General features: G+C 50.1%; 1 long non-coding RNA gene and 2 pseudogenes across 1 annotated transcript; 2 read left to right on the top strand and 1 right to left on the bottom strand.

Annotated features, from left to right (window-relative positions):
• Nucleotides 1-10,223: 10,223 nt before the first annotated feature.
• LOC136313979 (cytochrome c oxidase subunit 6B1-like) lies at nucleotides 10,224-10,630 on the bottom strand (annotated as a pseudogene).
• Nucleotides 10,631-36,105: 25,475 nt separating this feature from the next.
• LOC136314520 (uncharacterized) lies at nucleotides 36,106-137,411 on the top strand. Its single transcript, XR_010727328.1, has 4 exons — nucleotides 36,106-36,197; nucleotides 38,072-38,128; nucleotides 135,970-136,037; nucleotides 137,356-137,411. It is a non-coding gene; the product is annotated as an uncharacterized lncRNA (long non-coding RNA).
• On the top strand, nucleotides 60,291-60,411 carry LOC136314771 (U2 spliceosomal RNA; annotated as a pseudogene).
• Nucleotides 137,412-142,998: the final 5,587 nt, after the last annotated feature.

Below are 142,998 nucleotides of genomic sequence, written 5' to 3'. Positions count from 1 at the left end.
GGGGCTTGCGCCGAGGAATGGGTACCTGTTGTCTTATGTGGGTTCCCCAAAATAGACCCACTGTGAGGACTGGTGATCTCTGTGAGCAGAAACAACTGGGGGAAATGAGAGAAGGGAGAAAAGTCAGTGAAGGATGTAGAGATGAGCAATTTCGCTGGGAGGCCGTGGGAGCCTCATCCCGCCCACTGGGAACTCGCGGAGGAGGAACCTTGAGCGAGTCTCAGACGCATCACCCAGCGGAACATCACACAGCCGAACAAAGAGCTGGGCACAGTGAACCTCTTCCCATCCGCCCGTTGGTTGCTGGTGACTGACTGCTTTTCTCTCCTGCACTTCCTGTTTCCCTGCTCACAGCCCACTGACTTCTGTCGCAAGGGGAAGAGACCTCTGGTGTGGCATCTGCAGCTTCTGCTGCAAATGGAACAGTACCAGAAGGCGGAGCCATCAGTAATATCAGGCTTCAAAGAGAAAAGAGTATTCCAAGCCCATTTTAACCCAGACACATTGCTTTCTTTGTAGATGGTCAACGTTTATTTACTTTACTTGCACTCTGCCCACGGCGTGGCTGGAGCAGGCAGGCATCACGTCCCCCTCCCCCACAGGGTCAGCATGTGTGTGTCTCTCACTCCGACCCAGAGGGTCTCGGACACTCATATTTTCCTAGTGTGGCTCCATGTTCCTGTATTATTACAGGATTCTGCTCTCCTGAGCAGATTGAAAGTGTGGTCACTGCGGTCTCAAGGTCCCTGGCACCCCCATAAGAATTCCAAGAGCAGGTTGGTGTGTCCTCCAGGGAACCGCACAGATGATGAAGGGACTGACACCTGGGCACCCAGGAAGGAAACGCCATTTGTTGCAACAAAACTGGAGGGTTTTGCTGATTTTCCTCCGAGATTCACTGGTCCTTCCAGCTGCGGGGAAGACAGCTAAGGGGAGACAGAGCAATTTGGGGGGTGGGGGTAGCCAGAGAGAAGGAGCTGTCTAAGAGCTGATAATAGAATTGCTGGGAGGCATTTTCTATTGTCTTGTTTTTCTCTTGCATTTTTAGGATACAGAGAGGGGAGGTTGGGAGTGTTACTTGAAGAGGAATTCTTTTTAGCCCAGAAAGAGATGCAGCGTGATTTTGACTTTGTGCTTGTTATAGCTGCCAACATCTCACCTGGAGACCCCTTGGCCGGGAGGATCTGCCCATGGAGGGTTCACAGGCTCCGATCCCAAAGAGCAGGGCCAGTTTACTCATTTAACTAAAAACACTTCTCTGGCCACTAGAATGTAATGTTAAAATAAAGGACAGGAGTTCGGCAGACATCGGTACTGGGTAGGACTTAAGAAGATGGCCGGCATCCTCAACTAAAAGGGACTTGAAGAGAGAGCACGAGGTGGGTCTGGTTTGGAATGCCCTCAGGTAAGCAGGATGGCACAGGGGGAGGAGCTAAGCAAGGGTGACGTGTCAGCTGGAAACGATCTCAGACTACTCCCAGGGGAGCTCACAGCATGGCCTGCACCAGAGGTGCCCGTCCTGAGGCAAAGGGGCTTTTCAATCCCAGGACAGTCAGTCATTGGTCGGGTGTGGGAGGATGGAGGTGACTTGTAGCCTCAGGGGAGGTGAATGTGTGTGTGTGTGGGGGGGGGGGGGAGGTTCCTATTCCTTAGCCTAAGGCCACTACTAGGAAGGGGACAGCTGAGTCCCTTAGCAGCTGACACTTACAGTGCCGGACAGGTGCATTTGGGCTGTAAAGGGAGCAGAGTGGGGGGCCAGCAGGGTCCATCACTGAAGGCAGTACCAAACTGCAGGCTGTCTTTATACACGTGAGTAGCTGACACCCATGAACACTCGTAAATCCCTGCGAGGTCAGATTGATTGTGAGATCCTGGCATAAACAGGACCAGTGCCCAGCCTGTCATACAGCAGGGGCCCTGCGCTGCCCTGTCTCCGTTCCCTGTGGGTAAATATAAGCTCTTCCAGATCCTTCCCCTCCATTATATTCTGATATTTTAATTATTCAGATCAATACCTAGACTATTTGGCTCCACTGAACTTCCCAGGTTGAAATGCGTGTTACTGAGCCATGTGTGACGAGGTCTGAAACTTAACCCAGCCGAGAGCCTAACCCAGGAGGGGAAAAACGTTCATTTGCTAAATTGAAATGGAACCAAATCCAACATTTTTTAAACTGGAACTTGAATCAGAAACTTAAACGAGCAGCAATTTTACATACTTTCTGAAATGACGGAAACAAAGAAAAAGCCTGCGTGTCAAGATAGTCTCAAACCTGCAAGTGAGTTTTTGGTGCATTTCACTTGGTTTGGGTCACTTGTGGACATCGGTCCCCCATACACCTCTGATTCCGTTCTGTCATGAAGGTGTCCTCTGAGTTCCATTCATTCATTCATTCATTCACCCTTCACTCCGAACGCCTCTCGAAGGTCGAGCAGGAGAGAGGGGTGAGGGGGAGCTTTAAACCTGCTGAATACGGACAGGAAGGGAGTGGACAGGAAGACATCACTCTCGCTTAGCTCAACCTTCCCTGTAGTTTTTCCTGCTCATATATTAAAGCACCAAGTTCATTCCTCAGCTTGATGACTCCCTTTCCTCCTCCCATCCCCCTTTGTTCCAGTAAGTGGAGTGGACTCCAGTCTTTCTGGCATCATCATCAACGTGTTCAATCCTAGACACCAGCGTCAGGGACCGCAGTGGAATTGAGCACAGTCATCTTCTGCAGCTCGGGCCGAGTGCAGCTTCGGGCAGGGCCTGCTGCTCGTTTCCGGGCAGGTGACAAGGGCCCCGAGACTGAGCAGCTCCCAGCCGCACTGAGACTGAAGCCAGCAATCATTGGTGTCTCCCGGGGCCACAGAGGGACGCGGGGCCCGCTGTTCATTTCGGGGTCTGGCAAGATCTCGATTATTTTTTAATGCTGCTTAAAGATGAGCTTCCCCCTCTTTTCTTTGAAATATTTGCTTACATACATTTTCTCACTTTTCCTTCCGCCTTCCCACCCTTCCCACATACAAACTCCGAAATAGCTTGCTTCTCCGAGTGGCAGGCCGAGGCTCCATGTCCTCTCTCCGGGTGGGGCTGCTGAAGCCTGTGGGTTCTTCCTCCACCTGGCAAGCAGCCGGGCGGAGAGAGGGGGCTCTGGCTTGGACCCAAGGATGTAATTATCGGCATGCTTAGCATTCATCGACTTTTGTCCTGTGAGGGCTCTGCTAATGAGATAATCCGCCACACAGGTCTGTTGGTGTGTTCATTCTGCAGAGGGAAAGAGAGACAGAGCCAGGGAGAGAGAGAGAATGGGGCCCAGAGATTCAGAGCCCCAGGAATGGGCTTAGAGAGTCCTTGGGAGGTTTGGTGAATGTGTGAGCAAGGTCTGAGCCCCTTGACCCAGCAGGAGCCTAGACCTAAAAACCTACCGTCATAGCACACACTTATGTCACAAAAATCTCTCCTAGCAAAAGGAAAAAAAATCAAATATTTGACTACTACTAAGCAAACTCAGCTCTAAGCCCCGCTGGAAGCCCATGCTCAGAGATGCGGGATTTGCTAACTGACATCTGAGGTCTAATAACTTGGAGACCCTTGGGGACGATAGGTGTGTCACCAGTGCAAGTGTGAACCTTCACAGGGTGCAGGGGCAGGATGAGTGAGTGGGCTGGGTGGGGCAAGGGGGTGGAGGAGCCTGTGGTCCGGGTAAAGGAGGGCCCTGCACTCTGCTCCAGGGCAGTTCGGCCGCACTAGGAGGCATGGCCAGGCCTGCCAAAAGCTGCCCCTTCCCCCGACAAGAGCCACAAATGCAAGATTCTATGTGAAATCTGAAATTTCAATATTGTGTCTAAATATTTTCAAACCCTGTCCAGGTCAAACATCCACTGATGGACTGGGTCTGGCCTGACACCTGGGAGGCAGTGCCCATATGTGAGCAAATAAAAGCTCCACAGAGAAAGTCCTGATGCTCATGAGCTTTGCAGACCTTCAGGGTGACTGTCCACGCCGCTGCAGTGAGATGCTGGGTAGCCTTGACACCACCTGCCATCGGAGCTCTCCGATGGAACCGCGGGACTCACAGGGCCTAGGGAAGCGAGACTGCAGCGGGACGCTGTGTCTCCACCGGGCCAGGGTGACTCGGGAAGCCGGCTTCGGCCGAGCCAAGACACTGCAGACTTGCTCACTCGGGCAGCTGCTCGACACCCATGGAAAGTGTGCAGGGGACAGTTTTCCACCCACAGTCACCCAGAAGTTGCTCCGGGAGCCCAAGCAGTGTAACCCTAAACAGTGGATTCCAAGCAGAACCCCACCCGATACTGAACAGATAGGAGTCGGGCCACTTGGGTGAAAGCAGGAGTGAAGGAACGGGGCCCCGGTGGGCCCCCCACTGCCCTGCAGACACCTGGCCCGGCCCCAGCGCCTCCCCCAGCATTCAGAAAGCTAAGCAAACGTGGCTCGGCTCCCCAACTCCTCTGAAAGCCCGCAGCCCTCCCCCGTGGGTCCTGTGACGCCCTGAGCCCCACAGTCCTGGACTCCCTCAGGACTGTCTCGGATTGGTTCCATCTCCATCAGCCGCTGAGTGTTTTAACAGACTCCACGGAAGCCACGAGCACGGTCCACAGCTTCCTTCGCCTCCCAGGTGCCCGCCTTCTCTCTGCTGTCAGGGGCCAAGCAAACCCCTCCCCACGTGGCAGCTGTAGCAACGTGGCGGGCCCCTGCGGAGTCCACCTGCTCCCTGCAGCTACTTACCCAGGGATCAGACTCACAGGCCTGCAGCAGTCACTGTGACCCACGCACAACAGGGCCCTGCACTTGCTTTAATGCTCTGCTCTCACTATCTTGAAATTCATAATAATTTTGAATACGGGGGTTCCATATTTTCTCCGCAGCTGGCCCTGACGATTGGGTGGCCACGCCCCTCCCTCCCTCCCCTCTCATACACACGTCCCCGCCCCTGGAGACTCATTGAGAGGTAACACCTGTGAACAGCGGAGGATTGAGGAGCAGGACTGGGCTGCAGAACGTCGGCTTGCCGTGCAACGTGCTCACGTGTTGGCTGGCCGCGAGGAGAGCTCCGTGTTGGGTGAACAGTCAGGCTCCGGGGCCCTCACGACTCAGTCACCAGCCGAGGCTGCCTGGCGAGCATGTGGCCATCGCGTGGAAGCCGCGGCTGACCAAAGGCACTCCCAGCGGGGGTCATCGCTCCCTGTACGTCCCCCAGCTGCCTGGCAGGCCCTCTCTTGAGGGAAGATCCAAGCACCACGCCTCTATGGCGCCATAAAAGGTACTCTTTTCCTGTTTTTCCCTTTGGAATTTAAAGCTTCTGGTTTCTTGAGACATGGGAGTGTGGGGGGAGGGGTGCAGTTAGAGTCATCCGCCTGCCCAGCTGCCACCTGATTGGGACAAAAAGAGAGAACCTACTCTTCTCCCCTTCTCCTTTCTGAGTTGGAGAAGAGCTGGCCAGAGCGCCCCCTTACGGGCTCAGCGGACATCACAGGGCACTTTCCTCCCGACCCGTTCGATCTCCGGGAACCAAACACAACTGTGCCAGAGTCTGGGCAGCGCCCGCAGCCTTTCCTGTTCGCTCACATCGCCAGATGCCCAGACATGGGCAGCTGAGGTGCTGGATGCCCACATCGCGGGCCTGGGGCTCCCCTCGACAAGCAAGTTACTCAGTAAACACAACTCTGCCCAGGGACGTCTGTATGGGCTGGTTCCAATAGTCAGTGCTGGGGTGCTGACCCCCGCTCTCGCATAGCACCCCCAGTGGGATTCACACACCCCCATTGTCACTCGGGATCTGTTTTGTCCTCATTCCCTGTTTTCCTCTCCCTCTTCCTGGGATCACCCCCCAAATAAACTACTTTCACCCAAATCTTTGTCTCTAGGTCTGCTTAATACAAACTAAGATCTCTCCACTTCTCAGATCAGGAACCTGAAGCACGCAGACACCGAGGAGGAGCCTGCCTAGGGCCCAGCAGCTGGGACCAGCGCAGGCAGCCGGCCTCGGACCCTCTAGCACAGGGACGGGGGTCTCAAACTGAGCCATGCCCTGGAATCACCCGGGGTGAGGGGGATGTTAAAATGGAGGTTGCTGGGCCCCAGCCCTCAGAGTTTGTAGGGTCTGAGTGAGCCCTGTGGTTTGCATTTCTAACCCGTTTGTGGCAGTGTAATTGTTGGTCCCAGCCCCAGCTGTGAGGCCTTGCTCAGGGCTCAGTAACCCGCGCCTATCATGGTGTTTCCCAGACGGGATCCATCCCGGAATGGTAGGACCTGTCCCTGTGCAGGCTGTGTGCCCCAGGGGAGCGCAGCCCCAGTGGGGCTACTGCCCTCTGTCGTGCACCCCCGTGCACCGTCTATGCACTCCAGCCTGTATTTCCTGAGGGTCACTGTGGATCAGGCACCGGGCAGATGCTGCAGGGACACAGAAACCTGAAAGACCCAATGTTTACTCTTGGAGAACACGGGTCCAGCCTCGGGTGGAGCGTTCAAGACTGGGCCATGACACCAGGCAGCTGATTTTAAAAACTGAGGAGGGTTTGATGCCTGGATTAGTGCCTCAGACTGGAGCGGCCAAGGTCCAGAAACTCACCAATCAGACATCAGAGGAAGTGGGAAGTCAAGCCTTGGCATGGTGGCCACCGGGCAGAGGTGCCCAGTGGGCACGGCTTTTGACTGTGTGACTCTGTTTTATGCGCAGTGAATCAGTGAACCGTGTGGGCTGCATCGGAATGGGACTCCCATCGGGAAGGCCGAGCCTATGGCAGTTTGGATTCCTGACATTGGAACTTGTTCCTCTACCGTCTTTACTGTTATGGCAAAAAGGGATTAATCCGCGGGATGAAAAGAAACCATATTAATGGCAGGGACGGCAAACATTTGTATTCAGTCAGGCGGATCGCGGTGCTCTGCGACTCCGGGAGCGGGAGGCGGAGTGGCGTGTTAAATGAGTCCTGTCTGGGCTGCCAATTTAAAACACCTTTTGTGCACTCTTTTCCTTGGGCCAGCTAGATGTGCGTTTCACGCAGAGGGTTAAGGCGATAAGCGGCAACCCGCAGCCTCCCCCTCCCCCACCAGTAAGCGGCTCACTAGCAAAGGCTTGTAAGTTTAACCAGCGTGGCTTTTATTGGACGTATTTTCTGTGTATAAATACAAGGCAGCTATTAATGGGTGTGTCGTGTGTATGGGAACATGTCTTCGTTGCAATTAAAAAAGAAAGACTGCAGTGGTTTGAATCATAATGATTTGCAACTAAAAAATCCATTAGCCCTGTCTATGGGCGATGCTAAATATACCTAATGTCAGGATGTGGTGGACTGAAGGACAGCCCTAAAATAGTTCCTTTGAAAATAGCCCCTCCAGATGGCTTTTCTCCACAGATCCATCTCCTTGACATATATTCCTGGGGAAGCACAGCCTGCGATCAGGGTGCAGTGCGGATTCCGTGGAGGGGCAGCCCTGGACTCCTGACTGTTCTCTGGGGTAACACCCCAGCGGTCCCGGGCCAGGGGTCCCCACAGTCCGGGACAACTGCGCCGCCTCTCCCGTGGCCCTGGTGGGAGGCGGCTGGCCTCGCTGTCAGGTGCACGCTTGTTGTCCTGCCCTGAGGCCGATGCTGTGCAGCCTCTAATGTGCAAGACAGAGGCGAAGAAGGGTAACCTTCCTCTGAGCAGCTGTTAGAAATGGTGGGGGATGTGGCCGGACTTCCACTGGGGGCTATCTCTTGCTGTGAGAACCCACCCTCTGTCACAGCAGGCTCCCAAGTGCCAGGGAATTCGCTTCAGCAACCCTGAGGCAGGGGGTTGTCACATGAACACCCCAGCTCCCTGGCTCTCCAGTGGGACCAATCTGAGGTGTGTGTTTTACATTTCTTCCTAGAGTTACTCAAAGGGAAAAATATCCAGGTCCCCACAGTGGGAACCTGCTGATGTCACATCCTCTATTCTGCCTTCCCCGTCCCTCTCATGGCACCTGCCTCCCTGGGTTTCCCCCAAAGAGACTCTTGGTACTCCATTCCTCATCTCAGGGTCCGCTCCTGGGGAAGCCCAAACTCAGACAGATGTATGACTTCCAGTGTGGCTACTCACAGTCCTTATTCACTTATTTTTCCAGAATGCAGACGCAAACCGTCAGGGAGGTGCCACACTTTTGAACGTTTGGAATGCTGTCATTTTGTACCATGACCTAAGGGCAGAGGCTGGGAGCTAGGCTGATGGCCAGGCAAGACGTTTAGCGGATGCAGGAGAATAGCGCCTGCCTGTAGCCGCGTTTCCATATCTTCCTTAGCTCACGGGGTTGTCTTGGGACTTACTCTGCACCTAGGAAAGCCTGGCAAGGCACACTGGGCCACCAGGAAGGCTTCTGTACAAAGCTGCTTTGGCCAGGGGTTGAGGAGCCTGAAGGCATTGGGAGCACCGGCCCAGGTGAAGAGCCAGGCATGGGAAAGGGAGAGGCTGCCACTCACCTGAGCGTCATGCTGGCGCAGTCCCTACGGCGGGACCGGACTCGGGTCTCCCATTCCTGGTGTCAGTCCTAGTCCCCAACAGGACTAACCCAAAGCCAAGTCCCTGTGTAGAGACCCTTGGCCAGCCCTGAACAGCTTTACCTGAGTGCGGTGCATGGTTCAGCGTCACCTGTGAGCTTGTCGGAAATACAGATTCTCAGTCCCCTGGAGACCTCCTGACAGGGTTTGCACTTCAGTGGACTCTCAGGGGCTGCCTGTGCACACCTGGCATTCGGAAGTGGGTGTTCCGATAGGAACTGAAAGGCTGGAAGGGCTGGCTATTGCTGTTAACTGAGTGGACATATGACTGATAAAAAAAGTAAAAGCCACAATAGATAGAGGAAATAGATGTTTTAGAATATTATTAAAGCTATAAAGTTAAAAAAAAAAAAGAACTAAAAGATTTTAAAGTTTGTGTGAAGCGGGGTGAGGGCAGAGGGGTGGAATACATTAGCTAAATGCCATGCCTTTCACATAGAGAAGCCAAAGTATGTGAGTGAAGACATAGGGGTATAAACGTGTCATTTAGAGAAATGTGGCTAACTACCAGAAAAAAAGAGAGAATAATTTTAAAGCTGTGGATCCCAGGAACTAGAGGAAGGTGGTGGGCCAGGAAGAAGGCTTTTATTTTTAGGTTGGGCTTCCTGTACCATTCGAATTGTTATTGGCATGTGCATGCATTAATTCCTTTGCTATTTATAAAATTAAGTTTTAAAAAAAGAAAGAAGAGAGCTAGATTAAAGCTAAACAAGGTCACAAGGGCAAAAGAGAAGGTTTCTTTTTTTAGCGTACAAAAAAAAAGACTTGGACATATTTATAGGCAGAGAATAAAGGGAAAAAATAGGAAGATATTAAAAATAGAAAAAAGGGCGTGGCAAATGGACCTTGGTAACCTTGACTTGTGTCTCTGCCTCTGCCTGACCTTTCAAAGAACCTTGACTGGAACTTATATTTTTCTGAATCTTAGAACATCACTACCCAATTTTGCTTTGTTAGAATTTATTCTCTTCCTTTCTCTCGCGAGAGCCATCCCATTTCTCTCCCATCCTCCGAGACAATCAGTGATTCCAGTTGGTTTTGTTTCTGCATCAGTTAGCAACGCTCCAGAGCTACATTTTGTTGGCCCAGGACAACAGACATTTCTTGCTGCCTGTCTGGAGCAGTCAGATCGGCAGCTCGGCTCATTTTGACTGGGTTTGCCATGAGTCTGAGGCTCACATGACTGTCAGCCAACCGTGGGTGGCCTCAGCTGGAAGCACTGCGCAGGCAGGGACTCGCCTCCATGCGTCTCCAGTCCTCCCGCAGGCTACCCTCGGCGTGTTCTCTGAGCAGTGGGAGAGGCACAAGAGCAAGCCAGCCCCGTGGCACCCGTGTCTCTCCGGCGTCTACGGGGGTCACACTCAGCAACATCCCGTTGAGTCCAGGCAAATCCCAAGGCTGAGCTCGGAGTCAGGAGGAGAGGGGGAGACAAAGCTACATAGCAAGGGCGTGGACACAGGGAAGAGTGGAGAATGGGGGACATCCTGGAATCAATCCTGTCGTGATAGCCTGTCTTCCAATTCTGATACTGATAGGTCGTGTTCTCTCTTCTTTTTATTTTCTCTCTCTCTTTTGTATTTTTCCAACAAGTATTTTGCTATTAGTTAAGCCATGATGATTCAGGATCCTAGGGTGGGGTCCCCCTTCAACTCCCTGGGAGAAGGATGGAGGACGGAGGACAGGTAGGATGCAGCCAGCTCAGCTCTTCCCAGGAAACATGCCTTCTGCCCCGCAGTCATCTGGCCAACACCCAGGATATGGGGCAAAGGGACTTGTACACACGCAGGTAGCGTTTGCACACGGCCATCACCAGATTTACCAGTCATTGTCCTTTCAAAGTGCCGGTAGTTCTGCCAGCAGTTCCTGGTCTGGTTCTGGCTGTGGAAGAAGCTGTCAAAAGGTGCTGTCTGGTAGTCCTTGATTGCGGTCTTGATGTTTTCCGCCTTGTTTCTGACTTCTAAAGACGCCCCTGAAGCTGCTCGCAGCTCAGTGTCTAGCTGTTTGATCGATCTCTTCAAATAGCCAACTTCCAGTTTTCTTAATGTATTCCATTCTTTGTCAATTTCTTTTTCATTGATTTCTGCTCTTAAAAACTTTTCAAACATAATACCAAATAGACTTCCAAAGAAGCTCTCAATATTCACTCCCAACAAAAAAGGTATGAATGTGCAGTTCTGCCTTACCAATAAATAACATTTAAATAATTTAATGGGTTAAGACTGATATTCCATTGTTTTAATTTTCCCAATTACTGTTGAAATTGAGCATTGTTACAAATTTATTGGCCATTTCTGTTGCCCTCTCAGTGAACTATTTGGTCATAGTTTTCTCATTTTTAATTGGGCTGTGTTGACTTTTTTCTTGGGTTGGTAATTTTTTATATAACGCTACATTAATTTGTTGTTCTATATGTTGTAAAGCATTTCTTTAGGTCAATAACATGTAATTTAATTTTCTTTATTATGTCTTTTATTATACTATAGTTTTTTAATGTGAGAAAATTTTAATATTTTACTGTCAATCTTAACAATGCTATGTTTACTCCCAAAGCTGTAAACATTCTAATTCATAGCTTCTGTATATCTAAGAATTGTTCCTAATCCGCCTGAAATACTATAGTTATGACAATCTATAAAACCTATTTATTTCTCTTGAAATGAATAGCAAATTATCTTAACCATGTGTACGGAGTAGTTCATTCCTACCTCACTAAATTAAACATGCTGCTTTCTCCTATACAGAATTCTCATATGTGTGAATTTATCTCTGAACTCCTTTTTCTGTTCCATGAATTAGTTCATTTCTGGACCATTACCATATCTTTACTAAAGCTTCACACTATGTTTTAGTATTTGAGATGCTTCATTGATTTTCTTTTTCAAAGGTATGTCTTCACTATTGTTATTCATTTTCCATTGCAGATGGAAATTTTAAAATCAGGTTATGAACTTCTGAGACATATCCTGTTGGGGTTTTGCTGGAGTTTATGTAAAACTTACAGACTAATTCATTAAAAACAAACATCTCTTTATACTAAGGCTTCCTATCCAAGAAATAGTCTGTAGTCTCATTAATTCACATCTTCTAAACATTTCAGTGAAGCTTTATGCTTTTTTATATATATGTTTTATACATCCTTGTTGGATTTATTCCCAGACATTCTATTGTTTATATTACTATTATAACTGGGGTTTTTCTCTACTTCATTATTTAATTTGTTATTGCTGGTGTAAAGGAAAGCTACTGGTAATTTTTGCTCCTATTCTATCTGTAAAACCTGTTGGACCCTCTTGTTGATTTGAAAAAGTTTTGAAAGAAGATACTGTGAGTAAAATAATTGAAAGGCCCAGGCTGGTAGGCTCAGTGGTAGAGCATCAGCCTGGTGTGTGGAAGTCCCGGGTTTGATTCCTGTTCAGGGCACACAAGAGAAGCGCCCATCTGCTTCTCCACCCTTCACCCTCTCCTTTCTTTCTACTTCTCTCTTCCTCTCCCACAGCCAAGGCTCCATTGGAACAAAGTTGGCCCGGGTGCTGAGGATGGTTCCATGGCCTCTGTCTCGGGCACTAGAATGGCTCCTGTTGCAAAGGAGCAACAGCCCAGATGGGCCGAGCATCGCTCCCTGGTGGGCATGCCGAGTGGATCCCAGTGGGGCACATGCAGGAGTCTGTCTCTCTGCCTCCCCACTACTCACTTCAGAAAAATATATAAAAAAAAAACACTGAAAAACTAGCTTTTAATATTCATAAATATTAACTCAGTTGTTTATGATAAAAATAGCAAAATAATTGGCAATTTTGTTTTACTTTCTGGGAATTCATATCAATATTCACTAGATTAAGGTGCAAAGACATACTCACTTGTCATTCATATCTGTGGGTTAATTTTTCCTGATCTCATTTGAAGTTAAATGTAAGACTAGGAGCCTTTAGTCATGTGTTATAAGGCCTAAAACTTCAAGTGCTGCCCTGACATCTCTGAGCTGCGTGGGCTCCGTGAGCGCCCCCCCTCCCTGGCCATGCACCCCGCACCCAGTGGGGGAGGCTCCCCTTCAGGCTAGCCCCCCATTAGCCAGACCAGCAGCACCCGACCTAGCCCTCAACATCATGGGTGTCACGTCCCTGCCAGCCTGTGAAATATTCAAACAAACCATCACGTCCTTTTGTAGGAACCAGGTGCCACCACAGCCTCTGGTTACCGCAAAGCCCGCTTCCCCCCAGCCCCTCCCGGCTGACCGGCTCCCGGCTATAAACTCGATGTGAGCAGGCGGTGATCAGAACAAGGAATCCAGTCACTGTTGTTCAAACGATGTTTCTCTCCTGGCTGAACTGAATGATGATGGTGAAATCAAATTCTTCTTAAAATTCCTAAAGATGAAGGAGCAAGTTTCTCTTCGGACCCAACTTGTCCTGAGTTCTGACTCACCAAATTGTAGCACCCATGTGCTCCGAGGCAAGGAGAGTGATTTGTTCCAGAGGCAGACCCTGGCATGCCTAATTTCTCTGCTCAGAGGGGACGTGGGTTAATGTGTTGCAGGTAGCTGGCCACTTAACCACCAGTGCTCACGAACACGGCAGGCTCCAGCAGGCTCGGTCCCCACCGGTGCTCCCTGCAATGCGCACCCTCCCAGCTCCCTTTGCTTTTAAAAAAGAGAAGGATCTTAGCGTGGGGGTTTTTTCTCTGCTGTATAGCAATTTACCGCAAACTTAGTGGCTTAAAACAACACAGACATGACATGTGGTGATTCCTGCGGGCCAGGAGTCCCGGCCCAGTTCTGCTGGACCCTGTGCTCTAGGCGTGCAGTCGCGGCATTGGCCAGGGCTGTGGTCCCATCCAGAGCGTGGTGCCGTCGTCTGAGCTCATCGAACTTGCCGGATGAATTTGGTCCCGAGCCACAGCAGAACTCATGATGGCTTTTACCTTCTCGGAGGCCAGCAAGAAAGCATCTTCTGTGGCTTCGTTCTTCCTGACTTGTGTCTCTGTCTCTAAGCCCAGATTTTAAGGGCTTGCGTGATTGTATCAGCCCGCCCAGGAGACTATCCCTTTTGGTTAATTCACAGTCAACTAACCGGAGACCTTAAAAACATCTTTGCTATATAGCAGAACTAATCCTGGGGTGATAACCCATCATGCTCATACGTCCTGCTGACAACCAAGGGGAGAAGGCATAGAGGGCGTGTACCCCACGGGGTTGGAATCAATTCCTTGTCCCTATTCTGTCTCCCACTGCCCTCGGTCTGGCTGCTTCTCCCGTCCCTTCCAAAGCTTCTCTGCCAAAGGTCACTTGACCTTACAGCCGCCAGCAGCATGCCTCTGACCAGGGGCTGGGGGAAGACAGCTTTTGTTCTTTTTGTTCTGCAGTGGAGGAATTATTATGCCTGGAATTTCATTCTGTTTCTGCCTCTTTTTGTCAGATTTTTAATTGTTTCAAGTTGATTCTATCGCATTACTGCCCAACTTTTCCATGTCATTTTAAGTGCATCTCTTATATAAATAGTATCCACCTTGGTTTTGATTTTTAGAAGGGAATTAATCTTTAAACAGGTGAATTTCAGCCGTCCACAATTGTGTTGATTACCGAAACGTTTTCACCTTATTTTATGTTTTCACCTTTTTGTGCGTGTTTTGCTGCTTCTGCTTCCCTAGTCTTCGTTGACTTGACTGCATTTTCCTCGTTCCCTCTTCTCTGATAGGCTGCTGGATATAATAGATTCTATTTTCCTAGTTATTACTCTGTAACATATAGAATTAAGCTTGTTTTCATCTAATAATTTTTAGAAAGAGTCAGCCTCTGGTTTCTCACCCTAAGAGAAGAGTTTGGCATCGTTTCACTGTCCGACCTTCATTCTCATCTTCTGGTTTACCGCCTTTCTCTCCCTCTCCATTCTTTACAGTTACTCATTATTTAGACCCAACAATAAATTTACTAGGGGCTTTTAGTCACAGGTGCTGTTGGATCTTATTTCTTTCTCTTAGAGTCACTCCCCCAGCACCCCCCATGCGAGAGAGCAGCTGTCAGTACTTCTTGCTCAGAGTACCCGAGGCTGGTGGCCGCGGGCTTGCCTCTCTGAAACTGTCTTTTCCGACACGCACTCACTTGACAGTTTGCCATCCTGTGCTTAGAACTTCTAAGACGTTACTTCATCATCTTCTTGTGACCCTGGTGGCCCGTAAGAAGTCTGCTGACAATATGATTTTATTCCATTGCAGATAATATCTCTGGAAGTTTCAGGGTTTACTCTGTCCTTTGGTGCTCTGAGAATTCACTAAAATTTGTCTAGTTGTGTGCGTGTGTGTGTGTGTGTGTGTGTGTGTAAGTGAGAGTTTCAATAATCCTGTTTCACACTTTAGTGGGCACTTTTTACTATACTGGAATCTCACCTTTTTAAAGTTTGTATAAAAGTTGTTTTCCTTTTATTGCTTTGTATGTTCCATTTATTTTCTTTTTTTTTTAAGATTTATTTATTTTTAGACAGAGGGGAGAGAGAGAGAGAGAGAAGGTGGGGAGGAGCAGGAAGCATCAACTCCCATATGTGCCTTGACCAGGCAAGCCCAGGGTTTCGAACCAGCAACCTCAGCATTCCAAGTCGACGCTCTATCCACTGCGCCACCACAGGTCAGGCCAACTATTTGTTTTCTCCTTCTAGAAACCCCCTTGGATTTGAAATAGGGTTGAAATTTTCAGATCTATCTTAGCTCTTTTCTTCATACTTTGAATTTGTGGTCCTTTTACATTGTGTTCAGGGAGAATTCCTTGATTCCATCTTTCCACTCAGTTCATTGACTGTATTCATTCTGCATTCAGGCTAGTTACTATTTTTTTTTTCTTCCAACGTTGATATATTTCATTTCCAAGATTCTACTTACTTCTGTCTTATGGATGTCAGGAAGTTTAAAACCTTACTGTTTGTTCTACTAACTCAGCCTCCTCAGGCAGACATTTTCTAACGGGTTGAACATTCAGGGTACCCTTTCTTCTTTGATCCTCTCGCACCTGCCTTTTACATTTGGGGATTCCTCACAGCTTGATTCATCAAGAATGTTTCTTGTTACTGTCCAGCACAGTAGTGGATTTATCCGTTTTTCTCTCAACTTTCTTTTATATGTAATTATTTGGGGCAGGGAGGAGAGGTGAGAAGAGGAGTTCAGTCCACAGGCCATGCTGAGGAGTTCGGATTTTACGCTATAGAAAATCCGGTCCCAGTTGACCTTCCCGTCATCTGCCTCGTCCCCCAGTGTTCGCCCTGAGCCAGGCCAGAGCGCCAGCGCGGCCGTCTCTCCATGTGCCTGTGGGCCCTTGTGTCTTCACACCTCTACTCCCTCTGTGTTACAGCTGTTTCTCTGCCAGGGCTGACATCCTACCCAGACCCCGCACAAATACATATTATCTCCTCAGCGAAGCACTCGGGAACTTGGGGGCTTTTATGTCCGGATACACCCATTGTAAGTTGAGAATATCGTAAGTCAAATATGCACGCCTTAACTGGATAGCTCAGTTGGTTAGAGTGTTGTCTGAATACACCAAGGTTGCGGGTTCAATCCTTGGTCAGGACATCTACAAGAATCAGCCAATGAATGCATAAATATATAGAACAACAAATCAATGTTGTCCTTTCTTTTTCTCCTTTCCTCTCACTCTAAAATCAATACATTTAAAAATGCATTTAATACACTTAACCTACTAAACATCATAGCTTAGCCTGGCCTACCTCAAATGTGCTCAGAACACAATATCCAAAAACAGCTCGCAACACAGTACACTGTCGCCTGTCACTGCTGGCCCTTGTGATCACGTGATAGGGGAGACTAGACTCACTACCACTGCCCAGCACCGGGAGAGAGGATAGCACTGATAAGTACTACACACCACTACCTGGGGAAGATCAAAATTCAAAATTCCAAGTATGGGTTCCACTGAACGCAAAAGCAAATGTATCTTTTTTGAACCAACATAAAGTCAAAAAACAGTCACTTGAACCATTAGTCGGGGACCATCTGCACTCAGGCTTTACCACCATCCCATCTTTGCTGGAACTACTCAGCTCTGGCCTCGGGACACAAAAGCGGCCACAGATAACACGGAAGCAAGTGGGTGCTCCCACTGATTCCGGCAAATGCTTATTTCCAGTGAACACGTGTGTTGCAATAAAACTTTACTTACAAAAACAGGCAGTGGATTGAGTTTGGCTCATGGGCCACAGTCTGCTGACTCCTGTCCTAGGGGGTCAAGCGGATCCACATGACAGAGAAAGAGAGAAAGGATTAGAGATGTTTGCAGATGCTATCAGTGCCTCGCCTACCTCCCCTCCCCCTCTTCCTTTCAGTGCTCGCTGCTAACCTCTACCAGCCCGCATGGGCACTTCTGTGCCTGGGGGTGTTCTCGGACCTAGAGCCCACCGTGCCATCCACGTGCCAGAGCAGTGGTGCCAGGGAAACAACGCCCCCTAGCAGAGCTTCCAGCCAACATATGCACCCCCCACATCACTCACCCTTTGAATGGGATGATCTGAGTTTCACGTGTAAGCGATGGCACCAACTGCCAATTTAGAGGATGGAACGCATCCACGCGAGACCACCCTCGCTTCTGACATCCTCTGCAAGTTTGGGAGTCTCCCAAACCACCCTCGATTTCCATAATGCATTAGAAGGACTCACAGAACTTAGTGAATGCTGCTACACTCACAGGTGCAATTTACTACAGAGAAAGGAGAGAGATTAAAATTATCCAAATGGGCCCTGGCTGGTTGGCTCAGTGGTAGAGCATCGGCCTGGCGTGCAGGGGACCCGGGTTCAATTCCCAGCCAGGGCACACAGGAGAAGCGCCCATTTGCTTCTCCACCCCCGCCCCCTCCTTCCTCTCTGTCTCTCTCTTCCCCTCCCACAGCGAGGCTCCATTGGAGCAAAGATGGCCCAGGCGCTGGGGATGGCTCCTTGGCCTCTGCCCCAGGTGCTAGAGTGGCTCTGGTCAAGGCAGAGCGATGCCCCGGAGGGGCAGAGCATCGCCCCCTGGTGGGCAGAGCATCGCCCCTGGTGGGCGTGCCGGGTGGATCCCGGTTGGGCCATGCAGGAGTCTGTCTGACTGTCTCTCCCCGTTTCCAGCTTCAGAAAAATACAAACAAAAAAAAAAATTATCCAAGTGAATAGAGACAATGGGCAGATGTCAGGAGGGTTCAAAACGTAAAGCTTCTGGTGGCCTCTCTCAGCAGGGTCACGGACAGCATTAGCTCCTCCCAGCCACAGTATGCGGTAATACCCTCGGAGTATCGCCAACCAGGGAGGCCCACCTAGCCTCAGTGCCCAGCCTTTCTGCTGGGGCTCAGTTACATGCTGACTGTGTGGCTGACCTTTAATCTCCAAACCCCCAGGGACAGAACTGATACCCCAATCATAAGTCACTTTGTTACACAGGGTGGTTACAGTCCCAAAGCAAAAAGGACATTCCTATCAGGTGAGACATTCCAAGAGCCTAGAAGTCACATCCGTAGCCAAGGACGAAGCCCAGACCTGTCTTTGGGGAGGGCTCTTTCTTCACCACACATATTCTGCACTGGCTCTCCAAATCGCAGAGGGGCTGAGCCCCAGCGGTTCTTGGTGGGAAGTCTCAATCACCTAGTCTTTACTGTCTCCCTTCATTTGCCCAACACGTGCCCATTTATTGCTCCCATGATGATGCTTCCTGGGTTTATCCCCTAAATAAACGAAGTTCCATGTGAATCCTTACCTCAGGGTCTGATTCTGGGGAGCCACACAAGGACAAATTGTCACAGAAAGCGCTCCAAAAGATCAAGGGTGGAATTTTGTTCCAAGTCCATGACCTGGCCTGGCTGTGGCCTGAGAGAGTGACCTTTCCACTTCCTCCAGTTCCCACTTACATCATTGTTCTCCTGATCCCGAGAGTCAGGGTTCGGAGAGTTCTCTACCAGTGTAGACAGGATACTTCTGTTAGCCATCAAGGCTTAGATGAGGTCAGAGAGAAGGATAAGGTGTTCCAATAGAAAGAGGAAGAGGCCTGACCTGTGGTGGCGCAGTGGATAAGGTGTCGACCTCGAATGCTGAGGTCGCCAGTTCGAATCTCTGGGTTTGCCCGGTCAAGGCACATACGAGAAGCAACTACTATGAATTGATGCTTCCTGCTTCTCCTCCCCTCTTTCTCTCCCTAAAAATCAATAATAAAATCTAAAAAAAGAGAAAGGGAAAAGCTACACTTCCCAGGTCCCAGGAGACTGTGGGAAGGAGAAGAGGCTAAGAGCAAAGCCGGAGAGTGAGACAGGCAGGCACCCATCACAGCTACAGCCACACACACCAGCCCGGCGTGAGGATCACGTAGGGGAGGTGGCACCATGGACAGGAAGGGGCTCTGCGCGATCCCCATCTCCTGGCTCCCTGGGTAGGGTCAGGCCTGTAAATCAGTGGTTAAGTGTGCATTTAATCAGACTGACGGATCAGTTGCTTCTGAGGGTGGGATTTCCGAATCTGTGTCTCTCTTCATCACTACCTGGCTGGTGCTGGCAGACTGCTCCAGTTTGAAATCAACAGACTGGTGACCTGCGAACCCCCACCCCACCTCACCCCCGGTGACCAGAACTCTGAGTGTAGCATGTGTCTCTATTCTTCGCAGTCCCATTGTCGCACTGGTGCTGAGTCCATTGATGGCTCCGGGTCCTATTGTCTCCCTTTGCCTAGGAAAACACTTTTCCTTGAGTAGGAAACTGACTATGATCTTTCGTGGTGGAGAGTGCTGACACCCCCCCACCACCACCCGCCTGCCTCTTCCTGTCACTGGCTGTCCTCGGGGCTGACAGGGAGGAGGGGGAGTCATTGTGCACTCTATGTGGGCTCCCATCTGTTCAGTCACAAAACTCGGTGCTTGAGCCCAGGTTTTCACATCAAGCAAATTAGAGGTAAATTTTCTGCTTTATAAAAATTATGTTTTGACAACAATTCCAGTGCCATGTGGACTTTTCCTGGAGGTGGACTTTTCCTGGACTCCTGCTCCTTGTGACAGCTCCTAACAGACTGAACTGGGGTTGGGTTGCATTTGCAGGGATTTGGAATGGTGTTGGGGCCAACTTGGACTTGGTGAACATGTTAAGGATACTATTCTTTTATGGATTCTTGCTGTATTGGCCAAGAGTTTGCTTAAAGGCTTTAATCACTGTAAAAAAAAAAATAGAAGACTGGATAAAGAAGATGTGGCACATATACACCATGGTATACTATTCAGCCATAAGAAATAATGCCATCGGATCACTTACAACAAAATGGTGGGATCTTGATAACATTATACGGAGTGAAATAAGTAAATCAGAAAAAAACAAGAACTGCAGGATTCCATACATTGGTGGAACATAAAAATGAGACTTAGAGACATGGACAAGAGAGTGGTGGTTACGGGGGGCGGGGGGAGGGAAGGAGGGAGAGGAGGAGGGGGGAGGGGAGGGGCACAAAGAAAACTAGATAGAAGGTGACGGAGGACAATCTGACTTTGGGTGATGGGTATGCAACAGAATTGAATGGCAAGATAACCCGGACATGTTTTCTTTGAATATATGTACCCTGATCTATTGATGTCACCCCATTAAAATTAATAAAAATTTATTTATTAAAAAAAATTATGTTTTGTTGTATGAAAGGATCCAATGCAGGTTTTCTTTTAATATCCAGGTTCTTTAGTTATTTTTTTAAAATTCTGTTTCCAGCAATTCAGTTGATTTTATTTTTGAGGAATACATCGATTTAATAAAACCAGGTATGCCAGAAAGTTCCTCATTATTGGATTTTATGTCTTTGAAGTTCAAGGATGAGATTCTATAAATATATAGAAGATACGGGAAGACCTAGTTATGGTTTCCGGAGGTGTAATCATCTCCCACTGAGTTGTTCAGATGGAAAAAAAAGCTAAGGAAGGAAAATCACGTGCTACCCTGATGCCCTGTCATCGACACTCCTTCTCTATTTTTGATAATTTTTTTTAGCAGATATCATTATTAATTTTTGCAAAAACAATAACTACATTGGTGTTTCAACTTGACCTTCTAAAATCATCTTACTTAACTAAAGGTTTTCAAGTGAGAAATACTTTTGTACCCATCTAACTACCCAGGGAATCAAGGAAGAACATATTTGCTGATACATCTGATAAGGGGTTAATAACCAAAATTTACAAAGAACTTCTAAAACTCAACACCAGAAAGATAAACAATCCAATTTTAAAAATTGGCAAAGGACCTGAACAGACACTTCCCCAAAGAGGACAGAGAGCCAATAGGCATTTGAAGAAATGTTCAATGTCACTAATGACCAGAGAGATGCAAATTAAAGCTACAATGAGATACCACCTCACACCTGTCAGAATGGCGCTCATCAACAAATCAACAAACAACAAGTGCTGGCGAGGATGTGGAGAAAAGGGAACCCTCCTGCACTGCTGGTGGGAATACAGACTGGTGCAGCCACTGTGGAAAACAGTATGGAGAGTCCTCAAAATATTCAAAATGGAACTGCCTTATATTCCAGTTATTTCACTTCTAGGAATATATCCAAAGAACCTCGAAACACTAATTCAAAAGAATAAATGCACCCCCATGTTCACTGCTGCGTTATTTACAATATCCAAAATCTGGAAACAGCCCAAGTATCCAGCATTGCATATGTAGATAAAGCAGCGGGACATATACACAATGGAATACTACACGGCTGTGAAAAAGAAGGAAACCTTACCCTTTGCTACAGCATGGATGGATCTCGAGATTATTATAGTAAATGAAATAATCCAGGCAGAGGCAGACAAATACCATGTAATCTCACTTATATGTGGAACCTGATGAACACAGTAAACTGAGGAACAAAATAGAAACAAAGGCATGGACACACAGAACAGAGGGGCAGCCGTCGGAGGGTGGGGGACTGGATGAAAGAAGGTGAATGGACTAGCTCAAAAACCATGTATACATAATACAGAGACACAGACAGCAGGGTGGCAACAGCCAGAGGGACAGGGGGGATGGGGCAAATGGAGGGGGGCTCAGGGGGTGAAATACAGACGGACAGAGACTTTGCCTGGGGGTGGAAGGTGCATGATGCAGTGTGCAGACAGTGTTGCGTTGAGATGTATACTGGAAACCAGTATGGTTTGGTGAACCATGTTATTCTAATAAGTTAAAAATAAATAAAAATAAAAATCTAATGGAGACCCCCCCCAAAAAAAAGAAAGATTGACTGAAATGCCTAGGGTGACAGATTTATCTGCCCACTCTGAGACAGTCAGCCCAGGACTGAGTTCCTTGGTTGTTGCTCAATGAATATTTGTTAAGTGAAGCATCTCTGCTTCTCTTATTGGCCAGTTTTGCAGACTCTGCACTTCACTAGGCTGCCTCCCGGCTCACCAGGGGAAGCTCATTAGCACATCCTGCCCAGAAGGACTAACTACACCACAGGTTGGAAGATTTGCCTCCTGTTTGTGTTATTTGTGTATAAAAATGCAACCCACAGATAATTTCCCACTTTGATCAGGGTGCTCAATCACCTTGAATGTTTTCCCAAGAAGGGGGTTGGGGGGTTACTTTTTATTCATGGCCAGACCTTGTGAGACCAATGCCCAGAAGGGCCTTGCACTCGGTTTAATACTCTGCTTTCTCCACTTTGAGATTCTTGATAATTTTTTTTTTTTTTTTTTTACAGAGAGAGACAGTCACAGAGAGGATAGACAGGGGACAGGGACAGACAGACAGGAATGGAGAGAGATGAGAAGCATCAATCATCAGTTTTTCGTTGTGGCACCTTAGTTGTTCATTGACTGCTTTCTCATATGTGCCTTGACTGTGGGGCTACAGCAAACCGAGTAACCCTTTGCTCGAACCAGCGACCTTGGGTCCAAGCTGGTGAGCTTTGCTCAAACCAGATGAGCCCGTGCTCAAGCTGGCAACCTCAGGGTCTCGAACCTGGGTCCTCCGCATCCCAGTCTGACGCTCTATCCACTGCGCCACCACCTGGTCAAGCAAGATTCTTGATAATTTTTGAACAGGGGGCCTGCATTTTCATTTTGCACTGGGCCCTGTAAATAAATATGTAGCACATCTTATAGACAGAGACCAATAATGAAAAAAACAATCTCTAAAATATTAAGCCTTTTGATACTTGAATGGCTAAGATTTTCAAATGCCATGTACCGAATCTCTTTGTTGTAAGACATGACATATTCTCTATAGTAAAAAGGGAAAGTGTATACTTGCCATGGGCGGCACAACATTCCAGAACCTTCTATATTCTCACTGTAAATGTGAAAGAACCTTCAGGATCCTCCCAATCTGCAAAGATTACAGATACTCAAGCTGAGGAGGTGATTCAAAAGGCCAAGCCCACACAGACGGTTAGGGGCACGCCCAGGGACTCCTGGCCCTGGTGTTCATACTGCATTACGGCCTCAGCATCAGAAAGTCGTCGATCAAATAAAATGGTTTCTGCCTTTTTGACAATCAGGCATAAACAGGAACATTTTTTTTTTCAATAATTGAATTTTATCTTTATGATGATATAGTTGTAACAGCAGCGAAAGCTAAAAAGGCTCAGAGACACAAAAATAACGTGATGGGGAAATAAGAGGCAGCTTTTCCTTCGTGCACATAATCGTCTCTGATGAGGCGAGTCAACGAGACAGGCGAGGCGACCGCTTGCCAAGGTCAGGGTTGTCCTCAGCGACCGCCTTTGTAGGGAGATGGAGAGAAGACATTTCCTGAGCCGGGAGTGGTGATATTCCTGGGCTATTGTCACTTCTGTCATCATATGTGGAAGAAAATGCCCTTTAACTGATGCAGCAGGAAACCGGAGCGAGACAGATGAAGGTCTCGGAAAGTAAAGACAACATCGAAGTGGGGATGGGAGTGAGGGGGGAAGTGACAGGGAGCCCAGCCAGCTGTGTGGCGAGGCCTTTGAGTAGAGGGTAAATATTGTTGGCAAATCAAACCATAAGCTTTTTTTTTTTCCATAATTTTATTGTGGTAGAAGAAACATAACATAACGCTGACCATTTTAACCATTTTAAGTATACAGTTCCCGGGCCTTAAAGACGTTCACAATGTGGTGCAGACATCACCACCATCCATTTCCAGGACTTTCCGTCGTCCAAAACAGACGCTCTTCAATCATTAAATAGTAGCTCCCTATTCCCTCCTCTCTCCAACCAATGCTAACTTCTGTTCTACTTTCTGTCTCTATAAATTCGCCTATTCTAGGTATCTCATATACGTGCGATCGTATACTATCTATCCTTTTGTATCTGTGTTCTTCCACTTAGCATAATGTTTTCAAGGCACACCCATGTTGTAGCATGTATCAGAATTTCATTCCTTTTTAAAGGCTGAATAATATGCCATATATATATTTATATATATGCCATATACATATCATATATATATATTTCTATATATGCCACATTCTGTTTATCCATTCATCTGTTGACGGGTAATGGAGTTGTTTCCATCTTTTGACTACTGTGAGCCATATACATATCATATATATATATATTTCTATATATGCCACATTCTGTTTATCCATTCATCTGTTGACGGGTATTGGAGTTGTTTCCATCTTTTGACTACTGTGAGTAATGTTGCTACAAACAACGATGCCCAAGGACCTGTGTGATCCTTGCTTCGGTTCTTTTGGGTACATACCAAAAAGTGAATCCCCACCTCATACGGTGATTCTATGTTTAACTTTTGGAGGAAACACCAAAATGTTTTCCACAGCAGCTGCACCATTTCACATTCCCACCAGGAATGCACAGGGTTTCATCTCTCTATATCCTCATTAACATTAATTTTCTGTTTATTTTTTTTAATAGCCATCCTAATGGGTATGAAATGGTGTCTCATAATTTTGGCTTGAGTTTCCCTAATAACTAGGGATGTTGAAAAATATTTTCATGTGCCTATTGGCCCTTTTTATTTTTTCTTTAGAGAAATGTCTATTCAAACCCTTTGTCAATTTTGAATTTGGTTGTTTTGTTGTTGAGGAGCTGTAGATGCTATCTACATAATCCCTTATCACACGGATGATTTGAAATATGTTCTCCCTTCCTGCGGGTTGTCTTTCTTCTCTCTTTCTCCTTTTAAATTTATTTATTGATTTGAGAGAGAGACAGACAGACAGAAACATCAGTCTATTCCTGTATGCGCGCTGACTGGGGATTGAACCTGCAACCTTCTCATCTCAGGAGAATGCTGTAACCAACTGAGCTAACTGACTGGACCTTCAAGCTCTTGATAGTGCCCTACAATGCACAGAGGTTATTAATTTGGATAAATTTACCTATTTTTTCTTTTTGTTACCTGTGTTTTTTGGTGTTATAACCAAAAAAAAAAAATCTGCGAAATCCAATGTCATGAAACTATAAGCTTTATATTGGACAAAATTACATTTAGAATGTCACCAATTGCCAACAACAACAAAAACTTTAAAAAATGCATAAATGTTCAAGTTCTATGATATAGCAAGTTGAAATTGAAAAAACTGAAAAATATATATCATTCAAATATTATTTTTTTCAAGCAGAGTGGCTATATTAATTCCAGACAAAGGAGACTTCAGAGCAAGGAAAATTACTAGAAATAAAGAGAGACATTGTATAATAATAAAAGAATCAATAAAGAAAAAAGAATCAATCTACCAGGAAGACATAACAATTCTAAATGGGTATGCACCAAACCACAGAGCCTGAAATACATGAAGCAAAAGCTGACAGAGCTTGAAGGAAAATAGACAAATCCACAATCAATAGTCGGGGACTTCAAAACCTTCTCAGTAACTAATAGAACTACTAGAAAGAAAATCATTAAGAACACAGAAGAACTCAACAACATCATCAACCAATAAGATCTAATTGATATATATGGAACACTTCCCCCAACAACAGCAGAGTATGCATTTGGTGCATTTTCACTCTTCCTGAAAAAGAACTCATGGAACATTCACCAAAATAGACACTATCTTGTCTCATAAAACAAAGCTCAACAGACTTAAAAGAGTTGAATCACTCAGAGTGTATTCTCTGACCCTAATAGAACCAAACTAGAGATTAATAACATAAAAGACAATGGAAAAATCTCCAAACACTTGGAAATTAATCAACACACTTTTAAATAAATCACTGTTCAAAGAGGAAGACTCAAAAACAAAATTTAAATATAATAGAACTGAATGAAAATGAAAACACAACATGTCAAACTTGTGAGAGACAACTAAACCAATGCCAAGCGGGAAATTAATAGTCCTACATGCTTACATTAAAGAAATAGGGAAGGTCTCAAACCAAGAATGTCATATCTTCTCTCAAGAAGCTAGAAAAAAATAAAGAAAAATAAAAACAAAGCTATCAGAAAAAACAAAAAAAAACCAACAAAGCTATCAGAAGGAAGGGGAAAATAAAGATAAGAACATAAGCAATTGAAAATAGGTACACAGTAAAGATCAATGAAACCAAAAGCTGGTTCTTCAATAAAAAATCAATAAAATAGATAAATCCCTAGCAACACTGTCAAAAAACAAAAGTAGAGAAGACACAAATCGCCACTATCAAAAATGAAACTGGGAATAGCACTATAGATGCTGTAGTCACTAAAAGGTAAGTAAGGGAATACCAGTAACAACTCCATGCTCAACTTATTAGAAAAAAATTTGTTTTGATTTAGAAGAAATAAATCAAGTTATTGAAAACCATAAACGAAACTCAACCAGGATGAAAGAGAGCATCCGAATTGTCCTATAAACCTTAAATAAATTAAATTCATAAGTAAAAAGATTTATTTAAAAATTTTTTCAGGCCCAAATGGTTTCACTAAAGAAAGAATTCTACCAAATACTGAAAGAATTAACACCAATTCTATACAATCTCTTCCAGAAAAACAAAAGAGGAAGGAGCATTTCCCTACTTATATTGTGAGGCCTGAATTCCAAAACCAAATAAAGGCAGTACAAAAAAAGAATAGTTCGTGTCAATATCTCTCATGAACTCAGACGTGAACACATTCAACAAAATATTGCAAGTTGAATCCACATATGTATAATTATGCACCATGACCAAGTGGGATTTATTATAGGTGTGCAAAGCTAGTACAACATTCAAAAACTAATCTATGATACGAATCACCATATCGTATAACCATGTCAACTGATGCAGGAAGATCATTTGACAAAATCCAACACCCATTTATTATAAAAACTCTAAGCAAGTTAGACATGGAGAATTGCCTCAACTTGACAAAAAGTATCTAAAAAAACCTGACGGCTAATAACATACTTGAAGATGAAAGACTAAATGCTTTTCCCATAAGGTCAGGAACAAGACAAGGATAGCTGTTCTCATCACTCTTAATCCAACAGAATACTGGAATTTCTAGTCACTGACATAAGGCAACAGAAAATGCTGGCACACAGATTAGGAAGACATATGAACGGAGAAAAGGTACATAAAAAAGAGTTCAACATCCTAATTATCAGGGCAATGCAATTTAAAACTACAATGAGATACCACCTCACACCTGTTAAGATGACTATTATTAAAAAAAAAAAAAAACAAGTGTTGGCTAGAATGTGGAGAAAGGGAAACCCTTGTACACTATTGATGGGAATGTAAATTGGTGCAAGCCACTATAGAAAACAGTGTGGTGATTTCTAAGAAAAATAAATTATAAATTAACCTACCACATGATCTAACAACCCCACCTCTGGGTATATATCCAAAGGAATTAAAATCAGGATATTGAAGAGATATCTGCACTCCCATATGCACTGCAACATTATTCACAATAGCCGACAACAACAAAAAACACAACCTAAATGTCCACCGATAGATGAATGCATAAAGACATACATTCAGCCTTAAGAAAAGCCAGGGCACACAGGAGAAGCGCCCATCTGCTTCTCCACCCTTCCCCCTCTCCTTTCTCTCATTCTCTCTCTTCCCCTCCTGCAGCCAAGGCTCCATGGCAGTGGAGTTGGCGGGGGTGCTGAGGATGGCTCCATGGCCTCCTCAGACGCTAGAATGGCTCTAGTTGCAATGGAGTAATGCTCCAGATGGACAGAGCATCGCCCCCTAGTGGGCATGCCTGGTGGATCCCAGTCTGGCACATGTGGGAGTCTGTCTGCCTCCCCGCTTCTCACTTCAGAAAAATACAAAAACAAAACAAAACAAAAAAAGCCCTCTAGAACAGTGGTAGTCAGCCTGGCCCCTACCGCCCACTAGTGGACATCTCAGCTTTCATGGTGGGCAGTAGCGGAGCAACCAAAGTATAAATAAAAAGATAGATTTAACTATAGTAAATTGTTTTATAAAGATTTATTCTGCCAAACTTAGTGAAAATCCGACATTAAGTACTTGGTAAGTAATTCTTATTATATGTTTTAACTTGCTGTAACTCTGCTTTATAAATATTATAAAGTAAAGTTACTTCCCTATTTCACCATTATTGTGGGCGGTTAGACAATTTTACTACTAACAGAGATACAAAAGTGGGCAGTAGGTATGAAAAGGTTGACTACCCCTGCTCTAGAAAATGGGCAAAAGATGTGAATAAACATTTGACAGGAAGGTACAGTAATGCAAATCAGCATATAAGAAGATATTCAATATCATTAACCATCAAGGAAATGCAAATTAAGACCAAAACGAGATATTACTACACCTATCAAAATCACTAAAATAAAAAAAATAGTGACAATAGCAAATGCTGCCAAGAATGAGGAGAAACCAGATCATTCATACATTGCTGTTGGGAATGTATTGATGTAATGGTACAGGCCCCTTGGAACAGAATACGGCATTTCTTAACAAAACTAAAAATGTGCTTACCCTAAGACCCAGCAATTGTCCTCTTGGGCATTTATCCCAGAGAAGTGAAAATACGTTCACACAATCCCCTGTATATAAATGTGCATAGCAACTTTAATTGTGATAGCCATACTCTGGAAACAACCTAGCTGCCTTTCAATGAGTAACTGGTTAAAGAAATCATTTACCTTTGTGGTACCTCCAGACCATGAAATGCCACCCAGCAGTTTTTGAAACTACAGTATTGATACATACAATGACTTGGATGAATTTCAAGGGAATTACACTGAGTGAATAAAACCAGTCCAAGGCTACATTACTGTATAATTTCATTTATATAACATTCTTGAAATGACAAAATAATAGAAAAACAGATTAGTGATCCTCCCCCCCAAAAGTCTGGACAGGTAGATGTGGTTATAAAAGGCAACAAGAAGGCTCCTGTGGGGAGGAAAGAGTTCTGTATTTTAACTGTGGTGGTGGGTATGGACCTACCTACACGTACGATAGAACTGTGTGGCAGTAAATACAACACATGCAGAAACAGGGACAAGTAAAGCTGAGGAAATCCAAATAAGATGAGTGGACTGTATCAATGCCAATATTATACTATAGTTTTGGGAATCCTTACCATGTGGAAAGCTGGGTAAAGATATGTGATCTCTGTATTGTTTCTGAACAATTGCATGTGAATCTAAGATTATCTCAAAATGCTTTAATATTTATTTTAAATGTGCGAATGTGCCTGGGCTATTTATTTTTAAAAATAAAAGTACAATCCTCTTAAAAATGCAATGGCCTGGGGCAGGGGCTAGTGCATAATTTTTAAGAATCCACCTAGCTCTACGTGCCACTCCCTCACCTTGCTGTCAGCTGCCGTGTGATGCATAGGGGTGGAATCTGGAGTTCGAGAGGAGACAGCGGCCTTGGCCGCATGGTGTCCAGGTGTGTGTCTAGGTGGGCACTGGCGTCAGGGTGAGAAGGAGAGCAAAGGGAGCAGAGCGGTGCCTCCCGCTGCCAGGAAGGGCAGCTGGCTGGTGAAGGTGCTGTGACAGCCGGGGAAGGAGTTAAGGAGGGTGCTGGGCCTCGGGAACGCCCTCCCGCTGCACCCTCCCTGGGGCCGTGGGCGTTGGCTGAAAGCCCGGGTGCAGTGACTGAACTCCACCATCCACAAGAAAAGGTGAGTGCGGGACTCGGGAGGGAGGTGGGGTCTCTGGCAGCAGCCCGCTGGCGTGCTGGGCAGCCGGGCTCGCAGAGGCGGAGCCTGGTCTTGGATGCTGCAGCCAAGACGCCAAGGAGACTCCAAAAGCAGGGAGCTAAGCGTTGCTGCCGGGGAGGGTGGGGCCGCGCGGAAATCCCGGTGGCGCCAGCCTGGTAGCATTTGCAGGCCTGGGGCGCGCACACGAGGGGCACGTGGGTGTGAAAGAACCCGCGCCGCAGGGCCTCCTTCCTGCAGCGTGGCGGCGGCCTCGTGCCAGCGCTGGACGAACTGCGGGTGGGGTGCCTGCCCGGCGCCCTGTCCGGCGCCCAGCCGGGCACCCAGGGGACAGCCCGGGGGCGTTGACCCGGCCAAGGCCGGGCGCCTGGAGGCGCTCTCCGCTCGCGTCTCTTCTCCGGTGTCGGGGCCTCCTTCCCGCTCCGGTGCGGGAAGCTCGGCGGCTTTGTCCGGGAATGGCTGGGCATGCGGGAGGGGAAGGAAAGGGCTTCCTTACTGGCCAAACCCTGGCATAGGGGAAAGACTAGGATGGACATTAACCGGTGGGAGCGCTGCGGGGCTTCCAGGGAACTGCAAGCGCAGCCGAGAGCCGGGGACCGGCGAGGGCCGGCGGGTTCCACATGGGTGTACCCCGAGATGCGGGCAGCGGTGGGGCGCGGGGTGCCGTCGTGTGCACGCCCCATGCCCGCACACAAACGCGGGCACACTAGCCCGGGTTCCTACTAGCCCCGGCGGGGTGGGACTGAGAAGCGCGCGGGGGAGGGAAGGCAATAGGTCTGGGAACGTAAGTGACCAAGGTGTGGCCGCGGGAGAGGGGGCGGGACGCACTGCAAGGCTGTGGCCCCGCTGGTGCAGCAGCCCCGCAGTCCGCGCTCGGCGCAGAGGCGGCGGCGGGGGCGGCGAGGCCCTGGCCAGCGTTCATCTGTCCTCGGAATGAAAGGAAAAGGAAAAGAGTCCATTTAAAGGGACGAGGGTGGGCTGGATCCAAACGGCTCGGAGGGGTTTGGCCGCGGACACGTAGGAGTTGCAGAACGACGCCAGGTGTCATAATGCAGGGAGTGACCGCGAGCGAGCGCAGCGGCCTCGCCACCAGGGTTGAGCTCCCGAGAGCGCGCGACTCGACAGGGGGAGACTGTTTAAATCGGGCCTGTCCCATAGTGGCCCTAAACCTAGAATGAAGCCCTCCTCACTCCCATCTGCAGCCCCACACCCCCACCAAATTCCTAACAGAGCCTTGTAAGCGTTCAATACTACCTGCTTGCTTGCTTTCTTTCTTTTTTTTTTTTTTTTTGTTAAAAGCCAGGACAAAATCTTCACTTTGTTAACCTCTCCGTCCCCAGGTCCCCTTAGGGCAGCTTTTCACAGCCCTAAGACAGGATGGTTACAAACACACAGCAAGCTGCTTCTGTGCTCGGTTTCTGCGCCGCAAGCCCGGAACGGTGCCACCGGAGGACGCTGAAGGCAAAGTCTCGGCAGCCGCCGGGCGCCGGCGGGCCTGCCGCGCAAGCCGAGCGTGGACCAGCCTTCGCGTCCCCCCAAGGCGAGTGGGGCCCTGCACGGACACTTGATCCTTGTCTCTCTCTCCCTCTCGGGTATCGCGCATTTTCTCAACCGATCGTGACCCGGTAGACAATGAATTTGGAATTCCGAGAACCAACCTGCCCTTGTCCAGTCTCCACCCCCCCCTCTGCCCTTCCCTGCGGCCGGCGCTGCGCCCCGACCGCCCTGGTACCTCCGTCCCCAGCTCCTCGCCCCCCACTTCCAAAGCAGCAGGAGGAGGGCCTTTCGGCGTTACCTGTCGCACAACGGCAGCCACACGGAGGCCGTCCCCCTCTCTCTGCTTTCCAAAGGCAGAGCCCCTGAAAGTCCAAGGCACGTGTGCCACTCACCTCCTCCAAGCGGGGCGACCCCTGCGTGCGTGTGTGTGTGTGTGTGGGGGGGGGACGGGGACAGGATGACAAGCATTTAACTGCACAAAGAAATTTCCAGACACGCAAGACAAAACATTTCAAGCAAAGATGAGCCAAAGTTCAACTACATCAAGACAAGCACTGAGTCACTGCTCGCCGCCTGCCTCGACTCCTGGAGCGTCCGCATCCGGCAGAAGCGATGTTAGCTGAGTAGGTGCCGTCCGCTTGGAAATGACCTTCCTCTGGCGGTGTGGCAACAAGTGGCCCCCCGCTGCCTGCTGGGGGCTGCAGCCTCCTGGCCCCCAGTTCTTGCTGGACTAGCTAGCTGACTGGGGTGTTTGTGTAAAGGGGGTGAGATGGGGAGGGGCTGAAAGACTAGTTCTTTTCATTGTGAAAATCCCGTCTGCGTCTCTGTGCGCTGGGACTCTCTTGTCACAATTAACCTCCAATTTTAACGTGGCGGTATCGTTAAGATTAACACCTGGAAATGGAAAACGTACCCACCTTCCTATTAAAGAGGTTTTGTTTTCTTAACCAAACATTTCTCACCCGACAGACTTACACTTTATTGATGCGACTGCCCAACCTTTGTGGTTTGGAGACATGGGGGTGAGGGGGGGCTTAACGAGAGCAAGGCTTCCCCCCCATCACATGCTTCTCCTCCTTCCCCCTTCCCCCACCCAATTTACAACGGTTTGATTCTCAGCTTTTTCGAAGTTTCCCTATCTAGTATTTGTTCCAGACGCTTTACTGGTAAGCCCTCATTTCGCGTAAACCTGCTCGTCACTTGTCCTCCTCCCAGCGAAACCAAGTACCAATGAATGGGTCAAGGTTCCCCAGTTTCAACAGTAAGAGTCACATTCCGGTTACACAGGATCTCAGGGGCGAAAGACCGGCTGCCCGGCTAACCGAAGTGGGGGACAGAGGCTGCAGCACCCGGGACCAGGGGCCTCCGTCTTCCCCTGGGCGGTTCCCTGGACGTAGCTGACCGCCGCGGCGACCTCGGCTGGAAATCGCTCCCCTCATGGAGTACAAAACTCCTTTGGATGAAGTTTGAAAGACTCTCGAGTACAGACAGACTTCTCCTTCCAATCTGGTTACAATCAATAGTCGTATAAGTATTCCCCACACAACCACCCGAACGAAGAACAGACGCCCAGATCTGCGGTCCCCACGCGTTGCTGGAGTTGGCGCAGACGCGTCCGCGGGCACAGTGGCGAACGTGACACCGCATTTTTCCCGAATTCCTGCCTTCAGGGGTGGTGCAGCCCGGAGGGAGGGAAGGACTCGGAGAGGTGGGGGAGAGGCTGCGGAAGCCGCTGGTTCTGCGGGAGCACGGAGGCTTCAGAACCGCGCGCAACTCCGGCGGCTGCGGGGGAGGGGGCTCTCCCACGGCCCCCTTCTCCCACTTGAGACAAGCAGTTCTCATTATGGATGAGTAATAGGCTGGCTTCCCACGACCATGCGGCGCGTCCCTGCCGACACCATTACCTTAGTTGTTTCAACTTGACCTTTATTATTAACAACGTGCTCCTAGAGGCTGGGAACCGGTGTCGCACCCCGAAGGCCGTCCTCTGCCCCGCACCCTCCACCCCCGCCGCCTGCTTCCCGGAGAGGATCCACGGCGTTCTCTCCTTTTCCCCGAGGAACTGGCCCGAGACCCTTGGCGACCCTAACAAGGGAGCCGTCTGACATTCCCGGGGGTGGTCGGTGGTCTCCCAGGCTTCGGTATGGGGCGGGGTCTGCAATGTATCGTCGTGCGTTCTCTCTGGCACAATGTGCCGGTGTGCAGAGAGAAAAATAAAAACACATTCCTAAGTGCCACTGGCATTTGCGGAGTGGCGGTGGTCTCCACACTGAGTGCCAGTGCCCGGAGGTGTGGGGGGAGGGTACTGCGGCCAAGGGCAGGGCGGGAGCGCAGCGAGGCCCTCTGGCCGCAGGGGAACCCTTCCTTTCCGGCTCACGGCCGGGGGCACCCCAGGCTGCGGCTACAGGGGCTGTAGGCTCTCCTGCACCCCGTGAGATCCCCCCGCCTTTCCTGTGTCCCCCGGCTTTTCCTGGAGGAAGATGGGGTGCCCAGCGGGGGTGGGGCGCGCCGGGCCGCCTGGCCGGGCTGTCACGTGCCCCCCACCCGCCCCCGCCACTGCGGCGGGAGTTCCAATCAGAGCGCGCCAGGGGGCTCCTCCTGGGCAGGAACCACCCGGCTCCGCGGCGGAGGGTGGGCCGCCGTCACCTGACCGCCCGCCCCCGCCCCCCGCGAGTAAGGGGCGGTGGTAGCGTCTGCTCGGTTACAAATGGCCCCTCCCGCCCCGCTCGCCCGCTCGCTCGGGCTCGGCGCAGACCCGCCGGGTCGCAGTCCTCCCGCCGGCTCCCGGCGTGCTGCCGCCCTGCCCGGAGCCAGCCCGCGGTCCCCCCGCCGCCCTGAGGGGCGCTCCGGGCACCCAGCGCGGAGGCTTGCGGCCGGAGGTCGCTTCAAGAGGTTGAACTGCGGTGGCGCGCGGCTTCAGGTGAGTGTGCCCCGTGGGCGTGGGATGCTGCGGGGACAGTGCGGGGGACGTGCGAGTCTTCGGGTTCGGACGCGTGTCCCTGTGATACGCAGGTTAAGTTTGCAGAGCGAGTCCGAGGTCTCGCCCCAGCTCGGTCTCCCCTCGCTGCTTCCGCGGGTTGGGGGCTCCTGCATAAGCCTGGACTTGGGGGAAGGGTTTCGAGTCAATTCTTGTCTTGAGATACTTGACAAAGGTTGAAAAGACACATCAGGTGGAGCGTGTGGCTGCAGCTGGTGCGGGTTACACAGGTGCATTGAGTGTGCCTGCGTGTGTGTCTTCCGGGCGAGGATGAGCCCGAAATGGGGCAAAGCGTTTGCGGCGGGTCATTCCGTCCCCAAAAGACACCTAGAAGCTGGAGAGAGAAATTGCGCTGCTCTGGGGTGGTCACTGGACATTACCGCAGTAAACCAGTGACTCCCCCCCACCCCCCCGTATTTCTGATATTGGCTCCGTGAAGTGAGGTTTTAAGGCACCCAGAAAATATCCCTTTGCCTTTTAACTTCTTAGTATAAATTAGTATTAAAAGTGCTGAATCATGTGAAAAGACGTGGAAGATAATTTACTTCATTCTTTGGTACAAAGTTTTTCAAAGCTAATAATATCTGTTATTTTGGAATAATGCTTTAAACAAAAAGTGTGGGCACTGGGTATTTAAAATCATTTAGAAACTGTCCTTGGCTTTGTGGCTATTGGTTGCTTTTCTTTCTTCAGGGTGAGTTGTATCCATTCATTATCTTATATCACCTTCCCCCATCAAAAAAAAAACCCCCACAAAAATTCTCCAATATATGGGGTTTTTTTGGGAGGGGGGGGTTATGGTTTTTTTTGGTGTGTCCATGATTGCAGAAGGGGTGGAGGAAGCAGTCCTCAGAAATAGAAAAGATGGTCCTTTGATGAGTGCAATGATGGCCAATTTGATTTGTCATATGCCACGGAAGGGGATGTCAAGCTGATAACATGCAGGCTAGAGAGAGAAACAGGAGTTGCCCATTGAGAAAGAAATGAGCTCTAATCCAATTGCGCTCAGTAAGAAGCTGAAGGGAAGTGGTTCCACGTTGGAGCCAGAGTCCTCTCTGGTGGAGGTGGAGGTGGAGGCGGAGGCGTGCAGTTTTTGATGCAAGTTGTGAGGTCAGGCACCAAGTAGCCTAAAGATGATTTTTTTTAAAAAAACACCGGAGTCAGGGTTAGTAAATGGGTGTGTCCAAAGACAGCTCTTGCTGGTTCACTCTGGGCCGCACTGTCTGAACTGCTCAGTGGCCTGCTGACTCATAAGGGAACCAGCATGGCTAGCAGGGTTGGGTTTGACTTGTGGACTCGGAAGAACCATACCTGTAAAAGAGAGAGACAGAGATGGAGAGGGAGATGGAGACTGAGATTCAACAGAGACATTCATAAACAGAGAAGCTTGTCTCCTCACGTCTCCAGGGCGATTTCCCCCAATTCCTTGACTTGTCACCTTCATTTGAATACCTGTCATCCATGCTTGGGCACAGAACATTTGACTTGACACAAAGATTTTCATCTAAATCCTAACATTGGAAAAAAGCGGCACTCCAAACAGCATGATTATTTCAAAGGTATCTGGAAGAGACACTGGAAACATGGAATGTGAAGGATTAATTGAGTTTTCTTTGCCGCACAGACCGTCTTAGCGTTGCATGCAAGACCAGGGAGCCCCACCCTGTTTCTGAGCATCTGCATGAAAGGCCAGGAAATGAATTCAACAATTGCAGTGGTGCAGTGAGAGGCAGTTTCTAGGCTTGGGTGTTATATTTAAATAATCACTACAATTTTGGAGGGGAGGCTTTAACCCTATAGGTTGGTATTCAGGGGTATTCAGTTTCACCTGTCAGCTTGTTAAAAATGTCCATTTAACTTTGGAAGGTTGATTTTGATAGAAAAGGGATATGAAGTGGGAGCTGCTTCCAGATTTTAAGACCCGGGGGCTAAGAGACCCGACTGGAAGGACAAATACCAACGCATAGAGTGAAGCCCGAAGGAATGATTTTTTGCTCTGCTATTCTTAATGAAATTTCTTTATAATAAAGTAAGGGTTTTTTTGTTTGTTTGTTTGTTTTTTAGAAAGAGGGGGCTCATTTTCAGGCAGTAAACCTGCTTACGGAACAGAGCACCTGGCATCTCAGTTAGACCAGAGAGGTGTAATCGGAGCACAAACAGGTGAGTGAGCTTAACTTGCAACTGCCTGGTCCTTCGGTCAGAGCCCAGTCATGTCCCCAGTCATGTCGGGTCAGATGGGAGGAAGGCCGTTTCCGCAGCAAGGTGAGACTTCACGTCTCATTTCGAGTCCATGGGAAAGAGAATGTTTTGAGCTGCTCTGAAGAAAGAGGCATTCGTGGTCACTGCCCAATTCATTATTTTCAGAGCTGTGCTTACCCGCAACGTTGACTGCAGACAGTGTGTCGGACCACGAGGAAGAGAGATACCCAAGACCTTTTTCTTTTCTTTTCTTTCTTTCTTTTTTTTTTTTAAAAAACAAAACGTTTTCAAAAGGATGCCCACTTGATGTTACCTTTTCAAGGCAAAGGAATCATTTAAAGAAGAGAAAATAATACTTTTCGCCTGACGGAGAGCGTGCACTAATGCGTTGCTCAGTCCGGATGTGGTGGCAGGGTCAGCCGTGTCGCAAAAGCTAGTCTGTTCTGAAGTGCGACTCCAGGTGCAGAGAGCATGTTCTCTTTGGAACTAATGTGATGTTCAAAGCAACTGGAACCACCTTCTGCGTTTTTCCCTTCTTTCTTAAGCCATCCCCCACCCCTACCCTTTTAAATCCACAAACCAACAGCTACAAATTCCAGCCCCTGGAAGGCTTTGAGGTTTCATCGGGAACACGCAATCGGGTAAATTGCCGTGATTGTGGGTCATTCTGAAATCCAAACAGAGTTCAGCTTTGGCTTCATGAATCTAACTGCAGTGTAGGCGGTCTCTGGGGCTTTCTCTGATGCTGGTGCCCCGGCAGCTTGGTTTCTAAAAGGGTCTTTTCCTAAGATTTGCAGCGATTATTTTGTGGACGCTAGCTCTGCCTGCTTGCACAGTTAATTGCAGTGGGAGAAGGTTCCAGAACAGTACCTCCTTGAGTTCCAACGGTGAATGTGTACACAGCATTGTATGAAGAGCATTCCAGAAAACCTACCTCCCGGGGAAGCGACTGTGTTGGCTGAATAAACACCTGGGTTTCTTCAGCCCGCCAACCAATCCCGTTTTACCATAGATGGTGTTAAATGTACATGGAGCTTGTGTAGGACCCAGGAGAGCCTTGCAGGATGGACATGGCGTCTGATGTCTGACTTCTTTTAGAGCTGGCTGCCAAGAATCTACCTTTTTCCATTGGAGGGTACCCGCTTGTGTGTGTTTTGCAAGGAAATTGAAGGAGGCATACTTCGCTAACCCACTTATTATATGGACTTTTAAGATACCGCATAGTATCAGTAGTATCGCTGTCTTTAAGTATTTAAAAATACTAGTATATTTATATATTTTGGGGTGAGTGAGTATTAAGTTGGGATGAATATTGATAGGGAATTGCCTTTAGAAACCCATTTGGTAATCGCTGCTCCTTTAAAATTACACGACGTTAAGTATTTGCGTGTAAATCTCTGCAGAATGCCCGGCGGTGGGCACATTCTCCCGCATACACATGCCTCCCACGCAAACTAGTGCTGCTATCTAGGATTATTCGGTTATATATTTTGAGGAGACTGGGGTAGTGGGGGGAATATTTTTTTCCTAGTGGGTCTTGACCTCCAGTTCTGCAGCACCTGGGCTCCGTGGTACCGAGGACCTTCAAGCAAAGGCAGTGAATAAATACAGTGGTTCCTATTATAAGTAAAGTATATTTTCTTGCAATGTGTCTTCCTTTAAGTGGCCAATATAAAAGTGGTCATGCTCTAGGTTTTAGAATTAAAAATTCATGAGAAATAGCTTTTGTCCAGACGCAGCTCAGGACGGTCTCCTTTGGTCTAATCACTGTAAATCTTTGCTACTCATGGAGTTTGGAAACTCTCCAGATGGCTAATTCTGTTTTGGTCTCACAGGTACTCCTTTGATACAGTGGATGGAGACTGCTCTTCTGCCCGAGGGTCGTTCAAAAGGTAAGTCCAGCAAACTGAGTAATCACATATCGATAATTCTGGAGCTTTTATGCAGAGCTGTTCTTCACATTTGCATTCCTTCTACCCAATACTTCAACCTCATAAATAAGAGTCTAAAAGGAGACGCTCTCAGCCCGTTGGGTGGGGGAGGGGGCTGCCTAACTTAGCCCAGCGTTCGTTCATGGTCCAGCCGTGTAACTCTATACATCCGCCGTCACAGCCATCCGCCCCGTGGTTTGTTTCTGGTAATAGAATATGAACCTTTGGTGTCTGACACTTTGCCAGATGTTGCATTTTTCTGGATGGCCCTGCCTCATCTAATCTCCTGGCTCAAGCAGACAGATGCTCCAGTATGCAGACACCTTTGTGCCAGGTGAAATCCTATGACTACTAGCGGTCTACCTTTCCCATCACGCACATGAACCAGAATGCTGCTTTAACTCGGCCGATGCAGGTCACACTGTTGGGCTCTGCTCTACTTCAGTTATAAAGCGAAAAGGGTTGAAATATGCAGGAGGCCATTGCTCTTTCAAAGATGTTGGATGATTCAGGATGTTTACAGATTTCCTGGGGACAGGTTCACCGGCTCCACTTTATGGACGTCAGGTACTTCCAAGGATGGCTCTCAGTGGAGGGAACAGTCCCTTCTAGAAAGGGACCAGGTGCTGGCTTAGTCCCTCCTGCACCTCTGCATTGTAGCTTAAGGTATTTTTGAAAAATTCCTAGGCATTGAAAGCATTTCACCAGTGGTCAGGGTCTAGAAAGCTGATTTTTATTAGGAAAAATGTCCACCCTAACCTACCCTTCCCCTGGCTTTTCTGCCTTCCTGTCTCTGCCCAAAACACGGACTTGGATATATCAGTTCGCTAAAGATCTCTCCATTTTTGTGTTGCCACAGAGTCTATTGCTAAGAGACTCTGCTAAGAGACTTTCAGCACAAATAGTATATTGATCACTTGAAGTCCTGTTTGAGCTTGGCTGAATATACATAATGGGGTGTCAATCAGGGGGGAAAATCTCATAATAAATGGCAGGCAACTTATATTAATGAGAAAAAAAATGTCTCAGGCAAAATATCATGTTTACTGTAGCATGACAGACGGACTTCCCTGGGCTCCCTGCCTTCTTATCCAGTCGATATTTAATAGCAGAGGCAAGGTTCAGAAGACCAAGACCCTGCACCCTTCCTCTCGGTTTATGTCGGGAAGCGGTCTTGCACACTCGAAAGTATAAACGTCGTCTTAGAACCACAGCCAGCGAGAAAGAGCTTCCCTACCTGCGGACTTCAGAAATTGCAAACAAATCTGTTGAAGTTGGTGTAGCTGTTAAAATGAGCTCCTGATTTATGCAGTCCATATTTTTAAGTTTGTGCCATGTGTGTATCAGTGCACACACACACACGCTGTATGCAAATATTGTCAGTGTGTACACGGGAGAGCACGGTCTATTTAGAGAAGATCCTGCTTTACATAAATTATTTTTAACGACAACGTAGCAAAGGAGTAGCCATGCGTTAGGAAAGCTAAATCATGGGGATTTTTTTTCCTTTTAGTTTTGCATTGAATGATGTAGAGGAATCGCAGTTTTAAAGTTTTATGCGTAATCCCTTAACATCTCTTTTCCCTACTGGGCAGTGATGACGACGGTCGGAATTTCTGGGGAGGTGATATTTTTGGTTACTTTCGGTTGCTGACTTAGAGTTGACCCCATTGCTGCTTGCTGTCTGTGCATACATCTGGCCACAGAAGGACCTGGGGTGTTATAGTAGCTGAAAATCTGCTTCACCCCAGGACAGTCTAGGGTACACGATGGTTTCCCAGCCTGCCCGGTGGTGGGGTGCAGCCTAGCGTCCATCAGAAATTCCCTGTCTCCTGTAAATGAATGAAAGCCAATGGGCTCTTTGCTAAGCAGGTTTTATTTATTTTTATTTTTTATGATGTTTCCTTTTGGGTGATTGAAAATGTTCTGAAATTCGTTATGGTGATGGTTTCACAACTCTGCAAATACATTAATCAGGTTTTTATTTGTTTATGCCAAAAAAAAAAAAAATAGCTACACGAAGGTCTCTTTCAGCTCCTGTACTATATTCAAGATGTTACCCACTGTATGATGGCAGTTTGCACTTTTTAAATCTCAGGTCATAGCCCATAAGCCGAGGAATCTTCTTCCTGTGAAGAGTGTGTGCATCAGGCCAGGAGAGGCTCGAGCACACGGGATCCAGGCCTGATCACGTCTCACTATTTTTCCATGGGGTTTTAAGAACTTTTGCCTGTTTCATCTACTTCATTAAAACGCTTCTGATTTGTTTGTCGAGGTCTCTGGTTAGAGAGCGCAAAGTTTGCTGCAAAGGGGGATTATCTGAGAAACAGCCAGGTGCAGAAGGTCAACAGTATGTGATTATAGGAAAGCTCATATTGTAGTCGTATCTTTTATAAGTAAAATCTTACATCTGTATGTTCCCTACGTAGGCATGCAGTGTTCTGACAATTGGAAAGTGGCTTTTTGCACAAAGGGAGATCATCAAATTTGATAGTTTTAGATAGGGGGATAATTGCCGTTGAGAGTTGAGGGAAAGCTAGGTTATACGAGAACTTAAAACTCTCGAATTAGCTATTTACATAAACTTCATTACTTTTAACCTCCAGAGGAATGTATGTCTGCAAAGGTTAAAACTGGGATATTACCAATAAGAGGGGAAAATTCAATTCCAGGACAAAGAAAATCAGAAAGAAAAAAATTTCCCAGAGAAATTTGAGTCTGAAACCTGAATTTATAGGCCTTGCTTTTGTCTTGAACTTTGGATCGTTCTACTAATTTATTTCAACAAAGTGAAGAGAGGAAAATTAATAAGAACTAAGTACATACAACCTACATGAACTACTTTCAGATGAAAAGCTAGTCAAGATTATGCGTTGTTAATATGAAGCACTCAGTTGCAACAGATTGCTTTCTTCCCAGTTCTGACGCTATCACAGCGAGGATATTTAAAGGTAAACAACACATTTGAGCATGTACCTTTTATAAATCTCACTGGAACTAAGAACAGCGGGATACTCACCAGGTTCTTGGTAAAGCTTCTAAATTGTTTTTGTGTTTTTAATCTTTATTCAATACAAATTTCACAAGCAGAGCTGACTTGGCAGCTTTTTCGCAGACATGCACGTGATCATTGCTGAGGTTTGGTTTTTATGTGTGTCAATGAAGATACTGGAACGCCTGTCTTGGGTCTGCAACTGCTCCATTTTGAGAAGCCACAGAGCCCGAGCTGTCTCCCATTAGGCGCAGTGTATTTAAAGTGACATTCATTTAGTAGAAGAACAGCAGTGGGACCCATTCTCCTTCCAGCGAGGATTTAAATAATAACCAGGCTGATGCAGTGGATTAAGGATAATATGCTTTAAAAAATATATATATGGTGTATTTTTTTACGATAATAAAAACACATGGAGGCAAAGAAAAAAAAATTACAGTGTACTAATTCATTTATCAGTGAAGTAGTAGTTTGGTGTGTATTACTGTTAATAAATCTAGCTTTATATTTAATAAAAAGTTTATTTTCCAGTTTAATTGCTCAGGCTCATAGAAAATCAACAGTGCGCTTAGGGCGTGAGTCTTCTTTGCTTTATATAAGTTGGTTTCCCTAAGAAGTACGTACTGTAACATGGAGGAAACCTTTATTAAACCTCCCCGTGCCTCTTAAGAACCCATGTAAGAAGAGAATAGCTGGGGGTCACAGCCAGCCGATGACCTCTTATATTATACTTGTTGACATACTAATATGTGTAGATCACATAAGTATATACTATACTAATTGCTAGCATGTTGTTATATTGTATTCCTTCATAGTTGAGTACATGTGCCACTTCGAACAAGACAGCCATGCTAGTTAGATTTGAAACCCAACATTGAGAACTAGATCCATGTCCTATAACATTAAAGAAGGCAGGCTTAGCTATTTCCCCAGCTTAGTTTTTAAGATACATGCGGTAGCAAAAGGTATTTCCTTCCTGACAGGCCAAGCCCCCATGGTTATGGTGAAATTAGGGAAAAGAGTAAGTAGTGTTGGGTTTTCTGGTTCTATTTTTGTTGTGTGTATATTGGCCAGAGGGAGGTGGAGAAGGGCTTTAAGCAACAAGAGTCTCAATTTTAAAAATGAGAATCTCAGGTGACACCAGGTAATCCCGCTCTCAGGCTAAATGTCTTCATCTTGCTGTGGCCTTGGCCCCTCAGACCGTGCCACCGTCACCCTGACACGTGGAGTCACACAAACCCATTGTCTGATGGACTTTGATTTCATCTCAGCCAAGGAGAGGGGGTGCCAGTTTATGAATTCAGCCCCTAAACAACGACTTTGAAAACGCAGTGTCATGGCCAATGGTAACCTCGAGCGAGGTGGCCACACCGTCTTCAGCATCATCATTTTATTGCTGGGCTCTTTCTATACGCCTGCAAACACCTGTACCTCGCCGCGAGTTCTTCTGAATCATTTTTCTCTTTTATTTCTGAAGGTAAAGGATAAGTGTTCAAGAGAAGACTTATAAATATGAAATGTACCGTAGACCCACATTGTCAGACTCTTCCACTCTCCTCTCATCGGGGGAAGTATATATATAACTTGGGGCTGTGCATTCGCAGCCCAGACAGAACTCTGACTCCGGAACTCATGAATCTTACCGTATATATGTCTCAGGGCCCTGCGGAGCTGGGGTGCTGGGTTAGAGCAGGCAGGCCCATGCTCTGTAAAGCAAGGACTTCAGTTGACAAGTAAATAAAACAGCATCAGGTAAACATTTATAGACGTGAGAACTGTTGCTGTTTCTTCACAGATGTTAGTAAATGTAAGAAAACCAGCCAAATTCCAGGGTTTCTTTTGTAATAGTCCAGGGATGGCGCTGCTGGTGGCCATGATGACTAAACATTCTTAATTTTTCCAGTTCCAGACATGAGGCTGACCATAGATTCCTTAGCTGACCGCTTGAGCGGCATCATCCTGGCGGGTCTTCCTGTGATGACAGGAATGTTCCGAACCTTCACTGTCCAACACAGAGCCACGCGCCACGTGCAGTGTGGCTAGGTTGACTGAGACACTGAATTTCCAAAGTCGTCTTTTAATTTTAATTAAAATTTAAATTGAAAAAGGCGCATGTGGCTCGTGGCTACGTCTGGGACCGCGTCACCTCAGACAGTCGGGGAAGCGAGTCGTGTTTGCCATCGAGTCCTCTTTGTGGACGAGGTGTGCTGAGGGCTGAGCTCACTCTAGGAACTGGAGGCCGGTCAGTGCCGACCACGGTGCTCTCTCTGCGCGGTGGGTTGAGCCCGGCTGCCCAGGAAGCCGTGGTTGTGTTTGTTGGATTGTCATCTGTGCATTTTTAAGTAGAACCAAATCCTCCCATTCAGGGCACAGCGCGTAATAGTGTTACTGCTGGGTGTGTATCCAAGAACGCTTAAGATGAAATCTACCCTCTTAACAGGTTTTGTTTTTTTTTTTGTATTTTTCTGAAGCTGGAAACGGGGAGAGACAGTCAGACAGACTCCCGCATGCGCCCGACCAGGATCCACCCGGCACGCCCACCAGGGGGCGATGCTCTGCCCACCAGGGGGCAATGCTCTGCCCCTCCAGGGCGTCGCTCTGCCGCGACCAGAGCCACTCTAGCACCTGGGGCAGAGGCCAAGGAGCCATCCCCAGCGCCCGGGCTATCTTTGCTCCAATGGAGCCTTGGCTGCGGGAAGGGAAGAGAGAGACAGAGAGGAAGGGGGGGGTGGAGAAGCAAATGGGCGCTTCTCCTATGTGCCCTGGCCCGGAATCGAACCTGGGTCCCCCGCACGCCAGACCGACGCTCTACCGCTGAGCCAACCGGCCAGGGCTTAACAGGTTTTTGAGTGTACAATGCAGTGTTGTCACACATAGGTGCAACGTCGTACACCAGAGTTCCAGGACACGCTCATCTCGCAGAACTGAAATTTTATACCCTTTGATTTGAGCTCTCCATCCCCCTTCCCCCCACCCCTGGCAGCCACTATTCTGTTCTCGGCTTCTGTAAGTTTGACTGTGGTTGTTGCCCTGAGACCCAACTGGGCAGTCTCCATTGTTCCGGAACCGCGCTGGGTCTTGGCTGGTCTGTCTGGCCTTGAGCATACATCTGAGGTGCTTGGAGAGAGAACTCCGGCTTTGGGCTGAGGGGTTCGGGATGGAAGTCTGGGTTACCCTTCCAGAGGTCTTTCCACTACTCCCTTCTGCTTGGCCTCCCACCCTGTTGTCCATGGTTAGGGCATTCCCATCTGATTAGCATCTGGACCCTGGTACCTGAAAGAATTTTATCCTGAATGTGATTAAAGAATAAGGCCAGACCTTCTCGTCAAGACAAGACCAATTAAGAAGTTGTGATAACTCATTCATCCCATAGACTGACCTGCGAGTAAAACCAGCTAAAAAAGCTTTCTCCGTAAATGTGGAGGGTCTTCTAACTGGGTTGACCGTGACGTTCTCAGAGCCAGTTCTGGGACACACTCGTTGGGAGAGTGGCCTTATTCCTGGTGGGGCTTGGTTTCTTCACCTCCTGCCATCCTGAGACTTTGCAGACAGGTGTGTGGGGAGGGAAAGGGGATAGAGGGTACCCTTTGCTGTGACCGTGCCCTCTGCCTTGGGTGACCCGGCTGCCTGGCACACACTGGAGGCTTTGACCTGTGGGGGTGATGCCCTGAGCGTGGCAGTACTGTCCTTCAGAAGCTACACCCGGTCTCCCCGACCCCTGGACCCGAGATCCTGTACACCGACCTACCACAGAATCACCGAGGGGATTCTTTAGAAAAAAATATATTAGCAAACAGATTCCTGGGCCCTACTCCTCATGTGCAGAATTGGAACATTTCTTCTAGTTCTCTTAATCCCGTCTACATAGTGAGGGATTTTACAGACATGCTGTAGAACTGCATCAGAACCCCTGGGGGTGGGGGTGGGGGGGCACTTGGACGTGGATGGATCTGAAGCCCCCGGGGTGTGTCTGATGCAGCCCGCATGCGGCTCTGTCGCCTGAGGAGTCTAGGATGTGCAAGGACACCGTGGCCGGGATGTCCGCCCCCTTAGCTTGTGTTCCTGCTCGGTCACCCGCTCCGCATCAGGCCCCCTCGGTGTGGTGCTGGGTTTCCTTACCCTCTGTCTCTTGCCCTTTTCCGGCCTCCTGTGCAGGCTCATCACTTTCATTCTGTCCACCGAGCGGGTGACCCCCAGACCTGTGTCTCAGCACTGACCTTTCCACACCCCGCTTTCTGGATCCTGCTGGGCGTGTCCCTCGGTGTCTGTGAAACTGCCCTGCCCTTCCCGTGGGGCGGGGCCGGGAGGCCCTCATCCCGGGTGCTGAGGGTCTCCCTAGCTTGCGGAGCTCAATCTCGGGGGAGGAAGAGGAGGAGGAGGAGGAAGGCGGCAGCAGAGGCGGAGGGAGGGTGACAGGGCAGCTTATTCGAGGAACTGCAAGGATGTCAGTGGAGGGTAGGGATGGAGGGGTGGAGGAGAGAGCAGGGGGCCTGCCTGGCCTGCCCTGCACAGACCCTTCGACTGGGTCGTTTAGGGCCACGCGGAGCAGCTGGTCAGCTGGACACTGCAGACCCCCGAGGGGGCCGTCGGTGGGCGCTGTCCTCACTCTGCCTCTGTCTGGGAACGTTCCCCTCTCAGGGCCACCACACTGGAGCTGCAGGGCCTGCTCCGCCACACCACCTGCCAGAATTAGGGGAGGGGCCCCCCGTGGCTCACCCCCACCAGGCTGGGGTGGGCACTGTCTCCGCCTTCTGTAGATGGTAGTTGACACACAGACAGCCGCAGGCAGGGTCATCTCAGAGGGGAAGTGGCCACAGAGCCCCAGTGGACTGTGACCCTGGGAATGGGCAGCAGCACATTGCATACCTGGCCCTCAACCAGGAGTCCCTTTTACAACGTTTGGGAGAAAGAGTGTGGCTCACCCCTCACCCCACTCGGGTCTCCGCCCTGCTGCAGAGCCCCCACCCAGTACCAGGGGCCCACAGGGATGGGCCACTCCCCGCCCTCCCCTCAGCCACCCGCAGGCTGCAGCCTGAAAGGGGGTGGACGGCCCTGGTGGCCCCACAGTGCGCACGTCCCCTCCGACGGGGCGGCACCTTCTCCCCTCCGCTGTCAGTCCCTGCACTGACAAGGCCCTGGAAAAGGACAATTCACAACAAGCCCACACAGAAGTCCCTTTATGCGCAAGAATGGCCCCGCCGCCCGCATTACACCATTTGTGCCTTTCTATGTAGGAGTCACTGTACTTGAGAGTGGTCAGGCAGCACTGCTTTAAGAAAGGCTTAAAGGTCTTTCAATTTAAAGCACACTGAGAGAGTTCATTGTCCCCAGGCAGCACGGTGGCCTGGGCGGGTAGCCTGGGGTCTGGTCAGGGTTTGCCAAGTAGGCGGCGGAGCGCATGCTGGTGGGGCCATTGTCCTGGAGGCCGTGGGCTGGGGGAGGTGGGGAAGCTGCCTGTGGATTTGGCCCTGTGACACAGGCCCCGCCGGCCCCAGAGCCCTCTGCAGAACAGCGCAGCAGCCCGCGTGGGCAGCGGGGAGCTGTTCTCCACACTCACGCAGATCTGGGAAGCTCGGGTCGGTTAATGAGTTAAGGTCAGCGTGGGAAACTGGAGCCCCGGGTGGGAGGATGTTGGTTGTTTGTAACTGGTTGTTGGTGTGAACGTTCCATCAGCTAGGGAGGGGTACCACTATCAGTCACCCCCTGGACTTTTCACACGCACGGGTTGGCTGGAAGGAGTTGTCTTCTCGGAGTCCTAGCAGAGTTTTAGAGATAGAGGGGGATCCGGAGAACCTGGTCCCATCTGCCCCTCAACCTGTAAGCCCCCATCCCCACCACTCACCAAGTCGGGCCTGCTCTGTCCTGGGGGCCAGGGCCCAGACATCCAGGACCACGCCCTGTAGTTAGTTGACTCCAGCTCTAGAGACATCATCTGAACTGGTGATGACCCCAGTGTGTGCCTTCCGTCCCTCGGGTCTGGACTCGATCTGACCACCTGGTCCCTGAGCAGCATGGTTTGTGACACGAAGAGAGTTTGCACTCCCACAGTTAGTACTGTCGCCTTGTTGGCTGGCGCTTCGTAGAGGTTCCTTAGCACGAGAGGCTGCGGGTGTTTGCACGCACTCATGGAGTAGGTACTTGTTAATCACTGTTTGTAAGTAAAGAAATTGGCTCAGAGAGGGTAGGCAAGTGACTCAAGCTTACACAGCCAGAAGAGGTGGAGGTAGGCCATGTTGAGGTCCTGCCTCTCTCCCAGGCCTGAACTCTGAGCTGCCTCCGCCTAGGACCCCGGTCCCTGGTCACCACCTCCCCAGCTGTGAGCTGGGAAGACAAAGAAGGGAGAGGTCAGCTCGGATGTGCTGCAGGGGGTACATCCCGCAGCCTCCTGCTCCCAGCAAGGCCTTAAGCCCCTGTAATCCCCCCATGTGTAATCCCCCCCTGGGGCCCACTGTCCCTCGCCTCTGAACACACCAGTGAGTCATTTCTTCAGTGTTTTTTTTCCCCCTTAGGGTTTTAGTCCTGTTAGAAGAAAAAAGTTCCTTACACATGATTTATGTCTGCCTCTGCAGATCATTTTTTGAAGTTCTTCCAAAGACTTTCAGAATTATATTTTGTTTGAGTATTAGATTTCTGTCTTTGGAAAATATGTAACCACACGCAATCACTCCGGGTATTAGCTTCTGTGGTGTATCTGCCCTGATTTTTTTTTTTTTTTTTTTTTATCCCAGTTAGTAATCAGATGTTTGTTTCGGGGCAAGCTAAGCCTTAGCTGGAGAAATGCTGAGAGAATGGGGAATGGGTCCAAGCTCAAGGTCACATAGGACTGGTTCCTCCCCAATGCCCCTGGATGGGTACCCACATAGGCGAGAAGGAAGACCAAGGCGGACAGGCACAGGCTTCAGGGGCAGGGGTGAAGAGAGACAGCAGGGGTGACACCCCCACACAGGAGAGTGATGGGGCTCAGGCTTGGATTCACACGGCCTGGCTTCACATCCTGGCCAAATCACTTGCTCTCTGCTGCGTGCCTTCAAGCAAGTTGCTTAACCTCTCTGTGCATCAGTTTCTGAATCTGTAAATCAGTAGCATACCTCAAAGAGTGGTTTCAAGGATTGAGTGACTGCATTCATGTGGCACCCTGAGTAACGTGCCCGCCACCTAGCCGGTGCCCAGTGTGTTAGCCATGAGAAGTCTGCTTTCTGGAAAGGGCTGTTCATAACAGGTGGCTGGGGTGGTTTCCCCCAGACAAGAAGCAGTGGTAACCCAGGTGTTATGCAGGCAGAGACGGTTGACTGCGCTAGTGAGGCGCCCACCTAAAATCAGGGGAAGGGCCCTGGCCAGTTGGCTCAGCGGTAGAGCATTGGCCTGGCGTGCGGGGGACCCGGGTTCAATTCCCGGCCAGGGCACATAGGAGAGGCGCCCATTTGCTTCTTCACCCCCCCCCTCCTTCCTCTCTGTCTCTCTCTTCCCCTCCCACAGCCAAGGCTCCATTGGAGCAAAGATGGCCCGGGCGCTGGGGATGGCTCCTTGGCCTCTGCCCCAGGTGCTAGAGTGGCTCTGGTGCGGCAGAGCGATGCCCCAGAGGGGCAGAGCGTCGCCCCCTGGTGGGCGTGCCGGGTGGATCCCGGTCGGGCGCATGCGGGAGTCTGTCTGACTGTCTCTCCCCATTTGTAGCTGCAGAAAAATACAAAAAAAAAAAAAAAAAGTGACATAAAATCAGGGGAGGTTCTGCTGGCTATCTCGCAGGGTGCGGGAAGTGTGGGTGCTTTATTATTCGTCGTACTGACGCGGCGCTGAGTTCTGCACGGGGTCTGAGCTGTCTTCTGTCTGCTTTCTCTCAGCATGCTGTTGCTTCCTGGTAAATGAGATTCAGTCCGGAACCGGCCCGGTTCTGGAAGCTGGACTATCCTTGTGAGAGCAGCTCCGTTCTCTGCGTGTTCCTCTGATTTATTACTCTTGCCTTGGACTTCCTGTAGCAGAGGCAAGGCAAGGTGACGGGGAGTGTCCGTCCCCCTGACATCATTGACATCCCTGGGTTTTTGAAAGGCTCTTGTCCCATTTAAGAGAGCTGCTCTTGCGATCCCAAACTAGGGCTTCCTCCAGCGGCACAGTCAGCTATAGGCCAGCTGGGGGCTGGGGGCCGAGTGGGGTTTTCCATGGGGCGCATTCACCACATCCCAGTACCCTGCGGGGGACAGACATCAGATGGTGGCCCAGGGCTTCAGGACATTGTGTACAATAAGGGTGCAGTGTGGGGACCCCACCCAACCCTCCCTACTCACATGTTTCCAGGATGTGGGTACATTTCAGGGCGCCCCAGTGAGCCGGCCACCCAGGCCAACCCTGCTGCCATCCCTGGTCCCTTTGTCCCCCTCACGCCCACCCCCACCCCGTCTCCAGAGTCGCCACCCGAGCAACAGCTGCCACCTCCCTCCTCGGGCCCCAGCCTGGCTTCCGTCTGCCTCTGGCCTGCCCGTCTCCAGCCCCTGTTTCTGGTCCCCAGCCGGAGAGCGAGCACCCAGGTGGGCTTCTGAAGCACAGATCTGAGCACGCTGGGCCTCACAACCCCTCCCCGCCATGCGCTCGCTCCCTCTGTCCTCACAGCGCCCACGGTCCCAGTGTCGCCTTCGCTCCTCTCGCCCCTGTTCGCCGGTGAGGGCCACGAGGGCGGGACTGGGACTGTGACTGTGTCTGTGTCGCTCGCTTCTGTATCCCAGCAGCCAGCGTGGCCTTCTGGTCATTGCTCGCAGGTGGGCAGAGAGATAAGCCCAGGAGGCTCCAAACACAGAAATGTCTGGGACCCGTCTGCTGAGAAGCCAGGAGGACCCGCTGGAGGTAATGGCCAGGCCAGGCAGGTGGAGGAAGAAGCCCCCGCACTCCGCCCCACCTGCCCTCTCTGACTCTGACAGTGGCCGGGGGCTCCCCAGGCCAGGTGGTGCCCGTGCTTCTGGGGCACTGGGCGGGGTGGTGCTCCTCGCACCGGGAGAAAGGTGGTGACTGTGGGAACACTGGGCACGGGACGGAGGACACCCCGGAGAGTCGCTGGGAACATTGGCTACCAGCGTTCGCGCACATCGTCTCCAGTCGTCTCTGCCTGAACTCGGCGAGGTCGGCCGTGCACTTCCCGTCTGACTGACGAGGAAACCGAGGCTCGGAGAAGCTAGGGGCTGTCCTGGTTCTCCACTCCTGGTCTGTCAGCCAGGCCTGAGCAGAGTCAGCCCACCAGCAAGAAGCACGTGCTCGAGCCCTAAGCATCTTAACATGATCCAGTCGCTTCGTCTCTGGGTCAGAGCCAAGGCGAGGTCTGTCAAACCAGGAGAACAGTTTTGTACCTGGAGACTCAGGAACTGCCCAGGTCTGTCCGGGAAAGAGCTGCTCAGGTTCGTGGGTAACTGGGGTAACGACTCACCCCGTCAGGAGATCTTGGGGTCTGACAACAAGGTCAGAAGCTGTCCGTTTCCAGACAGAGCCCGGATGGTGTGGGGAACACCGACAGCCGTGGAAGTGGGAGGAACAGCAGGATCAAAGTCTCCTCCCACGGGTCTGGCCTCTGCCCGTGTTTGCAGCCCAGGGCTCTGAGGTGAGCGCTTCACTGATGACAGGTGGGGTGAATGGAGTTCTTAGGGGGCAGCTGGACCAGCCGGGCCACGAGAAAGAGAGACTGTAAGATGGTGGTAGAAGGCGAGACACAGTCCAAGCAGAAAGACTGAAGAACTCAGAAAATGCTCATCCAAAGTGGTTTCTGACCTTTTCCTCAGCCTGAGACTGGTCACACGCTCATGTGACAGCTCTTGCTAGTGACATCTAGGCCCCCGGTTCTAGATGCTGATGTGTGTCAGACAGTCGAGCTCGGTTCTATCCACACAGGAGAGGGTGGCACTGCAGAGGGGTCACCTGGACCGGCACTCACGGGAAGGAGTCTCAAATGTCTTCTCTGACGGCAGCAGCCTCGTGCCGCCAGTGCGGCAGAGCGGGACCGGCCGTGGCCTTCAGGGGCAGGGATGAATGGGGCTTGGGGTTAGAAGATGGAGGGAAGTAACAAGAGGCCCCACAAAGGCCCCAGCCTTGCTTTCCGGAAAGAACCACAGGACAGTTGCATGCCCCCCACTGGGTGGGCCTTCAGAGCTTCAGACTCCTGAGAAGGTAATACCCTGAAGTCAGGAGACATGGTCCCGGACTGGGACGAGAGCTTGCTGCGTCACCTCGCTGCTGCGTTACCTCGCTGCTGCGTCACCTCGCTGCTGCATCACCTCGCTGCTGCGTCACCTCGCTGCTTCCCCTTTGCCTCTTCTGCAAAACAGAACTGCTCACTAGCACCCCATGCCCTGGCGCTGCCGCAGCATCAAGGTTGTCTAAATGCAAACCCCGTTTGGGGTCTCCTGTGTTTTCCTTTGAAACATGGGTGCTTTAATGGTTCAGGCCACTCTGTCCCTGTAACTCTGTAGGATTGTGTTGGTTTTTATAATTGCTATCCTGTGTTCCCTCCTGAGTGACTCACAAAGCACTTGTGGTCAACCAGCCAGACCACCCCCATGAAAACAAGAGGGTCGTACGCAGCCCATAAAGATTAGCACCAAGGTCAAGGGAGGGAACTTCCAAGGAATCCAGACCAGGAGGAAAGCTGGGGGACAGAGTGTAAGGTGAGCTGTCCTGAGTGGCCCACTCTCCTCCAGGGATGCCCCCTAGGACGGTCACAGGCTTCCCCCCGTGCGGTGACCACCCTGGCTCTCCTTGCTTTCATAACTTGGCCATAAAGCGAATCACCTAGCTCTTCCTGGGCTGCGGTGGTCCCACATTCGTCCACTTATTTTAGGGTTATGGACTGATGCTCCGATAATTTTATATTTGGTGCTGTTGGGTGAAAACCAAAAAGGATAATTTCAGCTCACGGACCATTATCACGCTATGAGAGGGAAAATGGAGCTTGTCCTGCTCAGGTGAACAGAACAGTGCTTTCGGTCTGAGCAGAGCCAGCTATAGCTGAGACAAAGAGCTCAGAATGTTTAAACTGCTGTAAACCCTACGAGCAGTAGAAATGGCCCCAACATCCTAAGAGGGTTTATTTTTTTATTTTTATTTTTTCCCGAAGTGAGAAGCAGGGAGTCAGTCAGACAGACTCCCACATGCACCCAACTGGGATCCACCCGGCATGCCCACCAAGGGACGATGCTCCACTGCAACCGGAGCCATTCTAGTGCCTGAGGTGGAGGCCATGGAGCCATCCTCAGCACCCAGGCTAACTCTGCTCCCATGGAGCACTGGCTGCGGGAGGGGAAGAGAGAGAGAGAGAGAAAGGAGAGGGGGAAGGGTGGAGAAGCAGATGGGTGCTTCCCCTGTGTGCTCTGGCTGGCAGTTGAACCTGAGACTTCCACACACTGGGCTGACTGACGCTCTACCGCTGAGCCAACCGGCCGGGGCCCTAAGAGGGCTTTTTAAAAATTTTATTCAGCCCTGGCCGGTTGGCTCAGCGGTAGAGCGTCGGCCTAGCGTGCGGAGGACCCGGGTTCGATTCCCGGCCAGGGCACACAGGAGAAGCGCCCATTTGCTTCTCCACCCCTCCGCCGCGCCTTCCTCTCTGTCTCTCTCTTCCCCTCCCGCAGCCGAGGCTCCATTGGAGCAAAGATGGCCTGGGCGCTGGGGATGGCTCTGTGGCCTCTGCCTCAGGCGCTAGAGTGGCTCTGGTCGCAACATGGCGACGCCCAGGATGGGCAGAGCATCGCCCCCTGGTGGGCAGAGCATCGCCTCATGGGGGGCGTGCAGGGTGGATCCCAGTTGGGCGCATGCGGGAGTCTGTCTGACTGTCTCTCCCTGTTTCCAGCTTCAGAAAAATGCAAAAAAAAAAAAAATTCTAATCACTGCAATAAACATTTTTCTATAGAAGAAGAAAAATTCTAAATTCGAACTAGTATACAGTCTTTGAGATAGCTATGAGAATAATGAGGGGTTTTTTTCCTGCTTCAGAGTTGGAGGGAAATTCTACACTCCACTGAAAAATGATTTTCAGCCCTGGCTGGTTGGCTCAGTGGTAGAGCGTCGGCCTGGCGTGCAGAAGTCCTGGGTTCGATTCCCGGCCAGGGCACACAGGAGAAGCGCCCATCTGCTTCTCCACCCCTCCCCCTCTCCTTCCTATCTGCCTCTCTCTTCCCCTCCCACAGCGAGGCTCCATTGGAGCAGAGATGGCCCGGGCACTGGGGATGGCTCCTTGGCCTCTGCCCCAGGCGCTGAAGTGGCTCTGGTCGCGACAGAGCGATGCCCCGGAGGGGCAGAGCATCACCCTCTGGTGGGCAGAGCGTCGCCCCCTGGTGGGCGTGCCGGGTGGATCCAGTCGGGCGCATGCGGGAGTCTGTCTGTCTCTCCCCGTTTCCAGCTTCAGAAAAATACAAAAAAAAAAAATCAAACAAAAAAAAAGAAAAATTATTTTCAGTATGAAAGAGAGAATTGTTTATCATTAATAGGCAGTCTCCCAATGAATAATAATGTAATATAAATTATTCTATTATTTTTCTTATGGAACGATTTAACATGAGATGTGAGGCTTTTTTCTTCCTTCCTACCAAGGTGAATTGTTCCCTACTTATTGAATGGCACCACCAGACAGTTGGGCAGTGGTTCTTATACTGGAAATAAGGATGACCCCCATTGTCCTACCTGGTTAAATTTATACCCTCTTCAATGAACTCTTCTATCACGCCTTTGTTCTGTGCCCTCGTTGACGTACTTCTGTGGTGTCTAATAAGACACTTCATGTTCACCTTTAGCAAGCTCATCCTAGTTACTTCCTAAGTAACGAATTTATTGTGACCCTTCTCTTGTATGTAGAAGCTGTAATACGGCTGCCACTATTTCATGATAGAAATTTGGTGAATATGATACAAACCACAACTGAACTCAATGGAAGTTGCCTGGTTAGATGTTGAATGCAGGAATAAAAAGTCCACCACTTTCGGAAGCTCAAGTGAAAGGTCAGTTGCCCCAAAGAAGAGGGATATTTTAAAAAGGGAAATTAGTTTTTAAAAGTCAGCCAGCTGACCAACCACAGCGGATTTTGAATTCCAGTCCTGACGAGGAAGCTGGGGGAAGAATCCTCAGAATGTGCTGCTAATTAAGAGGTGCCTGTGTACGTGGAGAATGCAAAGTGATTTTAACGTTAGAATAAACAGCATAAATTCAAAATGTCAGCCAAAACATACACACTGTCTCACTGAACCTGTTTCAGGCTTGTTGGCTGAATCCTGACATTGCGCCTTTTGAAAAGTAGGAACCAAGCAGACACACACGTTCACGGTCACACGGTCAGGGCAGACCCTCCGCCGGCAGCCATGTTCGTCTGTGAGTGGTGAAGAATAAAGAAATCGGAAGGGGACTTGTCCCACGTGGGCCCAACACATGAAAAATCTGCATCTTGTCTGACAATAGTTTTGCAGTCCTAGGAAGTAAATAAGAAAGCGGAAAGCATTTAAATGAATGAAGCATTGCTTCCAACAGAGCTTTTAGAAGTGGGCAAATATGAATGATATTGATTGATTTAAATGGATTGTTTAAATCTCCCCTTCTGTGGAATCCAGGGAGTGACCCAGAGCTTGGCGGGGGGGGGGGGGGGGGGGGCGGGCAGGCTGGCAGTGTGCTGGTGGCTTTCTGTTTTTCTAAGAGCCCAAGCAAATTGGAACGTCAGTGTTGCCTGAACATTCCGTGTGTGTGCGGGAGACCTGCAGGAGGAAACGGCGCCCGTACGTGGGAACAATGAAGCAATCTGCTTTGTCTGCTTGTAGGGACTTTGGAGGGACGCTCCAGCTATAAAATAGGGACAGTCTTAGGGTGCCTCCTTTCCTCGTTTTGCAAAATTAATTTTAATAACAGTGTCTTCGAGGTGCCCCATCTGTGTGGGTGTCTGGACCACCAATAGGTTCTTCCTGTCCAATTTTCTTAAACTGACCAGTACTTTTCCTGGGAACGCAGGAGGGAAATGGTGTGGTCCTGGCTGTCATTTCGTGACACTGCCCACAAGGGCACACCGGCCGGCAGGCTGGATGCCAGCCACCAGCCCATCATTTCTCAGTGAAAAGAACCTTTCAGCTCCGTTACCTCCTGGAGAGCGCTGATTTTTCCAGCAGTCAGGCTTGATCTGGGTAAATAATTAGAGAGCTGAGAGCTAAGACATCACCCTGGTGCTGTCTGTGATTCTGCTAATATAGCCAGACCTTGTGATTCCATCGCTGCTACAATCTTTCTGCTGCCTTTCTCTAACGCTGCAGAGAGAGAGGGGAGGGAGGGAGGGAGGGAGGGAGGGAGGGAAGAAACAGCAGCAAAGCCAGTTGCTTGTATTTGTCTTGAAAGAATTAATGACATTTTTCATTCTCCCGTGAAACCAAGAAAAAAAAAAAAAACGGTTAACCGCTCTTCATCTGCATAGAAGAAGGTAAATCTCAATATATCTTCCTCTCTCCCCACCTGCACCTACCAGGACATGCGTGCCCAAGTGCAGTTGCTTCCCTGTATTGATTTATTTTAAAAACCGTCCTGCCCCTAGTTTACTGGAATTTGTGGGGCTCCGGATTGCCCATGAAGATTACATTTCTCAGAAGGCAGACCCCAAAGTGGTGAACAGCTAGTTGAACTTTTGCAGCTGCTCATTCAAAGCCAATTTAAAACAGAAGAAGGAAGAAGAGGAGGAAGCACTGGCTATTGTAAGGCCTGGGAATCTCCGGGCAAGGATCTGGTATTCTGAAACTTGGTCACATTCTACCCTGTCCGCCCGGGTGGTGCCCCTGGGTGGAGATGTGCAAAGCAGGGAGGAATTAGAACAACAGCTCTCGAGTCCTAGTGGCATTCCTGGGTTTTCTTCTTGGGCCTTCCGTTTGCAACATCTGTAGTTATTGTATCATTAATTTTCGTTGATTGAGAGTCATGGTAAGAAGGCCCATCTGATATATTGAAAAGTAGTCATTGTGCTAATGGAATCTTATTACTTCCGAAGAAAGATCTATGGTTATGGATAAAGACTAAGGAATAGAAAGAGGTAACTTAATTAAAATAATTAAAATGCACAACAGGCATGTTTAACACAATTACATATTAACGACTGAGGCCCCTTCACAAACAATTTTCTGCACCCGGAAGTGGAAGGCACAGTGAAGAAACAGGCCAGCGGGTTAGGTGGTGGCCCCCACAAGTGTGGAGAATCCTGAATATCAAGAAAGCAGGACATCTACTGACTAGTCCCCCCCACCCGGGGGCTGTCTGCACAGATTTATTCATTAGATTTCAAAATGAAGGCATTCTTCACTGAGTCACACTGCATCCTTGCCCAGCAAATCCTAGCTGGATGTGTGGCATGGGGTTGCTTCAGTCACCAACATGGCCGGCCCCGCCGCCTCTCCAGTGTGACAAATCACAGAGGCCTGGCCACTGCGTGGCTGTGTGTGCCGGCCAGAGGGCACTGCAGCATTGGCGTTGCTGTGGGTTTCTCCTGCTCAGAGCCTTCAGGCCGAATCTCCTGACCTGAGACTTTTTGAGAGAAATGTTCACCCATTTAGTGATGCAGTTTGTCTTGAAACAAAAAGCACCGATATTTGATTGATTATAACCATGGCATCTGTGAATGGACTAAATCAAATTCATTCATTCATTCGCTCACTCACTCCTCCCCTCCTTCCTCCCTTCCTCTCTCCCTTCCCTCCCTTCCCTCCCTTCCTCCCTTCCTTCTTGCCCTCCTTCCCTTTTTCCTTCCTTCCCTCCCTTTTTCCTTCCTTCTCTCCCTTTTTCCTTCCTTTTCTCTCTCCTTCTCTCCCTCCTTTCTTCCTACCAACTCGACTCCCCTCTTCTCCTTCCTGTCTTCCTTCCCAAACCCCAGGAGCTGTTCTGGTGCAAGACCCAAGGAGGCTGGAGGCAGGGAGGGTGAGCGTGTCAGGAAAGGGTCTGGGGCCAGGACCCTGCCACGTGCTTTCTGGTCTGGCACAAAGGAGGTAGGGACTGATTTTTGGAGACCACTGTCCCATGATTGTCCCTCTATCATGGAACAGCCTCTGGGACAGTGTGGGACTCAAGTATTTTAGGGTGTCCTAAAGGAATCCCCTGGAGAAGAGCAGCACGTAGGACCACCTTTCTGTAATGGCACTGACGGGTTGTGGCTTTCCGAGTGAAGCCAGACTCCGGCTCTGCCCGGGGTGAAGTCTTTGTCTGCCTGCTCACCCGATTGCTCCGGCTCCGGATTGATTTTTGGCCCTTGCTGCCATAAGTTGGGGGCTGGCTACAAGCGTGCAGGAGGCTGGGGGGAGGAGTGTGCCTCCTGTCTGCTGCCCTAGGGAGCCTGCTGATGTTCTGGGATTTCTTTTTAACTTGGAATTTCCATATGACAAGAAGAAAGCGGTTTCTCCCCATCTAACGGAGCCATTAGCATCTATTAGGAAGGCGGACAGGGTAAGTAGTGGAGCAGCCTCCGCTCCCCGGGGCGGGCAGGCTCGGGGCTGCGGGTCACCCCTGAGCTCCAGCCGGGTACGCACCAGGGGCACCAGGGCAGCGGGGACCTAGCCCGGCTGCCTGCCTGCTCTTCCCTGGTCCCGAGGTGAGAGTCGGCCTCACACTCCCAGGAGCTCCTGCGGGCGGGCTGCTCCCCTCCCCCGGCTCCTTTGCAGGGCATTCTCTCCTGCCGGTAAATTGCATGTCATGTCTCAGGGGGGCATCGCTGGCACCTTCCTGGAACCCTCCATTCAGATTTCCTGATCCTGCCCAGGCACAGAGGCTCCTAGGAGGAGGTGGTGCTTCTGCATATTAATTTCGTCTAGTAACCGGCTGCCCGGCTTGCCTTTGCAGGCTGATGTATTGATGGATGTATAAAGCGTGTTTTATTTCAGTCATTAGGCAAACGTGGATTCACGGAGCTGTCTGCAGTTCCCTTGCAGTGTCCCTTGCTAGGGACGAGAGACAAAGGTTGTCGCACCACCTCCTCCCACCCTCATTTGCTACCTAGTGACCAATGACTTGTTGTTTTAGCCTAAGCTAGTTAGGAATGGCATCTTCCCCCCCCCCTCAGCCCCCACCAGAGGGATCATTGAATTCAATATTAGTGTTTACAAGTAACATGCAGTTCTTTTTAAAAGCCCAGGATTTTGGTGGGTAAATACTTCTGGAGTATGTCGTAAAAATGGGAGAGTGGAGCCGTGTGGTTTGTGCTCGGGGATGATTCTTACATGGGTGTTGCTTCCGTGAAAGTCACTGGGTTGTCCCCATCAAAGCATATGAAAATGTGTGTCGCCTCTCATCACGAAGGGTGCAGTGCTAGCTGTCGCTTCACCTGTGTTTCCTCTGGCCCGGTTTTACTCTGCAACTTTGGTTTTTTTGTCCTGGTGTCCTCCTACCCCTCTACTCATCCTTCCACAACCCCACTGCGTAAAAAAAGAAAAAAAAAAAAAGGATCTCTGCAGAACTCTCTTATGCCAATAAACTTGACCTGGACTGTGTTACTAATTCGGTAGCTGAATCTGTCATACAGAAGATCACAGCCTGTGGGTCGATAGGTCCATCTGAACCCCTCAGCCAAATCATCTAAATTGTTTTTAAAAGCTATTTGTAAGCCAGGGGACACTTAGCAAAAAGTGTCTCTACATTTTTTGCCGATAGACCTATTTTTAGACTGAGCACTTTAAAAGCCTTGTTCAACCCAGCCAGCCCGAATCAATGTACAATGCACTTCTAACAAAAGATGTTTTTTACTGTTCACGGTGAAGTCATTATATATACATTTCCGTTATGGAAATAGCTGCTCTAACAACAGCAGAAATTTCACCACAGAAAGGATATCGCTCTGATTTTAAACCCTAGAAGGAAAGTATGGCTTTCTTATATATTTTAGGGGGAAGGAGCCATAAGAGACTCAGTAATTAGAGTAACATTTGTTTCTGCAGACTTTTCGTGGATTCTATCTAATATGCCTCTTTTACTTTGTCACAGTCGTGGAAATGTTCAATATGCTGCCAATTTTTATTACATGTAAAATAGATGAACATACGAGGCATGGCGCGTGTGTCTTAGGCCGGGGGGTGGGAGGGTAGGAATGACGGCCGTTCAGGTGAGCATAATGAAGTGTCTCCCTCCAGGAGGTAGAGCGAGAGAGAAACCACCACAGATCAATAACTTATAAGTAACCACATGAAAAGGGGGGCCAGAAAAGCTTTGTGTATGTGTGTGTGCGCGCCTCGGTTCTGAAACAAGCTTTTTCTGGTGGCAGGATATTCATGTTGGAATGATTAAGTAAAAACAAGGAGACGGAGCATTTGCAGGGCAATATGTTGTTTCTATTTTATATATTTACAACAACAATTTTTGAAATGCCTCGATGGTCTGCTGAAAAGTCATCATAGAATTGACACTCTTGAAGCCGGCATGAGCCTGGATTTTGAAGAGTAAGTGCAGATAGGAGTTGGGGCGCGCGGTGATTAAGCGTGTGTGTGTGTGTGGGGGGGAGAATCTGGCACGTGGACTTGGAGCGTGTTGGCGTTTCTTTGTGCTTGTTTTATAGGAAGCACGCTAGCATCGTCTGGAACCACAGCAATGGATGTATCGTACACGAATGAATGTGTAACGACCTAACGCAGCAATAATGCATTTAGCATAGTAAGCAGTGCATAGATCTTCCCGAGGTCTCGGGGAGAGCGGAAACTTACCACAGAGAATGTAAGGGAGGGAAAGAATGCAAGTGAATTGGGCTGACTTCTCCCGAGCAGAGAGACATTTGCCTTGCAATGTGGAGTTTTGAGTAAGCAGACGGGAAAAGTCTCCTCAGCGCCCCTTTAATGGCTCTGTCTCTGTGTGGCCCTTTGTTTACGTATTGCAGGTGGAGTTGGTACTGAAGCCCGAGGAGGATTGTGGTGTCCATCACCTTTCACTGATGGTCTGAATTCGACCGTGCTCCTAGGAAATACACACAGGCACGCTCACACTTATTAGATAGTGACCCGTGCAAACGTGTTTGTGTAGTCCTCTTTGAATTCATTTAAAAGAATATCAGGGAGTTTTTTAAAATGTCACTATAGACCTTGACCCTTCAGATCACTAGTTGTGATTTTTTCTTTTTTTAACCTGGAAAGTGGCTTTTTCTCTACCAGAAACTTGACAGTGAAAAAATGTATTTTTTTTTAAGTTGCTTTTTGGCCTTTTGGCTAAGATCAAATGTAGTATCTGTTTTTATCAGTTTTAAAAGAGTATATTTTTGTTTGTTTAGGCTCTGCCCTAAGAAAGAATAGCAAGGGGAATATCCCTCAGTTGCAGACACGTTTGAGACAAGCTTCCTATTTGATTGGTTAAAGGCTTCACTGACAGTATGTATATTCTCGTTTTGATGAGTAATGGAAAGGGAACAGATATAAAAGGTGGTAGCTGAGCAAAACGATACTCTGTCATAGTCTGTTTGTGGTCAAATCCAGAAGCCGGGGAAAATTTGTTTCCATTTGGACATACTGTTGATCATCTCTTGTTTATTGAGGCTGACGGGAAAGAAAGTACTGGGGAAGGTTAGAGATTGTTCACATAGCTATTTACTGACACACTCATCTCTGATTCATATTTTTCAATGTAGCTCAAAGTAGGGTGGAATTTTTTTTTTTTTGTATTTTTCTGAAGCTGGAAACGGGGAGAGATAGTCAGACAGACTCCCACATGCGCCCAACCGGGATCCACCTGGCATGCCCACCAGGGGCGACGCTCTGCCCACCAGGGGGCGATGCTCTGCCCCTCTGGGGCGTCGCTCTGCCGTGACCAGAGCCACTCTAGCGCCTGGGGCAGAGGCCAAGGAGCCATCCCCAGCGCCTGGGCCATCTTTGCTCCAGTGGAGCCTTGGCTGCGGGAGGGGAAGAGAGAGACAGAGAGGAAGGGGGTGGGGGTGGAGAAGCAAATGGGCGCTTCTCCTATGTGCCCTGGTCGGGAATCGAACCCAGGTCCCCCGCACGCCAGGCTGACGTTCTACCGCTGAGCCAACTGGCCAGGGCTAGGGTGGAATTTTTTGAGTGGCTTGTTGGTGTTGGCCTCCCATGCACTGGGGACTGGGGCGTTCCCGTTGCCCCACCAGGAATTCTTGAATTCCCTTGAGAAATGACGTGGAATGAAGGAAGGCTGCTAACCTCGGTGGAGTTGGCCTCCCTGGCTAGCCAGTGTCTGACTTCTAGCCAACCTCTCAGTCTAAGCTGTTTCTAGGCTCATTTTAACATTGTGATTTGCGGGGCAGGATGATACCCCCACCTCTACCCTCCCCCCCAAAAAAACTACATCTTCTGTGTACTTGAAAAGAACTTGATTTTGGTGTCTTTTTGTAGAACTCAGTTCCAGAGAGACCGTAAAATACCTTAGCGATTCATCTTTATGTAATTTCCATATTTTAGGCTCTTCATTTCAGGTCAGTGGCCTATTTTGCTACTCTAGATGATGGGCCCACGTCAAGCCAGCCCCACGTAGCTTAGAACAAATTAAGAAGGAGTGTGGCAGCCCCCAAAGGCCCTCAGTAACTAGTTTCTAATAGATTCAAAGAGAAAAAAAGCTCTTGCTCTTTCTTTAAACTTTATCCCAAATCCAGTGCTCTACTGGCTGATAATCAATAATGATTCATGCAGGGTTTGATTTACAGTGACATATCAGTGTCTCTGCCCCTTAGGGTTTCTCTGTCACAGTCTCCAGGCAGTGGAGGGGTTAAGTACACACTTCTCTCTGGGCTTCGGGGATAGCAGCCCCCAAAATCAAATAGCGTTGAGGTATTGTTCGATTACTAGTCTGTAGTGTTTGAAATGGAAAATGGTCATCGTTAGCCTCATGCAGCGTGTAAAGATTGCATGGCGCATATTGAATGCTCATTGTGGTTATGCAGTCCAAAGAGAGGCTTCGGTGCCACATTCTCACACAGATGTTAAAGCAAAACCTTCCCACCATTGTGGGACTGAGCGTCCTATGTACCCAAGTAGAGTGTGGATGGAACGGATCAAACGCTGTGGACACCTTCACGCAGAGCCGCAGAGCTGCCTGTCTTGGAGGAAGCCAGAGGCAGCAGGAAGAGGCAGAGCAAGGGAGGGAGGCCCCGGCTGAGGCCCTTCCCCCACTGCCCGTGCCTCTGATGGAGCGGGTAAGCGTGTGTTGTGTCCTGGAGGGCATTGCTGGGGGGGCTGCCGTGCTGCCAGAACGAGTAACACAACACCCAGGTAGATGGTGGAGTGGAAACGCTAACTGAGAAGTCATTTCCTGTGTGCTCTGCAGGTTGCTGGGACACAGTGAGGCACCCCCCCCCACCCCTGCCCGGGCTGTGTTTCCACCATCAGCCCCTTGAGGGGTTCCGTTCCTCCTGCTCGCTCCGCAGCCACTGCCCATGGCTCTCTGGGAAGACGCCGTGCTGGTGGCAGGCGCCGCAGCCTTATTGAGACATTGCTCGCGTTCTCAATGACGGTCCAACAGGACAGGAATCGGGTGGAACCGTATGAAGCGGCCAGTGTTCGGACGTTTCTGACCTACAAAAGCAGCAGTTATTCATTTCCCTGTTACTGATCTTGCTCTACTTCTCCATACAGCAACCAGATCACATAATTCCCCTGCCTAAAAATGTTCTGCTGCCTCTCCAGTGCGCTCAGAATAAAACCCAGGCTCTTTACCTTGGCCTCCTCCAAGGTCCTTCGGGCCCTGGCCCCTGCCTGCCCTTCCCCCCATCTCCCTGCTCTGTGACAGCTCACTCTGTTCAGGGCTGGCCTCCCAGCCCTTCCTACAACTCACCCCAGGGCCTTTGCATTTGCTCCTCGCATTCTAGGCCTGGCTTCTTGTATTTCAAGTGTCAACTCAAATTTTACTCCCTCAGAGAGGTCCTGTTCCTGGCCCTTACATCTAAAGGAAGACTTCCCCCTAACCCTATTAGCCCATTCATTTTCTTCCAAGTACTTTATCCCTGTCTAAAATTGCTTGCTTGCTTCTTCATTATCGGCTTCACGACAGTGGACAAGGGACCAAGCACCTTGTCTGCTTTGTTCTCAGCTTTGTCCCCACTGCTTGGGACACAGCAGGTGCTTAGAAAGGGTTTGCGGAACGAATATATTGGATGCCTTGTGCACCTCTGCACATCCTGTCAGCTGACGGGCAGGGGCTCCCAGGGTGTCGTGCCAGGAGGAGTCTCTTCTGCTTCTGCATCTACCTGTGCTGGCCATCACCCCGGGAGTACCTCCTGGGAGCAGGGGGTGGGGCTGACGGAGATCCGCCTTCTCACTCATCCTCCACTGACAGTTCTCAGCCCGTTTCTCTCTGTTCCCCTGCTGTCCTTGGAAGGCCCAGCCAACCCAGAGATGCAGCCATGTTTCCTTGACCGCCTCCCCAGTGCTGTCAGCCTGCAAGCTCCTGTCACAGGCAAGGCTCTGAGGGGACACTTGAGCTATTGAAGGTGCGACAGATTTTGAGATCTATTTCTAAAAAACCCACCTCACTTCAGGAAGTGGCTCTACTACCCCTTGGATTTGGTGACAGCCCCCTGGACAGCCAGGGGACCAGCTGGCGCGGCTGCGTTCGCGCAGGCAGAGTCTTGGAAGCCCTTCCCGAGTGCGTTTCCCGGTGCCCAGAGGAACGGAGAGGTAGGCTGAGGTCACACTGAGCTCTCCAGGCTGCCGGATTCCTCTGCAGGGACCCCGCCCACTGCAGGCGACATCAGGTCACCCCTCCCTCCGCCAGGAAGGGGGGAAAACCAGTCCAGCGCTGCAGGCGGGCGTGTTTCCTGCACACTTCCTGCGGCGTGGCGCTGCAGTATTGCAGCGTTTCGTTGGCTTTTATGCCTACAGTGTTGCCCACCTAGAGACGCGCTAGGAACCAGGGGGCGCGCGCTAGCTTCCAGAAATGCTGACGTGGCTTTCCTGCCTGGGGTGCCCCGGGTAGCAGGCGAGCAACCTGGAGGCCAGTGGCCGTGGCAGATTGGCACACCTCAGACTTCCGGTTTCATTTGTGGGGACCGCAGGTGTCCTTCAATGCACAGGACTCTTAACTTGATAGGTAATGCGTTTCCTGTCAAGTTCATCGCAGGACCTGGATGCGGGGGAGTGAAGAGCGTTTCAGCTGCAGCTTTCAATTATATGTTGTTGACGGTGTCGACAAGACCAAGGAATAAAATATCAAGCCAGAAACGACTGACCCTGAAACTAGAGTGTCTTTTCGTCCCAGGCCCTTCCTGTGGAAGAGGTAGAACCTTTGAATAGGTGAGGGATACATTGTCGGGTTATCTCTGATGACTCTGGATTTCAAATGTGAAACAAAGCCACACGTTGAGAAATGAGATTTCCGGTCCCTGTCTTCCACTCTGACGGCGGGTACCGGGGTCTTTATGGAGCAGAGGTGGCCAGAAGAGCCATTTTTCTTGTGGGCATATCATCACGCCCAGAAATGAATACTCTTCAAATATCACTCCGTTTTCCCATTTGGGCCTCTTTAGATCCCCTAGATCTAGATAGACCATTACCCAGTATTATAGAGGAATTTGTTGACTGTTTTCTGAGGTTTCTTTCCTTGAACCTTATCTTTAAGACCTTGCTCATAATTCGGTGATTCTCTGGCTAATTAGCACATGCAGCCAGGTTTTCCAAAAACAAGTCTTTCATCTTCTTCCAAAGCAAAGAACATCATTACAGGGCCGTAGTGTGCTTCTGCCGACAGCCAGAGGGCAAAGCCGCCAGCATCTCGTGGGTAAAAATCTGCATGTTGTCCAAACATCTTTTGTAGATCAGGCCAACACCTTATCTTCTCCAGACTTTATAGCTCCCACTCGGTTATGACTCCGTCCTCTGCTTGTTTGAGGAAACATCCCTGTGTTTTCAAGCTTCAGAGGAGAACCATGTCAAACGTTTGACTCTTCAGTTTGTTTTTTTAAACCCTATTTTTATGTTTCCGAAAACCTAGAAGTGAGGAGACACTAGAACGGGGACAGGTGAACCATTTACTGGTCATCGGATTCAAAGTACAAAATGACCAGTTAACATCACACCTATAAATGTATGACGTATAAATGTACAAATGGCAGAGACCTGCCGCCTCCCAGCGTGATCTAGGCAAATGCTGTCTTCTTTATTCCCCGTTCACTGTCCGCAGGAGTTGGTGGCTCGGGCCCTGTGCACTGATGAGAGGCACTGTGCATGTGAAATGGGTGACTTCCTCGCCCCTTTTCCCCCTGGTCCTTTGTCCCAGCGCTGGACTGTTCTACGGTCCATCGGCTCCTCTAGGTATCATTTTAAAATCCATATTGATATCAGAATAACGTGAATGAAATACTTTTACAGATTTGTATGGTGGTGGGAGGAAACAAAGTAGGCTTAGGTGCTCCCCTCCCCGCCCTCCGCCAGACTCCACGAGTGCCCCTGTGCGCTCAGTTCCCAGGATGGTGGTGTAAGTCTGGGGTTACTCCGCGAAAGCAGTTCATGGTCATTGAAGGCTCGGGCTCTGGGAGATAAACGGGAGACAGCCACACGGGCACCGTGAACACCTAGGGACCAGTGATTCCTACCTGGAGGTCGTGAGACCACCTGGCAAGGATCGTTATCAGTTCCGATCCCCACGCCACCCCTCCCCCGAGCCTGAAGCTCTGATTCAGTAGGTTTGAGGCTGCAGCTTTGGGATTCTGCTTTTTAACGGCCTCGCTGGTGGCCCTGACTAGCAGCCTGGTTTGGGAACTTCTCTTTGCTGCAGTTTCTACATCCCTAAAAAAGAGGATAATAACATCTATTTCACAGAGTGTGGGCAGGAACTGAAAGAATGTGTGGGAAAAGACCCTGGGAACTGTGAAGCGAGACAGACTAGGACTTGGCGGAATTAGTGGGTTTAACCCTCAGCTTCCTTCTGAGGTCTCCAGATTGGAGCCGGCCGGGTCCTGGGTCCAATGATGCTGGAAAATATATTCTGTTCCCTTAGCATCCTACTCTGTTTCCATCCTTTGCATGAAAACACCAGGCATGGCCTTCTGGCCCCCTCTTTCCTTCCTTCCTTTAACAAACATGTGTCGATTGATCACCGATAGCTCTAGGTGCCTGGGGACACAGCTCCCCCGGTTTTCTTGTCTTTCTTGACCCAGGCGGGTGGAGACACCTTGTGGTTTAGTCACATGGAAAGAATAATGTCTGTCTGATGTCTGCCACTTTTCAGATAACCCTTTAGATGGTGTCTTTCAGAAATGTCTGCAGTTAGTTCTGGAAACACTTCCAATGAGAGATGTGGTGGCTCAGAGCCCTTCTGACTCGACACGTAGCCAGGATGGGCTTTGCCTGGTGCCAGTGTGTAGCGGGCTGCCCGGGCTGGCTCCCACACAGCCCCAGGAGGGGTCCCTGCCCTGCACCACCCGCGGCTGAGCCTGGAGTTAGAGATTCCCACCTGCCTCTCCCATGTAGAACACCCAGAAAACTTTCAGGCCAATACCAGTCCCTGGGGAAAATATCCCAATTTATTTGAACTTACTAGAGACTGTAAGCAGAGTAGGATAGCAAAGACTGTGTGAACTAGAAGTCGTTTTAATGACGTAGCTTCTCAACTGCTGTGGATGATGGGAGTGTGGTGCCTGCCCACATGACATCTACGTGGAAAGCCTATTCTCAAATACAATTTTTTTTTTTAACAGAAACAGAGAGACAGAGAGTCAGAGAGAGGGATTTATAGGTATAGACAGGAGCAGAGAGAGATGAGAAGCATCAATCATCAGTTTTTCATTGGGACACCTTAGTTGATCATTGATTACTTTCTCATATGTGCCTTGACTGTGGGCCTTCAGCAGACCAGTAACCCCTTGCTCAAGACAGCAACCTTGAGTCCAAGCTGGTGAGCTTTTGCTCAAACCAGATGAGCCCGCGCTCAAGCTGGCGACCTCGGGGTCTCAAACCCTGGTCGTCCGCATCCCAGTCTGACGCTCTATCCACTGCGCCACCGCCTGGTCAGGCTCAAATACAATCTGATAACACTATACAAGCAGGTGCTCAGTCAACAGAAGGAAACACATGCCAGGCTCCTTTTATGAAGAATCTCATAGGGTTTGCTGGAAGAGGTAATGGCACTAAGCATTGTGGGAGCTAGGACATCGCGGCTGAGTGGCTTGCCTGAGGTTGGGTGAGGGGCGGAGTTGGGATTTCAACCGAGTGGAACCATGAGGCTGTTTTGCCTCCCCTAGTGTGGATGGTCAAGCTGTGTCTACAGCCGATTCGGCCTTAGACCCCCTGAACGAAGGATATAGTGACTCAAATAACAAAAAGAGTTTAATGAAATATGTAGTTTCTTAGTGCCGTGAAAGTATTAAGCCCTCAGGCATCTATCGTGTGATGGGCGACCTGTTCCCCGGTGCCTCTAGGACTGAGCCAGTTATGAACTCTTGGAGACCGGAGCAGTGTCTTCGGAACTTTCCACTACCTTTCAAAGGAAGACCGAAACCCTCTCCACTGCCCCCCGCAGCCTTGCACCGTGGGCCCCCACCCACCTCCTTGCCTTTCCTTGGGGTGAGCCATGCTTCCCCCCAACTTGGAGCTCTTGCCTTGAATCTCCTCTGTTTTCATCCTGCAGACCTCAAGCTTAGAAGACACTTCTTTTTTTTTTTCATGTTTTTCCAGCTTTATCAAGAGATAGCTGATGTCCATATAGCATATATGAGTTTAAGGTGTACAATGTGATGCTTGATACAAGTAGATAGTGTGAAACCACAATCAGGTTAGTAATTAACACCTTCAAGCCCCATAGTTTTGTGTGGTGATAACATTTCAGGTTTACTATCTTAACAACTTTCAATGATATAATCCAATAGTATTAACTACAGTCACTGTGCTGTGTACGTCTGGTGATCTTCACCCTCCCATTGCCTCCTTCTAGTGAAATTCTCAGAGCTGGGTCAGGGCAGAAACCGGGTCCTGGAGAATTGTGGTGGACCCAGGGCGGCTGAACAGTGAGCTTGGTCCAGGGGGTTCAGGAGGTTTGGGGGTATGAGGTACTCCTTCCCTGGCAGCGGCCATGGTCCTCATCTCAATCCACGCTCTCCCCAAACCCCCTCCTCAATAAATAGTCCCTCTCCCAACCGGTGTGATGTGGAGCGGTTGTTGGGATAAGAAGAAATCTATTTGACCTTCTTTCATGCTCTTTTCTTCAGGAACACGAGACATTTTGAGATAAAGACCAAGAATCAAAGATGATACTGTGGTTTAGATCTTTTTTTAAAAGGAAAAAGATGTGAGTGTAAACTGCAGGGATGTTATACTCCTCTCCTTTGGAGATATACTCCGATCTCTCATTTAAATTCAGAAAGGTAGGGCCATCCTCACATTTTAGACAATCCACCTTTACAGAATAATATGGCGATAGTCATAACGATGATGCTAAAACACTACGATGATCCCCAAATGAGTCCTTACCTGTATGTAATGTAAAAAATAATTGTTTAGAAACAAGATCATTCTCACTCCTCTTGCCTCTTAAGACTTGAAATTCTAAAACAATCCGAAAGGTGTTACTATCACTCCCCGCGGTCTCTCGCTTCCCAATCAGAGTGCATCAGCGATTCCTTGGGCTTTTTAGTCGATGACTTTGATAGCATTAAAGACCCGTTCCCAGCTTCGCTGCCTTGGAGGCGAAGGCTCTCTTCCTTCTGATAAGACGTGAGAAGTTTTGCGTGAACAGTGACCGCCCGCACCTCAGCACGTGCACTGTGTCCATAACGTCACCACTTCTGGGGGCTACATGGTGCACATTCATTTTTTACTACGCTTTTCTCTTGGTTCTAAAAGGAATGTGTGTTCATTGCAGACAATTTAGAAAATACAGAAAAGCATAAAGGGGAAAAGAAATCTCACCCACCATTGTATCCTCAGGGATGACACGTAGTAACACTTTCATCTGATGCCTCTGATCCTGGGCTGTGCAGACATGGACTTCAAATTGGAGTTCTCCTCTATATACACAGTTTCATATCTTGTTTTCTCCCCACTTCTCATTTTATTGGGAACATGTTCGCATGACCTGAAACCTTCTCTGAAAACATAATTTTCATAGGTAAACAGTGTTCCCCCTCACTGTGTGCAAGTGCCTGAATTTAGCATTGTTCACTTCTTGCTGGATGCTGAAGTTGTTGCCCTTTTTCCCTGGAATGAATAGTGATTCTGTCAATGTCGTTGCTAATAAGCCTCAAGCATGTCGCTGGCTCTGCCCTTCTGTGCCTGCAATGTTTTTTTTATTAATTTATTGTTTTGTATTTTTCTAAAGTGAGAAGCAGGGAGGCAGAGAGACAGACTCTCACGTGCCCGACCTGGATCCACCCGGCAGGTTCACTAGGGGGCGGTGCTCTGCCCATCTGGGGTGTTGCTCCGTTGCAACTGGAGCCATTCTAGTACCTGAGGCGGAGGCCATGGAGCCATCCTCAGTGCCCAGGCCAACTTTGCTCCCATGGAGCCTTGGCTGAGGGAGGGGAAGAGAGAGAGAAAAAGGGGAAGGTTGGAGAAACAAATGGCTGCTTCTCCTGTGTGCCCAGGCCGGGAATCAAACCTGGGACTTCCACACGCTGGGCTGATGCTTTCCCACTTAGCCAACCGGCCAGGGCCAGTGTGCCTGCGACTTTTAAAATTGAGGTGTGTTGTACATCCAATAAAACACACGGATCTTTAGTGTATATTTTTACCTATATGTACACCTGTGTCTTATGTCACATTTAAAGGCTCCTTTCATATTCCTTTCAAAATTCATTTTGCTTTAAGTTGTTTGTGAGAAGTATTGAAACCCAAAAGGTTAGAGAGACTTCCCCGTGTGGTTGCATTTCATGCCCTTGGGCACACGGATGGGGTTACTGCTGTTCAGAGTTTCTAGGTGAGACAAAGACTCCGGGGACCTGAGGAGGTCGTCCAAGGTCATGTGCGAGTAAGGGTGGAGAAGGAAGTGCGTCCCAGCCCTGCCTGCACTCGGAGCTCTGCTTTGTGACATTTTCTCTTAGATAATGAAAAGTTAAAGCTGCCAACATCCTTTGATAGGACAGGAAACTATTGGGTTTGGTTTGTTTCTTTTTCCTCTTAAACAAAAGGTTGGGGGTCAGTAATGGATTGCACTGATGCCCCTGGTTGGGGCTCACGTAGAAAGTCAGCAGAGAACTGTCATGGCTGCTTTCCGGTTTGGGTCCTGCTTTGCTCCTGCGTCTTGCTCTGGGCCGGGGAGCGCCAACGGCTAATCATCCAGCACAAGCGGTGACCACTGACCCACCCGCTCACGCCCCTGCCAGACGCATGCTTCCCCAGCCCTGTTACCGAGAGGAGGAGCAAGTTGAGGAGAGAAGCTTAGGAAATCCAGTTAACAGGTCGTTTCAGGCGTGGCTGGCAAAGCATGGAGAGAGGAGGACTCCGTTCAGGTGCACAGTTTAGATTCAGGACAGGAAAGAAACTTCTGGGCCGTCTTGTCCAACCTACCCATTTTATGAAGATGACACTGAGCCCAGAATCTTCCACCTGGGGAGACAGTCTGTGACCGGCAGGCCTGGGACTGCAACCAAGGACGTCTGCCTCAAGCACGGGGTGCGTCTTACTGAGAGGGGACACTCGTGAGGGACACTCGGCCTGGCCGGGACACGAGGCCGGGTCGCTGCTGCCTCCCGAGGACACAGCCGGATTAGTCAGGTCAGATGGCATCCCCGCGGTCTCCCCTGTAGAGAAATTGAACAAGATGGAGAAAATTGTCCTTCCCAGAACTGCCCCGCAAGTGAGCTTAGGAGTCCCAGGATAAGCCATTTGGGGTCGGATGGGTGAGGACCCCCAACTCTGTCTTAATAGCTGAGGAGCTGCCACCCACGTGGGACAGGCCAGGTGATTCCGGGGCTCTGGTTTGCTCCGTGGGCCCCATCAGCAAAGCGGGAGGGATGGCAGGACTGATGTCCGAGGTCAGTGAGTGGGTGACCGTGACACGCCTGGACCAGCACTCGCACGGTGACAGCGCTCCGTCTGAGGCTCGTTGCTGCTTCTGCGGCTGCCGGTGGTGGAGGAAGAAAATGATGATTCTGCTGCTGCTGGGGACCGTGCAGGGGACACTGACCGCTGCCACCACCACCACTGTCTGCAAGACCCCAAGGGCAGCAGGGAGCCTGGCCTCTCAGAAATACAGAACAGTACTGAAAGCCTCCGTTTAAACAGATGGCAGACCATCCGCTCGTCCGCGGCACCGAGCTGCCGCAGTCGACGCTGGAGGTGCAGACACTCCTTCACGTTCTCCTCCTAGACCTGTGCCCTGTGCCCTGTGCCAGCACCAGGCCCCACTGTCTCCAGGATGTCACTTTCCTAGGGTCCTCGGGTTTTCTCCCTGGGAGCACAGGGCAGGAGGTTAAGAACCCCTGTGGCCACCAGCCAGTTCCTGTCCACTCTGTGGGGCAGATGGGAGTAAGAAGAACCACTCCGGGGGGTTGTGAGAAGGAAATGAGTGAGTCGGTCCCCAGTGTTCACAGTGGTGCCCAGCCCAGTGGGTGATCTCGGTTGGCTTGGAAATGAGTGAGTCGGTCCCCGGTGTTCACAGTGGTGCCCAGCCCAGTGGGTGATCTCGGTTGGCTTTTAGTTTCCTCTACCTGCTTCCAACCCTTAATTCTTCTGCATCCCGTTTTTCCCTTTTTTCTGCCTTTCCGTAGTCTTAGATTTCTAAATCAATGTTCTTGACAAAAGACTTTAACCATGCTGCTCTGTGAAGTTGGTGCTGATTTATTGTATCTAGAGCTAAGCCCCCCCCCGGTTTTTGTTTTTTAATAATACTCAGAATTTGGGGTGTGGAACCGACAGCCTTGGTGTCCACGTGGGGGTCCCTCAGTGGATGCAGGCTCCCGGTAGGCAGGGCTGCCGTTCCCCCGGGCTCGGCCGGGATTCGGGCCCCGGGCAAGTGCTGCAGGTGTTTGCTGCTGTCCATCCTGTCCTTACAAAGAAGCCGGAGGTGGAGGAGGTCACCGGAGCTCGAGAGGTGTCAGGTGATCTACGGGGACCCTTGTTGGCAGTACTGTGACGTCATCCCCACGGCCATGGCTGCCTGCTTTTCCCCACTTTGCCTGGCTTCCGGGGTCCTTTTCTCAGTGTAAGCGACTTCCCTTGGGAGCAGAGGAGGAGGAAGGATGTTGTTTTACAGCAGGGGTCCCCAAACTATGGCCCACGGGCCGCATGTGGCCCCCTGAGGCCATTTATCTGGCCCCCGCCGACTTCCAGAAGGGTCACCTCTTTCATTGATGGTCAGTGAGAGGAGCACATTGACCATCTCATTAGCCAAAAGCAGACCTATAGTTCCCATTGAAATACTGGTCAGTTTGTTGATTTAAATTTACTTGTTCTTTATTTTAAATATTATATTTGTTCCCGTTTTGTTTTTTTAGTTTAAAATAAGATATGTGCAGTGTGCATAGGGATTTGTTCATAGTTTTTTTTTGTAGTCTGGCCCTCCAACGGTCTGAGGGACAGTGAACTGGCCCCCTGTGTAAAAAGTTTGGGGACCCCTGTTTTACATTGTTCTTCCCTCTCCTCTGCTCCTTCGCTGCGGAGGTCAGGACGGGAGACGGTGCCGGCGCAGAGCGGACCCCCGAGGACACCGCTTCTCTGTGTCCTGCCCGGAGCCTGGCCGCGGTGAGAAAACAGGGACGGATGGGGTTGTCCCTTTTGGTTTGAGGCGTGTCCGAGAAGTGGGCAGAACGTGGACATTCTGTATTCGTTGAACTGGTTGTAAGGATAAGAGATGTGGGCACTGCAGGGTCACTGTGGAACGTGTCCCCCTAAGCCCCTTACAGCTCACACCGTCCCCCTCCCTTGCCATCGGGTGTGAGCAGCCCGCGGCCATGCTGGGCGGCAGCTGGGCTGAGTGTGGTCCCTGAGTCTAGTGAGGGTAGGTTCCCACATGCGGGAGATGTTTCCAGACAACGTCAAGTAAATGCTTTTTTTTTTTTTTAGCGAATCTTTTATAAAAAAATCTACCCTGAAAACTATTTTTAAACTTATTATTTTATAAATAATACTATAAAAATCTCTGGTTCTACAGAGAAGTATTAGCCACTGTCATAAAGGGGTCACATATCAGAAACATCATGAGGAGGAACTGCAGGGATGGCTGCACGTTTGAAAATCCCTTCGCCGCCTTGAACCCAGCCACAGACTCCAGAAGGACAGGTGTTCAGGCGTCTCAATAAATGCATTAGAAGTGTTTGATAAAAAAAACTTTAAGCCTGATCTGTGGTGGCGCAGTGGATAAAGCGTCGACCTGGAATGCTGAGGTCGCCGGTTCGAAACCCTGGGCTTGCCTGGTCAAGGCACATATGGGAGTTGATGCTTCTAGCTCCTCCCCCACTTCTCTCTCTCTGTCTCTCCTCTCTCTCTGTCTCTCCTCTCTCTCTCTCTCTCTCTCTGTCTCTCCTTCTCCTCTCTAAAATGAATAAATAAAAAAATTAAAAAAAAAAAAACTTGACACTCATACCCACTATTTAGAACAGGGGTCCCCAAACTTTTTACACAGGGTGCCAGTTCACTGTCCCTCAGACCATTGGAGGGCCAGACTATAAAAAAACTATGAACAAATCCCTATGCACACTGCACATATTTTAAACTAAAAAAACAAAACGGGAACAAATACAATATTTAAAATAAAGAACAAGTAAATTTAAATCAACAAACTGACCAGTATTTCAATGGGAACTATAGGCCTGCTTTTGGCTAATGAGATGGTCAATGTGCTCCTCTCACTGACCACCAATGAAAGAGGTGCTCCTTCTGGAAGTGCGGCGGGGGCCGGATAAATGGCCCCAGGGGTCCGCATTGCAGCCCACGGGCCGTAGTTTGGGGACCCCTGATTTATAAAATGACCAGTTAAACAGAAGGCCGAAGAAGGGGCATCCAGCCAAAGCCTACGGTGAAAGCTGTCCTCCTGGGCAGTGCCACCTGCAGGGGACAGCGAAGAGCCTGCGGCCACTGCACTTCTCCCCCAGGTCACTGGCCGACCTCGGCATGGCGACCCCAGAGGGAAAGGAAATAGGGGAGGTGAGTCTTGAGAAGAGGAGAAATTTATTTTTTAGAAACCCATATGGTCGTCTACTTAGAAAATCCAAGATGTTCTATGTGGTTACAGCTCTTCAGTGAATTCATAAAATTTGCCGGACTTCCAGTGGTATTCCTCAACATATCCACATCGAAGACGAAATGGAAAAGATCCCATTAACTATTAAAAAAAAAAACAAACCCAAAAAAACCGAAGACACTCAGAAAGAAAGCCGGTAAGAAAAGTGTGAATACGTAGGGAGATAAATGAACTAATGCTATAAAAAATGGCACATTTCCCCCAAATTCATACATTAATTCAGACCAGTTCCAATAAAAGCTTTGATTAAAAAAAAAAAAAAATCTTCCACGGAATTTAACAAGCTGATCCAGAAATTCATGAGGAAGAAGACGTGACCCAGAAAACCCAGACAAAGAAGAGAGAGGGTAGCCCTGCGCCACGAGATAAGGCTTTTTTGTTGAGTTATTAAAACTACGTGGTATTTGCAGAGATTTATGTTTGGGTTCTCCGGGCTGTCTCTTCGGCCTTGGTGCTTATCAGAGGTATAATCCAGAGGGAGCCATCCACGTCCGTATATACTGTGCTGGGAGGACGGACTTCTCATACAGGGAAATATGCACTTAGCGTTCTCACGTCTCACACAAAAGTAAATACCAGGTGGATCTAAAACCTAAATGTGAAAGACAGAGTTTTAAAATGTTAAGAGGAGCCCTGGCCGGTTGGCTCAGCGGTAGAGCGTCGGCCTAGCGTGCGGAGGACCCGGGTTCGATTCCAGCCAGGGCACACAGGAGAAGCGCCCATTTGCTTCTCCACCCCTCCGCCGTGCTTTCCTCTCTGTCTCTCTCTTCCCCTCCCGCAGCCAAGGCTCCATTGGAGCAAAGATGGCCCGGGCGCTGGGGATGGCTCTGTGGCCTCTGCCTCAGGCGCTAGAGTGACTCTGGTCGCAACATGGCGACGCCCAGGATGGGCAGAGCATCGCCCCCTGGTAGGCAGAGCGTCGCCCCTGGTGGGCGTGCCGGGAGGATCCCGGTCGGGCGCATGCGGGAGTCTGTCTGACTGTCTCTCCCTGTTTCCAGCTTCAGAAAAATGAAAAAAAAAAATAAATAAAATAAAATGTTAAGAGGAAAACCAGGCAGATAGCTTTATGACCTTAGGGAGGGACGGATTTCTTAAACAAGACACCAAAAAAACCCCCCCAAAAAACAAAACAAATGAATAAAGGAAAAGATTGATAAATTTCATGACCTAAAAGTTCAGACTTATGAGTGACAGTAGATACAGTAGATGCCATTTCTAGAAGGTGGGAAAGCCAGCCCCTCCCTGAGAGAAGATACCTGCACTGTCCCAAGGAACTAATTCTGAGTCCCCGAGGAACGCCCAAGGATTCAACGAGAAACCCACTGACAAGCCCAGAGAGAGCCGTCCCCATGCAGGGGAGAAGCTCTTTGCAGAAGGGTTTTATATGATAATCCGTAACATTGGAAAAGATGCTCAATGAGTGATGGGGGACATGCACATTAAAACCGCAAAAGGCAGCCATTCCGCAGCCACTGGATTAGCTAAAATGTTGCAGTCTGGTAAAATCGGAGAGTCGTCGGAGAGGAGACATTGACGAGGAGGAGCCCGTCCCAGTGGACAGCAGGACCGTGAGGTGTGGAAAGTGTCTAGTAGACCTCAGGGCCAGCCCCTCCCAGCACTCCACTTCAGTCCGCCCGCCCAGGAGAGCTTCCTCCACGGGCACCGGGAGAAGCAGCCCCCGGAACAGGAAAAAAGGGACACGACCTGAGCACCCATCTTTAGGGGATGGAAACATACTCTAGAGCAGTGGTCCCCAACCTTTTCTGGGCCACGGACCGGGTTAATGTCAGAAAATATCTTCACGGACCAGCAGCCTTTAGGGTGGGACGGATAAATGTATCACGTGACCTAGACGAGCATCAGGAGTGAGTCTTAGACGGATGTAACAGAGGGAATCGGGTCATTTTTTAAAAATAAAACATCGTTCAGACTTAAGTATAAATAAAACTGAAATAATGTAAGTTATTTTTTCTTTCTCTGTGGACTGGTACCAAATGGCCCACGGACTGGTACCGGTCCGCGGCCCGGAGGGTTGGGGACCACTGCTCTAGAGCACGTCCAACTGGTGCAATTCTGCGTGGCAACTAAAATGACAGGGATCGACGTGGATAAACCTGGAAAGTATATCGATGACTAGAGTTGCTAAATTATATATACAGGGATGACACCTGTGGGGGGAAATATCTGTCTGGGTGTGTTTGGTTGAACTACACAAAATAGGTAAAGTAGGTAAACTGTTGGTTAAAATGGTTGATGTCGACTGATCCAGAGAGTTGAGTCGAATGCATATGTAATGTAAACCGTACAAGGTGAAGGGAAGGGTGCCTGCCAACCTCAGGGTAATGTTTGCTTTCACAGAGGGAAGGAGGAAGATAGAGTCAGGAAAACCATCAAAGGGAGTTTCAAAGGTGCCTGTCAAAATTGATTTAACATTCAGACCCGGAGCCTCTGGCAAAATGGGAACATCTGTGAAATCTGAGCCGTGGGCTCTGGAATATTTTTTACCTTATTCTCTGTGCTTTTCTCCGTGTTGAAATTCTTCACAAATGACGAGGAAAACCCCCACAAAAGGAATTCGTTGGCGGATGGTCAGCGGCAGAGGCGGTTCCCACAGGCCCCCCCCCCCCCATCTCCGCATTCGTGTCTGGTTCTCAGCCCGAGAGAGCCAGGCGGCGCAGCCCTTTCTGGCCTGGCCACAGCATCCCTGCGTGCGCGTGCGGAAGCCGCAGGGAGAGAGGGGCTTTGGTTGTCTCCCCTCACCGTGAGGAACCATTTCCCCAGCGGCCCCTAGACGGCTGCAGGGCCCTCGGTTGAGTGTTGCTCACATGTTCAGTGGGGAACCGGGATGATGCCAGGAGTTGATTGGCTTAGGTTGTGTTCCCGAGCCAATCACGGGCTCACAAGAGGGATTCCGCTTAGCCCTAAGGGCTCCTTGCAGGGAGCCGCAGGGGAATGGCAGAGGGCAGAGGGCGACCGAGGAGGAAACCTAGTGTGCTGTTGCAAAGAAGGAAGAAACGAACGCTAAGTAGGAAACCAACCCCACAACGTCTGCGCACGGGGAGCCGGTAGCCAGGAGGGACGCTGGAGTGTGTGAGGGGGTGTGTACTTTAAGCTGAAATCGAGGTTGTCAGATTACTTTCTGGAAAAAGAAGTTAATTCACATTTCTACCAGCAGTGTTGCGCCTGACCCAGCGGCAGCCAGCAGGGTGGCTCGCCTATCGGGTCGGTAAGAGTGAAAGAGTTGGTAAGTGCTGGCTGATAACTTGCTGCGACTTGCATTTCCCTGACCACCCCCGAGGTTGGGCATCCTGCTTTGTGTTCCTTGGCCGTTCGAAGGTGCTTTTCTATGACCTGTCTATTCGTATCACTTGCCGCAGCAAGAGTTCTCGTCCGTGGGCTTTTAAAAAAGGCTGCTTGTTTTAAAGGTATTCTCTGAGCTTCTATAAAAGGCCTTCACTGAGGTCAGCAGCGCTTGTCAGTCTCAGAAGCGAGCTGGTAATAAGAATTTCTCACCAAGCAGGGCACCCAAGGTTACTGTCCTGGCTGCTCTGCCCCAGTCACTTGTTTGTGGTGTCAGGTTAGGGAAGCAGAGGTCCGAGGAGTCCAGCTTAGCTATCCGTCCAGGGAAAGGGCTGTGTGGTGACTTGTAAGGGGCTTTACAGTTGTGGTACTTCGTGCTGCTACCATGGAAGGAAGGGAGGACATAAAGTCTCCCCTCTGACCTTGCGGCCCCTCACTGGACAGGGTGGTCTCGGGCAGTGGTCCCCAACCCCCGGGCCATGGACCGGTACCGGTCCGCAGAGAAAGAATAAATAACTTACATTATTTCCGTTTTATTTATATTTAAGTCTGAACGATGTTTTATTTTTTTAAAATGACCCGATTCCCTCTGTTACATCGGTCTAAGACTTACTCTTGACGCTTGTCTCGGTCATGTGATACATTTATCTGTCCCACCCTAAAGGCCAGTCCGTGAAAATATTTTCTGACATTAAACCGGTCCGTGGCCCAAAAAAGGTTGGGGACCACTGGTCTCAGGGACTAGCGTCCACCGCTCTGGGCAGATTGGGATCCCCGGTTCAGTCCGTAGCACTCAGTGGGGCCTCTGCCCTGTCTTGCCTTTATCGGCTGGGAGGCAAAGCCTCTGTCCATTTCACTCCCGGCTCCCAGCTCTGAGCTGCCCCTTATGGGGCGTGGGTGGGCGTGTCTGGCTCTGGAGGTCCGTCAGACCTGTATTTCAGAACACCCTATAGAAGCAAAACCTGACATCAGGGCTGGCGTGTGATGGCAAAGCAGCAAGGTGTCAGTTACACCGATCACAAGCAGGAGGTGTTGAGGAAGGCCAGGAGGCTGTAGCTGGGTGTTAGTCACCTGTCTTTCTGCTCATTCAATTCAAAATTGCTATTCCGAAGAGCATCTTCTACTGATGAACATGGTCATGGCAGTAACGATGACTGTGTTGGTGGTCCAAGCCATACAGAGAGGGCAGGTTCCTCTCCTGGGACAGGTCTGTGTCAGGACCTCCGGCGTGGAGGAGGGCACGTTGGTCCTGAGACAAGTGTGGCAGGCGGGGAGCCGGGGTGTGCGAGGGGCTCTGTCCTTCCTGCCCACCCCGACAGTGCCAGCGTGCTCCTCTGGTGAGCAGAAGCTGACACACATGCAGAATGGAGGTGCGGTGGTCGCTAGGCCTGCCAATTGGCTTCTCCGCCATGTGTAGAGAAGTGCCACACTCCATAGGTGCCCCGGGGGTCTCTCGTTCAGTGTATCAGAGTAGATACTTGCTCTCATGGCAGCCTCCCCCCAAATGATGCTGGTTGCATTAAAAGAAATGTGGGTCAACTTGTAACAGCTAATGTACCCACCCTGGTTTTCTTATAGCAACAAACTCTTACCACTTTGCCTGCGATGTTTACCACATTTGGGAAGGAGCCCGTCAGTGGGGGAGGGTTGTAAAAATCCACGTGGCATCTTCCTCAGTAACATCAGGTCAGGCAGAGTAAGTCCACGGGCTGGCCAGTGCAGGGGCAGTGTTGGGGGCGCAGTGAAGAGGGGAGCCGCCCCCTTGGAAGTCAGTGCCAACCCTCTGCGTACCCAGAGGGGGCACTGGAGAGCAGAGCCCAGCTCCCCTCTTTGCTATTCGGTGGCCCCGTGTCCACGGCACATTAAATGGATGGGGATAGCCCTGCCAGAGGCCAGCCCTACCTTTTGGCCTCCCCGTAAGCCCTGGACACTGTCCCCCCCCTCTTGGTATATAGTGACTTCACAGAGCCGAACCTTTCTGCAGCTGGGAGAACACCTTCTTCAAAGTTTCTACCTGTTAGCCTCCTACAGACTGGAGCACGTAGACAGTTCCAGGAACACCCAACCTGTCACCCTCACCTCCCTGCAGCCAGCACACAGAAGCAGTTTCTCAGTGTCGTGAAGTCATGCCACTCGGGAAGGCAGATGGCAGCTTATTCCAGCCAAGAGGCTACAGCATCGCTGGTCCCCACTCTCTCCCAGGGAACTCCCTGCCTTCTCCTGGGTGGTGACAAAGGACTGAGGCAGCCAGAGAAGTCATTTCTGTGGTGTGTCACAGGTGCACATGACAGAACAGGCCTTGTCAGGCTGAGTCTCTCTGTAGCCTCTGGAGACACGTCAGTCGTTATTTGTGTGCAGTGTTTCTGTTGGGTCATTACCCAGCATCCATGTCTAGGCAGCCATAGCGATTTCTCAGCTGTATGTAAGAAGTGGGGCCCCTGGAACTCGATTCTGTCCAAAATGTGAACTCACAACGCTCAGTGTCTCAGACACACACGGGGTGCCCACCACTTAGCATTGCTGTGCTCAGCACGGCTCTGTGGAGCAGACCCCCGTCCTGATCGGTCTAAAGGCCGCTCTTTCCCTTTGTGGAGGATTTGGAACTGGGGATCTTTAATATAGAAGAACAGAAATGATATTTTAACATACCTGAGCTGATCATTTATGTTTAGATGTTTCACATTGTTAGAGATTTTTTTTTCTTTTCAAATCCTGTCATTTTTGTTGTTGTTGTTGTTATTATTATTATTATTCAAAAAGTACAGGAGGAGAAGTCCATGTCCTACTCAGAATCAGCTTGTTTCCTCATTGCCTGCAGGATCAGACAAGAGCGCCCTCCCCTCCTCCTGCAGGCCTCAGCGTTTGAGCCTGTCACAGGTGCCTCTGTGTGTCCCCACCAGCTGCGTCCTGTGCTGGGAAGTGCCCCCACCCTCCCTTCACAGGCCGGCCAGGTCCCCCTCACCCGTCACCTCCTAACGACGGACCAGCTCCTCTGCCAGCCTTCCTGTCCCCCCACCCCCACGCGGGACGGCCCCACAGCCTCTTGCAGCTCGTTCAGGCACTCCTGGGCACGCCCTGAGGAGCTGACCTCCGGCTCTCCATCTTCCTCCTGAGTCAGGAGTCTTGACCACAATCTGCGATCTGCGTTCCCACGATGTAGTAAATATATATACGTACCACTCACAGACATTAGGGGATATTTCAAAGTGAATCTGAAGCGATAAAAGAAGCATTTGACTTTCTTTATTAAACAAGAACATCAGAAAAGCAAAGGACAAGTCAAAGAAAGTTGTTTGATTATGCAAATGAGATGCAAAACCACTTGTACCGTATTTTTTTTTATTAATTTTATTTTATTTATTCATTGTTAGAGAGGAGACAGAGAGGGAGAGAGAGGAGAGAGAGACAGAGAGAGAGAAGGGGGAGGAGCTGGAAGCATCAACTCCCATATGTGCCTCGACCAGGCAAGCCCAGGGTTTTGAACCAGCAACCTCAGCGTTTCCAGGTCGATGCTTTATCCACTGCGCCACCACAGGTCAGGCCCACTTGTACCGTATTTTTCGCTCTATAAGGTGCACCTGACCATAAGACACACCTGGGGTTTTAAGGAGGAAAATAGGAAAAATAATATTCTGAACCAAATGGTGTGTTAAAATATTTAATAAAATACTGTACTTTTTGCTCCATAAGACGCACGGGCATTTTCCCCTCCACCTTTGGGGGGGGGGGGAGAAAACTGCATCTTACAGAGTGAAAAATACGGTGTTTCATTGGTGAAAATGCACTATATAAAAGGCTGAAAGTACTGGAGTATCTGCACATCCCTGACCCCCTAATGTTTGTGAGCACAAATATCTACAAAACAAATCACCCCACATACAGGCCTTAGACCAACAGCTTAGTGGCACAAAAATGATGTCACGCGTTACTTTTGTCTTACCAAATTATCCGGTTGAACGGTGTTTTATAACTCAGTTTGTTTGTTTCTTTCCCACTTAAAATATCTCTTTCCTCGCCCTCGGCCGGTTGGCTCAGCGGTAGAGCGTCGGCCTAGCATGCGGAGGACCCGGGTTCGATTTCCGGCCAGGGCACACAGGAGAAGCGCCCATTTGCTTCTCCACCCCTCCGCCACGCTTTCCTCTCTGTCTCTCTCTTCCCCTCCCGCAGCCAAGGCTCCATTGGAGCAAAGATGGCCCGGGCGCTGGGGATGGCTCCTTGGCCTCTGCCCCAGGCGCTAGAGTGGCTCTGGTCGCAATATGGCGACGCCCAGGATGGGCAGAGCATCGCCCCCTGGTGGGCAGAGTGTCGCCCCTGGTGGGTGTGCCGGGTGGATCCCGGTCGGGCGCATGCGGGAGTCTGTCTGACTGTCTCTCCCTGTTTCCAGCTTCAGAAAAATGAAAAAAAAAAATATATATATATATATATATCTTTCCTCATCAAAAGGATGAGGAGAAGATCCTGGGGACAGGGTGATGGCGGTGAAGGGCATGGCTTCTTGGTTCTGAGAATCAGACCCTGAGAAATCTCCCCGTGTTGCTCAGACTTTCTGTGTACATCCAGGTGACCGTTCACTCGCTCGGCGGTTCATTCACTGGGCCGCGCCTCCATCCTTCCGCAGAGGTTTGCGTTCCTGCTCTCCGCTCGTTCCCGGTGGTCAGACCGGGCGCCGGGCATCTGGAGGCCCCTCGGCCTCTCCTGGCTCGGATGGAATTGAGGTTAACACCGGATGAGACTCCGGGGTTCGCATAGTTCTGGAGTGACTTCTTGTTCAACGTGTAAATCTCCGTCACGCTCCAGATTAGAACTTTAAAGGGTTCTCCCCCGTCGCTCAGAACTTGTTTGGTGGAAATGAAGAACCAGGCCGAGCCTCAGCATTTCTTGCCGACTATTTTAGAGACACAGCTGACGCGGCGTCACACCGCGGTGGTCTGACTTGCCTGGCTGTCCTAGCCAACAGTAGGTTTTTAGGAAAACGTTCAGAAAGCTCGGATGTTACTACTTTGACTATTTATAGATTTCTGCATGGAAAAGGAGCCGCTAAAAAGCTTTTCCGTGTCCTCGTCTCCCAGATGAGCCATCTGAAGAAATGGGGAAGTGCTTCGTTCTCAGAGAGGGTCCTTGAACCTCAGCCACGGAGTTGACCAGTCACAGTGGCTCTGAGCCTCCCGGTGGGAAGGGACTTTCAGCCCAGGGAAGGACGGTTCCAGCTGGTGACCTGCCTGGTGCAGGTGGTCGAGGTCACTCCGTCATCCAGCTGGGGGTTTCCAGGACGTGTCTGCATGGAAGCGGGGAGAGTAGGGGAGCTCTGCAGCCCCTCCCTGGCTGCCTCCCAGGTAGCAAGTCCTGTCAGCCGTGTCATGCTGACCACCGTCTTCTCTGAGTTGTCCAAGCTTGAGATTTCCAGAGTGGGGAACAACACACAGGCTGACCCACTGCGGTACAGGGAAATTGCACCTCATCTCGCAAGAGCAGGCAGTTCTCTTCTCGTGCATTTGATCATGGACCTAATACGTTAGTATAGAAGCGTGTGTGCCTACTTTATAAATAAATAAGCACATGTCGGGGGCATGACTGCGGTTTTTCTTTTAATAATGAGGTCCTGTGCTCACGAAAGTTTGGAGACTACTGTGTTAGCCAGTTCTCATTGATCTTAAACAGAGAGGGTCAATTTTCAGTTGAATGGAGGAAAATGCTAAGAGACTTCAAACTAAGCATCAATTGTATAAATCAAGTATGGTAATTTTCCTCACAGCATTGTGTAGTAGGTCCCTGTGCACTTAATGACACTTGGGTCATTTCCTACAGAAATCTAAAAATGTGAGATGTGTTTTGCACGTATTCTTAGCCGCTGGAGGTGCAGGATACAGTGAAGAACTTTCTGGCTAGGGCACAATGCAGGCAGTGTTCATTCTATGCGACGTTACAAACTGCAGAGGTAGGTTAGGTGGCTAAGGGAATGCATGAAACATGCATGATTTTCTGCATGTTTCAGGTTTTTTTTTTTTCTGTGAGTAATGTACTGTTTTTTGGTTTACCAAATTATGGTTATGTTAAATGAAGTTTTATAACCTCAATTTTTTCACTTAATAATTTTTTTTCCCCTTCTTGGGAAAAGGGTGGACATAAGATGAGGGGGACAGGGGGACCATTTGTGGTGGGTTGGCTTCTTGGTCCTGAGAACGAGCGCCTAGAAAGCCTGCCCCTCGTTGCTTACACTTCCTGTGCAATCTGGGAACTCACCCGGGTGCCTCGCAGTGAGAAGTGGGGTCTCCGCTCGCGCCGTGATTCAGATGGATTAGGAGGCGTCTCGCTCCTTCTGGCGTAGGAAGGAGACATACTGAGAAAGGAAGCCTTTGGAAGATGGGTGGATGTGACCTGAACCTGGACTCCCTCTCGGCCAGGTGGCTGGGACCTTAGGTTCCCGGGGCTGAGCTGCAACCGGCTGCTCCAAGCAGCAGCCTCCTCTGTCCAGTTCCAAGTTCTCCATCCACAGATTTGTGGCGGCTTCCGAGGAGATTCTTGACCCTCCACCCCTACCCCAATCACGGGCACTGGGTAATATTGACAGGTGAGGCGTACTTCCCTGGCTTTCTTTAGATTCCAGCAAAACTCACAGTCACGAGATCTCAGGCAGGGCAGTAAGGCACAAAGGTGCTCAGAGTGGACATCACCATGAACCAGACAGGATCACTGGGTACACGCCGCGGGCAGGGGCAGAGACAGAGCCGGCTGCCCGCTTTGAGCAGCGCCCTGGCCGTGCCCGAAAGTCACCTGCTCTCTCCCACTCCAGCGGCTCCTCAGAAGGCACAGGATGTCAGTGTATGGACAGACCTGACAATCCTATATTTAAAAGCAAATCTTAGTCTTAAATCTTTAACAATCTCCTAATAGTCTCAAGTTACAGTGTGACGCAGCACCATGCCTCAGAAATCTGGTCGCGTCTCCTCCACTGTGATGACCAGAGAAACCTGCCCCACCTCCCCCGGGGCAGTTTAGGAACTGGAGGGACCTCGCTGAATTTTTTTAACCCAGTCGGGGTACAGAAGCGTCTTCGGCATCCATGTTTTTTTATACACTATTCCATTCATCGCTTCAGTGCGTCGGTGGAAAGCCCCAGATGCCTGTCCTTCAGCTAAGCGTCACTTTCGTGGGATTAAGGGGCCAGGAGGGTGTTCTGCAGTCTTCAGAGTGGTCTCTGGGTGGCTCCTGAGGGAGGTTGAGCAGGTGATCCTGCCACACACAAAAGCCACTTCATCGCCCGTGTGACTTCTGTCGTTATGTTTGGAATGCAGTTTGACAGGAAGGTCTTGCTTCCAAATAATTCCCGTCTTATCCGTTCTCTCTCTCTCTCTCTCTCTCTCTCTCTCTCTCTCTCTCTCTCTTAGACAGCCCTGCGTTGCTGATCGGTTCACAGCAACCCAAGAGGTCTTTGGTGAATGGTCACTTGAGCTCTTTGTTAACACTTCTGAATTGGGACAGTTCTCTGTGAACAGCCCATGTAAACAAAGGGCCCAGTGTGTTAGGTTCAGTGGGCATTTTTACCAAGTTTGTTGAGCCAGCCTTCTTCATACCAGTCCATTCTTGCAATTCTGGTAGGCTTCTGAATGCCACCTTGAAGCATGAAACTTTCATCATCCCTTCTCCTAGCCTGTCCTGAGGCTTGCGGTCCACAGGCTGTCGAGGGGGGAATTGCTTGCTGGGTTTGGACCGGATACTCTCCCGTGTCTCGGTTGGAGGGATGTGACTGAGGTGTGCGGAAGTGAGCCTCTGCCTGGGGTTCGCGTGAGGAGGTGTGAGGGCGCACATGGTTGGTGAGCAACGTCTTCTGTGGGCGCAGGTGGGGCGTAATAACCTGCTGTCCCTCGGACACCCCAGAACCAGCCAACAGTCTAAGATCCTGCCCCGCTGATACTCGAAGCCAGCCTGTGGGGGTTTCACAACACCTAGATGGGGGCGGGGATCCTTCCTGTTCGTGAAGGACTTGCCTGTGATCACCAGGAGTCCGTCTCTGGATGCTGAGCCCTGGCTGACCTCTGCATTCCCCCAAGCGAAGGGCGACTTTCCTGCTGTGCAGTCTGTGCGTCTGGGTTTTTGAGGCCTTTCAGTAGCGCCAGGGCTCTGGTTCCGGGAAGTGTCTGCCTGGTGCGGGCATTTGAGGGGACTGCCGTCCTGTGGGCAGCGAGCGCTGTGTGGTTTCACGGGGCTTTCCCCACCCGTTTCCCTATCGGCAGTAAAACTGTTTAATACAGGTTAAAGCCCGCAGCACCGAGCTCCGGGAGCCTGTCCTGGTTCGGCACGTCAGCCAGAACGTGACGGCCTCAGAATAGTGAGGGGGGCTTAGCCAGGTGGAACGGAGATCTCCTGCTAATAGACTTTCTAAGAGGATTCGATTTGGAGATCAAATTGCACTTAATGATTTTTGACCCACTCGTGCCTTTGCATGAAATTCTGAAAAACTGGAGTAAATAAGGAGGTATTTTTATCTTCCTTCTCTGCTGTGGGTATTTCTATACATCCTTGTCTGAGGGCCCTTTGGGCTCGGGGCGGAAAGACTTTCTTCCTACTGTTAAGGGAATTTTATCTACCAACTCATTAGATACCGTCTTTGTCTTCGTATTTCAAGGACGATTTAACTCTCAAGTGTTGGCATGCTTAATCCAATTTCAAAAATCAACTCTCGTTCTGCTCAGAAATCAACGTATTGCTAAACCACTAAGATTCATGTGTGAAAAGACAAGGGCAGGTGGTGAAAGGGCGTCACGCGGCCCGTTGGGTGGCCCGTGCTGAGTGGAGATGGCAGGCGTGGGGAGACGAAGGCATTCAGTGGGGACATTGGCATCTGCTGGGCATCTTGGTGTATCTGAGACACCGAGGGACAGACAGTCACCTCGGGATGCTACGGAACGGGCCGTCCTGAGCAGAAAGCAGACGTGGAGCCATTTGGTCCTCAGGGACTCTCAGCATCCACAGCCTCCCCCCACCCCCGACTCCGCCTGGGTGGCCCGCGTGCAGGGACAATGGAGGCACAGATCTCCTCGGCGGGGTTGCTGTAGCACGATGCCAGGGGCTCGGCTGACCGGGGACACGGGGGGGGGGGGGGGGGGAGCTGCGGCCCTGACACCGCTGTCCGCGGTCCCTCGCCGAGCTGAGCGCGTGCCTTGCACCTGGTGGGGCCTCTGTGCGTCCTTGTTGAGTTGAAATGGGTCCTTCATTCCTGGTCCTCAGCCCCAAGCCCCGGCGATGGGCCCGTCCGTCACAAAGGCCTTTCCATCTCCACGGAGCCCTGGACGGCTCTGAATCGGTCCTTAGCACATCCTCAGACATCTCCAGTGTTGACGTGGCTGCTCAGCCCACCCCTCGCTCGTCGCACATCTGCACTGTCATCGCACAAAGGACAGAGCGGAGCGGGGGCGGGGGGCAGGGGGGCAGGGGGGCAGGGGAGCCTGGTGGGAGTCTGATGGAACTTCCCCCAACAGACCCCCACTGTCTGCGCCGTGCGGCTGATGCAGCAGGCCCCGTGCATCTGCAGGGACGTGCTCCGTCTCGAGCTCTGGGTCACTTCCACATATTTTTTAATAATAAACCTCTGTAGCCCGTGGGGTGCGGCATCGGCTTCAGAACTGTGGTGTATCTTATAGACACGCCTGGACCCTGCTCTACCGAGAAGCAAACAGAAGCATGATCCAAGATGAAATATGACTTTTTGTAAAGGGTAAAGACCATGTTGACCGAGTTTCAAAGAAAACAAGCAAATGCAGCCCGAACCCCTTAATAACACAGTCTAAAGCCGTGTCTCGGGCTCTGCCTTGTGTTGGGGAATGAGGGGAGAGGAGGGCAGGGAGCCTGTGGGTTTGGGGGGGTGCCAGGCCTCATGGAGGGCAGGAGAAGCCCACTGTCTTGAGTCCCCAGCACAGGTCCCAGAAGAGGCCTCGTGGGGTGAAGACACACATAGGAAGATGGGGCGGGCGCTTCCCCCAGCACTGAGCTCTGCATTCCACTGGTGGGAACCCTTGGGTTAAGTCATCAGTGGGTTCCTAATCCCCCCGGGGAGAACAGAGGACCAGGTGACCACAGAACACCCACCGAGGGAGAAACTGGAGACCTCTGTTTATACAAACGAGCTACGTCTGCATGCAATGAAATGCTCTCTGGCCAAAATGTTTGCATTTGTGGTTCAGGGTGCCTGGGGCCCAGGGAGGCTCCCTGTTTAGGGTGGGCTCCCAGCAGCGGCCCCTCCCCCTCCCCCTTCGTCTGCCCTTCCCACACCAGGAGCAGCCTCTGCCCAGAGAGGAAGTGTATTCTAGAAGCGAGGGCTCTGGACGTGGACCTGAACTGTGTGGAGTAACCGCTCCGCCCGCCCTGCCCATTGGGGAAAACGGAGACCAGGGTCTTCTCATGCCAGTCTGTGCAAGGAGAGGGGACAGCGGCTTGGCCGTTCTGCCAGGGCCGGACACTGGTTCTCCGCCCGGCCGGCTGCTGGTTCTCCTCCCCGTCCCCTGCCGGCCCCAGCTCATCTCCCTGCAGGGTCAGGGCCCCCAGCCCCCCTGGCACCAGGGCTGCTCAGCCTGTGTGCAGCCTGGAGGGAGCAGGGGATGGCCCCTCCCTTCGCTCAGACCCCGTCCCCACACAGCTGAGGTCAGCCTGCGCTCCACACAGCAGCTTGTAACAGGGAAACGGAAGAGTGGACGCTGGATCCGCCGGCCACTCCATAGGTGCTGCCCACTAAGCATCCCTCCCTCCCGGCTCCCATCTTCCCGAGGGGGAGGGTGCGTCTTATCTCCTCCCCCCTCTGCAGAGATGACCAGCCTCGGGAGACACGAACCTCCCCCAGCCCGGGAGCCCACCCTTCGAGGCCGCACTTTCCATACCAGCTCTGACCCTGTGAAGTTACACTCCCCCCCCAAAACACCCCTCTTCTCTACACCGAGCTGGCCTTGTCCTCTTTCCCTCCGCAGGACGGTGCCCCCCCCCCCGCACACAGCCTGTTGGGGCACAAAGGATCTTTTCGCACGAGAACTCTCCCTTCCACCTCACTGACTGTCCCTTTCTGATCCTCCACTTGTCAGGATGACTCAGTTCTGAGGGGGCCGGTATAGTCTCCGAGCCCAGGCCCCTTGGTGTAGGAATGGTGGGTATGCATGTGGCACCTGGAACCCAGGCCTCCTGTAAGGAACTTCAGCCAGCACGGGGCTCGGGTCCCCATCTGTCCTGGGGTCCTTGGGGGTGTCCGCTCTCATCCTCGCAGGCGGCTGGCCTGCAAAGGACTCGTGCCCGTCCACAGGCAAAGCTGCGCCCTGCCCTGAGCTGGCACCTGTGGCCTGCGAGGCAGCCCCTTCTGCTTCCGCAAAGGAAACACGGGACCGCTGACGATGCAGATCCTCCATCAGTGAACCGCAGCTGCGGCGACGCACTGTTGTAATTGTGTCGGTACAGATGTTCCTGACTCCAGCAGCCTGTGCTGTGGGAGCACCGACCCCCGTCCCAGAGCCAGGGTGGGCTCTTCCTCTGGGCGGCCACCCTGGAGTGTTCCTCTCCCGGCTTTCCTGGTGAAGCTGCGCTCCGAGAGGCCGGGTCAGGATGGCGTCCAGGGCCCTGATCCCAGAACGCTGCTCTGAGCCACAGACAGTCCCTTTCCACTGCTGCTGGACAGATGTTTTTCCCAATAAGGAAACTGTTCCAAAGAGCCTTCCCCTGACACCCAGTCTTGGTGCCATTTGGAAGCTGAGTGGCCGCCTGGTGAGTTGGGAGAGACCCGATGTCCAGCCAAGCTGAGTGGAAGGAGGCCTGGCTCTGGGTGTACCTGGTTTTAGGACTGTGGACTGGTGCTGACACTTTCCTGGGTCCCTGCCCCACAGCCTCCAGAATTCAGTCCCCAGGCCCCCACACCCCGGCAGTGCTGGGAGCAGGCCCACCCCCCGACCCCCCATCGCCAGCCCGAGCCTGGAGATACTCCCCCATTCGACTTTTTTCATATTGGTTTTGAAAATGTTAACAATCAAAACCTCTTCACTTTCTCCAGATGCCAGTGAAGCCCCAGGCCGGTGCCCCCCACGCCCACCCCCACCTGCTTTGCGGCAGGAGAATGGGGCAGGGAAACCCCTCCCCTCCCGTGTTTTCTGATCATCCAGGTGGCATGACAGGGCGACTGCTTGTGTTTTAACCCCACCTGCCTGCCCCCTGAGGGCAGGAACAAGGTCTGGTCTTCCTGTCAGCTCCTCACACCTCCTGAGGTGCCGTCCAGGGTCACTGTCCACTCACCTGCCCTCTGAGGGCAGGAACAAGGTCTGGTCTTCCTGTCAGCTCCTCACACCTCCTGAGGTGCTGTCCCTGGGTCACTGTCCACTCACCTGCCCCCTGAGGGCAGGAACAAGGTCTGGTCTTCCTGTCAGCTCCTCACACTTCCTGAGGTGCCGTCCAGATTCACTGCTCACTTACCTGCCCCCTGAGGGCAGGAACAAGGTCTGGTCTTCCTGTCAGCTCCTCACACCTCCTGAGGTGCCGTCCAGGGTCACTGTCCACTCACCTGCCCCCTGAGGGCAGGAACAAGGTCTGGTCTTCCTGTCAGCTCCTCACACCTCCTGAGGTGCTGTCCCTGGGTCACTGTCCACTCACCTGCCCCCTGAGGGCAGGAACAAGGTCTGGTCTTCCTGTCAGCTCCTCACACCTCCTGAGGTGCCATCCCCGGGTCACTGTCCACGTTGCCTGCCCCCTGAGGGCAGGAACAAGGTCTGGTCTTCCTGTCAGCTCCTCACACTTCCTGAGGTGCCGTCCAGGGTCACTGTCCACTCACCTGCCCCCTGAGGGCAGGAACAAGGTCTGGTCTTCCTGTCAGCTCCTCACACCTCCTGAGGTGCCGTCCCCGGGTCATTGTCCACTCACCTGCCCCCTGAGGGCAGGAACAAGGTCTGATCTTCCTGTCAGCTCCTCACACCTCCTGAGGTGCCGTCCCCGGGTCATTGTCCATGTCTGTGCAGGAACTTCTGGGGCTGCCCTTATTGAAACCACTTCCATTGAAAGGTGGACCGTTGGCAGCAGTCAGGGTGATGACTCAGGGTCCAGCTGGGAGCCGTCTGGCTCCCCTAAAGCCCCAGCAAATGAATAGGGTCCCCTGTGCTGAAGATCCGGCCTGGGGTCCTGTCACTAGAGCTCTTCGGGCAAACTGGGGTGTTTATAGATTGAGGGGAATGACATAGCCTTTCCCCCCATCACGTCCAGCTCCCTGCTGTTGGGGAGGGGGTTCTGGCAGGTGTGGGATGTGTGACACCCCCCATGGAGGAGGGGATGGCACCACAAGGAAAGTCAGCTGGGTTCTCGGACACAGTTTGTGTTTAAACGGGAAGAGGTAGGATATCAAGGGCAAAAAACATTGGTTGAGAGAATCCGGGGTTTAAAAATAAAAGAGGTGACATTAAAACCAGAGAAATAACCCTACATTTCTTTCTTTATTTAAGTAAAGTGTTGCTTTTAACAATCAGGATCTGAAAGCAGGGAAGTCAAATAGATCCTTCTCTACGTCGTCCTTAAGGGGGCTGCTGCCGATTGATCGGGTTTGGCATCTGAGATGACATAAGAGACCAAATCGAGGCTCAGCAGGGGCCCTGTAATTGATTATTAATGTCTGCCAAGGACACAGGAAGGTGGAGGGTTGGCTCAAGTGCAACACCTTCTCCATCTTTCCTGATCTATCTTTTCTAAATCTTCCCATCACTTCCCCTCAGCCTGAGAAGATTTTCATTAATGGAACAAACAAACAGGATAGGTATAGCTGGTGCCACCAAGGCTGCGGTAAACTGACTTGGCTGTTCATTCAGAATGTCACGGCGTCTTGCCCCGGACGAAAGGCACCAGGCAAGTATGTTGGAGAACGCTGCAAAAACAAGACACTTGGTGCTTCGGATCCTCCCCCACCGAGTTCCAGAGACAGAGGGAGCCGTAGCGTTGATGACAGTCCACGCAGTCCCCCAGTTATAATACAAGACAGCCTAGAAGAGAGCAGGCGTGGCCTTGAGTCCCCCAGGGTGGGAGCTGTCTGTTCAGTTCCCAAGGGGCACTTAACAGCTGTTGTCTGTTTGCTGCTGTCTGTCTGTTTGTTTTGTAGGAAGCTAGACTTTTTCCCACAAAAACGGATGTCTGGGGTAAAGGAGAAGATGAGGAAAGTCCCTGAGGGTCAACAAAGTTCTGCTAGATGTGCAGACCCCCATGACGGTGGTCCCTAATAGATCCCTGGAATACGTGGGTTGTAATGTTGCGCTTTTTGGGGTTTTATTTTTTCTGAAACTGCTGGGTGGTTTTGAGACGTCAGCGTTCTCTGAACGGTAACCTTGGGGAGAGAATCTCTTTCAGTGATTTCTTTCATTTCTTAAAACAAGTGGCATTTACCTAACTGCAGTAACCGGAGATAGAGAGGTGAGAGGGGTAGACCGTTGCACTGAAAGCCCGTGCTGATGCACGAAGAGCAGGTGTCTCTGCGAAGGGACATCGAGGCCTCCCTCCCTTCTCCGCCCTCTCCGCAGAGGAGGGGACAAGCAGTGGTCCACCGGGCTCGCAGCCAGTGCCCGCGACAGCACGTTGGCCCTAGTTCTTGCGTTCTCTCCTTTTAACATGACATTTTCTCCTCTTTACGTGAAATCTTAAAAATAAGGTCTGTGAAGGGCGCCAGACCGCCCAGAGGCCGACCCTGTTTTCTCACCCCTCCCTACTTTTTGGGGGGGAGATACAGTCCTGCACCCTCCTTCCTGGGTGCAGTCCCCGCCCGGGCTGCACCGCTGCCCTCAGGACCTGCTCTGCCCCAGCCTCGTGCTGCAGACACATCTGTCTGCCTCCGTCCTCGCTCAGGCTCCCGTCCTGTGACAGCTGACAGCCCTTTCCACCCCCGTGGTCCTCACCATCTTCCCCTCCACCACCACCCCCGGCCTCCCCCCTGCAGCTGGCAGTCCTCAGCTGTGCCCGTGCCTGCTCCTCACGGGCCTCTGCCGGCGTCCCAGACATCTGGGTGCCCTCCCCACCCAAGCCGGCTGTGGCCCAGTGCCACCCTGAGGACGCCGTGGCTGTCCTTGATTCCGTGTGCGAAACGGCGTTCTTCCTGTGTGTTCCCTGATGTCTGCTCACGTCGGCCGCCTCATTCGGCTATTTCCTACGCTTGCCAGCCTTCCGCTCTCCTGAGGTCACCGGCATCCTAAGGCGGGGGGGGGGGGGGGGGGGCGTCATTCCTTCTTCTCTGAGGGTTTGTGGAGTTGAAGCTGTCCAGCCGGGCTGGGTTCCCACCTCTGAGCCGGGAAAGCAAAGGACCTATGTATGTTAAAAGTGACTTAAAAATGTGGGACACCACCTTGTGTTACTGGTCGTTAAAGGAAAGGGAGAGCACTGAGGGCATTGTTGGTTAATCACATTCTGCGTTCGCTGTCTCTCTCTCGCCGTCTGTCTCTCTTCACCATTTCTGGGGAGAATTCCAGAGATTGTCCCCAGCCCTGATGTCTGGGCTTTAGGTTGGCCGGTGTTGGCAGTGTCCAGGCTCAGATAACACATCCGTTTTCCCATCCTAACTTCTGTCTGCTGGGCCTGATGTCCATCCTGCGTGCACAGGAGCTGCCGTGGACTGTGGGCCCGGGTTGGAGGGGTTGCTTCCGGGGGGAGAGGGGGTGGGCGAGGGAGAAGACCTTCCTGCATTTAAGGAGAACCGGGGGAAGCCAGAGGCGGGCTGCGTGTTCCCAGGGAAGCACTGTGAGGCAGGCAGGTGCGTTGTGTTTGTTTGTTTTTAAGTGAGACAAATGTGCTTTTCAAAAGACAGCGTGTGTGTGTGTGTGTGTGTGTGTGCGCGCGTGCGTGTGCGTGTGTGCTCACACCCCGGAGTCTGCTTGAACATCTAACACCTACCAGCTCCCCGACAAGAACATTTGTGGCGGATAAAAGGCATTAAGTAGTGCTGAGAAGGAAGTGGATGAGTCACAGCGAGCACAAGCCTGCCAGAGCCTTTGAGAGCAGCGGGCTGCAAAGCTGCCCTCCTGGTTCCGCCTGGCTCACACCTCTCCAGAGCAGGGGTGGGTGGGTGTGGCCTCCTCCCTTCCTCCACCCCCTCCCAGCACACACACACTCACACACACACACACACACACACTCACACACACACACACACACACACACACACTCACACACACACACACACAGCCCTGCTGGGCTCCTCTGAGTCCTTAAGGTTTTATTTGCCAGCGGGGGCTGCTGTGGCCCGGACTCTGAGGCTGAGACAGAGACCAGCGGCTGTTTGGCTCGATAAGCAGATTCATCAAGCTGCAGGAGGGCACAGCCTGCCGAGGCTGGAGAGGCTGGAGAGGCTGGAGAAGTACCTGCAAAACGGCTGAGAAGATTTGCAACTGAGGATCACAGGGAGAGGATCCTGTCCTATTTATTGGACGCTGGCAGCCCCCCCAGTCCCTGGGCCCCTGGCTGCTTCCACCCAGGAGGAGTGGGCGGAGACTCCTGTGGTCCTTTCCGGAGCTGGGACTGGGCATCCATGTAGCAAAAGCTTGCGAGGGTGGGGGGGGATGGTCTTGTGGTGTTTGTTGGCTTTTTGAGGCTTTTCAGTAATGCTCAGAGCTGACTTTGGAAATGTAGGATTCCCGGGGTGATTGGCATGAGACAGGGAGACCGTCATTTGTGGGAGAGGAGAAAGCCTAGGTGTCGGTGGGAGATGTATGTGTCTAGACTAGAGAGTCATGAGGACAAGCGACTTGATGGAGAACTGGGGCTGGAGCAGCTGGGGGAGTTCTCAGAACCACTCCACCAGGCGCCTGCGCGAGCTGCTGACCAAGCCCGCTGTGTGTGTCCACGCTCCTGACAACCCATCGCCAGGTCCTCATGGGCCCTCCCTGGAAGGGGAGTCCAAGCCCCGGGCTTGCCTTTCCCCAGAGCCTGAGAACCCAGGCTCACAGCCGTACGGACACACCTGTGGCCATCCAGAGGCCTGAGGGGGTGACGCTGGCCTGGGCAGAACGGAAACTGCACAGACCTCCGGGTCAGCCTGCTCCGTTCCTGTTACAATAGGGAGAGCCGTTGAGTTGTGATGGGACCGGCCGGTGGCTTGGTGTGGAACTGCTTTTGAGGTGTGTCCTGCCCATGTTCAGGACACACCTGGGGGTGACAGGTGCAGCCACGCTCTGCATGCCCTTTTCTATTCTGAGACCAAGCTCTATAGACCGCTGGTGCCTTTGGGCAGGTTGTAGGAAATCCAGTCACGCGGGCGGGACCCTGTTGAACCTCCTGCAGTTAGGAGAACTCCTGGGCTCTGGGCCGGGCCCAGCACCCGTCAGACTGTGGTTTGGGAGTTCAGTCAGATATGGTAAGCGGGTGGGTCCCTTTGTCCCCTGCAGGTCACAGTGTGACTATCGTAAAAAAAACATGCAGATGAAAATGTGTTCTCATTTTTACTTATGCAGAAGCAGCAGAAGGCACATTTTAAACCCCAGGTTTAATCCAACCTGGGCAAAAAAAAAACCAAAAACCTGTTACGATTTCAGCAACTAGTAGGAACCCTGGCCCTGTCCTTTTGTTTCTGTGTGGGTCTGTTTCCGCGTACTTACTGAACTGCTAACCAAGTGTGTGGTGCGTGTAGTTACTGGCCCCACTGGAAATTCAGAAACGGAACTCGCTTAGAAAAACTTGAAAGAAGGTATCAAAAAGGGAGGAAGAGAAAGAAAAGCAAAGGAACTAGCCACAGATCTTGCCCCATCAAACCGCCAACCAGCGTGCCGGTGGCATGGAAGTGGCGCGGTGCCGTAGCCAGCTGGCAGCGGGGGGGAAGCTGGCTCGCCCCCACCCCACGCCTCTGCCAAGAGCCCTGGGCACTGCATTCATCATGCTGGTCTTCAACAAGGGATCTCGGTTGTAGAAAGGGTTTTATTTTCTTTTTTTTTTTAACCACTTGTTCAGGTATGATGTCCTCCCCCTCCACACACACACACACACACACACACACACACCTGCACGCACACACCACATTACAATTTACCCAGGAAGTTAATTGCCTTATTCTTTTAGATTGACCTTGAGAGGATTTCGTATCTGGGAAAAGTGACATTGAGGTTTTCTAATTTAGAGGCACAAAGGAAGTTGTAAGAGATAGTGTGTGAACCTGAGGCAGACTTTGGGGGAAAACGCTCAGGTGAAATTATAGAGTCCCGGAGCTGGGAGCAAAGATAACAAACACCATTAGACGCATGCATTAAACATGATTAATGGGACAACAGGGATGACATCGAGGCCCCACCCCCGGGAACGCAGCTCTGCCTCCCGTTCAGCCCCAGAAGGCCGGTGGAGGGTGTGAGCGCACACCGGTGGAGGTCTGTCTGTGCTCACCGGCGTCCTGACTTCCCCGGCCGGGCCGGGCAGTGCTAGCTAGCCACCTTTCGCCCAGGGTCACAGGATGCTGATCTAGAAAAGGGGGACACTTACCCCAAGAAAAAACACGGGCAGACAGGCCAGCCCTCCGGGCGGACAGTCATCATGAGATGAATTAGTGGGGGGGGGGGGGGAGTGAATTTCCAAAATCAGTGCCCAGGAAGGAGGGGGGACCGAAACTTGCCCGGATAGATGAGCGTGCTGCCTGGCGTTTTTAAAGGACGGACCATTCGGTTTTGTCTGTGAAGTGAGGGGCTTGCTTCCTCTGGATACTCCTCTTCCCCCCACCCCCTCACCCCGGGCTGGGCGAGGGCTGCTCACCCGTCATGCCAGCTCGGGCTTCTAGAACAGAACACGTTCTGGTGACACGTTGGGTCACCTCAGGTCAGGGGGAAGGATTGGAGTTCCCACGCAGCTGGCAGAGGAAGCCACGCTGGGAATGCAGCCGTTCTGGAATGATGGTGGTAGAGGAGCCCGGGGCAGAGTGTAGCTGTCACCGGCTCCTCCAGGGAACAGGTGATGTCTTTGTCTTCTCAAAGGAGAACAAAATAAAAGGCGGGGCCGGGGGCCTTCTCCCGGGGGTCAGTGTGGTGATAGGTGCCGCCCCCTACAGCCTGTACATTATTTAGGGCCTTTGCCGTGATCTGAAAGGCAGAACAAACTTGAAAACAATTTCTTCACACCAATATTGGAGTGACATTCTTGTGTTTTTGTGCACTCGAAATAAAAAGGACAATACGTAGTTAATAAATTAACCCTGTGGGAAAACTTTCATTTGCTTTTAAAAAATACTTTCTTTACTCTTTTCTTTAGAAAGCACCTGTTTATTTGAAGATTCTCTCTGAGATTCTAATTTACCATTTAAACAGGAATATGTTTAATATTCATCCTACTTTTTAAAGTGAAATGTACTGACTTACCCTTCATTCTTTTTGTATCATCATCATCATCATTATCATCATCATGGCCAGCACCCAGGGCCCCTGTATTGGAGTATAGAAAATAAAACTGATGAAAAGGAGTCTTTCTGTCCATATCCAGATCTCTGCACTCCACTAGCTGGTTCCGTCAGCCAGGCGCTGCGGGTCTGACTCGTGTGTGTGTGTCCCTGCTTTCTGACCGCTGGCCGCTGCCCGGTCCCTCCCACGCTGGCTCTCTGGTCCTTGTTTGCTGACATGTGCTGACTGTATCCCTGACAATCGGTGCGTTGAGAATGCCCAGGGGCTCAGCTGGGTCTGGGCCAGGCCACCAGTCAGAGTCAGGCGGCCAGGCACCGGACCCGGGTCCTGCCCTCTTGGACCAGGTGTGAATGGAGGTCCGAGGCAGGGCGTGTGTGCATGGGAGGCGGTAAGAGGCTGAGAAGGAGAGGTGGGGACCCAAGGGGGCGAGAGAGCCATGGGGATGGAACCACGGACACCGAGATGTGAGTGAAGTGTAGAAAACCAGGCTCAGTCAGAAAGATGGCGAACAGGCTGCCGACAAACAGGAAGGCTTTGAAAAGCCGATTTCACAGGCAGCCACGTGGGGGGATCTGAGAAATGATAGACCAGGCAGGGCCTTGAAGAAGGGTCGGCAGATACCTGTGGAGCAGTGACTGATGTCTGGGAGAGACGGTCAGTCCCGGGAGGCGTGGGATGCTCAGAGGAAAGGGGCAAGCAGGATGGACTTGGGCTGACAGCTCAGAGAGGGCTGGCCACTCGTTCGGCTGACCCTGAGAACACGTGCTGCCCGGACGTCTGAGTGGTCACCAGCACGTGGTCTCGAGCCCCATTTTGAGGGTGCTGTCACCTGGGAGAGGTGGGGGGAGGTGGCAGCAGTCCGTGGAAGTGATGGGTGGGCTCCTCGGGCGTAGGAGGGCTAAGGCCTGGGAGGGCGGGGGCGTGGTGTCCAGCCGAGACTCGGCAAGAGCAGGGGAGCTCTCAGACTGGACGTGGCCGAAATGCTCATCTAAGGCTGAAGGAGGGGAGACCAGGGAGGCCGTGGAATCTCAGAGTCTGAGAAAAGTGAAAGGGGTGGAGCCCATCTTTCCCAAGTAGCATAGTCTGGGGGAAAAAATCCAGCTTTTTCTCCAGTGTGTACTGGGCACATTGTACTTTCCTGGACGAGAGAGAGGAGAGAGAGAGAGAGAGACAGAACTGAATCATGAAACCGGTTCTGTTCTAGGGACTCTTTGGCTGCCACGGTCAGTGGGCCTCCGCGGCCTCAGGCCGGACCACGGCTTGTGCGGCCCAACTGGCCCCTTGGGCGAGCGAAGCCCTGGTCTCTCCCTGCAGCCACTGCCTTTAGCCCTAAAACAGGAATCATCAAATCCTGAGTCATAGGAGGACAGAATGCAAGCACAGTGGAAAGAGGGTCGCCCCCCACCGCTGGGGGGGGGGGAGGGACGACTCAGGAAATGGTGCACCCCAGGGACATGGCTCCAAGCAGAGCCCCCGCTAACAACAGCACCCCCGCAGGGACCAAGACCAAGGAGGCACCCGAACGCTCACACGCCAGGCACATCTCATGCTTCTCTTGTATGAACTCACCCCAAGTTCATGATGTAACTCGGGCGGTAAGCTCCCTGCAGTCAGGGGTCTGTTTGAGAAGAGAAGGATGGAGGGGAGGGAGAGAAGAATGGGTGGTGGGTGAATGGGTGCATTTGATGGATGGTGGCTGGAGGAATGGGGATGGATGGATGGAAGGACGGCGGATAGAAGTAAGGAAGATCTATCCACAGTTCTACTTCTAGTTGATCTATTCCTCCTCCTCCGCCCATAGCAGTCTAGAGAGTTAGTACGGGTTTTGTTGCTTTCATTTATTTTTTTAATTCCAACAAAAACTTGTTGAGTACCTCCTATGTCCCTAGCCCACACTCCTATCTTTAAAGAGCTCACTATTAAAATGGGACCTGAGAATAGGAAGTTAGATACTCAGATGCCTGCCCAGTGGAAGTAGAAGGACCCTACCCAGGGGGCATACAAAGCAGACCGCAAGTCCCGAGCCAGGTGTGGTGACTGTCCTCTGGGAGCTGACCCTACAGGATGGGCAAACAACCCAATGCTGGAAACAGCCCTCCATTGAAAGGCCGTCCCTCCCTCGTGGGGAACTGCCCGCGGTTCCGCTGGTGTGTGTCTAGTGTCCCTGGGAGCGGACAGGGACCGCCTCTGTGGGGCATGAAGTAGAACGGATAGGTTGGGACCTTATCATGAACAGCCTAAGAGACGTGGGCATGTTGCTCTTGTGAACAGGGAGGAACCGCATCCGGGTTTTGGAACATTGGGCCGCAGTTAGCGTATGTACCGACGTGACCTGATTTCCGAGACCCGTCGTTTAATGAGAAACGGCAAGTTGCAGGAAGAGACGCCCAGTGTGATATCACCAGTGGAAAAATACCGCGTCAGAGAACTCCGTGTGTTTGCGTTCTCTGTGGATCTGAGCAGCCCCGAGGCAGCCTGCTGACCGCAGTCACCTCCGGGGGCCAAAAGGAAGAGCTAGGCTTGGGGGCTGGGGAGCGTTGAAAGGGGGACACCAGTCTGTTTTGGGGTTTTTTTGTGTGTTTTTTTTTTTTGTAATCGTTCAGTTCTATTTCAACAAGGAAAAGGTTGTCTTGCCATTAAAATGTAAATTTTAAAATTCAAGAGATAGTGGAGTCCTTGGCTAGGATTTCTGCTGAGAGACTGCAGCAGGCTAAGAATTAGAAAGCTACCCCCTGGGAGCAAACGGAATCCAGCCATTAAAGGAAGAAAAGCCCCCATCCCCTTCGAGCCTGCGGAGAGCAGGAACCCCACAGCTCACCTCATCACGGGCTGAGCGGTGTCGTTTGCCCGGTTCGTCCACCATCAGTTCGGCGGCGGGAGGCAGGCTGCGCGCGCCCCACGCTGACCTTGCGGAGCTGGCCAGCGCCCTGCCTGCGGCGGCAAGCTCTACCCCACGGCGGTGCCAGCTCCGGGCGGCGGCGGTGACTACGCTTTTCTCTTTCCTGGCACTGGGATCATTTTCTTGGAGAGTCTCTGTGGACTTTGGCAAATAGTTTTGGCCTGCTTCCAAGAGATTGGGTTTATACCAGTGGAAATGAGGCAGGCATTTAATCAGTCACCCAGGGAACAGGCTCCGGGGCCCTCTGGTGTCTTCTTTATAATTAATTTTTTAACATTGGTTTTCAGTATAAAATGTGGGGCCTTTATCCTCTTTGAAATAAAAATTAAAAAAGACATAGCACGCATATTAGACCGTATTGGCACTCGACTTCACACACCATTGTTTCATCCTCTTCGAGCTGTTAACTCCTGTTAAGCAAGGCAGATAACTGGATTCCCCTGCCCTCCCCCGTCGGGCTGCCTCCATGATGTCTCCTCCTGTGTAATTGTCTTTTGGTGGCCAAGCTCTTTCCTGTCATTAGTGTGCATCAGAGGCTTCCGGTCAGAGATCTGGCCACCTCCGGAGCTGACCCTCCTCCCCCCCCCACCCCCCGTGGTGTGTCCCCGGCTGTGCCCAGCCTTTCCCTGCCCCAGCGGCTGGGAGGCCCTGGCCCACGTGAAGCTCTCCTTAACAAGACACAGAGGGTATTTCTGGGTTTTTAACCCTGCGACTTAAACTTGACCGGCCGGACAGTGTTTCTTCCTCCTTGTTTATTTGACCCGATCTTGGCTCTCAGGAGCCCAGGCCTGGGCCAGGGAGCCCAGAAACATCCCTGTGGTTCTCAAACCTCCGTGCGTGCTAACAGCACCCGAGATCTGGAGTGAAAATACAGCTTCCGAGGCCTCCCTTCAGGCCTGCTGAGTCAGAACCTCCAGGTCGAAGGGGAAAACAGTGACAACAGGCTTTTTTTAAAAAGCTGTGTAGTTATTTGCTAGTTCCCCAGTGAAGTGATCATTTCTCGCTTTCCTCCAGAGAAGTTTCAGCGCAAACGTATCTGTTAATTTTCCCTATCTTGGGCTTGCCCTCGGGGCTGCCGTATGTCTTTTGTGCACATTAGAAACAGGTACCCTTCTTTCTGGGCAGCTACCCAGGAGCCCCCGGCGTGGGCTTTGGCCCCACTCGCCTCCTTGGCTGGGAGTCTCTGCAGTTAACACCCGCCCCGTCGCCCACGGCGACCCTGCGGACGCTGGGTCCCAGTGAAGAAAATCCTTGTGAGTACCTACGTGGGTGAGCAGAGGGCCAGGCCTTGTCTTTCCTCCACAGTTATCTAGAACCCTGACAGACACTCGTAAGGTTTTCTATTGAGGAAACTGGCTCAGAAAAAAATGTAATTTCCCTAGAATGGCACAGAAAGAAGCTGCAGTGGATTGACACGCAGCCAGGCTCTGGCGCGGCCAGCGCTTGGATTGGTGAGAAACTATCTCCAGCCAGGGCCTCGCTTCTCCAACGGGGCCATCAGTCATTCCCGGTCCGTCTTCTCTTGGAGAACCTGTGAACTCAGGAGCCCGGGCCGGGCCCCGGGCCTCCAAATGATGGAGAAGTATTTACGAAGTGCCAGGGTGGCATGGCAAAGCGTTCCTTTAGCCAGCCAAGCACCACGATGAGAAGCCAGTGTCTCTCTTCACGATGTGTAGGAGTGTGTGGAAGGGGCTAAAATTCCGAAGGGATCCCAGGATTGGTGTCAGCGCTGACTCGTTACTGAAGCTGTCCCATCCTCTCCATGAGTGGCTCGGTGCCCAGGCTTCCCGATGAGGAGCATCCCCGAGCCGAGCGTGGAGGTGGCCCAGGAGTATGCTGAGGCTTCCCGCCCAGCTCCCGGACCACTCGGCCGGGGCTGCCAGGTAACCAGCCCGTCTGCAGGGCCGCTGCGGCTCGCTGACCCGGGCAGCCTCGGCCCTGCCCCCCGCCCCTGTGCCAGGCCACGGCAGCAGCGGGCGGCTGTGCTCTGAGGTCTCTCCCTCCATACCCCCGCCAGGCAGCCGGGCAAGCTGCGCTCACGGTCAAGGCCGAGGAGTGAGGGGACAGGTGCAAACAGGTACCTTGCGACCTAGGCTCCATCGGTCTGCATTGTTCTGCTCCCCACACCCGACCTCAAGTCAGGGGCCGAGAAGTGCGTGCCCCCTCCCCTCTCTCGTGGGTGGAACTGCAAATTCGTATTGCAGAGGGCAGAGGCGGAGGGTCAGGCTCGGGCCGTGTATGCCCCCTGCCCAGCCCCTCCTCCCCGCGGCCTAGGTGGTGGGCACTGCTTCCACGGCCCCTTCCTCCGCCCCAGTCCCCATGGCCGTGCTCAGAATTCACCCAGCAAGCTGCTCACGTTTTCCAAGAGAATCTGCCCCATACCAAGTGTTCTTTATTTGCTTCTCTAAAGCTTTTCAAAGGAATGTTTCTTTCTAGAGATGCCTCTCCTTCCACACTGAGATCACAGCCTCCATTTTGCTTGCTTCCTTTTCTGATAAATTCTGGAATATCCAGATTGCCTTCTTCACAGTGATGGTAACTCATCATGGTTCTTCCTCGTCATAGAGGCTTTGGTCTTTTTCAAACAGAGACAGAGGGCAGGGTCCTCTCCACCCTGTAACACAGGGGTCCCCAAACTACGGCCCGCGGGTCACATGCGGCCCCCTTAGGCCATTTATCCAGCTCCCGCCGCACTTCTGGAAGGGTACCTCTTTCATTGGTGGTCAGTGAGAGGAGCATAGTTCCCATTGAAATATTGGTCAGTTTGTTGATTTAAATTTACTTGTTCTTTATTTTAAATATTGTATTTGTTCCTGTTTTGTTTTTTTACTTTAAAATAAGATATGTGCAGTGTGCATAGGAATTTGTTCATAGTTTTTTTTATAGTCCGGCCCTCCAACGGTCTGAGGGACAGTGAACTGGTCCCCTGTGTAAAAAGTTTGGGGACCCCTGCTGTAACACCTTGGTTAACTCTGGCCCCCGCAGCGCCCTCCCACGATGCACCTTCTCCCCCTCGCCACCAGGTGGCACACGAGCAACCTGGTCTCCCTCCTGTTCACGATTGCACCATCCCTGGCTGAAAGGCAGTTTTGAAGAGTCAGCTCCTCTGCTGGTCCCTAAGACTAGTAGGGCCGTAGAATCAGCTGGGGAGTTCGCCTTCAGACACTCAAACTATCCCAAAAGCTGATTACTTGTGACCCAGATCAGGAAGACATGGTGGCATTAAAAAGTGTTAAGAGCATTATCACCTACCTTACTAAGACAGGGAGGCCGCCTTCCTGCAGAACCGGAAACCCTCACGTCTGTGTCTCTGCACATTGCAGGTAACATCTCTCTGTGGCTCTAAGGGCACTGGCCTTGATAAAACTATCCCTCTTTGGCTCCTTCAAGTGCCTCAAAAAGGAAATAGGTTCAGCATTGGATTTGGTGATTTAGAAATTTGTATTTCCCATTTTAGGCTTTCGCTTAACTGAGGTTCAAACCTGAGGACCGTCTCTAAGTAAAATCCTACCCAGGACTGAATATGAGGGGAGGGCTGGCCCCTCAACCCCTATCGTTTCTGTGGCTATTCAAACAATTCTGTTGCAAGGGCACTGGGCCAGGAATCCCAGACCTAGATTTTAAGCTTAGCTTATTTCTGACTCTGATTTTCCTTCCCCAAGTCATTTCCCCCACTCTGGACCTCAGTGTCTTCCTCTGACATGAGGTGGTCGAATTAGGTTATCTGAATCTCCCCCTGCAGAGTGTGGCCCCTGAGGGCTTTTGAGACTCCACCCCTGACCTGCTGGCTCAGAATCTGCAGGCATTTCGTGTGCACGTTCGTTTTGAGAAGCACTGTTCTAGAAGGTACCTTTCAAGGGGTACCTGAAGTGGTTGAGCGATACCCCGAAAGGCCGGAGATGCTGGTGGCTCGCTCTGTTCTTCGTCTGCTGGTGAGGGGCGCACTTTGTAGCTGGGAAGCCCCCTCTGGGTGCTGAGCAGCCGGCCTGCGGAATGGGGTGATGCCAGCGACACGAGTCCTTCTTCCTTCTCTCCTCGTGTGATTCGTCTCGGGCTTTCCTGTTCTGCTGTGTGGACTCGAGAACTCTCCCAGAGTTGTGTTGTTCGTGGATAGCTAATTTTCTTTTTATCTTTCTCTGGGGGGCAGAGAGACTGGGGTCTCCAGTGTCACCATTTTTCTGCAGGTTTTATGAAGGTGCCTTCTAGAAGCCTCAAATTCAGTCCTTTTGAAACCATTGCTATTCTACTTCCACCCTCCATCATTCTCCCCCCATTTCCTTTTGTAAAAGCCCGTCTCAAAGATGGTTCTGGTCCCTGGTCCGACCACAGGCAACGTGGCTACTCGCTCGTAGGATTGCCGTCTAGGTCGTTCCACGGCAAGGAGCAGAGGCCGGGAAAACGGGAGAAATTTACAAGCCATGAAAAGTCAAGACAAGAATTATAGTTAAAATTCAAAGCAAGCCTCATGCGAGTCTGGGTCACTAGACGTGTCAGGATCACAAAACAGATTGAATGTTACCCGAGCAGGGCAGTCCAGAAAGCAAGTCGGAGAACCAGCAGCATGGAGAAAAGCATGCAGGAAACCTATTTTCCATTACTGCTTGTCAAAATGCAGACAGATATATGCCCAGAAAAAGAGATGATAAATTTCCCTTGCTCCGTGCCTTCGCGGTTTTGAAGAGGAATTTGCCAGGGACTTGGAGCTGGGTTGATTGGCAATTTGTCTGTGAATTGTTTTCTGAAACGAGAGCTTCTCTTCTTGGCTCTCTGAGGTTCACTACTATTAACCGTCTGTTTGGTGGAAATGCCCTTTTCTTTCATGCTAAGATCCTTGTCCCATTCCACCTCACCAGACCCCCCTGCAGAGGATATGACCGTTTAAATAATGGACCCGTAAAGCTAATGGAAGACACACATTTCCTGGGTTCTCTTGGAGCCTGCTGAATTTTTCCTACCTCTTCATGGTCTACCACAGGGGTCCCCAAACTACGGCCCGCGGGCCGCATGCGGCCCTCTGAGGCCATTTATCCGGCCCCCATTGCACTTCCGGAAGGGGCACCTCTTTCATTGGTGGTCAGTGAGAGGAGCATAGTTCCCATTGAAATACTGGTCAGTTTGATTTAAATTTACTTGTTCTTTATTTTAAATATTGTATTTGTTCCCATTTTGTTTTTTTACTTTAAAATAAGATATGTGCAGTGTGCATAGAGATTTGTTCATAGTTTTTTTTTATAGTCCGGCCTTCCAGCGGTCTGAGGGACAGTGAACTGGCCCCCTGTGTAAAAAGTTTGGGGACCCCTGTTCTACCATGTTCACTATTACGTATTCTCGTGTAGTATTCTGCCAGGAAGTGTGGGCAGTTTGTGCAAAAAACCAAAGGGTCATCTTTTTTTTCTTTTTTTTTGTATTTTTCTGAAGTTGGAAACGGGGAGGCAGTCAGACAGACTCCCGCATGCGCCCAACCAGGATCCACCCGGCATGCCCACCAGGGGGCGATGCTCTGCCCATCTGGGGCGTCGCTCTGTTGCAACCAGAGCCATTCTAGTGCCTGAGGCAGAGGCCATAGAGCCATCCTTAGTGCCCAGGCCAACTTTGCTCCAATGGAGCCTTGGCTGTGGGAGGGGAAGAGAGAGACAGAGAGGAAGGAGAGGGGGAGGGGTGGAGAAGCAGATGGGTGCTTCTCCTGTGTGCCCTGGCCGGGAATTGAACCCGGGACTCCTGCACGCCAGGCCAAGGCTCTACCACTGAGCAAACCGGCCAGGGCCCAAAGGGTCATCTTTTATTCATGTCTCAAGGCCTAGGTCAGGAGCGAGGGCCCCTGCAGAACTCGGAGATGTTGGATTAAGGGTATGGCCCAATCTTCTCCAGACCGAAGTACCATAGTCATGGTAGAGAACAAGCGAATGGCTCTGTTCATGGACTATTTTTTTTTCTCATTAATTTGAGAGACAGAAAAAGGAAGGGTGATGGAGGGAGGAGGAGGGAGAAAGAGAGAAAGAGAAGCATCAACTCGTTTCACTTAGTTCCATTTAGCTGGGTACTCACTGGTTGCTTCTTGTACGTGCCCTGACTGGAAGGTCAAACCCGTGACTTCTGGTGTGCTGGGTTGATGCTTTTTTTTTTTATCCACTGAGCCACCGGCCATGACATGAGCCATTTTGCTAAGCAGGTAAATAAACAGATATAGGGCAGCCTAAGCTCTTTGTAACAACTATTATGTGAGATAGTGCACACATCCCCATGCTACAGGTAAGGGGGTCCCTGGCCTAGCACGTGGGGCGAGGGCCCAAGTCTACCCCCTCCCAGCTCTGTACCTCACACCCAGCGCTCTTGTCTCCACATTCCTGGCTAGGAAATGCCCCGTCTTCGTCAACCCGTTGCCTTGTATACTTTTTTAACTACAAATTAATTTCCTGCTTCGTGTTCAAGACCCAGCTAGCAGTCTCCTCTTCTGGGAGCCTCCCCTGACTCCCAGTTGCCCCCCACTCTTGGCAAAGTCAGCGGCTCCTTAGCATGTTGTCTCATAGCAGATTCTCCAGCAGTCTTTGGTGCTCCTTAGACTCTAACCTCCCGTCGGAGACTATTGCTGCCTTCCACGTACCCGGCACAGAACCGGCATGAATGTCCCTATCTCCTCCACCGTAACATAAGGGAAGCGTGAGTTCTTTGTGTTAACAACCGATGCGAATGGAAGGCACAGGGCACGCACGCAGGCATGGGTGTTTCTCATGGGTCGTGTTCTGTTGTGATTATCGCACTTTAAACCGTTTGTAACTTGGCAGAGGAGGTGGGGCTAAGACGATCTCAGTGGCTCATAAAAGCAGGATGTCAGGGGCTCGTCAGGGGCTGCCCTCATGGCAGGAAAACCCTCCATCAAAACTCAGAGCCCTAACTCCTGAGCAGCATCTCAGAAGATGCCCAGGGTTCGTGTCTCTCCATCAAAACCCTGACTTCAGCCATTGTTCACGCAAAACTGCTCCAAATAGGGATCAGCAGAGCTCGGCAGGTTGAGAAAGGTGAGCAGACACTTGTCTTTCCGCGTGGACTCCCCGTGACAGTGAGACGGCTCCTCTCTGAGAATCAGGAGGAGGGAGGACAAGTGCAGAATGCAGTGACCATGAGAGATGCCGAGGTCCCCCCTCACGGAGCCTCTGGGACCGTGTGTGCACAGTGGTCTAGAGTGCGGGCACTGGGACCTGCGGTCTGGGCGGGACCGTGGCTTGGATGGTCAGGTGACATTGGACAACATGAGGCAGTGGGGTTCATTTGCTTTCTTACTCTGTGATGTGTGGATGACAGTCTGTTCCTCAGAGGGCTGCAGCGAGGCTTAAACAAGTCAGCAGATGTGAGGCATTTGGGGTAACTGTGGACAGTGTTTTCAATCGCCAGTCTGCAGACCGGATAATGGGTGAATGGATGAGCAAAAGTGCTCCATCCAGGCAGTGGGGTATTATTCATCCTCAGAAAGGAAGGCGGTTCTGTCACGGGCTACCCCACGGATGAGACTTGAGGACACCGTGCCAAATGAAGTCAGTCAGTCACAAAAGGACAAGAGCTGTGCGATTCCTCTTGGATGGGTTTCCTGGAATGGTCAAATTCATGGAGACAGAGAGCGGAACGCTGGTTGCCGGGGGCTGTGAGGGTTAGCAGGTGCAGAGCTTCCGTCAGGGAAGGTGACCACGTTCAACAGATGGATGGCGGTGATGGTGACGCAACAGTGTGAATGTGCTTAATATCACAGAAGCGGGCATTTAAAAACGGTTAAAATAGTAAGTTTTACGTTATGTATATTTTCCTACAATTAAAAAAAGAAGACCCGCCCTGGCCGGGTGGCTCAGTGGATAGAGCATCGTCCGAGCATGCCCAGGTCGCCGGTTCGCTCCACGGTCAGGGCACATGTGAGAAGCGATCGATGAATGCACAATTAAGTGGGTGGAAGAACTAAGTGGAATGGCAGCGTGATGCTTCTCTAGCTCTCCCTCCTACTCCCTCCCCCCCGCCCCGTCTCTCTCAAATCAATGGAAAAATAAAAACAAAATAAATAATTAAAAGAGGAAGAGCAGGATTTAAAAAGAAAGAAAGAAAACCCGAGCCCAACCTTGGAGCAGCCTCTCCAGGACTGCTCAGTGGCACTGTCCCCGATGAGGCCAGTGAGGAGCCAGCCTGTCACCTCCTCACCAGCTGGGGACTCGCAGCACCGACGGGGCAGCTCCGATCAAGTTCAGACAAGAATGAAGCTTTGGGGCGTGTCAGGGGGCATGAACCCCTTGGAATAGCTCGCCTTGCTCTGAGCTCCACCATTATTACAGTGTTATAATGTTATACAGAGGTTGGAAAGGGCAGCCATCACCTGAGGACCTACTATGTGCAGCAACTACCAGATAGATACAGGGAATGATGCACCAACATCCTTGCCTGTTAGCTTATGGTTTGTGGGCAGGAGGGCCGGTAGATTGGTACTGACGTTTAGGCAGAAACCCACAGGATGGCTTAATGAGGCTGTCAGGTGGAGGGGGACCTAGCAGGATCTGGGGGGTGGGGGACCACCCTGCCAGGGGACAGCAGGGGGCGTGGCCTTGAAGAGCTGAAAGGTCAGGGTGATAGAGAATGACATGTCAACCTGGCTTGTTTAAAATCTTCATCTGGCAGTGCGGGCGTGGGTTAGACCGGGCGAGGGTAAGGAGGGGCAGCCAATGGCCAATGACTTGTAACTGCCGGTGACGTGTGACGCGGGCTTGCCCCTGAGTGGGAGTGGTGCCACTGGTCTCCCCTGAGGGTCAGCGTGTGGTGACATTTAAGCATCTTTTGGAGAAAAACATGTTGGTCGTCACCAATACTCAAATAGGATTTGCAAACATTTTAATCAGTTGTATTGAGGCCAGATTTACATAGAAAACAGGAATGGGAAACCTCATTTGGGGGACAGCAGAGGTTGGAATGACTCACAGCCCCGTACCTTTCTTCTCTGGCTCACAGGACACTCAGAGGCCCCAGAAGGCCTTGACCCTCTTTATTCATACGTGCAGTAGGATATGAATGTGTACTCTGTCTTTCCAGCACCCTCTGTTGTCTTGCACTCTGCTGGATGCTAAGCCAGTGGTCTTTAACCTTTTTTACACTTGGGGACCTGTGAAAGTAGAATTATTTTGGGGACTGCTAAGGCAGAGCTCACCCTGAGCACGAGCGAATTGGACTGAGATCACTGGGTTTATACTCTTCATATAGCATCAAGGTGGTTAAGTCTTCCGCAGACCAGCACGGAATATCTGGCAGACGGGTCTGCGGACCGGCAGTTTGAAAACACTGGTCTGGGTCACATACATTTCCCGAGCACTTCGGGACGGCTGGGGCAGTTAGGCAGGGGAAGCTGAAGAGTTAAACGTGTGTCTTTAATAGCCGATCAAAGCAGCCAGAAGTAGGGCATGATTAATTGTTTAATGATAAGTGGGACAGAAAATAGGGACTGGAGGAAATGAGAGGAAGGGAGAGCCCCCTAGGGTTTGGGAGCCAGATCTGAGAGGCGGGACAGGACGTGGTAAGGTCCTCAGCACAGGCGACAGTGGGAACAGGGCAGAGGCAGGAAGGGCGTGGTGGGATGGGAGGCACCGGGCACGACCTGGAGCCCAGGTGGAGGACCTAGGTCCACAGGAGAGAGGAGGCGCAGGCTGTCCTGGGGCTGGAGGGGGGACGGACACCAGGTCGAGGGGCTTGTGCCGACAGGGACACCGTGAACAGTTTGGAGCTAGTGGGCGATATGTTCAAACGGTATTTCTAAGATGACTTAATCGGAAAAAGCCTGAAGTTTTCATCTGCGGACCCACAGCCTAAGGCAGCCAGGTAACCTTGGGCAGCCGGTTCAGAAAGCTTCAGGACAGGGTGGGAGCCTGGGCAGGGCAAGTGCTGGCTGGGAAAGGGGGTGAAGGGGGCAAAGTGAGTTATTTCTGACAGTCTGAATGTGAAGTGTGGTGTGTGTCGGGGGCAGGACCCAGGGGGAACGCCAGGTGCCGCAGGAAGGGGAGGGAGGTGGAAGTCTCCACCAGTGGGTTGATCTGGCAGAAGCCATGGGGACCTCCAAGAATGAGAGGTAGGTACAGTGTAGGGCCAGCAGGTCAGCAGCCCAAGGATCTGCACTTCTCCCAGCACCCCGGTGGGGGCGCTGTTGGGGCCACTGTGAGTTGTGCGGTCCTGGGAGGCCTTTCCTGACAATCAGAGTAGGGGGAGAAGAAGAAGCAGGAGTTAGGTGATCACAGGTGTGAGAACCAGAGGGCAATGGACCCTCTACACAAGAAATCATGTTTTTCAAAGCACTGAGCTCACTTCTACCCCAGCTCATGGCCTGGGCTGCTCTTCTGTGTGCTTATTAAGCCGGGCGCTCCCTCCAGATGTGCTCCGCCGCACTCACTGTGTGCGGCTTAAAAGCAGACGTTTCTGGAAGCAAAACCTCTCATGCACATTGTAAATTACCTGTTAATAGCGGTGGCACCAAAAATAGATTGGCTTGAGTGGTTTGCTGATTTCCTTCTTCTTCTTGAAATGGTTCTCTATCTAGTTCAAATGCTAGGTGCTTCTTCACTGCCGCCCCTCCCGCCCAGCCCCCCTGCACTCACGAAAAGTGGTTTTCTTCAACCTCTCCGGGTGACTTGAGTCCATGGATTGGAAGCAGAGAGTTTATGAGTTCCTTTAAACGGCTCTTTGCATGGGGCTGTTAAAGGCTGGCCTCCCTGCCCTCCGACCGTACCTGTCAGTTTCAGGAAAGGCAGGGCCCCAGCCTCCATGGCCGTCAGGAACTGAAGAGAGCGGCTGTAGTTCTGTGGGATTTGAAAAGCACGGGGCGTGTTTGAGGATGGTGAGTTCTCAGACCCTCCCCTCGGGGCTTCCTTGGCTAATGGAGCCATTAAAGGACAACCGGTGTCCTGGCTCCTTGGCTCCTAAGGGTTTTAGACACCGGGCCCCGCCTTGTGCTTGTTACCTGTTGTTACTTAGTTCTAATCTTGGGGCGCCGGTCTGAAAGCCAGGGAAGTCGTTATTGTCTTGAGAGGGTTTATTTTGAAAATGAAGGTCAGTGAAGTAGAAGAATCCGTTCAGTTTTCTCCCTCCGGGCCCACCCCATTCCACTGCCTCTTAGAAAACTTAACTGCTGTCTCTCCCCGTTTCCAGCTTCAGAAAAATACAAAAAAAAAAAGAAAAGAAAACTTAACGGGCGGGTTTAGCATTTGCCGGCCTACATGATCTAGGTCTCCCTGGGTCCAGTTGTCCTTTTCTTCTCTTTCCTGATTTCTTCATATCCACTCAGACTCGGCAAGCAAAACTGGTTTGCCCATCATCTCTGGTTCATAACTGGAGAAGGGAGACATCAGTCACTCCGGTTGAACCGTCCCTTCGCTCCACAGTGGCACAAATGCATCTGCAGCAGCGCTCTGCAGGTAACAGTGAGCCTTACTGAGCACTTACTGTATGCTGGGGACAGTGCCCAAACTGTACAGGCAGTAGTTCTTGTTAGCCGTGCCAGGCGCCTCTGGGAGGTGAGGACAGAGTCACGCTCCCCACTGCCCAGAGGAGGAGACGGGGAGAAAGGTGGATCAGCACCTCGGAGAGGGACACCGCTTTGAGAAGAGTGGTATTACCGTGCCCTGCTATAGAACCCAAGTGCCTAACACTGCCGTCTACTGTGAAAGCCCGCTCGGACGGCTTCCACCCTAACGGGACATGCTCAGGGGAGGTTCAGGGGCCCCAAATTTGAACGGGGAACCCTTAGACCCGTGCAGTCTAACGGTGGCACGGTGCCAACAGAGAACCAGGCACTGTGTGCTGCACGGACATCTGCGTCCCGGGCTTCGGTCTCGGCACAGTCCTTCGGTGGAAAGTCCCGTTCCTGCCCGGGCCACTGCCCTCTTCAGGGACTGAGGGCTGCGTGGTCAGGCGCCCTCAGCATCACGGCTGACCTCAGGGTCTGGGAGGGGCTGCTGGCATTGGGCACCGAACACATGGAAGTGCCACACCCTGACCCGGGATTTCTGAAAGCTGGTTGTTTAGTTTCTGTGAGCAAAATTACAGTTGAGCCAATGCCTGTTTGTTGTACACCTACTAAGTGCACAGTATGGACAGAATGAGTGGACAGGCCAGGGAGAGGGATGACTAAGATACACCCCTATGTCTAGGGCCTCAAGGGCACTGGCAGTGATTACATGTGTCAATCCATTATGCACACCACTGTGGTTTTCTGACTTGTGCCATATCCAGGGAAGATGAGAGAGAGAGAGAGAGAGAGAGAGAGAGAGAGAGAGAGAGAGAGAGAAAGAGAGAGAGAGAGCTGGCTGGCAGGGAACTGGAGAGGCCTCATGGAGGAGGTAGCATTTGAGACAAGACTGGAATGAGACGGTAGGACCCAGCCTGTTTGGGGCGGCATACTGCTGGTAGAAGCAGGGAGGTCCCCAAAGCACTTTAAAGAGTGTCATTTAGGCAGGCAGTGGGGGATATGGGGACTTTTGAGGACCTGGAGCTATGTTGCCACAGAACACAAATAACAGCGCCAACATCTAGAGTCTTAAACCACCAAGAACTTTGGAGGCATTCTCATTTAACGTCCTCTCCCCTCACCCGTGGGAGTGGGTTTTCTCATCTCCATTGCACAGATGGAGAAGTCGAGGCCTAGAGAGGCAGAGGGACGTGCTCAAGGCAGCACGGGCAGGGACAGCCCAGCAGGCACTCTCGGGAGGCCACGCTCCTCACCTGGGCTTTCTGCCTCCCAGTGGTCGGCCCCTCCGGTGGGAACCGAGACTGGGTGGTTCTCTAGGGGAGAGGTTGGAAGCCGGGCAGGCTGCCCCTCACCGTGTGCGAGTGGAGGAGTCTTCAGGCCGGGTCGGGCTCTGAGCCCACCCACTGTGTGGTGCTGGAGATGGAGGACCTAGGGAGGCCCCTGCCTGGGTAACACAGGCCTCTGGGACAGCCCCACTGTGGCTGGTGGCCACAGCCCTTTCTGTCCCCACCAGCCCTGTGCAGGAGCGTTCAAGAGCCCCAGGCGAAGGGAGAAAAGATGTAGCAAATTAAAACAATAGAAGGCCCATCACTTGTGCCTCTCCGAGGCGAGCCGTAAATACATCAATACTCGAGCCTGCGGTTCGGACTCCCGCTAATAGGTTTAACCGCGGAGCGCACGCCCGGGGGAAGGCCGCTGTGAGGAGCAGAGCCATCAACCGGACTGGAAAAGCACAGAATAGAAAAATGATTGCAGCGTGTTTACAGTTACCCGGTTTCCCCCGGTCCGCAGAGGAGAGTGCTTTCTCTTTGTCCTTCTGCGGTAAAAGTGGGCCCAGGTTTAAGTCCGGTTCATGATTATATAATATCATCGTAATCCAGCCTATCGGTTGCTCACCACTCCGAGACACGGGGCGCCGCACTTGTCCCCCACGCCGACCCCGCCGCAGGCTCTCCCAGGCCGCCCCTCTGCAGAGGAGCCGGCTGGGGGCCGGGGAGCAGGGCCCCAACCCAGGGCAGCGGATGTTGGACTCCGGAGCCTGCTCCTCCCCAGGGTAACCGTTTTTGCCTTCCACTGCGATACAGCGAGGGAAAGGAAAAGAGGGTTTTTATTTTTTGAAATTGCATAGTCCTTTCACGCCCGAGGGGTTGGAGCAGGTCTCTGGGCCCCTGAAACTCAGGCACGTGCTCCCCCCAACTGAGGGGCCAGGTCCCTCTTTGTGTCCGTGCCCGTCGCTGTCTCCCTGCACGTTATTAGGAATCTCACAGACGTGAGCTTAGATCCGCTGTCCCGAGCACAAGCTGCTTTCTATTTTTTGTTCCTCTCCTTAAATTTTCAAAGACTCTAAAATAGCAGTTGCCATTTTTTACCCCGTACTCTTCTGAAATATTTAATTCTTCCTCCGGCAGTTTAACATTGTGCCGCCCAAGGATTAACTTCCCTTTCTGAAGAGTCTATTAGCTGAGAGGCAGAAAATGCATTTCACTGAGTGGCGGGGGCGGGGGCCGGGGCACAGGCAAGGAGAAGCCGGGAGGCCCACGGCTGTGCCATTACGAAGCCGCCGGCCCATCCGCAGAGCCTGGGCCAGCTCCTTTTATTAAGCACGTCCTGGTTTTTTAAAAAGCAAAGTTTCCCTGCAAAGGCTAATTTCAAGGGGATTAATGCTCAGTGAATAATGCATCAGAGAAAGAACTGCATCAGCCACACTTAATTGGAAGAGGTGAAATCAGCAGTCATGCAGTGCACACGTCCCCTTCTAGATGCAAGTTCTAGAAGGCTCTGTGGGTCTTAAACCCACCAGAAGGGGAGGGTGGCTCACAAGTCACCAGCCGGAATGGTGGTGGGCAGGATCTGGGGCTGCTGCTGTTTCTCTAATTGTCTGTTCCTTAATGACCACCAGAAAGGAGGGGAGGGGAGGGGGGAGGAGGGGAGGGGAGGGGGGAGGAGGGAGGGCGCAGGAGAGGGGAGGGCGCAGGAGAGGGGAGGGGAGGGCGCAGGAGGAGCGTTGGTGATTTCTTCCTTTGCGTTTGAGGGCCCTAATCAGAAGCTTACTCCCTTCCTCTTAGCTGATCCAGTCAGAGTAGGCTGATCTCAGATGACTGTGCCAAGCTCTTGCTTGAGTCTGTCCCTGGCCTTCATCTCCGGCCCCCCGAGCCAGTCCGACAAGATGTGAAGTTGATCCCCTCCAGGGCCCGCTGTATCCAGTGGCCTTTGGTGGTCGGCAGCGGGGGTTTGACTGCCCTCCTCCACGCCTTTCCCGTCTTCCCTGCTCCGTTCAGCACGCTTGGACCTCATTGAGTTTGGGGGGGGGGGTGTACCCATTTGTTGCTTCTTTGACCACGGAGTCAGAATTCACTCACAGTGGTCGCAGGAGAAAGGGATAGTTTTTCCCTTAATCGTAATTCATGTGGTTTTTGAAACAAAGGTGCCAAGGCCCTCCCTCGTGTGGGCAGTGTTCTCACCAGGTTAGCGTGGGAAAGCGTGATTCTTGGCGATTGTCTACCAGGCTGACCTTTCCAGACTCAGACTGGGTGGAGATGAAACTGCTAACCCTCACCACCTATCCTTTTCTCCTTCTTCTTGAAAAGGAGAATGAAAAGGGGTCTAGAGACCACAGAGATCTCATTGTGGCACATTTCCCTCCATGCAGCTGGTCACTGTGAGACACAGGATCCCTGCTGTTTGCCTTAGGGTCACTGAGCTGTAAGCCCTCTGGGAGGGTTGAACCCCAGGGAGCTGCTGGGTGTGCAGTCTCCCCAGGATGCTTCCCAACACGTCTGCCCCTCTGGGGAAGCCTGGCCCTCCGGCCCCCATGTTCTCAGCTCGCTACGAGCCCCAGGTTTGCAGTAACCCTCAGGGCCAGGCGCAGCGGGGGGTGGGGGGGTGGGGGGAGGCAGAATGCCCCTGATAGGTAGTAGCTAGGTGTTGGGGGGCTCAAACCTTGCTGCCCGTTAGACCGGGGAGGAGGTGGGGCTTTTAGGGGCCCTCTTCCTAGACTGGCCCCACACGAATGAAACCGAGTCTCTGGGAGGGGGACCTGGTGCTTCTCCAAACAGCCCCCATGAATTCACTGCAGCCAGCTTTCATTCAGAACAACACCTGCCTGCGTCCTAGTCTCCACGGATCCGGTAGACTCTCCCGGTCTGCCAGACTTTCCCCATTGATTCTCTTTGACACAGTGTATGTTGCAGCTCATGTTTCTTACCAAGAAAATGGTTTAAAGTTTTAACTTTGAGTATTGTGTTTTTTTCATGCTCGCTGACCATCAGGAGTGAGTTTTTTCAAAAAAAATGAAATTAGCCCTGGCCGGTTGGCTCAGTGGTAGAGCATCAGCCTGACGTGCAGGAGTCCCGGGTTCGATTCCCGACCAGGGCACACAGAAGCGCCCATCTGCTTCTCTACCCCTCCCCCCTCTCCTTCCTCTCTCTCTCTTCCCCTCCCACAGCCAAGGCTCCATTGGAGCAAAGTTGGCCCGGGCGCTGGGGATGGCTCTGTGGCCTCTGCCTCAGGCGCTTGAATGGCCCTGGTCACAACAGAGCGATTCCCCAGATGGGCAGAGCATCGCCCCCTGGTGGACATGCCGGGTGGATCCCTGTTGGGCGTATGCGGGAGTCTGTCTGACTGCCTCCCCGTTTCCAACTTCAGAAAAATACAACAACAAAAAAATTAGTTCCAGTTTTATTAACTTAAAATTGGTTTGTTTAATAACCAATTTATGGAAACAAGAACATACATTTGCCTTTTTTTAAATGTTGCCTTACACATTTTTTAAATAAAAGATTTTGTACGATCATACTCTGGTTGGTCAGGAAGCATGAGGACGTACATGAACGTTCGTACTACTCAAAGGGTTAAGCTGTACGTGACCTTACACACTTGGTCCAATTGAGTCCACCTGCGGGCTTTTAACAGTGGTAACAAAGACTTCAAGGTTCGAATGCAGTTATTTTGTTGTACTTCACTAGATTTTTGTCTGAAAGAAGGGCCTTGTAAAAGATCATAACTTAAAAAAGAAAACAGAGGATGCTTTAGGGCAGGGGTCTCAAACTCGCGGCCCACAGGCCGCATGCGGCCCGCCCACCAATTTTGTGCGGCCGCAGACTGGCCCACAGACTAATCCACGAAGTTTGATTAGTCTGCGGGCTGCACAAAATTGGTGGGCGGGCCGCGAGTTTGAGACCCCTGCTTTAGGGGGTAGAAGATTCCTTTTATTTTAGAGTTCTTTCAACAGTACCTCTTTAGAAAGTGAGCTAATCAGTGGACGAGTGGATAAAAAAGCTGTGGTACATCTCTACACAATGGAATACAACGCAGCCACAGAGAAGAAGGAAATCTTACCTCTTGCAACAGCATAGATGGACCTAGAGAGCATTACGCTAAGTGAAATAAGCCGGGCAGAGAAAGACAAGTCCCATATGATCTCACTCATATGTAGAATCTAATGAACTAACAAGCAAAACAGGGACAGACTCATATAGAGAGCAGACTGACAGCTGTGATGCGAGGGAGGTGGGGGATAGAGAGAAAAAAATACCAAAAATCTTTGCAAAGATAATAGTGTGGTGATTGCCGGGGGGGGGGGGGGGGGGGGGGCGGTGGCAGGGGGTTGGGGCGAATGTAGTGATGGATAAGAAATGGTGAAGACTTGATTGGGGGGGTGAGCACACAGAGTGGGGTACAGAGGTGTGCTGTGGATGGGGAGCCTGAAGCCTGTACGATGTTAACTGGGGTCACCCCAATAAAGTCAATTAAAAAAGGAGTTAAGCTCTTCCACAGCTAGCATGTTGGGCTCTAAACGACTTGAGGCGGTCTTTAGTAAATTCCTGCCGATTTGTGTACTGCGCATGCGAGGAGAGGAGCAGGTGTGCGTCGGGGTGTGGCGTGACGCAGGGGGAACAGTGGAGCAGCCGTCCTCGCTGTCAGGTGTTCCCTGTCTAAGGGACATAACACAGAACTTTCCAGAGCCCACAGTGCCTCCTGGAACAATGGAAGACGGCCTAAGGGGAGGCTGAGACCTCTGCTTCGGCCCCTGGTCGTCCACGGTCTAAACCTGAAGTGTTAGGTGTAATGTGCGTTTCCTGTGTTTGTCTTTGTACCCCCTACCTCCCAGGGCTGGTACGTGGTTTCAAAGAAATGTAGGCGAAGGCACCCTGAAAAGCCTAAAGCACTATGTGACAGCATGTCAAATGAAAATGTTACTAATTCAGGTTTCACTCTCTGCTGTGGCCTTTGTGTGCATCGGTACAAGTCTGCCCTGTGGCACATTCCAGCTGTGCTCTTACAGGACTCAAGCTAGAAGGGAGCCCGGGAACACAGCGGGCACTTCGCAGTGCTCCCGCCCCAGTTGGCAAAGGAACATGACGTCAGCACCCGCAGAAGGCCAGAACTCGGTGAGAAGACCCCTGGCCTTGAGGAAAGTGCTGTGAAAATGTTTTGCGCTGCGCTTCACGACAGAAGGACCGGGGGAGTCGGGAAGGGACGGACCCGCAAATAGTAGGGAGGTATTATTTAAATTCTCTTAAGAATTTAAGAATTTTAAAAAACCAGCTGGACTTGTCCCGTATATAGCATGCATTTTCCACCCTGAGGTTGACCAGGGTCTGTTCAGGGACAAGCTGGCAAGCAGGGCGATCCTGCAGCTGGGAAGCATGGCACCCATGGGCCGGCTGCTGTGCCACCTGCTCACTGCCATGTGTTGATGTCACAAGACTCCTCCCTTGCTGTCTTCCAGGAAAGTAGAATGAAGACACAAAGGGTGGGCCCTTCTATATGCTTACATTTGCCTTTACTAGAATAAGCATCTATCAGCATTTTAAAAAATCATTAAGATGGGAAGACCCTCTTGTAGAATGACGGGGAGGCAGACATGAGTGGAAAACATAGCCCAGGGGTCCCCAAACTACGGCCCACAGGCCAATGCGGCCCCCTGAGGCCATTTGTCCGGCCCCCGCCGCACTTCCGGAAGGGGCACCTCTTTCACTGGTGGTCAGTGAGAGGAGCATAGTTACCATTGAAATACTGGTCAGTTTGTTGATTTAAATTTATTTGTTCTTTATTTTAAATATTGTATTTGTTCCCGTTTTGTTTTTTTTTTACTTTAAGATATGTGCAGTGTGCATAGGGATTTGTTCATAGTTTTTTTTATAGTCCGGCCCTCCAACGGTCTGGGGGACAGTGAACTGGCCCCCTGTGTAAAAAGTTTGGGGACCCCTGACATAGCCTATTTCTCTGTGTATTTCTGCATTGTCTACAAGCTGCTCCTCACCTCCTCCCAGCTTTGTCTTTGTCTCATCTCTGGAAATCATCATCACTGTTCACCAGGTGGTGGTTTTGTTTTTAAACATGCACCATTAAAATCATGTCCCTTTAAGAACAAAAACTGAAAGTGGGACTTTATTACGTAAGTGTTCATCGGTTTCCACATATCAGTTGAGCACCTGCCATTGGGGTAGGCACTATGTAGGTGTTAAGGATCAAAGAATTGGTCAAGTTCCCTGATCTGAGAATTTATATTTTAACCTTTAGTAACTTAAAAAACATTTATTTTTTTACTATTTCAGAGTAATTATGGAATCACTCCAAGTTGCAAAGATAGCACAGAGAGGTAGGTCCTTTGCACCCTTTATCTGGTCCCCCCATGGTTACATCACGCATAACTAGAGTACCTTATCGAAACCGACCATACAGAATCACACGTGTAGGTTTGTGTAACTGTCGCCACAACTGAGATGCAGAACTGCTTATCACTGCGAACATCTGCTGTGGGCCACCCCTTGCTAGTCAGGCCCCACACGCACACGCACACGCACACACTCCACTTCACCATCTTCACTGCTGGCAACCACTAACCCGTTCCCACCTCCATAATGCTGTCATTTTGAGACTGTTACCTAAATGGAATTGTACAGTATGTGTGACCTTTCCTAATGGGCTTTTTTTTTTTTAAACTCAGCACAATGCCCTTGAGATCCATCCAAGATGTTGTATCAATAAGTTGGGTTTTTTTTCCTTTTTATTGTAGAGGAGTACGGAGTGGGTGTTAATTTAATCATTTACCTATAGAGGGATATTTTGGTTATTTCCACTTTGGGGCTATTGCAAGTAAAGCCACTATGAACAATTATGTATGATTGTATGTGGGTGGGTGTGAGTGTGTGTGTGTGTGTAAACACAGGTTTTAAGTTTTCTGGGACAGATGCCCAGGAGTACAGTTGCTGGGTCATATAGCAAGTGTATGTTTATTTTTTGAGGAAACTGCCGAACAGTTTTCCGTAGCAGCCGTCCCATTTACATTCCCATAGACCAGTGGTCGGCAAGCTCATTCATCAACAGAGCCAAATATCAACAGTGCAACGATTGAAATTTCTTTTGAGAGAAAAAATTTTAAACTTAAACTATATAGGTAGGTACATTCCTTATCGAGGTAGCGCCCGCATGTGGTATTTTGTGGAAGAGCCACACTCAAGGGGCCAAAGAGCTGCATGTGGCTCGTGAGCCACAGCTTGCCGACCACTGCCATAGGCAGTGCACAATTTTCCCACATTCTCTCCGGCATCTTGTGCTGTCACTTCTTAAAATTTTATCTTTACTGACAGATGTGTAGTGACGTCTCATCATGGTCTCAGTTTGCGTTTCCCTAATGGATAGTTGTGTTGAACATGTTTTCATGTGCTTCTTGGCTATCCATATATCCTCGTCACTGAAATGTCTGTCTGTTCATGCCTTTTGACCATTTTCCAGTTGGATTGTTTGTTTTACTACGGAGTTTAGAGTTCCTGGTATGTGTTAGAGAATATTCCTTTGTGGAATAAATGGGTTCCAAATATTTTATCAGGCTGTATAGCTTAAGGTTTTTATATTGTGAAAGTCCAGTTTTCAACCTTTTTTCCCTTTAGGGTGTCGTGTCATGTCATAGCTAAGGATCCTTTGCCTAACCCCAGATCCCAAAGATAGTCTCCTACATTTTTTTCCTAAGTTTTATAGTTTTACATTTAAGTTTATCATCCAGCTTGAGTTAATTTTTATATAAGATGTGAGGTTTAAGTTGAGGTTCATTTTGAATTTTTTGTCTACTGGTGTCCAGTTCCAGCACCATTTGTTGAAAAGTCTATCCTTCCTCCACTGAGTTACTTCTGCACATTGTCAAACATCAGCTAGGCGATAATGTGGAATTATTTCTGAGTTCTCTATTCTTTCCATTGATCTGTGTCTCTTCCTGCCAAAACCATACAGCCTTGGTTAATGTATCTCTATAATTAGTGTTGAAATTGAGCAGATTGATTTCTCTTACCTCATTCTTTTTTAAAATTGGGTTAGCGATTCTAGTACCTTTGTGTTTACATTTAAAACTTGAGGATAATCTTGTCTATCTACAAAATAGAGGGATCTTAAGAATGTTAAACTGTATCTGTGTGGACAGAACTGACACCTTTACTATGTTGCGTTTTCAAGTCCATGGACACAGTGTGTCTCTATGTATTTAGATCTTAGGTTTCTCTCATAGGCATTTTGTGGTTTTCAGCATCCAAGTTCTGAAGAAGTTTTTTTGGTTTGTATCTATTTCTCTTTTAGTTTTCTGAGTTGTAAGTGGTATTGTATATTTTTTTAATTTGGCATTCATGTGTTCATTGCTTGCATTTACAGATACAGTTGATGTCTGTATATTTGTCTCGTATTCTGTGACCTTGCTCATCTTCCTACGCGTTCTATTGTTTTTGTTTAGATCTGTTGGGTTTTTCTACATGATCTAGTTTTATTTATTTCTTTATGACAGTTATATCTTATTCTTGCCTTATCGCACTGGCTAGAACTCTCAGTACTACATTTGTGGAGCAGAAGTGGCGAAAGCAGACAACCTTGTCCTGTCCCATTTTATGGGGAAAGCACTCACCATGAAATATATTAGCTGTACAACACTCTGTAGATGCTTAATTCAAATTGAGGAAGTTCCCTCTATTCCTGTCTTTCTGAGTGGGTTTTTTTTTTAATCATAAATCGGTATTGAATTTTGTCAAATGTTTTTTATGCATTAATTGGTATAGTCATGTAATTTTCTTCTTTAGCCTGTTAATGTGGTAGATTACATGGATTGATATTGAATATTGAACCAGCTTGTCATCCTAGAATAAACCCCACTTGGTCATGGTGTATAATTCATTTTATATATTTCTTAATTCTATCTGCTAATGTCTTGTTAAGTAGTTTTGCATCTGTTTTTATGAAAGATACTGATATCTAATTTTCTTTTTAATACTGTCCCTGCCTGGTTTTGGTATTAAGGAAATATTGATTTCATAAGATACAGATGTGTTTCCTCCTGTTTATTGGAAGAGAATGTATACAATTGGTGTTAATTCCTCCATATGTTTTCACTGATAATGTGGAATCTGAAGAACAATATAAACAAAGAAGCCGAATGGAAACAGACTCATATACGTGGAACAGACTGAGGGTTGCCAGAAGGGAGGGGGGAACTAGGTGAAAAAGGTGAAGGGATTAAGAAGTAGAGATTGGGGCCCTGGCTGGCAGGCTCAGTGGTAGAGCATCAACCCGGCATGCGGAAGTCCCGGGTTCGATTCCCGGCCAGGGCACACAGGAGAAGTGTCCATCTGCTTCTCCACCCTTCCCCCTCTCCTTTCTCTTTATCTCTCTCTTCCCCTCCCACAGCCAAGGCTCTACTGGAGCAAAGTTGGCCCGGGTGCTGAGGATGGCTCCATGGCCTCTGCCTCAGGTGCTAGAATGACTCTAGTTGCAGCAGAGCAATGCCCCAGATGGGCTGAGCATCACCCCCTTGTGGGCATGCTGGGTGGGTCCCAGTCAGGCACATGCGGGAGTCTGTCTGTCTGGCTCCCCACTTCTCACTTCGGGGGGGGGGGGAAGTACAGATTGGTAGTTACAAAATAGTCCTGGGGGTGTGAAATGCAGAATGGGAAATATAGTCAATAAGGTCATGGCTATGTATGCTGCTGAGGGGGTACGGGAAGTACCATGGAGAGGGAACATTTTATAGGGTTTATGGTTGTCTGGCCACTGTGCTGTGTACTAATACAAAATGATGCTGAATGTAAACTGTAATTGAAAAATGAAAACACTGGCAGATGAACAGAATTATTCTCTATGAGCAAACTGTATTTCTGTTGCATAGACCACAGAATTGCGAAATGTTAAAAAAAAAAAAAATGTTCTTGGGTAAAATTCTCCTAGGAAGCTATGTGGACCAGGGAGATTTCTGTTTTGGGAGATTTTAAATTCAAATTCAATTTCCTTAATACTTACAAGACTAGTAAAATTATTTCCTATTGGGTGAGTTTGTGGTAGTTTGTGTTTTTTGAGGCATTGGTCCATTTCATCTAAATTGTCAAATTTATGTATATAGAATTGTTCATAGTAATCCCTTATCCTTTTGATGTCTTTGGGGTACATAGTGATATCCTCTGCTTTAATTCATAATATTGGTAATTTGTATTTCTTTATTGCTTTGTCAGTCTTGCTAGAGATATGACCATTTTCTTGATCTTATTTAAGGAGTCAGGCTTTTGTTTCTTTTATTGTTCTATTTTCAAATTCACTGGTTTCTGCTCTTTATTATATCCTTTTTATTCTGCTTGCCTTGTGTTTGTTTTGCTCATCTTTCTCTAGGTTCTTTAGGGTAGGTGCTTAGATTATTATTTGTGACTTTTCCTCCTTTCTGAAGTGAGCATTTGGTATTTTAAATGTCCCTCTTAGGACTGCTTTAGCTGTGTCTCACAGATTTTGATAGTCTGTATTTTCATTTTAATTTGGTTCTATATATTTTATTTCCCTTGAGACTTCCCCTTGCAGCCATGGACCACTTAACTTAAAAGTCTTTTGTTTAGTTTCCAAGTGTTTGGAGACTTTTCGGTTATTTTTCTGATATTTCTTTCTAGCTTGATTCTCTTGTGGTCAGAGACATACTCTGTATGGCTTTGATTCTGTCTGTTGTAGTTTGGCTCTCTAGATGTTCATTCTTTGTATGTGTTCTACGGGCATTTGCCCGTAGAATGTGTATGCTATCAGGTGGAATGGTCTATATATGTTGATTAGATATCCATACTGATTTTCTTTCTACTTTTTCTAACAACTTTTGAAATAGGGATGTTGAAGTCTCCAACTAGTATTGTGGACTTCAGTTCGTCATTGTTTGGTTCTCAAACTTGCACCTCTTTGTCTGGTGCATGCACATTTAATATTTGCTGTGTTTTCTTGACGGGCTGACCCTTCTGTCATTGTGTAATATCTATCTCTGTCTCTGGTGATTTTCTTTGCTATGAAGCCTACTTTATCCGATATCAGTAAACCCATTTCTGCTAGTTTCTGATCAATGATTGCATGATATATCTTTTTCATTCTTTTAATATATCTTTTTCATTATATTTGAAGTGAGCTTCCTGTAGACAACAGATAGTTGGGTCATAGTTTGGTTTTGTTTTTGTAACAGAGACAGAGAGAGAATGAGAGAGAGGGACAGATAGGGTTAGACAGGAAGGGCGAGAGATGAGAAGCATCAGTTCTTCATTGAGGCAATTTAGTTGTTCATTGATTGCTTTCTCATATGTGCCTTGACTGGGGGGCTACAGCAGAGTGAGTGACCCCTTGCTCAAGCTAGTGACCTTTGGGCTCTAGCCAGCAACCATGGGGTCATGTCTGTGATCAAGCCGGCGACCTCAGGGTTTCGAACCTGGGTCTTCCGCATCCCAGTTTGACACTATCCACTGTGCCACCACCTGGTCAGGCGGGTCAATCTCTGACTTTTAATTGGTATAGTTAGATCATGATGTACATTTAATGTAATTATCGATATATAGCACATAAGTTGGCTATTTTTCTTTCATTTGTACTTTTTTTCATTTGCCTTTTTTTTCCCTGTCTTCCTGTAGGGTACTTGAAAAATTTTAGAATTCCATTTTGATTTATCTATTAGTGGTTTTAAGTGTGTCTCTTTGTATATATTTTTGTGGTTTGTGTAGGTATTACAAGTATGCATGTAAACATGTAAACGTATGTATATGTATATATACGTGTAATTAATTACCATCTATCGGTATCAACAGTTGACCAGTGTGAATGATGTGTAAGGGAGCCTCACTTCCCTTTATCTCCCTTTACCCTCTCCTGCTTGTAACACAGTTGTCTTAAACATTTTCTCACCTACACATCAGTGTTATCATTTTAACCATCAAACAAATTAGAAAATTCGAGAGGGACAATATATTATATTTACCCATATTCTTACTCTTTCCATTTTCCTCCTCCTGTTCCTTCTTTTTTTTATTTCCTTTATCTGTGTTTTCTCTGAGCTTAGCTTACTAAGAATTTTTATGAGGAACAGATGTGCAGTTTTGTCAACTGCCTTTACAAGATGGGTGGTTTTTCTCCTCTTATCTATTAATGAATTCAGTTATAGTCATTGGACTTTCTAACGTTGAGTCTGCCTTTGCATTCATAGGATAAACCTTGTAGGTCACAATATGTTATCCGTTTAAGACACTACTAATTTTGCCTTGTTATTATAGTTAGAATTTTTGCTGTTGTATCTATGAGTAAGATTGTGCTTCTAAGCTCTGCTGCTGGGCACCAAACGGTGACCTCTTTTAGAAGATGCATATTTCCCCGCTGCCTGAGACCCACTCCCTGCGGTCACTCTCAAATTGATCCTAAATTTCCTGTTAAATACTATATTTCTGCTTTTTAAATGTCCTGCCTGGCTTGTGTAGTCATTTTAAATTGTTGAACTCTGGTTTGCACTTTGCTATTTTCGTGCCGTCCTTACCCATTTTTGGTATCTAAGTCATATAGCTTTGTAGAAGAAATGGAAAATCTTTACATATTTTCTATGTTCTGTACCAGTCTAGCACACAAATTAATATGTTCTTTATACTTTAAAGGTTGTTTAAAACATTTAAAAAAAAATGTAGTGCTTAGCCAGACCCCGGGGCCAGGTGTTTTACTGAGGGGTGGGCGGTGGGAGGATCTGTGACTATCTTTTCCATTTTCTTTTCCTATAGGTACTGGTTCCTTCAGGCTTTCTGCTTCTTAGTGACTCATCTTAGTTTATATGTTCCTAGAAAATCGTTTTATTTCTATGTTCAATTTTTCTTTTTCAAGTTTATTGGAATTTGCGTATGTTCTCTAATAATTTTGAAGTCACATCCACGCCTGTAGTTACAGCCTCTTTATTATTCCTAATTTTATTTATCTTTTTTTTTATTAGACTGTTCTCTTTTATTGGCCTTTAAACATCTTTTGGCTATAATGATCAAACTGACTTGTTTTTGTTGCATTCGTTCCTGTTGTTATCTTTATTGATACACTTTCTTCTACGTTCTTTTTTTAAAAATCTCTTTGAGATCATTGTTTACTGCACTTTCCATCTCTGTCTTCCAAGTACACGTTGAACTTGGCCTCGCTCTCGGATGCACCCCGTAGGTTAGGAGCCAAGTGCGCTCATCATCACCCATTGCTTATACTGGCTCTAATTTCAGCTTTGGTTTTCTTTCATAAATTACTCTCGGGTCAGAGTTCCAAGTGACCTGTACTGTTTCTCTTTTGAGTGTTTTATGGAGGTTTTATCTGTGGCCACATACTTGCTCAGATTTTTTTTAAAGTGTTACTTGGAAATGAATTTAAATCTGAAATTCATCTAGCTTGATTATATATTCAAATGGTCTATATTCTTACCTAGTTTTTTCTCTCTGTCAATTTCTGAGAAAGATGAGCTAAAATTTCCCACTATGACCATGAAGAGTTTCCGCTTGCATTTCTAACACTTGTTTTATTGTTTGTGCCGTGTGGTTCAGTGAAATATAATTTGTGACTATTATCTTGTAGACTGTATCTTTAATCCAATATAAACTGTCCCCTTGCCTTTGGCCTTGAATTTCATGTTATTAATACTGCATTTTTTGCTTTCTTTTTGATAACTTACTAGGTTTAAGTCTTTTTGTAAATACACAGCTCAGTTCTTTCCCATCTGAAAGTCTCTTTTTATAGGAGAATTAAACTGTCGGTATTTGTCATAAATATTGCTATGTTTGGACTTACCTCTGGCATTTATTTTCATTTTCTACCCTACATGGTCCTTATTTCTCTCCCCGGCTCCCTTTGCTTTAGTGCTGCACTCACGGGTTTTCCCCCCCTTTTGCTGCTTTGGAAATGCTACATCCAGTTCATCTTTAGTTGTTAAAGCAAAACCTTCATTCTCATCGCTGACAGGGAGATCCGTCAACTTGGAATTTGTGACCTGTTCTCCCCACAAGACACACTTCCAGGACCTCGTTCTTGTTCTGTGAATGCGTCGTTTTCACAATAGCCCGGTCTTGCTTTATCAGTGCAGTAACCCCCTGAAGATAGCAAGTGTGTGTGTCCGTGTGTAAGTTCTGGGCTCTGCACTGGGGTCCAGTTCGGGATGTTTTTATCTTTCTCGATTGTGCAGATCATTCCCCCAAACGTCTCCTCATCCTTGTGTGTCCACTTACATATTAAGATACAGACGTGTGTGGATTGGAGTCGGTGGCTGCCATGTGGTTCCCACTGCAGCCCTCTCTTCTGAATGGGACAGATAGATGGCCAAGAACCATGTCAGTTAGTGGGTGGCCTGACAGCAGATTTCCCTTCAGGCCTGCGGGGGGGCCCCTCCTGGAGGGAAGCTCTGCCCTGAGCTGGAGCAGTCTGCCCCCCCCTTCCTCTCTGTTTGTGGGGGCGCCTGTGCTCTGCTCTGCGATTCTGTAGGAGCCACACCCACAGCACTCCTGGCCCCGTGCATGGAGATTTGTAACTGACCTCCCCTCACAAGTGCCCCATGGTTGCTCTCTCTGCAAGTTCGGGGTTTTTCCAGCACATCAGAGGGAAGACTCTCGGACCTCTGCCAAGCCCCCTGCCGGGCCAGCTCTGGTCGCAGTGTCCACTATCCCAGTGTGTCTGTCAAGCCGCCCCGCCTGCGTTCTGCCTCTCAGACATTCATCAGTATGATGATGCTCTTTCAATGCTGTCAAGGATTTCTTTTCTTTCTTGGTGAGGAGAAGAAAACACATGTGCTTGATCTGCCATCTTGAACCAGAAGTCAGAGAGAGGGTTTAGGGTGTCCCAAACGGGTAGCTTTTTGAATGAGGAAAACAAATCACTACACTGTTTTTTCTATAAATAAATCCAAAAGAGACATCCCTTTTCCTGTGCATGGAAGCCGAATGAAATGGACGGGTATGAGACATGTTGTCTACCGCTAGAGGGAAGTGGGCGCTCTGCTGCCCACAGAGGCTGGTGTTGGGCTGTGTCTGTGTGGCCTGCCCTGGTCATGCCCATAGCTGCCTCTATTAAAATGTAACTATTAGCAAATGAAATTAAATTACTTCAGTTGCCTAGTAACTAATCCAATTTGAGAATGAAGCAAAAATAGAATCCATAAATTTAGAAGTTTTAGGCCACTTGCCAAACAAAAGATTCTTGCTTGTATCCTTTTGATTGCCATTCGAATGGAAGAAAGAGTATGACACCGTCAAAGAGGCAGCGTTTGTGTTGACACTGCTGACTAAAAGGGAACCCCTTGATGACTGAGCATTATGAGGGATAAGCAGGCTGCCCAAGAGCCTCTAGCCACACTGACACCCAAACTGCCAACTAGGGGCAGGGGCAGGGCCAGGAAGGGGCTCTGCTTAACTACTAGGAATTTATTTTTCTGACTTAATTAAAAAGACAAAGGGCATGATAGGATTTAAGCCACATTATTCTTTTGGAAGAAAAGTATAAACCGTCTGTTTTACCCATTTTCATATAAAATAAAAAGTTTTCCCTTCCCAAAGCAGCTTTTCAGCAAGACTCAGAAAACTAGAGATCAGTTTAAGATTATGTAGCACACGAAGTTATTACTGGGATCACATAATATTGGAATTTAAAAGAAATAACACAATAAGTTGACATTAAATGTGATATCAGTTACTTCAAATATTACTTTTTCTACATACTTTTAAAAATGAGGAAAAAACACAATTGCATGTATTTACAATGACACATTTCAAGATAGAAAGTAAAAAAGAAATTATCCCCCCCCCAATAAAATAATTTCAAACTTGGAAGATTTTTAAGACTAGCAAGGTGGATGACTATACACTCTGGACCCAGATTAATTGCCTTATCACTTCTCTCCCTCTCTTTCATACAAACATATATATATATATACACACTAACACATTTTTTGCTGTGCCATTTGAGAGTTAATCTTTATTTCAACTTGTATATCCAGAACACATAACCAAATGCAATTATCCAATTCAGGAGATTCAGCATTGTTATAATATTATATTGATACAATTATTACTAGTGCTATGTTGACTGTATCGATACAGTATCACAATCCATATTCAAATTTTGCCATTTGTCCCAATGATACTTTAAAGTAATTCCTTTCTCTCTAGGTCAGGGATGCAGCCCTGCAGTGCAGTGTTGGCTGCATGAGATTACATCTCTTTGATCCTCTGTAATCTGAAACAGTGCCACTGCCTCTCTTGTCTTTCATGACATTTACATTCTATAAGGGAACAGAGAATGTCCTTCATGATTAGGTGAAGACACAGTTTTCAGTCATTAATGACAATATTGTTTTGGGTGATCTATGTTCTTAGGAGGATTGTCCAGCAGTGGGCAGCTAGCAGCCTCAGAGCCCTGTCACCCCAAAGTGTGTCTGGGTCAGGTGGGGCCCAGGTCCCGGTGCCAAGGGCTCTGGCCTCCATTCCCACTTGACACAGAGTGGGCATTTTCTAACACAGTACACAGTTACTCATTCCAAACAGGAAAGCAGCCATTTCAGCCTGAAACCCACTTTCCTCCTCCCCCTCCTTTCAGTGTTTTAGATGTAAAAGCTCATGAAAGAAAAGGCCACACACGTTAGCAGAAATATTTAGGCTCTCTAAATAATGAGGCTAAGAAATGCCTTTGTGGGAAACGTGTGTGCGTCAGAGTTTATGTTTACGTATGGTGGAATGTGGAAGAAGAAATATTCAAAGAGCTCTTTCTTGTCCTTGGAACTGAAGAGGTCCATGCCCGCGTCTTCCAGGGCCCCAGTCTTCCGCTGGCTGGGGCCAGTTCACCCACAGTGCAGCGCGTGCTCATTATGAAGCCTGCACAGTGCCGCAGTTCCGCCACGTGTGTGAGCTGCTCCCTGCCCACCTTCGCTCCTCTCTGCAGCCCCTTCCTTCTCCCCTTCCTGCTTTTCTAGTGATTTCCAGTCTTAGACACGCAGACCAGAAACAGCTAGCAATTGTGGCCAGGCTGTAATGTCAGGGTCTCGGGACTTTTAATCACCTACTTAGTGCATCCTTCCGATTGATAGCTCCTACCGTAGCCAGACTTCTGAGCTTAGGTTCTCACGTGCGTGCCATCATCTTCCATGAGACTCCTGAACTGCTTCCTCACTCCCCTGCCCTGTGCAAAGCCCGGGGCATCCCACAGACCAAGGGGAGGGTGGGCAACCCGCTGCGGAACAAAGATGTTGCTTCTCATTCACTCATTCGTTCAACAAGCAGGTGCTGAGCGTCTAGGATAGGCCAGAGCTAGAGCCACAGACGTGGACAGGTCAGCCAGATGCCCTGCCTCAAGAAGCTTTTGTAGAAAGCCATGTGATATGCCAGTGAAGTAAAGCCAGAAGGACATGTTCCAGGTGACAGTAAGCGTCATGAGGAGAATCGAGCAGGCTCAAGTCGGGGACAGTGGGAAAGGGTTGGGATGCTCAGGCCGGCTCCCCCAGTTTGCCGTCTCAGCTGGCTGATGACCGGGACCGTGGGTTTTGCCCTGTTCCAGGATGTGCACGTGGGGAGATGGGAGCAGGCCCAGGAGCTCCTGACTGATGGTCTATGTCGTTTGGGGTTTCTGGGAGAAAAAACAGGGTTGTGTCCCTCATACAGGCCAAACCTGGGGTCAAGGAACTGAAGGAGCGTCCATATGATAATCTGAGAAATTATTTCCTAAAGAAATTTGTTTGTTCAAGGGGGAGCTTAATAGGACTTCAGCATTTGTTTAACCGAACTTTTATATGAAAAACATCTGAAGTATGTACAACCAATTTAGAATAGGTATCATCTTGCATATGCTTTCTAGACATGATGGGACTGGACCATGCAGTTAATTCAGAATGATTTTCTGTAACTCTTGACAGGTAATTTCCATTCACCTTTGCCCCTAAAATCAGGCCACATGCAATTCTCCCTTATAGACTGTATCTTTCCATTTAAACAGTACCAGATTGAAATTATTGCTTAACAGAACAGGGTAGGTGTTATCTTTTTCACATCTTTTCAAAAGGTCTTGGGGCTACAGGGTGTGATTTCCGGCACGCACTAAGGGGGCCTGGTTGGGCTTGAGAGGCGGGAGGAGCCGGACCTGCCCAGGGCTCAGTTGGCCATGAGCCCTCGTGCCAGCAGAACGCCGTCCTCCCAGGTGCGGGCTGGAGCGAGCTGCAGTGTGTCTGGTTCTGAGCAGTGCTGTGTCGTGTGCCTCAGCAACGTGTGCACACGCCCTCCAGTAAGTGTATACACTTCCACCAACACTTGACCTTGAGGCACTCCTAGAGGGTGAGGAAGGGGTGGGTCCGATGCCTGGGACGGGACAGCCAGGCTACCAGCTGTCACTGATGGTGGAGGCTTCTCCATCACTCTGAAGTAGGTTCCCCGAGGCCCTCCCCCACATGAACCTCAGAATTCCTGTGGCCTTTTCCCTGTCACAGGAATTGTGGGCAGCATGGGCAGCCCTGGCCAGACGCCCCCAGCGGGAGAGCCCCCCCCCCTCGCGGGAGTGCTGGTCAGACTGATGTGGGCACCTTACTGGGGAGAAGACCCAAAGCACCTCTCTCGTTTCCTTCCCTCCACTCAGCTCGTTCCAGAACTCCTGGAAACAGCAAAAGCCCACAGAAAGGACTGAAATGAACAGTTGTTCTGCATCTCCCGCCAAGGTGGGGGACAACAGAGGCCTTCCCAGAGAGGCTGTGGCCCATATGACCCTAACCAAGTTCAACAGAGCAAGGCCGTATATTCAGACCTCCTACATTCGGGGGCTCATGACACTTGAAAGCCTAGAAAGAGAACGTTCACCAAGAAGCAGAACTCTTGAATGGCCCAGTGCACAGATTTTATCACAACTCAAGACCTGACGGGACTTCTCAACCCCACTCACACTCAGAGGCACCAGTGAGCAACGTCAGAAGGTTTCCTAAGCAAAGGAACCGCCAAACAAGCAAAGCCCAAGTGTCCCTGTGATGCCCCAGGGACCGGTAATCGCTTCCTCCCTGTACTCTCCTCCCACAGGCCCCCCCCCCCGCCACTCTCCTCCCCCATCGCGGTCCCTACACTTGGCCAGGTGCAGCACAGACAGCGTGGCCCATGCGCACTGTGCCTCCCTGCTCTCTGGGGCGGCCTCCTGATTCACCACAGACCAGGAGGCGAAAACAATCACCCTCTGTGATGAGCTCCTTCATCCGTTTTACTTTCTGAGACAATGCAAAAGTAACCTGAAAGGTAAAAGTATAAACTTGAAGATCCAAAGGAAAATAAAAAACCCTAGTGGTGAGCACTGCATGTCCAGGATTGTACCCAGAGACTGTCGGAGTGCAGCAGCAGGGACAGTCACTGTCCCTCGGTAATTATGTGCATTCATTAGCGTGGCATCCATTTTTTTTGTCAGAGCCTTTGGTGACAGTCTCTCTCTGGAGAAGCACACACTCACGTGGCCTGAACTTAGATGGCCACCACATACCTCTCCAAGGGAGACCCCACCAGTAACACCAAAGTAAAGGCAGAGCTTACTGGGGGGGAGGGGGTGTTGTTTCGTTTGGTTTTAGATCTCAGGTGCTGGTGCAGGGGCCCAGGGTGTTTATTACAGTATAATGTTATAGACGCTGCTGACAAAGCTTCACGCGGAGGAAAAGGCAGTGTTACCGTTCCGTGGATGGTGGGGGGGGGGGGCATGGCTGGGAAGCTGCAGAAGGTTGGGAAGAAGAGGGAAAGTGTCATTTTCTTTCTTTAGGAAAGAAAAATATGGGGCAAGCCATAAACATAAGCCTTATTCCCAAGCCAGCAATTCTTACCCTTAATATGTTTTGTCAGGCAAGTCTTCAATACAGATTAAAATGAAATGCCAAGTAATTCCCACCTCTCAGCCGCTGGTGTCTGCGAACAATGGAGAGTGTTTTGATGAATGTCAGTTAATGGCACTCGCGCGCTGGTAGACTTAGTCCTAGCCTCGAAGACTGAGGTGGGGGAGGCGGTATCCCTGTGTGGAGAGGAGGGGAGATTGCTTCGTAATAACCCAAACTGAAAGCCAACCAGCAACAAAATCAGGATGGCAAGATAAAATGACCCTTTGTTGTTAATTAGGCTGAGAGCATATAACATGATTCCCAAGGGCTGAGTCCGCTGAGAGGAGGAGTTTTCTGTGTTTAAGCTGCGTTGCTGGGCAGATGCTATTTCTGTGGAAGGAAAGGGGGCAGCGCTATTGCTGGGGTCCGAGCCTCTGGTTCAGCTGGGATGGTCCCAGCAAAGTCTCCACAGTTGCCGTCTGTCCCCTCTCCCCCGGTTCCATTCTGACAGACAGCAGACACTGTGGACCCCACGTGACCTCATTCCCCACACATCACTGCCTTTGCAACTTTGTATTAATCGAAGAGTATGATAACAACGGCTATGCCGGAAGAATCCTGCCACGCCAGGATTTAAATCCTCTCCTTCTGGGTACTGGCAGGTGCCCCGTCCTCATTTGCTCATCCTGTTCTGAAGCGTGGGTGGGGGAATGTGCTTTTCACTTACTCGGGTATTGTTTGTAGGAGCTTTTACTGGGAGTTGCGGGCTAATTTTACGGTCGAGTAGGCAGCAGTTAACACTTCTGTGCAGGAATCATTGTGAAGGAAGTCGCCGTGTTTAAAGTCTAGTTGGTTAAATTGGTCTTCTCTTTAGAGTAGCAAGGATCGGCCTGTTAACTTGACTTTGGTGCTTATGTGGTTTTGTGTTTTGAGCCAGGGTTACCAGATTTTGTAGTGTCCAACTCAGTTTTCTTAGATGCTGAATCAGAAATTCTTGTACAAGTGCTTCGGACATGGAAAAAGTCTCTTCCTGTGACTAGAATGAGCGGTTTAAGGGTGAGGAGAATAAAACTGAGGTGTGTCAAGCTCAACTGTCCTCACAATGGTTAATAGCATCTGTGCCTGTGATCATCTGATTATGTGTGTGTGACAGAGAGGGGGACAGACAGGAAGGGAGAGAGATGAGAAGCATCAATTCTTCATTGCGGCTCCTTAGTTGTTCATTGATTGCTTTCTCATATGTGCCTTGACTGGTGGTCTACAGCAGAACAAGAGACCCCTTTGCTCAAGCCAGGGACCTTTGGGCTCAAGCCAGCACTGTGGAATCATGTCTATGATCCCACGCTTAAGCCAGCGACTTTGGGTTTCAAACCTGGGTCCTCTCTTTCCCAGTCTGACGCTCTATCTACTGTGCCACCACCTTGTCAGGCTGTGATCACCTGATTTGACCCCCACAGCGACTCTCAGAGGGGGTAACTGTCCCCGTTTTGCCCTGAGGAGCCTGAGCCCACATGGCTTTCCCAAGACCCCACAGAGTCAGGAAGCTGTCCTAGAGGTCTTTAACTTTGCACACTCTGGGTCAGTAATTAGTCTCAGAGCACCAAACATGATTTCTGAGAGCTGAATCTATACAACAGGAATGCTCTGCATTTAGGAATCCTGCACTTTCTCACATACATTTTAGAAGCAGCATGTTTGAATCCTCGGATAATCTGAAACGTCCATTTTGCTGCTAATTCCGGGCTTTCTGATACTCAAGTTTAAGGAGGTGCTAGAAGCATCTTTAGAAAAAGGGGAAAATGGAATGGCTTGGTTGGCCTCCCTCCTGCAGCCAGGGGATTCAGGAAAGCAGTAGAGTGGGCAGCCTGCCACCCTGGGAGAAAGGAAGGGCTCCCTGGTGATGCCGGTGGCCAGAGCTCGAGTCACATCGCTGGTGACGGACCTAGAGTCCCACTTTCCCTCCTCCCCTCACAGCCCCTCCATGATCCAGAGGCTGCTTTCTCCTGTGTGGGGGAAAACAAAACCTCCCTTGTCACCACTCCCACGAGGGGCACACAGGTGAGGCTGAGTCTAGACTTCCTCGCCCATAAAAGGGGCAGTGACACCCACCTCACTGAGGTTTGGAAGGAGGGTGCGGGGCACCTGGACCACTTTGCACAGTCAGGCTTGGTGGAAGGTGGTAACTGCAGTAGAGGCGTTCCAGAAGCTTCCAGCTTGTCCAGACATCTCTGGCCCTCCTGAGCAGACCCCATCTCACAGTCTATCTTTCATAACAATTCAGACTTCTGGCAGTTGGAGGGGGCGTAAAGGTGGGAGGCCCCAGTCCAGGTCAATACAGCCCCTGCCTGCAAAGATGATTAGAGAGGCAGCGGGTCAGACCCCACACCTCAGGGTCAGGATTCCTCAGTTTCAAAACCAAAGGAGAATCTCTGGCAGAACCCCACAGCAAACCCACAGCAGAGCTGAGCAGCTCTCAGCAAATTTCACTTCCCAAAGAATTGTTTCCACCAGTGAAATCAGTGGAGGTAACTAGTGGAGAAAGATTTCTAGTGGAGAAAGATTTGGGGCCCGGAGTCCTGCCTTAGCCTGGACCCCTCCCCCTGGGTGGACTGGGTGGCAGCCAGTCCTCGGGTACAGAAGTGGGGAGCACCAGGAGGGGCATTACTCCAGAAGGATTGTAATGTCTTGCTAATTTATACTGGTGAAAACCTAAGGGATGCCTGTAAGAATGGACGTTGAGAACATCAGTCCAAGGGAGATGAGCTAGATGTCAGCAGCTGGCAGTGGCTCTGAGAGACCGCTTTGCTGGTCGGCTGCAGCTGGGCTCAGCGGTCCTGCATTCATACGGGGGTTCTAGGACTTCCCGGGCATGAGGCTGAGGGAAGGAATCAGAGGCTTAGGGAGGCTGGGCTGCTGGAGCGGATTTATCACGTGCGCCCGCACACCTACTCCCTCACACTGGCACCAGAGCAGGCTCAGGACAGTCCCTGCTGAGATCCTGAGAAGTATGTCAGGGAGGGGGCAGCAGCCACCGTGAGGAGCTCTGGTGGCTGAACTCTGTAGCTGGGCATGCTGGGAGGACGGACTCTGCCGTTAAGATGGGCTCACTGCATGGCGGAGCCAGGGACCAGGTGGTGGTGACAGGGTTACCTACTGGGCCTCAGAACGTTTTCCCGCTATTGCTGTCCAGCTCCCAGCAAAGCGGCTTGTATGTATCCTTTCTTCGTGGCTTTTTCTTGCTTTCACTGTGCACACCTAAACACTGTGCATCTTGTTTTCTACTGTCACCCTTTGTTTCTTCCCCTAATCTCTGATACTGGAGAACACCGCTTCCGGTAACCTAGTGGGTTCCACCAACATGTCCTTTGGTAAAATGAAGTCTGAGCCCAGAGATGTTATTTAGAAGGAATGTTCCAAGTAGGTACCACTTCTCCAGGGCTCCCGAGACACCCACTCTGGTATTTGGGGCACCTACTGGTGAGCCACCAGTGGTGGCTGTGACTGTTGATTAAGCCCAGGGATTCTCTCTGTTACTCCCCGTAACGGCCAAGGAGGATACGTGGTGCTGTCTGTCCCCAGTGAGGGGACTGTCAGCTGGGCAGCGGCAGGCTGTCTCTCTGACCCCGACCCTCCCGCCGCAGGCACCCAGGCTGTCTCCGTGGGAGTCCGCTCAGACCTTCGCACAGAGAGCTCCTGCCAACTCCCTCTGGTGAGTACTAGGTGCTCAGACCGTCAGAACCAGCCACGAAAGGTGAGCAGTGTTTCACAGCTTGGCAGGGGGTGGGGAGAGCACGACAAAACCTTACAGGGACAGACCGTCCTGTTCAGTGAGAATAACCCAGGTCCCTGTTCTACGTGACGCAGTTGGAGGTTGGGGTAGATGAGTGAGTGGCCCCGTCACACAGGGCTCCCCAAGGAGAAGCCAGGTCATGCGCTCATGTATTTCCATCAGCTGCCCTCGGTCCTGTGAACCGGGGGTTCAGACTGAACAAGGCAGCCGAGGTGGGGTTTGGAAGTGTCTCAGGGTACTCTGGGTACTGCTGTGATGAACCCTCCCTCCAAGTCCTCCTGGTCTGCAGCCTGCTCACCTGAGCTTTCTGCCAACTCAGTCTGAATAAACATGGGCCAGCTGCCTCTTTTTTATCACCTCTTTATCATGTTGCTGGTCTGAACCCATTAGAGGAATAAAGAAAATGAAAGGCATTAACTAAGAAACATTCAAAACATTAAAGACCTTTGCAAAATACGCATGGCCCCTACCAATCTGCGACTTTGATAAAGATTAACAGGCCGCTCCCAGAATAGCTTGCTCTAAGCCCCACTGCCTCAATTTTACCCGTCTGCAAAATGGGGACAAAACTGTGGCCTGTTCCCTATCTTCTCACATCCCATGCTAGTGCTTGTGAATGACAAGGAGGACAGAGGCCAGGTGTATCTTCAGCTGAGAAGATAAGCTTTGCAGGGGGTCTTCTCATGTCCCCCTCCCCTGCAAGTCCCCCCTTCTCCTGAGCCCCCGGATCTGAAGCTGTTGCCTCTGAGACTGAGGGGACAAAGGAGTGACATCAGCTAGGTTACAGGCTCAAGAGTACTGCATCTTTGTGCCACTTCGGGTATTTTTTTGTTTGTTTTCTTCCTTTCTGAGGCTGTGGAGTGGGGGTGAGGAGGGAGGGCGAGCGCACTCAACCCCAAAACAGGAAACGTCATTGTTTGGCCACCTGTGCTTAAGACCCATCAAGCGTGTCACTAGAAGCACTGCGTCAAACAAGAGCTAAGAGGCACTGAAGGGTGCTGTGACAGTCTTAGCTGTGCCGGGTCACTCTGCACTACACAAGTGCAGGAGAGAATGCAGTGAGGGGCCCAGGCTGGGGGGACCCCCACCGAGCTGCCCCCCACCCCACCAAAGACGTCCAGCCCAGAGTTAAAGCAGCACATCACTGATAAGGTGGACCTCCTTTGGGCCAGAATGGCCCCATGAAATTCTGCTGAGTCTGAAATTAGAGTGACTGTTTTCCGGAACTTTCTCGCAGAATGAAGAATGAGGCTGCACACTCTGCTTTGTGTCGAGAACACGGGTGGAGAGGCTCAGCAGGACCCGCAGGTACAGTAGGTCCCTTTCTGTGCCGTGTGTTCTGAGCTGGCTGCAGCGTGAGCAGGGCAGGGGACTTTAAGGCCCAAGGGTGGCGTTGTTTCCACTTCTGCAGTCAGGACACCGAGGCACAGAGTGACGGGAGCATGTGGACGGCTCTGCCAGGCCGGATGGGGTTCCAGCCCTAGGGGTGGAGCTTGTCTACCTCTGTGCTGGTCTCTGCCCTCCACAGCATCCACATCCACCTGGGGTGTTTGTCTAAGGAGTCCTCGTTTAGTTTTATCAATAAAACATGACAAAGAATTTCCCAAGAAACACAGTGTTTCCAAGGGAGTTGCATGGACCCCTGAATTCTCCTCTCTGCCTTGGTCCGTCCCACCTTCCTGGTCCTCCATCCACGCCGCTGACTAGCCCTCTGCCCCAGGCATGCGAGCCGCTGCCCCCAGGACTCAGGCACCGTTGAGGTGCACACAGAGCCAGGGCTCCAGAGGAGTCACTTGCTCCAGCTGATCCGGGTCTCCTTGGGGGCTAACAGCGGTGAATGCTGAGCTGCTCCATAAGGGTGTTCTGTAAGAGGCACGTCAGCGATGTGCCTACATCTCAAGACTGGGGAGAGGGCCCTCCATGAGCTGATGGCTCCCAGCCCCAGAAGCTGGTTCATAGCCACAGAAAGGTGCAGACTTATGATCTGTCCCTCAGCTTTGCTAGGGATATCTAGTCGGATATGAGGATGAGACCGCAGTAGGCCATGAGTACAGGAGTGTGACGGCCAGTATCTCCCCCAGCACAGCGCCTCAAGAGTGAGAGGAGCGGCGATTTCTCCATTCTCGGACGCCTGTTCCCCGTTACTTTTCTCTTGAGGATTTTGTGGGGCAGTAACTTACGCTGTTCAGAAGCAGAGCCTCCCCTTGCTAATGTGCTAAATCATGTTTCTTTGATTTTCTTCCTCTAAGAGTACATTAGTGGCTCTTTTTAAAAGGTAGTATTTTGGGAGAAATCCTGGAAAGAGGAGGGTGCAAACCTGTGGTGACAGAGGCCTTTGAACCTCACAGGGTAAATTCCCCAGGGCTCCACGCCAGGAATCGTGGGAGGGAGCAGACCTTTCCATAAAGAAAAAGGTCTCTGCTGAGAACCCCAAATGCCCGGCCAGGCCTCTGTTGTTTGAAAACAACTTTTCTTCCCTGAGAAAAACTGCTTGGTCAGACTTCCCCAGTGAACATTTTGTCCTCTGGCAGCGGAAGCACCAGGAACCAAATTGGTGGAGGTATGCCCGTGGGAAGGGCGAGCGGCTCACCTGCCCTGGTGGCGGAGCGGGGGCTGTGCCTGTAGGAAGGGCGAGCGGCTCACCTGCCCTGTGCCCGTAGGAATGGCGAGCGGCTCACCTGCCCTGTGCCGGTAGGAAGGGCGAGCGGCTCACCTGCCCTGGTGGCGGAGCGGGGGCCGTGCCCGTAGGAAGGGCGAGCGGCTCACCTGCCCTGGTGGCAGAGCGGGGGCTGTGCCCGTAGGAAGGGCGAGTGGCTCACCTGCCCTGGTGGCGGAGCGGGGGCCGTGCCCGTAGGAAGGGCGAGCGGCTCACCTGCCTTGGTGGTGAAGCGGGGCTTCTCCTCAGGTCCTGGGCAGGCCACCCGACAGGAGAGGTCAGTCACCTCAGGGACCCCTCAGTTCCATCAGTGGGCTTTCTGTTTGAGAGGAAAATGGAGACTGGACTATTCTCATTCACTGGTCACACACCAAGTTATCAATCCTTCTGTTGTCACTATGTCTTCTGGGGCTTGAGGGTTGAGACGGGGCTTTCTCAAAAGAAGTCCCTTTTCAGAGAGAAATGGAGAGGCGCCTCTATACAACGGGCACATCCCTGAAATGAAGTATGTCTCCTGTCATATTCAAGGTGTTGAGCCAACTTGCTCCTTAACAGCGTCCTAGATCTCCTGACGAAGCCCCTCCTTAGTTTGTATCAGCAGAGGCTCCCATGTATTGAATTTCTTTAAAGCAAGGTTTTCCTGCATCTTGTTTGGTTCTTAAAATAGTAACAGAATTATTCAGAAACGGCAAGGAGCTGACAGCCCGTGAGAAAGTGCTTTAGCGCCTCAGGTCTTAGCCACCGCCAATGAACACGGGTGGGATTTTCGCTTCCCTGTGATCACCCCTCCCACACACACCCCTCCCACAAACCTAGTAACCGAGATGACCACAGTAAGAGAAAAAAGAAAATTCAACAAGCTTCAAGCATTTTCACATTCAGTAAAGAATCCGAGTACTGAGAGCAAAGTCAGAAGCAGGTCTCTCTCTTTCCACTGTATGAAACTGTCACTCAGATCCTTTTGAGAAACCCGAGCACTTTCTGTCCCTCTGACAGGACACGAGTGCTGAGCACATACATCCCTAGAACCACTAAAGAGGCTGGATTTAGCCAACTTTGATTTGGCTGAAAAAGAACAGAGAGAAAACATAAAAAAACTAAGGCATCAAATTCACACCATAGAAAAGACAAAATCATAAACTCCCTCCATGAGGATCAAGTAGCATTCATGGCAAAAGCGCATTTTCTGACGGTGAGTCAACCACTAGAAAAGCTCTCTGCAGCACCTGGCACAGAGCACACTCTCAGACCCCCATGCCTGGGATTCTGCTCCCAGCCCTTCTCCTCCTCCCACCCACCCCCGAAGGCTGCACTCAGATCCAGCGATCCGTGGCAAGGAGGAGCTTCGCCCGTGCGAGATTAATCACAGGCAGGGCCGAGCACCAGGCTGGGCTGTGGGATTGAGCCTGCTGGAGGAAGTGCAGCGGAAGGCTAACGCCGCCTTTTATCCAGAAGGCAAAGTTCAGAGATGTTTGCATTCTGCTAGGTAAGCATGGATCTCTCAGGACCCAACCTAGACAGATTGCCTCTCAGCAGGAATTCTCACCAAGCAGCACACAGGTGTGCCTCGGTGGACGCACCAGAGCCACGGAGGCCAGAGTGTCGGAACTGCTCGTTGGTCAAATAACTTGATTTTTATTTCATCCTTTTTTTTTTTTTTAAAGTGAGAGCAGGATAGATAGAGAGACACACTCCCCACCCCGACCGAGATCCACCTGGCAACCTCCAACTAGGGAGGATGCTTGAATCAACCAAGCTCTCCTCGGTGCCTGGGGCTGATGCCTGAACCAATCGAGCTGCTGGCTGCAGGAGGGGCAGAGAAGCAGATGGCCGCTTCTTCTGTGTGCCCTGACCGGGAATTGAACCTGGAACATCCACACGCCAGGCTGATGCTCTGTCCACTGAGCAACCGGCCAGGGCCTTCAAGTCTTAATTAGCATGAAGTATTGGCTTCAGACCACACCAGAGCACCACCCAATGAGCTCCACAAACAACATACTTAAAGGGCACACTTGATTGGCACCAGAGCCCTGGTAAAGCAACTCATGCTCTGTGGGTGTCAGCTTGTCTGGTGTAGTCACAGCCAGTCAGTGGGTGAACCCCACCCACTGTCCTGCCAACAGCAGTCAAGACTAATGCAACAAGACTAATGCCACATAGCCCTGAACACTCAGCTCAGGTGACCAGAGAGAGACTGAACCTCTGGGCCCCACAGAGCACCTGTATTAGGTCACCCTCCCAAGACTGGGAGGCATAGCAGACCTATCTGATACATAGAAACAAATACTGGAAGGCAGCCAAAACAAGGAAACAAAAAGCATGTCCCAAATGAACAGGACAGAACCCCAGAAAAAGAACTAAACAAAATGGAGGCAAACAATCTACTAGATGCCAAGTTCAAAACACTGGTTAGGCTGCTCAAAGAACTTACATAAAGAGATAGAAACCATAAAAAGAAAAGTAAGAAATGAAGAAGACAGTAACTGAAATGAAGAGCACCTTAATCAGGAATTTTCAGTTGAACCACAATGATGCTGTATGAAGATTATAGACCCAATGACTATAGACTCTGTAGTCTTTATTCAACATCAGGGAGGTTAACTCCTCTGTGACCAGCATGAAATTTCTGGTAGGCTGGCACCAGTGCCATGGACCAGCAGTTGAAAAACACTGCCTTAGATGGAATCAACAGCAGATTAGATGAAGCAGAGGATCAAATCAGCGATTTGGTAGATGAGGTGGTAGAAACACCCAAACAGAACAGGAAAAAAAATTTTTTTAATGAGGATAGTTTAGCAGGGGCCCCCAAACTTTTTACACAGGGGGCCATTTCACTGTCCCTCAGACTGTTGGAGGGCCGCCACATACAGTGCTCCTCTCACTGACCACCAATGAAAGAGGTACCCCTTCTGGAAGTGCAGTGGGGGGCCGGATAAATGGCCTCAGGGGGCCACATGTGGCCCGCGGGCCGTAGTTTGGGGATGCCTGGGAGTCTCTGGGACAACATCAGGTATAACAACATTCACATCATAGCAGTACTGGAGGGCAAAGAGAGAGAGCAAGGGGTTGAAAACCTATTTGAAGAAATAATGACAAAATTTTCCTAGCCTGGTGAAGGAAATAGACATACAAATCCAGGAAATGCAAAGCCCCAAACAAGATGAGCCCGAAGAGGCCCACACCAAGACACATCATAATTAAAATGCCAAAGATTGCTTGACCTGTGGCGGCACAGTGGATCAAGTGTCGACCTGTAATGCTGAGGTTGCCAGTTCAACACCCTGGGTTTGCCTGGTCAAGGCACATATGGGAGTTGATGCTTCCTGCTTCTCCCTCTGTTCTCTCTCTTTTCTCGCTCTCTCTCTAAAAATGAATAAAATCTAAAAAAAAGTTAAAAAAAATAATAATAAAATGCCAAAGGTTAAAGACAAAGAAGGAACCTTAAGAGCAGCCAGAGAAAAGCAGTTACAAGGAAGCTCTCATAAGACTGGCAGCTCGTTTCCCAACAGGAACTTTGCAGGCCAGAAAGGATGGGCATGAACTATTCAAAAGGATGAAAAGCAAGATCACTCTATTCAGCGAGGCTATCATTTAGAGTCAATGAAGAAATAGTTTCTCATACAAGAAAAACTAAAAGGAGTTCACCTCTAAACCAGTATAATAAGAAATGTTAAAGGGACTTCTATAATAAAAGAAAAAAAATAAAAAATAAGAATAAAAAATAAAGAAACAAATTCTCACTGACAAAGGCAGACACTTAGTGAAAGCAGTGGATCCACCAACTATAAAGTTAGTGAAAAGGTTAAAAGGCCAAAGTAGGAGGATCCTGTGTCATTGACAACAATAAATTAAGGGATACACACAAAAGAAGTAAAAGAATGAGCAAAATATCAACATGGAGGGGGGGGTCAGTAAAAATTGTAGTGGTTTTAGATTGAAGGTCACTTAAGTTGAAACACAAACTAAAAGAGAGTGCAATGAGTATAGTTTACATGTGAAGCACATGGTAACCACAAACCAAAAATCTAGAAGAGATATATAAGAAATAAAGATAATGGAATCGAAACACTACAGAAAATCATCAACATGCAAGAGAAAAAGAGAGCAAAAGAGAACTACAAAGACAAGCAGAAAACAATGAATAAAATGGCAACAACTACATATCGATCAATAATTAAATGTGAATGGATTAAATGTTCCAATCAAAAGACATAGGGTGGCTGA

The sequence above is a fragment of the Saccopteryx bilineata genome, chromosome 10, assembly GCF_036850765.1.
Source record: "Saccopteryx bilineata isolate mSacBil1 chromosome 10, mSacBil1_pri_phased_curated, whole genome shotgun sequence".
Classification (NCBI taxonomy): domain Eukaryota; kingdom Metazoa; phylum Chordata; class Mammalia; order Chiroptera; family Emballonuridae; genus Saccopteryx; species Saccopteryx bilineata.
This window is presented reverse-complemented; position numbering and strand designations above follow the sequence as displayed.